The sequence below is a fragment of the Rhineura floridana genome, chromosome 15 (genome assembly GCF_030035675.1).
Source record: "Rhineura floridana isolate rRhiFlo1 chromosome 15, rRhiFlo1.hap2, whole genome shotgun sequence".
NCBI classification, from domain to species: domain Eukaryota; kingdom Metazoa; phylum Chordata; class Lepidosauria; order Squamata; family Rhineuridae; genus Rhineura; species Rhineura floridana.
Window position 1 is genome coordinate 13702527 of NC_084494.1, and position 144179 is coordinate 13846705.

At 43.2% G+C, this 144179-nt stretch overlaps 1 protein-coding gene across 1 annotated transcript; it reads left to right on the forward strand.

Moving 5' to 3' along the window:
- Positions 1-15612: 15612 nt before the first annotated feature.
- On the forward strand, positions 15613-99257 carry CLIC4 (chloride intracellular channel 4). The gene is made up of 6 exons (XM_061596309.1): positions 15613-16090; positions 58419-58528; positions 75863-75988; positions 80191-80297; positions 94765-94946; positions 95658-99257. The coding sequence occupies exons 1-6, from the start codon at positions 16016-16018 to the stop codon at positions 95820-95822; spliced, it is 765 nt and encodes a 254-aa protein (XP_061452293.1). The 5' UTR covers positions 15613-16015; the 3' UTR covers positions 95823-99257.
- Positions 99258-144179: the final 44922 nt, after the last annotated feature.

Consider the following 144179-nt stretch of genomic DNA (forward strand, 5'->3'; position numbering starts at 1 on the left):
ATTTGATTCAGCTTGCATGTAAAGGTGAATCTCCCTACTGTGCACTTTTCGGAACAATGCGAGAACCAAAACACAGTCATCCTTCAAAATTCAGCCTCCGAATTTTGCAAGGCAGTTCTCCAGACAAGCAGTGTGTACAAAAATGAATATACTAGGGGAAAGTGTGCATATACATGCATATATTAGTGAAAATAACATGCAAAAATGCATTAATTAGGGAAAAATATGCTTTGTAGACATGTGTATATTAAGCAAAATTGCATACAAAAATATGTATACTAGGAGAAATTTGCACTAAAGTACTGATGAATTTTCCTGAGGACTAATGTGAACTTTGTAATTGATGAAGGTATTTTTATTTTGTTGTTGTATGTGGATATTTTGTCACCATGATAATATGTGAAATGGATACTTGAATTTTGCAGTTGTTTCTTTTTCGTTGTATTTTGAGTTATTATAGGATGACAGTGGTTTTTTTTATATATATTTTGACATTCCATGGTTGTAAAGTTGAAAGGCGGTATACAAATTAAACATGAAATGAAATGAAATGAAATTCACTGATTTAATTCAAAAATCTCTGAACTACACCTGAAAGTAGTCTCCATAATTGCCTGGTGAAATGAATAGGAATTATAACTGCAATCCAATATACTTCTATTCAGAAGCAAGCTCTGTTGGGTTCAGTGGGACTTACTCCTAGGTAAATGTGTATTTTGCAAGCAGCCTTGAGGGCCTTTTGGGCGAAAGGTGGGGTAGGTAGGTAGGTAGGTAGGTAGGTAGGTAGGTAGGTAGGAAGGAAGAAAGAAAGAAAGAAAGAAAGAAAGAAAGAAAGAAAGAAAGAAAGAAAGAAAGAAAGAAAGAAAGAAAGAAAGAAAGAAAGAAAGAAAGAAAGAAAGAAAGAAAGAAAGAAAGAAAGAAAGAATTAATATTAATATTAATATTAATATTGGATTGCAGCCTTAGTCCTTGGTGGGGTAGAACTTTGGACAATTTTTAGTTCATATACCAGAAATTCTCTTGCATGTGATTTTTTTACTTGTTTGATTCTTTGGCCCTTTAAGCTTAAAGATGAAGATATAATACAGTAGTTGGGGAAAATACATTAAAGCATTCGCATCAAACTATGTGTGTATGTCTGATGTTTTCATAGTCTTCTTAAGAAAACATTTTAAGAAAACATTTTCTACTTCAGCACAGCAACTTTGTAACATTCTGAATGCTGGAAAAAAATTGCAGAGGGTCATGTGAATGAACTTGAATGGGAAACTGAAAGTGAACCAAATGAGTTTATTTTGTAAAAGGACAAATGTGAGCTGAAACTACTTCCTATTGAGACATGGCGAACTTGAACTAGTTCCTTTTCAAAACAAACTTCCCACGTTCTGATGTACCCCCATGTCACAGCATAACAGGGCCAACCCCAGGTTTGTGCACAATGAAGTGGACAGAGAATGTAAGAACCCTGCAGGATCAGGCCAGTGGCCCATCTAGTCCAGCATCTTGTTCTCACAATGGCCAACCAGATGCCCATGAGAAACCCACAAGCAGGATCTGAGTGCAATAGCACTCTCTCCTCCTGTGGTTTCCAGCAACTGGTATGCAGAAGAGGAAGAGAGAATGAGATGGTTGGAGAAAGGGGATGCCTGAAGTGGTGCAGAGAGGAGGGGAAAAGGCAGCAAGCAGAGAATGGGTTAAAACAAAAACCTTGAGTTAAGAACATAAGAACATAAGAAGAGCCTGCTGGATCAGGCCAGTGGCCCATCTAGTCCAGCATCCTGTTCTCACAGTGGCCAACCAGGTACCTGGGGGAAGCCCGCAAGCAGGACCCGAGTGCAAGAACACTCTCCCCTCCTGAGGCTTCCGGCAACTGGTTTTCAGAAGCATGCTGCCTCTGACTAGGGTGGCACAGCACAGCCATCACGGCTAGTAGCCATTGATAGCCCTGTCCTCCATGAATTTGTCTAATCTTCTTTTAAAGCCGTCCAAGCTGGTGGCCATTACTGCATCTTGTGGGAGCAAATTCCATAGTTTAACTATGCGCTGAGTAAAGAAGTACTTCCTTTTGTCTGTCCTGAATCTTCCAACATTCAGCTTCTTTGAATGTCCACGAGTTCTAGTATTATGAGAGAGGGAGAAGAACTTTTCTCTATCCACTTTCTCAATGCCATGCATAATTTTATACACTTCTATCATGTCTCCTCTGACCCGCCTTTTCTCTAAACTAAAAAGCCCCAAATGCTGCAACCTTTCCTCGTAAGGGAGTCGCTCCATCCCCTTGATCATTCTGGTTGCCCTCTTCTGAACCTTTTCCAACTCTATAATATCCTTTTTGAGATGAGGTGACCAGAACTGTACACAGTATTCCAAATGCAGCCACACCGTAGATTTATACAACGGCATTATGATATTGGCTGTTTTATTTTCAATACCTTTCCTAATTATCGCTAGCATGGAATTTGCCTTTTTCACAGCTGCCGCACACTGGGTCGACATTTTCATCGTGCTGTCCACTACAACCCTGAGATCTCTCTCCTGGTCGGTCACCGCCAGTTCAGACCCCATGAGCGTATATGTGAAATTCAGATTTTTTGGTCCACTATGCATAATTTTACACTTGTTTATATTGAATTGCATTTGCCATTTTTCCGCCCATTCACTCAGTTTGGAGAGATCTTTTTGGAGCTCTTCGCAATCCCTTTTTGTTTTAACAACCCTGAACAATTTAGTGTCGTCAGCAAACTTGGCCACTTCACTGCTCACTCCTAATTCTAGGTCATTAATGAACAAGTTGAAAAGTACAGGTCCCAATACCGATCCTTGAGGGACTCCACTTTCTACAGCCCTCCATTGGGAGAACTGTCCGTTTATTCCTACTCTCTGCTTTCTGCTTCTTAACCAATTCCTTATCCACAAGAGAACCTCTCCTCTTATTCCATGACTGCTAAGCTTCCTCAGAAGTCTTTGGTGAGGTACCTTGTCAAACGCTTTTTGAAAGTCTAAGTACACTATGTCCACTGGATCGCCTCTATCTATATGCTTGTTGACACTCTCAAAGAATTCTAATAGGTTACTGAGACAGGACTTTCCCTTGCAGAAGCCATGCTGGCTCTGCTTCAGCAAGGCTTGATCTTCTATGTGCTTAGTTAATCTAGCTTTAATAATACTTTCTACCAGTTTTCCAGGGACAGAAGTTAAGCTAACTGGCCTGTAATTTCCGGGATCCCCTCTGGATCCCTTTTTGAAGATTGGCGTTACATTTGCCACTTTCCAGTCCTCAGGCACGGAGGAGGACCTGAGGGACAAGTTACATATTTTAGTTAGCAGATCAGCAATTTCACATTTGAGTTCTTTGAGAACTCTCGGGTGGATGCCATCCGGGCCCGGTGATTTGTCAGTTTTTATATTGTCCATTAAGCCTAGAACTTCCTCTCTCGTTACCACTATTTGTCTCAGTTCCTCAGAATCCCTTCCTGCAAATGTTAGTTCAGGTTCAGGGATCTGCCCTATATCTTCCACTGTGAAGACAGATGCAAAGAATTCATTTCGCTTCTCTGCAATCTCCTTATCGTTCTTTAGTACACCTTTGACTCCCTTATCATCCAAGGGTCCAATCGCCTCCCTAGATGGTCTCCTGCTTTGAATGTATTTATAGAATTTTTTGTTGTTGGTTTTTATGTTCTTAGCAATGTGCTCCTCAAATTCTTTTTTAGCATCCCTTATTGTCTTCTTGCATTTCTTTTGCCAGAGTTTGTGTTCTTTTTTATTTTCTTCATTCGGACAAGACTTCCATTTTCTGAAGGAAGACTTTTTGCCTCTAAGAGCTTCCTTGACTTTGCTCGTTAACCATGCTGGCATCTTCTTGGCGGTACCTTTTCTGATCTGCGGTATGCACTCCAGTTGAGCTTCTAATATAGTGTTTTTAAACAACTTCCAAGCATTTTCGAGTGATGTGACCCTCTGGACTTTGTTTTTCAGCTTTCTTTTTACCAATCCCCTCATTTTTGTGAAGTTTCCTCTTTTGAAGTCAAATGTGACCGTGTTGGATTTTCTTGGCAATTGGCCATTTACATGTATGTTTAATTTAATAGCACTGTGGTCACTGCTCCCAATCGGTTCAACAACACTTACATCTCGCACCAGGTCCCGGTCCTCACTGAGGATTAAGTCCAGGGTTGCCGTCCCTCTGGTCGGTTCAATGACCAACTGGTCTAGGGAATAGTCATTTAGAATATCTAGAAACTTTGCTTCTTTGTCATGACTGGAACACATATGCAGCCAGTCTATGTCCGGGTAGTTGAAGTCACCCATTACTACCACATTTCCTAGTTTGGATGCTTCCTCAATTTCATATCTCATCTCAAGGTCTCCCTGAGCATTTTGATCAGGGGGACGATAGATCGTTCCCAGTATTAAGTCCCTCCTGGGACATGGTATCACCACCCACAATGATTCTGTGGAGGAGTCTGCCTCTTTTGGGGTTTCGAGCTTGCTGGATTCAATACCTTCTTTCACATATAGAGCAACTCCGCCACCAATACGTCCTTTCTTGTCCTTCCGATATAGTTTATATCCAGGGATATCCGTATCCCACTGGTTTTCTCCATTCCACCTGGTCTCCGTTATGCTCACTATATCAATGCTCTCCTCTAAGACCAAGCACTCCAGTTCTCCCATCTTGGTTCGCAGGCTCCTAGCATTAGCGTACAGGCACTTGTAAGCAGTGTCTCTCTTCAAGTGTCTTTGGCACTTGTGGTTTGGCCTGTGGTAATTTTGCTCTTCTGAATTTATATCCTGTGCCCCTGCTCTCACAATGCCTACTTCTAGGCCTACCCCTTTTAAAATTTCATCATTTCTTTGGTTTTTATCCCAGGGGGGAGGTTTATTCCGAACCGGACCTTTCTCAGCTCCTGTCGGGTTTCCCCCCTCAGTCAAATGGAAACAGTAAAAAAGGGAGGGGGAAGAAAAGCTTTCCTGCAGCTGATGTAATGATGTGGTCCTCTAAGGAGCAATCGGTAAAAGCAACCCTTGGCGTGAGTCCTTGGTTGTAGGCCCAGGCTGTGACATCACTTCAGAATGCCGTGTTGAAAACAGCTATCTTTGTTTTTCTGAATCCGGCTATTATGAGCTCACTTGCAGAGGGCTGGCAGTGAACGCTGCAGCTGGAAATGTCAACTGTCACTGTCAAGAGAGACAAGAGTCCCAAATGCTATAGACAATGCACTGTTGGCAGATGGGGACAGGAAGACTAGATAGGGAGAGAGAGAGAAGCATTTGCCAATGAATTACCTCATGCCAGCTCTCACTCTCACACACACTGACCCTGTTATCAGCAGGCCCTGACTTGAAGCCTAAATTTACTTTGGTTTGGGACATTTAACGATCATTCCTTTAAGTATTTATAAACCACACGTTTGGAAAAATCCAGCCAGGTGGTATCAACATACAGTGTCACAATACATCGATAAATACTGGAAAAAGAAATTCCACATTTCGAAGGCCTTTCTGAATAACACAGTTGTCAGGAGACGTCCAACAGAAGCCAGGGATGATTCCTGCTGACCCTCTACTGGCAGGGAGTTCCACAAGGCAGGGCCGCCACAGAAAGGCTCAGCCCTTAGTAAAGGATGACCAAACCTCAGGGGTGTTGGGAACCACAAGAAGTGCCCCATTGGAGGATCTCAGTAATCCAAGGTGGAGCACAAGGAAGTGAGACAGCTCCATGTTTCTGACCCAACTCACTGGTTCTGTACATTCCAGTGGGGAAGGTGCCATAGCCTGTTGTAGTGAAAACATCCAAGAGTCTTATGGAACCTTGAAGACCAATACGTTGTTTTATCGGCTAGAGTAGACTTCAATGCATTGTTCGTTTATGTATTTATTTTCTAAATGTATTAAAGTGTTCTGTGGGCTTTGTACAGGAAAATGCATGAAGTATTATCCTAAGCCTGTCCTCCAATCCATGAAAGTTTATGCCTGTGGGCACCACAGAGACTCCAGAGACTCCCTTGGTGCCTACCAAAGCCCCTTCCCCTCTAATGTTTATTTTTAAATGGAGTTTTTGGGGGAAGGGTCTGTTTTTTTGAGGGGAGATAGCCTCTTTTATTTGTTTTGGGAGGTGTGGGTGTGTTGCCTGTCGGGGTAATGATGACGATTGTGAGCATCTCCAGTTTTTCTGAGAAATGGGTATTTTGGTGATTGTGAGCATCCCCAGTTTTTCTGAGAAATGGGTATTTTGGGGTGTCCACAACAGTATAGGAACATAGGAAGCTGCCCTATACTAAGGGTAGAAACACCCTCACTGTTCTGCTGGTATCAGTTTCGCCTTCAAACCCCGACCCTTTTTACTGTAAAACCTGGCAGGGGCCGCTTGAGTGTGTGTGTGTTTTTAATTCAACTTCAAAGAGATTTTGCACCTGATCGGCAGATCAACTGTTCCCCCTCCAGGTGTGGCTAATGGAAATGCTTTGCTGTAGGTAACTAGTATGTTCACAGCCTGAGTAACAACATTGATCTATCTTGCTCAGTATTGTCTACACTGACTGACAGTGGCTCTCCAGGGTTTCACAGAGGATTTTCTGCCAGCTCCACCCGGAGAAGCTGGGGATTGAACCTGGGATCTTCTGCATGCAAAGCAGATGATCTACCACTGAGCTATTCCCAAAAATACCTCTGTGCTCAAAAGGGTTGGGGACCCTGGCTTATGCCATACTAGACATTTCAATCTTTACTTTGCTCTCTGTGTTGTTTATAGTTGGCTATAGTTATTAGGGATCCAATATTTAACTGATAACTGTTAAGATTAAATTATTGAAATCAGCTTGATTAGCTCAAAAGGTACCCCTGCTTAATTGTTCAGCTGGTCGGCCTGATTGGGTTCAGTTTGTCATTTGTTCCAAAATGACTGCAGATCTCTAGAGAAAACAGGTTTAAGGAGAGAAAGAGCCCCCAAAGCAAGTGTATCACCATCTCCACCTTGTGTAGTTATTAAACTTTCCAGCAGGACTAGGGTGACAATAGCCCAACTGGTTTGGGGGAAATCACGTCAAAAACATCACATGTATTTGTCTTTGGATGAAGACATAAACCAATCTAAATAAACAATTTTGCTTATCCTCTTCTTCTCTTTTGTTGCTGAGGAACCAACCCTAAGAATGATATAAATGGGGGAGGGAATCGCTGCAGACTTAGCTATCAGAAATAATACATTGAGCCTGTGGCATCTGTTTAACTAGAAAGCACCCCTCAAGGTACAGATGAAAAATGACAACTGCAGAGGACCTCATTTCCACAATCTGTTCACATAACCGAAGGTCAAATAGGTGGATGTGTGATTGCTCCTTTGTGCACACACATCTTTTTGTCTTAAGGGCCTTTTTTAAAAACCAAAAGAACATTTAAAGGCAACACCCATCAATTCAGAGTCAGGCATTGACCAGTGTGATGCAGAGGTTCTGTGTGGAGAGAGCCATATTTACATGTAATTATGTGATTGGCCTTGTTGCCCCAAGGAAATGCAAATCCCAGGCTCAACATGAATGATAGAATCAATAACATTTGTGCAAATGTGCTTCGCGTAGGCAGTATTTACTTTATTGGTCCCAGAGAAGGCAGCTGTTCACTGTCATCTCAAATTATTTTGCTCTCCTGGGTGCAAATTATTGTTCTTCTTTCTGCATCTTGCAAAGTATTGCACTCTGCCACTGAGTTATGTTCTTGCCCCACACTACCACACACACTAACACAATCACCCCCTGGTTCCGATCCAAGTTTTCCTATGCTTACAGAGATATCACCAAAATGGTATAACTTTTTACACATAACTTGGAGGCATGCGGATACTCAAAAAATGTTTAGGGGAAACAAACCTCAGGCACCCCAAAAACAACTGCATAAAGATTCAATAGCATGGGATGTTGACTGACTGGAAAGGGGGGATCCTGAAAACTGATGGGAGGTGGAGTGGAAAGGAATGTGTAGAAAGAGAGGATGGTGGAAGTGACATATAGATAGAGAAAGTGAAGACTGAACCATCTAATTTTCTGGGTAAGTAATTCCTAGAAGAAGGCAATGGTAAGCCACCTCTGAATACCGCTTACCATGAAAACCCTATTCATAGGGTCACCATAAGTCAGAATCCACTTGAAGGCAGTCCATTTCCATTTTCAATTTCCTAGTTCACACCGGGAAGCTATTTTAAAATGTCCTCAGGTGTAGAGATAGCTTCCGATAGATATCTATAGAGAAATTAAAGATTTTAATGTAGCAATCTTCACTGTCCCCCCGCCCACAAAAAAACCCAAAGGAGAAAATAAAGTCTTAAATGGAGGAACTCTTTCCCTCTAAAAGACTAATAAGGACTGAGAGTGCTCAGTGGGCACAGAATGCTGATTGACTATGAGAGGGGGAGGCAGAAAGAGAAACCTGAGGGGGAGGGGGAATGGAATGGAGTAGTTCAGTGGTTCCCAAAACAATTTCCCCATGGACCACTTGAGAATCTATGCTGGTCTTGGTGGACCACGTAATGATTTTCCTGCCCGATGTAGCAATTGCAATGCACCATGCTAGGTGCTGCATGATTTTTAATTGTATTTTATTGCTTCTTTATTTCCTATATATAGTATTTTATTGCAGTACATTTGCATTTCATAGAATTCAAGTCAATATGAACATTTATTTATTATTATTTATTAAATTTATACCTCACCTTTCTTTTCATGATAGAAACCCAAGGTGGCTTACATGTGGTTCCCAGGTGGTCTCCCATCTAGGCACTGACCAGACCTGACCCTGCTTATCTTGGTCCATGGTCCACAGTTGGGGACCCCTGGAGGGAGTAACTGAAACCCCAAACAGAAGCATTCCACACTGCAACATTTTTGTTGCAGGACCTGTCAGCTCTACACTGCATCAGCAGTGTCAGGGGGGGCTGGAAATTCCTGGGTCTTTGGCAGGGAAGGAAAATCCTTAGCCAGCAGTCGGGTTGTAAATCTGCCAGGTCTATCTGAAGCGTACTTGCCGAGTCAGAAGTCCAGAAGCGAGGTCAGTGGAGGTCCGGGATCAATTGCCAAGGAGGTCAGTCAAAGAGATGCTGCAGGGAAACTAAGTCTACACAAAGCCACGCCTGACATTGCAGTCAGCAACAAGCTGCAGCCAAGGTGTGCCTTATAAAGAGCAGGATGGACAGCAGGTGTGAGCCCTCAGCGTTTGGGCCTTAAGGAGACAGGCCTGCCTCTCTTTTGCCTGACCTTCTGCTGTCTACGTTCTGCAGGTGAGGGGGGAGTATCCTGTTCACCCTGGGGTGCTCTGCAGCTGAGGGGCAGAAGGAGCTGGATTCTCAGGAGGCTCCTCCGTGTCTCCTTCTGAGTCTGCTGCTCCTGGGTCTGCTGCTGTTACTCCTGAGTCGTCCTCATCTGAGGAGTCCTCTGATGGGGCCATGACAGGACCCCACTTCTTTTTTTGTAAAGGCATTGCCAAATTCTTCACAAAAGGCAAAATGGAAGGGCACGATGGGAACGGTGACTTGCAAGGGACAAGAACCAGAAAACAGAGACTGTCCCTGGTAAGTAGAGAAAGTTGCAGCATTGCAGAGATGCGTTTGGCACAGACTTGGGCCCACAAATCAGGAACACAGCAAGATGGAAGATGCTCAGCATGAAGCTCAGCATATTTGCCTGTTCCCATTTTCATGCAAAGATTTCCCTAACAAATTATATGGGAAAGACATCGGGTTTGCCACTGTAGGAGGCAGGCCTGCATTAATACTTCCATCAGCTGGGATCTCCTGCTGACCCTTGATGTCAGGGGCCTGGTCCCAAACAGGGAAGCCTGCAGACAATACTCTCTGTTCGTGCCTCTCTCAGTAATCCTTGGGCACAATAGGTTGCTGAGCCTAAAAGCACATATTTAACTCTGCCCCGCTCCTCAGGGAAAACAACCATGGCACCAAAGGCTTCCCCAACATAGTGCCCTCCAGAGATATTGGAGTGCAACTCCCATCAGCTAATGGTCAGGGATAATGGGAGATGTAGTTCACAACATCTAGAGGGTACCAGGTTGGGGAAGACTGCTCTAAAAAAGCAATGTGTGCCACTGGTACAGTACTGATCATTCAAAAGCTCTTCAGCTGTAATTAAAACTCACTTATTTGTTGGCACCCTCTGTCCCTGGAGCTTCAAAATTGTGTGAGCTTTGCATTTGCCTTATGATTCCTGCCAGATCAAAGGTTTTCAATCTGTGTAATTATATTTTTTTAAGCCGTGTTGCCAACTTTTTTGGTCAGCCCTACTCCTGGGCCTGTTAACACCAGCTTGTTCTGCTGTCGTTACAAGATGCTTCTCTCTCTGTGTCATCTGTTATTTTCTGTGAGCCAAGTTTGAACCCCTGGAGGGCCAAGTCTGGTCCATGGGCCAGAGGTTCCCCACCTCGGAGGTAGAACATAGCCATGATGGCTAGTAACCTTATCTTCCATTAATTTGTTGAAACCTCTTTTAAAGTCATCCAAGCTGGTGGCCATCACTATATTAGTTACAAATATTGTCTCTCAAAGCGCCCCAGAAATTAAAGCCTTGTTACATGTCTCACAGGCCCATGACTATTTTGTTGTCTGTGGCAAAGGACATGATAGCATCCCCACCTATTCCATCTAAGACAACTGGATTCCTGCATTGAGCAGGGGGTTGGACTCGATGGCCTTATAGGTCACTTCCAACTCTACTATTCTATGATTCTATGGACTGGCAGCTGACTCTGAGTTCAACATGATGGCAGAACAATGCCCTCCACCACATCTGAGGGCAAGAGGCTGTTGTGGGGGTGGTGCAGGACAGGCTGTATGGCATACACAGCTCCATCCTTTAACAGCAGAGAATGACCAGGGAACTCAGGGGAAATCATCAGGCAGGGGGAAGGCAGCACCACCACCCACAATCATCTACCAGTCAAGGGCCGTTGCTCACTTGGCCTAATCATAAGACTGGCCTTGTACAGGCCTACAGATGTTCCACTAGCCACACCTGGAGGGGAAACGGGTTAATCTGCCGATCAGTTGCAAAATCTGTTTGAAGCTGAATTACAACAACAACAACAACAACACACTCTCAAGTGGCTTCCACCAGGTTTTACAGTAGAAAGTGGCAGGGTTTGACTAGCATTGTGTGCCCCTGTTTTCAGAAGGGAGAGGTAGAGATACACTGAAATCTGCAGAACAGTGAGTGTGCTGCCTTATACTGAGTCAGACCATTTACAGCTCAGTATTGTCTACACTGACTGGCAGCGGCTCTCCCGGTTTTCAGGCCAGTGTGTCTCTCCCAGCCCTACCTGGAGATGCCAGGGACTGAACCTGGGACCTTCTACATGTAAGGCAGATGCTCTACTACCGAGCGATTGCCTTTCCAAAGATTGTGTAGTGAATGGTTCGTTCATCTCACAGGTATTCAAGCAGCTGCTCTGAGCAATTTTTTGCAACCTCAAATCCTGCTGTGGGGTGGCAGAGACGCAGGAGGAAGCTGGTTTCCTGCCCCCACTTCTTTGCCAAGCACAGCCCGATGCGGTGGCTGGTCCCAGACATGAGGTCATTGGGCCTCGCACCAGCAAGTTTGCTCTAGCGGCTTATGCTTGTCCCTCCCTTATGTAGGGAAATAGAAAGTTTCTTCAAAATAGGACAGCAAAATCTACACTCTTTCTACACTCCACAATTAGCACAGGGTGCAGCATGACAACAGGATGAGGAGCTAAGGCTTGATATTGCTACATTTAAATTTGCTACTGGATTTGCTGCCAGTGACTGTGGGATGGGATCCATGGACAGTGAGTGGGTCAGGGACTGAACATCAAAGATGGAATGAGATGGTGGGTGAGAGCCAATCGAAATGTGCTCCTATCCCTCTGAAGCTGCCTATAAATGAAATTCCTCATAGATTAAAAGCTACAGCAATGCAAACCGACACAATGGGTGGTATCCCATCTTAGCCATACTCACAGTAGACTGAGTGGACTTAATGCATGTTTATTTATTTATTTATTATTAATTTATGAATCACCTTTTACATGTGTGTTAAGGCACTTTACAAACATAAAAACAGCTAAAATATATTTTTAAATGGTACTAAAAACATCTGAAGATTCGTTTAAAAACAATACAAAATGAGCCTCTAAGGCAGAGAACTTTTCATCCAGCTGGAAACGCTTGTCGAAACAAAAACGTCATTCGTTGTTTCTGGAAGGTACAAATACATGTTGTAACTTAGGCCCATCAATTTGAATGGGTCTATTCCAAATGAAACTTAAGAACATAAGAAGAGCCTGCTGGATCAGGCCAGTGGCCCATCCAGTCCAGCATCCTGTTCTCACAGTGGCTAACCAGGTACCTGGGGGAAGCCTGCAAGCAGGACCCGAGTGCAAGAACACTCTCCCCTCCTGAGGCTTCCAGCAACTGGTTTTCAGAAGCATGCTGCCTCTGACTAGGGTGGCAGAGCACAGCCATCATGGCTAGTAGCCATTGATAGCCCTGTCCTCCATGAATTTGTCTAATCTTCTTTTAAAGCCGTCCAAGCTGGTGGCCATTACTGCATCTTGTGGGAGCAAATTCCATAGTTTAACTATGCGCTGAGTAAAGAAGTACTTCCTTTTGTCTGTCCTGAATCTTCCAACATTCAGCTTCTTTGAATGTCCACGAGTTCTAGTATTATGAGAGAGGGAGAAGAACTTTTCTCTATCCACTTTCTCAATGCCATGCATAATTTTATACACTTCTATCATGTCTCCTCTGACCCGCCTTTTCTCTAAACTAAAAAGCCCCAAATGCTGCAACCTTTCCTCGTAAGGGAGTCGCTCCATTCCCTTGATCATTCCGGTTGCCCTCTTCTGAACCTTTTCCAACTCTATAATATCCTTTTTGAGATGAGGCGACCAGAACTGTACACAGTATTCCAAATGCGGCCACACCATAGATTTATACAATGGCATTATGATATCGGCTGTTTTATTTTCAATACCTTTCCTAATTATCGCTAGCATGGAATTTGCCTTTTTCACAGCTGCCGCACACTGGGTCGACATTTTCATTGTGCTGTCCACTACAACCCCGAGGTCTCTCTCCTGGTCGGTCACCGCCAGTTCAGACCCCAACTTAGTTGGATCAATCCATAGAATTGTTGATATCTCTCTCTTTCAAAAAGTATTTAATGCTAGAGTATTCTTTAAGTACAACTGAGAATACACCCAGCATATCTTCCAACATTTCAGAAATGAAAATGGGGGCTTGTTGTATCCTTCTCATACAACGGATTACAGTCTTAAACTTTCACCTCCTACTCTGAGGTCTCACTTCCGGAGATACCAGGGAAGGTAGCTGAACTCTTGAGAGAGATAACGCTTGCAGATGAAGCTGACAACATTTGAAGAAGGCATCTCCAAAAGCCAAAAATAGGGACAGCAATCTACCAGGAAAAAAAAGACTAGAAAAAAGGGATTGCACTTGGAAAATCAGAACAGTGGGAGCATATATATGCAGCAGTATTTTCCAAAGAACATGCATTCTGCGCTAGGGCAGCAATCTTGGACTTGAGGTATGATGGTTGAAGCAGGGGTGGGGAAGTTGTGGGCCACTTGATGTTGTTGGACTCCACTTCCCATCAGCCCCAGCCAGCATGGCCAGTAGCCAGAGATGATGGGAGTTGTAGTCCAGCAACCTGGGAGTTGCTGTTATGTGCCTTCAAGTCGATTTCAATTTATGGTGACCCTATGAATCAGCAACCTCCAAGAGCAGCTGTCATGAACCACCCTATTCATATCTTGAAAGTTCAGGTCTGTGGCTCCCTTTATGGAATCAATCCATCTCTTGTTTGACCTTCCTCTTTTTCTACTCCCTTCTGTTTTTCCCAGCATCATTGTCTTTTCTAGTGAATCATGTCTTCTCATGATGTGTCCGAAGTATGATAAGCCCAGTTTCATAATTTTAGCTTCTAATTATAGTTCTGGTTTAAATTGCTCCAACACCCAATTATTTGTCTTTTTCACGGTCCATGGTATCTGCAAAGCTCTCCTCCAACTCCACATTTCAAATGAGTTTTTTTCTTATCCACTGTTTTCACTCTCCAACTTTCATATCCATACATAGGGATCGGGAATACCATGGTCTGAATGATCCTGACTTTGGTGTTCAGTGATACATCTTTGCATTTGAGGACCTTTTCTAGTTCTCTCATAGCTGCCCTCCCCAGTCCTAGCCTTCTTCTGATTTCTTGACTATTGTCTCCATTTTGTTTAATGACTGTGCCAAGGTACTAATAATCCTTGACAAGTTCAGTGTCCTCATTGTCAACTGTAAAGTTACATAAATCTTCTGTTGTTATTACTTTAGTCTTCAATCTTGATGTTCAGCTGTAGTCCTGCTTTTGTGCTTTCCTCTTTAACTTTCATCAGAATTCATTTCAAATCATTACTGGTTTCTGCTAAGAGTATGGTATCGTCTGCATATCTTAAATTATTGATATTTCTCCCTCCAATTTTCACACCTCCTTCATCTTGGCCCAATCCCGCTTTCCGTATGATATGTTCTGCATATAGATTGATATAGATTAAATGTGAATGTACGGCCTTTAAGTCGATTCTGACTTATGGCGACCCTATGAATAGGGTTTTCATGGTAAGCGGTATTCAGAGAGGGTTTACCATTGCCTTCCTCTGAGGCTGAGAGGTAGTGACTGGCCCAAGGTCACCCAGTGAGCTTCATGGCTGTGTGGGGATTCGAACCCTGGTCTCCTAGGTCGTAGTCCAACACCTAACCACTACATCACACTGGCTCTCTACACCATATATGGAGCAACAAATGCTAGATGTCCAAGCTGGATTTAGAAAGATTAGAGGCTTCAAATCTCCACCTGACCATGAAGCTCACTAGGTGACCTTGGGCCAGTCAGTAACTCTCAGTCTAACCTACTTCACAGGGTTGTTGCAATAATAATACGAAGAAGGGAAGAATCATGTATGCCTCCTTGGAGGAAAGGTGGGATATAAATGTAATAATACATATTTATTAACAATAAACATTTATTATTTTAATTGTTAATCACTTCAGGAAGTTTTTGGGCAGCAATTCATAAATGAAATAATAAAAATAGCAATAAATACCAGATATATAGACACAAAATAAAGAAATAAATGCTTATGCCAGAGCAAATTTGTTACCCTTTAAGGGGCCACAACCCTCCCTTGTTTCTACTGCAAGATAGTAACATAGCTATCCCTCTGAAAATTGTTGCTTTTGTGAATTTGCTATTTATTGATTGATTGATTACCTCTGATACTCATTGACATTTTCTGGATTAAAAGGGCGGGTGCATGAACAGAACATGAACAAATGGTTGTGGACTAGTAACTTGTTTGTGAGTTATTTGAAAGCCTCATTTTCTTTCTCTTTCTCTCTCCTCTCTCTCTCTCCACACACACAAAACACGCGCGCGCACATGTAAAAACACGCCCTTTCCCTCCATCCTCTTTGGGTCGAGGAACCACTACAGCCACGCCCCTTCCACTAAACCACACCCATCCCCACATATGAACATTTAGCGCCTCTCCAACAGAGTCCCCGCCTCTTCTTCTGCGGGAGCAAGTTAGAGTCTCAAGACACGCCTCTTTCACGGTATAAGGCCCCGTCCTCACCTGTGTTAGGTTTTTCTCGGCGGAGCCTTTCCAACCTTTATCTGCCGAAGTTTTTATTCCTCCGAGCCACGCCCCGTTCGCGGCACAATCCCCGCCCCTTAGTATAAATAGCCGGCGTCTCTTGAGCCGCGCAGCCTTGTTCGGCAGTGCTGAAGGGAGCAAGGCTGAAGTGGGTGAGAGAGAACGCTCGCTCCCGTTCCTACCCCCACCTACGGGCGCGCGTACACCCACCCGCGGTGAGGGGAGGCGAGCCGAGGACCGGCTGAGCGGAGGAGGAGTTTTCCCGCTTGCTCGTAGGGCGTCGTCTCTCTACACAGAGCGGCTGGTTGCTCCTGAGCGAGGAAAGCAGAGCATGGCGCTCTCGGTGCCGGTCAACGGGGTGAAGGAGGAAGGCGACAAGGAGCCTCTCATCGAGCTCTTCGTCAAGGTACAAAGGGCTCCTTCTAGCCGGGGAGGGGAGATGCCTCCATCCCTCCGCGCTACCCCCACCCCGTCATTTAGCAGCCCAGTAGTGTGTGGTTCTTCCCTGTTCCTTACTGAGGGCGTCGACTTGACTCGCCTTATTCCCCATCGCCGTTATACAGTATTTCTCATGTATACTCTGGGGCCGCTCGACTTGTTTGTTTAGGTTGCTTATGCTCCGCTTTGTAGAGACTCTTAGAGGGGCTTATAAAGGATTCTCGCAACGAAAATCGCATTCAAGCCTGGCGTCCTCGCAATAACAGTCGCATTTAATTCTCCCACCGCACCATGCATTTCAAGCACATTCAACTCGCGCTGCTTCCCCTGAAGAAACCTGGGAACCCTAGTTTGTGAAGGGTGCTGGGAGTTGTAGCTCTGTGAGTGGGAAACTATAGTTCCCAGGATTCTTTGGGCGAAGTCATGCGCTTTAAATGGACGGTGTGGCGTCTGGATGGTTCAGGTGGCATTTCTTGCCCTCATCCTTGGTCTTCCCTAGCATTGCCCCTTCGGCCTCTGCCTGCTAGGCAGAAGAGCCCACTAAAGACCCCTGAAACAAGTGAATGGAGGCAATTCTTCATTGGCTGCTAGCAGCAACTCTCTCCCCCCCCCCCCCAATTGAGGGAATCGTCTTGATTTGCTCTCTCCAATACTCAGTAGCAGCCTCCCGCCCACAGCCGCGCATTCCCCCCCCACCTCAGACAGGGACAACCCATTTGCAACAGCTGGTTGGGCTCTGTTCCTCCCACTATCTCAAATGGAATTTGGGAAGTGACAGCCTAGCCCTGTGTGTGGGTATTTGGAAATAATCCCCAGTGAACTCAACTTCCAAGGAAGTGTGCCGTGGGTTGCCTATAGGGCAAGCAAATGGTGGGAGTAAGTAACAAAGCAATGTGTTGGATGAGCAGGTTCTCCTCCCTGCCCCACACTGGCATCTTTCTGTCTCCTCCCTGCCTTTAATGGGGTTCCTGTTGGGTTGATATATCCCACGAAGTACTTTATTGTAGAAACAAGGACTCTAAAACTCATGAATGAAATGGGTACTAATCAGCCTGACATTTCTACACATATCCCCCTTGCCCTGTGGGTTCTTCTCTTGCTGCATGTTCCCACTCTTAACATTCCTCCTTAAACACAGGCACATATGCTGTGAGAATTGTCAGTTCCATGATGGGTTTAGAAAGTTTTCCCTGTGGCTCTTCCTATTTTCTGACATGCTGGAGTTCTTCCATCCCAGCATTGCCTCAGTTTGGGAATGTGCAATCCTTAGTTGTCTTCTACTCCACTCCTAAATTTTGTTTATATCAGTTTGTATATCCAGTCCTCTTTCCTTGTTTGATTCTAGGCATCCTTCCTGTCATAGGTAGTGACCTTCAATTCAAAGACCCCATTGTCGTGTTAGGCGTTGCATAAAGGCTCCCCACCCCTCAATTTAGAGAATTCAGCCACCTCCCTATAACTCAACTAACCAATTTAAAAACTAACTTTAGCCCCTGCTCCTTTCTTCTATTTCCTTTGGAAGCTAATTGCCTCAGAGTAGGTTTTTACTCAGTTGTGGGTCTCTAGCTTGGCCCAGGAATTCCCCATGTTCACAGTGTTCCATTCATTTCTACCAATCACTTCACTCCAGAAAAATTCTTCTTATGGCATATCTTAGTACCAGTCTGGTGCGGTTCCTCCCCTTTCCATAGATCTTAGCTGCAGATAATATATGAAACCCACCTTGAGTGCACCCAGTAGCCTTTTGTTCCTACTGTTGAGTAAGAATTGTTGTGTTGGGAGGATCTTAACATTTCTAACTTGTTTGGATGGTTACTGAGGGCTTCAGTCAAATATTCCTGATTTTTTAAAAGCATTTTTGTAATGTCTTGTGCTGGTTTTTTTTTAACATGCTGGGTGTTTTCAAGTAATACTTTGGATAGTTTTCTCCAGATCTTCCTTAGCTTTATCTCTTTTTTCCCCCTCTCAATGTGCAATCCAATGGATCCTAAATTGTGGGAGACAAATGGTAGTTAATTCAGGAGCTCAGTTCTCTGTAGATGCTATATTAAATACATAGTACATCAAGACTGGGTTGAAAAAACATCTTGGTGGTCCAATATCAGGCTTTTTGGTAAAACAGGCAGTGGTACCAACACTTTAGCGGGGGAGTGGAGTGGCACTGTGGTTGGTGAAGGAGACATCACCCAAAGGGAAGTCCACGTGATTTCAAGAACTGAAAGAAAACCATTTCATGGATCAAAATGAAAACAATAGTTTACTTTAGCCTTCCATATTTTCTCCTTATGCCCTCCAACATTTAATTGTTCTGTTATTGGAGTTGGGAGGAGGGAGGAGGAGACTGCTAGCTACTACCTACCTCATTTCAAAGACTCTGCAGCTGCATGATTAGGAACTAGTCTGCAGTTGAGAAGCTATGACTTTCCTGGGTTGCACACCTAAGTTTTAGTTCTGAATCGTCCTCCTTCCCATTCTGTTTTCTTCTTCTGTTTCCTATTTATTTGTATATTTAGAGTCTATTAATGTTGGACATAATTTTTAGAGTGGTTAAAGACTTGGTTCTGTATATAGAAATATCAACATTCCTAGTTTCCAGTAGGATGGAGATGACGTAAAATGATTGATCAAAATGGCCTTTTGGGAGCGTGCCTTGGCCTCAACCTCTCCCTGTTTGGTTTCACCAGATACTCTGGCTTTAACATTTACTAAATGCAACTTTATTTTGTGAAGTGTTTTTTAAAGTAAGTGCAGTTTCCAAGTGCTTCAGTAATAAAATCTTCCCTGTTTTCTGCATTCTTCCCTGCTTCTGTAACGTACATTCACCTCTCTCACTGAGGGCAGAAGTATTGGGCTGGGAATCAGAGGGAGACTTGATGGAGTCTGGATGAAGTAATGTTCTCCTGAAGTATTACTTCATGCAGGCTATGAATAGTCCATTACTCACTTACTCTTGGAGATAGTGCAAAAAGTGTTGGCTTGATTTCCTCCATCCACTTCTGCAAAACTGTTTTTTTTAGGGGGGGGTTATAAAGAACTGCATGGGATTGGTTTAAAAAGGCATGGTTATCCTTAAATATGCAGATGCGTATTTTGGAGTTCCGAAAGCTTTTGACTTGTAAATAAGCGCATTGTGAGATGGTCTGTTCCAAACCCCTGTTCTCATCAGGGGTGTGTGTGCCAGTCCCAAGAATCCAGCGATTCAAGGACTAAATCTTCTGCAGTTTCTGATCTCTTCTGTTGTGGAAAAGATTGTGTCTTGGAAACAGGAATATCCTCTGATTGGCCTTTTGAAATTGCATGTTTAGGCTCATCTCATGACTTTCAGGGGATAGGCAATGATTTTTTAAAAATTTGAATAGAACGGTGTGAAGATAGCTTTGATCATACTAGCAGTGAGTGGAAGATTTGGCTGGGGGAACAAGTGTTCTCATACTTCCAGCGTGCTGCGGATTGTCAGCTTATGCCATGCGTGACTTCAGTTGGCTCATGTGGAGAATCTGGCATTGGCTGTCTTTGGGGGAGCAAATCTCAGTTTAAGGCGAGAAATACATGAGCTTCATGTACTTGCTTTGCTCTTCCCTTTTGCATGCGTGAGGAAGCAGACCAAGAAGTCACAGTTAACCATAGCTTCATGCTGCATCTGAATCAGTAACCGTAGTTCAGAATATGGAGCCATGGCTTCAAGTTGATTTCCGTATTGTTTGGAAGCCATTGACCTCCTCTCATTAAACATTGGTGCCTCCTCTCATTAAACTTTTCCATCCCAGCTGGTAATTAGCACAATTTGCAACTAAGAACATAACACCTAAATTTGGTGGTTTTCCTCCTCCCTCCCAATCAATATTCCTTTTGTGTCATGTCTTTTTAGGTTGTAAGCCTGAGGGCATTTTAGTGATTTGTGAGCTGCTCTGGGAGCTTCATGTATGCAGTATCTTGGTTTATTAAGCTGACCTGATTGTCCAAATGGCCATCAAATGTTTGAAGGAAATTGTTACAAATGTTCCAAGCTATTTACTTACTTACTTACTTGATTTATATCCTGCCCTTTCTCCCAGTAGGCACCCAGGGTGGGGTGGCAGTTTAAGCTAAACTCAAGATCATCTTATCTGAAATTATAGGTATATACAGTGCATGGATTGAATCTGACTTAAGTAAATAGTCTCCTTCATGAAGAATCTGTGCCAACACCTACCTTTAAAGGGCTGTAGCAATGTGATATACACACAAAGAACCACAGCAGTCAACCTTAAACTGAACATTTCAAGGAGACCTAGAATTGGTTTGCTAAACAGCTAGTCTACAAACCTAGCCAATTGTTTTAAATGGGTGACATCTCTAGGAAAGAAAAACAGATAGAAGTTGCTAGTTTCCAACAAAGTGGTTGAGAATAATCATTGCAATTTCTGTAGTGCCTGTGAAAGAAAAATATTTACATTGGGACTGCTATAATTCATGGCTCTTTCCTGCTCTAAAACATATTTGCAAAGCAAACTCTAGATGCATAGATGAAATATGACATTGCTTGTAGCACTTACGCTGGTGGTCTGTGGTAATGAATAACTTAAGTTTGTGCCTTCCCTCGGTGCCTCTGGTCTGCCTGAAGTCCATGTTAACTTGTAGTGCAAATATTTGCATCTTAGTGCTGATTAAGCAGAACCAGCTAATGTATCTCATTTCCTAAGAGCTTCCTAACAACTCCACATGTATAATTGATAAAGCAGAATTGCTTCCAATGTTTAGGAGGGATTTTTAAAACACCTAAATAGAATCTTGCAGAATTAAAGGCTAGCATATAATGAAAATTAAGTAAACATTTTTCTGCTGTAGGCAGGATTAGTGCTATAAAGCTAAGTTCTAACATGTTGCTAGGTATTGCGTTGGACACTCATTGTCAGTATCACAACCCTGTGAAGGTAGATCGGTCTGCTAATTCAGGAGAGCAACACTAAGTCTAATAAGTTCTTGGCTGAGCAGAAATTTAAATGCAGGTCCAAATCACTAACCACCAGATGACACTGGCACTCTGTGCTCAGGTTATTTATATGGACATATAATTACATGGACACTTCTTATTACAGCAACATTTAAATCCCACCTTTCCTCCTAGGAGCTTAGGGTAACGTACTCTGCTTCCCCATCTTACCATCTCAGAAACCCTGTGAGATAGATTAAGGTGAGATATGGACTAGCTCAAGGTCACCCAGTGAGCTTCATGGCTGGGTGGGGATTTGAACCCTGGTCTTACATGTCCTAATCCAACACTCTATTATACTGCACTTGCTCTCCATATAAAAAATTGTATTTGAGTTTTACCCACATTGTGATTTCTGAATATCATCAGGTGTTGCTATTAGGCTTTCAACATTTTCTCTGCCTCCATGAGAACTAGAAACTTGCCATCCTTTATTCCCAGGAAGCTAGATTACTTGAGTCCCAAGTGGCATGTACTTAGTGTATACAGTAGTAGCTTCAGTTCAAGTCCTCTTCTCTGGATATTGATATTTGGATATTGATGTTTGGAAGGGAACAGTGTTGGACATGCCTGACCACTGTACTGCGCAAAACCCATAAACATAGACTTGTCAAATACCTGGTTGCTTTTAGCAAGTAAAGATTGCCTTCCAGTATGAAAGCTTTTTGTGAGAAGAGTTGGCCTCCTTGATGTAACACAGGCATTATGGAAGGCTGTATGAACTGGAGGATTAGATGTGTTACTCCTGTGATTTTTGCTTATAGAAGTGCTAGCCATTTCTGGGTTACTCTTTTGCAAATAAGGGGAAGAAATGACAATATGCTTTGGTGCTGGCACTAACAATGTACTGAGGCATTTCCCTCTGGATTTGGAAAATCCCAGGGGCAAATAGAAACAATGTTAAGTAAAGATTTCTGACTGTTAACAAATGAAATGAGCAAAATGCTAAATCTGGTATGCAGAAAAACTGAAGTTAACTTGCAGCTTCCCTCTTTCTGGAAGGTTGTTTGGTAGCAAGCCAAAGTTTTTGGCATTTCAGAACACTCTGCAACTGAAATGGGCTTCCATGCAATACAAGTAATACAGTGTTAAAGTGAGTTTGTGTTACTTTGAGAAAAGAGCTGATTTTAAATAATCCATAGAATCATAAAAGTGGAAGAGCCCCCAGAGTAGTTCAGCAACCCCCTCCTTCTCCACCTGACAGCATCTTCTATATAATGTACAAGCTCATTGCTTTTGATTTCTTGACTATCCTGTGGCATATAAAGGAAAAGCCATATGCTTCCTTCCAGGGGAAATTCACGTAGTCAAATCTAGATATGTCAAGCAGGATCTTCACTTTTTTTGGGAGCTGGCTTTTTTGTCCAGATGTGCAAGGTGAGGGGCAGTCCTTTGCTTTCCTCCATGATTCCAAGTTTGGAGCTGAAAGATTGGCCAGAGCTTGTTGGTTTAACAACATGAAGTGGCCAAACAACCCTTCCTATAACTATGGAGTCTGGTTTGTTGTATTTTAACCAGGGCTGTGGAGTCGGAGTCATGGAGTGGGAAGCAATTTTGGGTGGAGTCGGAGTCGGTAGAAATGTGCCGACTCGGACTTCAAAATAAATTTTGATTGACAAATTTTTTAAAATATAAATTCAAAATGTCAAAGAAGCTTCCCATGAAGTCAGCTGTAGTTGAGCATTTCACCATAACTCAAGATGGAAAACATTTTGTGTGTCAGTGTATGACACAGGACCCAGATGAAGATAAATGCTGTGATGCCAAGATCAGCGCATATTCAGGCAGCGATAAAAATGCTCCTATGAGAGCTTCCAATTTAAAAAGACATTTACAGCCCTTTCCAGGCCTGTGGAGTTGGAAGCAATTTTGGGTGGAGTCGGAGTCGGACAGTAGAAAAATAGAGGAGTCGGAGTTGGAGTCGGAGTCGAAGGTTTGGCATACCAACTCCACAGCCCTGATTTTAACACATCCTGGGATCACATGGTGAAGAATGGACTAGAAAGTCTCTTATAAATAAATGGAGGACAGAGATCACTGTGTAACTGCACTATAGTTCAGATCCTGCTTGTGGACTTCCCGTAGGCTTCTGGTTGGCCACTGAGAATAGGATGCTGGACTAGATGGGCCAGTGGCCTGATCCAGGGGGCTCTTACGTTCTTATGTTTCTCAGAAGGCAGTAGCACACTCATCATGGCGAGTGAATCTGGACCTGGTTTCGTGCAAGTGGGCCATTTTGACTTTCTGGGAAAATTGCTTCCTAGTCCCAATCATGTTGATCAGATGTTGATTTTCAGTTTTCATCCCCAATGTTTGGTGTCTTAGCAGCCAGCCAAATAGCTGCTCTGTCCCTGTTTCCACATAATCTGACCCTGCATGAATAATTATCTGTCTTTTGAACCATAACACGACAATAAATTCTTCTCCAAAGAACGTTTCCAATTGTCTTACGTTATAACAATGCACCTCAGAGCCATGAAAGAAAAACAAAGGAACGGGAGGAAATAAGCCATGTGTATTCATTTTCTAGTGTTGCTGCCAGAAGATAATCTTATCGGAGGTTTGGCTTGCTATCAAAATAATCCCATTAAGCACAATCCTTATGCTAGGTGCAGCTTTCTTGCTAAAGGATAATATTGTAAAAGAACACACACACTTTACCTGGCTGAGAAATGCATATATTATTTATCTATTTTATTGTTTATTAAATTTATACCCACCCTGCCTCCCAATAAGAGCCCAGGGAAATATAAATTAGGGTTCAAATCCCCACTCAGCCACAGGGCTGTGGAGTGGGAGTCATGGAGTCGGAGTCGTGAGCAATTTTGGGTGGAGTCAGAGTCGGTAGAAATGTACCAACTCCGATTCCAACTCCGACTCCTTCATAAATGGCAAATGTATATTAACTAGTAATAACACATTTACTGTAGTAAAATGGTAGCACAAGGCATTTCATCACCACCAGGGATTGGGCTCGTGGGAGTTGTAGTTCAAAGAAGTAACTTTTCCAAGCTCTGGATTCACGTGGTGGTGATGAAATGCCTTGTGCTACCATTTTACTACAGTAAATGTGTTATTACTAGTTAATATACATTTGCCATTTATGAAGGAGTCGGAGTCGAACAGTAGAAAAATAGAGGAGTCGGAGTCGAAGGTCTGGCGTACTGACTCCACAGCCCTGCTCAGCCATGAAGCTTGCAGGGTGACCTTAGACCAGTCAGTATCTCTCAGCCTAACTTACCTCACAGGGTTGTTGTGAGGATAAAATTGAGAGGGAGGAGAAACATGTATGTCACCTTGAGCTCTTTGGAGGAAAGGTGGGATATAAATATAATAAATAAATAATAAACCAGGCGCAGGGCCGTGAGTGGCCATACCCAAGTTTGACTGGAGGGTAGGCTCTTTATTTAGTTCACAAAAGTCAATTGTGGACGGCAGCAAGCAGAAGTTCCTGCTTTGATACCCGGCTTGGGCAGCCCAATGACATTAGTCCTGCCTGCCTATTGAAGGATTCAGTATTGAACTCCTATATCGTGTTTTGTGCTTTATGAAGGATTTGGGGCCTCAGAGGGCACAGTTGCAAGTAGCTATCTAGGTCAAGTGGCCAGCCTTAACCTTGAGTTCCAGACAAGGGGAGAGACTGCAGCTCTGTTCTGCCAGCCAAACAGGTACATTTGGGTGGTGTGATCTGGTATTTGGAACAATTCTATTAACAAAAGTAACTATTAGAGAAGTGAATGAATATTAAATATGTGCTACAGAAGGGTTAAGGATTTGACAATCAAAGTGATGACTTGAGCATGGTTTAGTCAAGGGAAATTATTGATCGTTGCTTGTTTAATTTGCCTGAAGGCTATCTTTGTCTCCGTGCTGCTAAATGTCAGTATTTGTCTTGTGAGTCCTGGGAAGTGGAGACAAATATGATAATGTGCTATTGCCTAGTGGAGCTAGTTTAGTGTAGTGGCTGACAATCAGCTGCGAGTCAGACACTTCCCAATACAAATCTCTCTTCCCAATACAAATGTCCTTGGTGACCTTTGGCTGGCTACTAGTGTTTCAGTCACCCATCAACATCAGTAGAACTTGTCACAAAGAAACCCATTTCTTAAATTCTTCCCAGGCCTTTATGAAGGCAAAGTGTGCAAAATGCACTGCTCTGCTTTGATATATGTGATGCTTTTGCAAATGGCATCAGTTATGAGGTCTGTCTAGCCAGTTCTGCAGAGATGCTTTTTATTTAAGAGGAGAGGTCCTCTTGTGGATAAGGAATTGGTTGAGAAGCAGAAAGCAGAGAGTAGGAATAAACGGACAGTTCTCCCAATGGAGGGCTGTAGAAAGTGGAGTCCCTCAAGGATCGGTATTGGGACCTGTACTTTTCAACTTGTTCATTAATGACCTAGAATTAGGAGTGAGCAGTGAAGTGGCCAAGTTTGCTGACGACACTAAATTGTTCAGGGTTGTTAAAACAAAAAGGGATTGCGAAGAGCTCCAAAAAGACCTCTCCAAACTGAGTGAATGGGCGGGAAAATGGCAAATGCAATTCAATATAAACAAGTGTAAAATTATGCATATTGGAGCAAAAAATCTGAATTTCACATATACGCTCATGGGGTCTGAACTGGCGGTGACCGACCAGGAGAGAGACCTCGGGGTTGTAGTGGACAGCACAATGAAAATGTTGACCCAGTGTGCGGCAGCTATGAAAAAGCCAAATTCCATGCTAGCGATAATTAGGAAAGGTATTGAAAATAAAACAGCCGATATCATAATGCCATTGTATAAATCTATGGTGCGGCCGCATTTGGAATACTGTGTACAGTTCTGGTTGCCTCATCTCAAAAAGATATTATAGAGTTGGAAAAGGTTCAGAAGAGGGCAACCAGAATGATCAAGGGGATGGAGCGACTCCCTTATGAGGAAAGGTTGCAGCATTTGGGGCTTTTTAGTTTAGAGAAAAGGCGGGTCAGAGGAGACATGATAGAAGTGTATAAAATTATGCGTGGACATTCAAAGAAGCTGAATGTTGGAAGATTCAGGACAGACAAAGGAAGTACTTCTTTACTCAGTGCATAGTTAAACTATGAAATTTGCTCCCACAAGATGCAGTAATGGCCACCAGCTTGGATGGCTTTAAAAGAAGATTAGACAAATTCATGGAGGACAGGGCTATCAATGACTACTAGCCGTGATGGCTGTGCTCTGCCACCCTAGTCAGAGGCAGCATGCTTCTGAAAACCAGTTGCCGGAAGCCTCAGGAGGGGAGAGTGTTCTTGCACTCGGGTCCTGCTTGCGGGCTTCCCCCGGGCACCTGGTTAGCCACTGTGAGAACAGGATGCTGGACTGGATGGGCCACTGGCCTGATCCAGCAGGCTCTTCTTATGTTCTTATTTGATTGATATCCCAAATGTGGGTGTCTACCATAAAGAAGCAGTTATGCAAAGTTACTCATGAGTAATTCCACTGATTTCATTGAATCGGAACTGTTCCATCTGAGCTGTATAAGATCTCCTGAGTGATTTGCAAATGTCTTTATGTGTACAACTTAGAACTGGAATATGCAGCTGATAGTACTTCTGAAATGGCATACTTTTGACATTGTGTTTGCACCCAGCTCCCACACTGTGACATCTGCTGATTGTGTAGATTTTGGCTTAAGTACTAGAGGCCAAAGTTGACCTACACTCTTGCTTTGTCTTGCAGCTGCTAAAAGGAAAGGTAAGCTTTGCCAGTGGATATATATGAGAAGTGGCAAGAAAAGCAGTTTGGGCAGGCTGGGAATTTACTTGGCTTTTCGTCTTATGTGATGAAAAGTGGCGCACTTACATAAACTAACTGGCTACCTTTTGAAAAGTGAGCAGGAAATCCCATGCCACCAGCTAATCTTTCAGTGGGCAGCTTGAGGGGACAATATTAGTATATTAAGAAGACATACAGTAGGGCCCCACTTTGCGGTGCTTTGCCTTGCAGCGTTCCACCAATACAGCGGATGTCAATTGCAGAAAGGCCCCACTCCTACGGCGCTTGTTCCACTTTTATGGTGTTTTTTGGGCGCTAGGCACCATTTTAGACAATGTTAGTCAATGCGTTCCGCTTTACGGTGGATTTTGCTTTATGGCGGCGGTCCGGAACGGAACCTGCCGTATGAGTGGGGCCCTACTGTACTTGAGAAGGCACTGTCACCTGAAAGTGCCTCAGGTTCAGGATCACAATTATGGATGTGCTCCTGGAGGAGGGAGCTAGGCTTTGAAGGGCTTGCTTGGGATTTTCCCATCTTTTGACATCCATTCCTGATGTTGGTAGAGGCAAAGCCTATTACACTTTGCTCATTTTCAGCATCTAAATTGGTCATAATTAGGGTTATTCGTCATCTGATTTTTGTGCTCAGTGAACAAGATTTGGATTTGTGAGTCTCTCTGCTTTCACTTGTTTGGTTTTTGTTAAGCTAAATGTCTACTTGTTATGGTTATCATGTAGTGAAACCACCATATAGGAGGTGCCTGGAAACGGAGTTTGTGTTCTGTGGCTTAGCCTTATTTCCATGACCCCATTCATTGCAGAAACTGCGTATTTTGGGAGAAATGTCAATATCAGATCATGTATAAAGCATGCACATGTTTAAGAAGACTGTTCTCTTGCAAGAAATGTTGGTTTGCATTTTGAGTGTCAAGCTGTACTTTCCTTTGTGTAGAACCTGGATTTAAGTGACAGAATCCCACCTGTTATGAGCATGTGATGCCTTATTTTCAGGTTGCCAAAAAGTTGTCTTGTAGCTTACCTCTTGCAGTGCTCCTATGTAAGAATTTGTTTCCAGAGTAGGTGTGTTTAATTTCTTGCAGAAGAAAGACTTGTGGCACTTCTGAAGACTTAAGAGTTGGATCCAACAGTGTGAGTGCATGAGTGGAACTGCATAACAGAACTTTGTCTCTTCCCTTGTATCACCCCCGAAACCAGCTTAAAGGGTTGGACGATCCTCCAGAGCAGATATGGAGATGGGGTGAGGAAAGGGAGGGGAAGTTCCGTTGTGTGTGGGGAAGTCCACTCACATGACTTTGGATGCAACCCTGATAAATCTAGTCCACAAAAGCTTTTACCATAATTTGCTAGTCTCCAAGACACTCTTGTAATTTCATGTGCGTGCAAAGCTTTTGAGTGTTATTCAGTGCTAGTCCTACTCGGAGAAGACACACTGAAGTTAATAAACATTACTATTTTAGATTCATTAATTTCAATGGGTCTTAGTTAGTTGAATACAACCTATAGCCTCCTTGGTTGGCTCCTCCCAGCCTGACAATACAACAAAACACTAGGTTTATTCAAGTCCACCATAAAACTGAGATTTCTTTTACACATTAGAGTTTTTAGTGTTTATGTGTGATCTCTTTAGTTTGAGCTGGCGGTAGTACTTTAGAGAATTTCAAAGTGCTTGTGAAGCGGAGAGGAGTTGCTTTGCTCTTGGTATATCCTGCTTTAGTGTTCCTATTTATAGTAGCTTTGTTAATGCAACTGACGACTCTGTTGTAAGTAATTGTTTTTGCAAGGCTTTGAAGATAGAGACAATGTTTTCATAGGAGGGTTTAGTTCATCTTTTGTTTGCAGTGGACTTGTGTGAACACATCAATAAAACAATGCAGACAAATTTTATATAAGATAGTCATAATACATAGCTGTGCAGCCTGTTTGGTACTGAAGGCCTATATTGGAAGTATGTAATGAGCCAGAAGGCACTAGTTAGTTTGGCCTAATTAGATGCATGTCTGTACATCACTAGTATAGACTTGATGAGAGCTGATCTACAGCTGTTGTTCTTCGTGTTTATATCTGGTTTCCCAAAATATTTGCCCTGAAGCAGCTTAAATTAATAAAACACATACAATACGAAACCAGGCAAAATCAAAATAAAGCAAACAAAAAATAAACTGCATGATAAGACACACTCTGGTAGCTAGTTGAAAACAGTAACTTGGATATCCATCCAAGGGGGAAAATCCATCTTGAAGGTTTTAACCAGGCATGAGGAACCTGAAGCCTTCCAGATGTTATTGGATTCCAACTCTCATCAGTTCCAGGCAGGATAGCCAGTGGGTCAGGGATGATGGGAGATATGATCCAGCAACATCTAGAGGGCCACAGACTCGCAGCCTGTGGTTTTAAACCATCTTCGCAAATGAATGGAAAGAACTGGTGAACCTAGGTACAGAGTCTGGTGCTATCATGGAGAAGGCCTTAGATCAAGTAACTCTAACCTGCTTTAATTCGGCCAGTGGGTACACCCATAGTGGGGACTCTGAGGCAAATCTCAGTCTTCAGAAGGGTGCATATGGGAGGAGACATCCTTTAGAGCTGCTGTGGGGTACCTTTGGACCTCCAGATATTGCTAAACTACAATTCCTTTCAGCCCCAGCAAGGATGGCCAATGGCCAGGGATGATGGGCACCATAGTTAATCAACATCTGGAGGGCCAAAAGTTCCTCACATCTGCTTTAGAGTTATCATGGTAAAGAATGCATAGGGCAGCCTTTCCCAACTAGAGTGGGCCACCAGATGTTGTTGGACCACAACTCCCATCAGCCTCGGCCAGCATTGCCAATGGTCAGGAAAGATGGGAATTGTGGTCCAACAACATCTGGTGGCCCACTAGTTGGGAAACTCTGGCATAGGACTTTAAAGATAAAAAAACACTTTGATCTCCCACCCATTGAAACCAAAGGAGCTTAAGTGATTATCTTTGACTGTGTCATGCCCTTACATTACTATGTCAAAATGCCCAGTGAAACTGAGTCAACCTTTATACTTTTTAATATGTGCTTAACTTATGAGGTTAAAACCAGTTCAGTTTGATGCCATTTTATTACATTCAATCTTCATGTTTGCCTTTCTATTTTAAAGCTTCCCTAATAATTGGAGGCTAAATAAAATAATCCTGAGAACATTGTCTCTAAGAGCCTTGCAGGCTACACTCAGATTCAATGAGGTTGTGTCTGGGTGCTGATAGTGAATTCTGTAAGTAGTCAGTCCCTAGTCTAATGCCCCGCTCAGCAGAAGGGTAACTCACAAATGCATTCAAGAGGCAGCTGGAGAGCCATCTGTTGGGAATGCTTTGATTTGGATTCCTGCATTGAGCAGGGGGTTGGACTTGATGTCCTTATAGGCCCCTTCCAACTCTACTATTCTATGATTCTATGACTTCCATGGTTCCAGGCAGTTGGAGTCTAGGGAAAGCCTACTTCCTAAGTCACTGACTTAATTATAATGTGTCACCCGAGTAAAAAGTTCTGTTTATTGCAGAGCTGCCTCTGTGTTTCTCAACCATACGATTGCTCAAGACCACTTGTTAGTAGTTTCATTAACTGATTGTAAGCACATTAATCTACCATTTAAAAAAATATCTTGAGTGTTTGGTTTCACTGCTAAAAATTACTTGTTTATGCCAAGAATAAAACAGACTCCCAGTTAATTACAGGTTTGTGCAATCTTCTCCCTAAAGTCATCATTTAATCGTTGCATTGTTGGCTAAACAAAGGGCAAGGAGGTTTCTTTGCTTGGAAAAAGGAAATAGCTGTATGTCCTGGACTCGACAGCCATATTAGGCATAAACTAAATATAGGAGTAGATCTCAGGAGTGAAGTCACATCTGTGAATTTTCAAGAGGGCAATGAGATCAGTCAGTGTTACTGGATGGCCTTCAGACTCTTCCTCCTATATTTGAATACTTTTTTTTGCTTGCCATTAATGTCCAACAGCTTGTACCAGGCTTTACACTTTTAAATAAATAAAAGTAGTTTAAAATATTGTATTTTTGCCAAAAATAAAGCTGAGGCAAAAAGGAGTTAGGAATGTGTATAACACTTTTCATTGTATGGACCTTCACAGTTCCTACCTTACAATTGGATTGTGAGGCAAAGTAGGTCAAGTTGATATGCTGACGTGCCAAGGGCCACCCAGTGAGCTTTGTCATTTTATAGATTTCAGTTTGGGTCTCTTGAGCTGTCAACTATTTCTCTGGTGCAAGAGAGATTTCTTTAGGGGCAAAGTTTTCATCTGTCTTAGTGAAATTTTAGTTACCCTTCTTTGAGGTTCTAAGGGAAACTTCATGTGGTTTTGAAAAAAAATGACTGTATTTATCCTTTCAAGTGCTATGCACTTGAAAAGTTGTCACCCAGCGGAGGGCCAGGATCTCTTCTCAATCATCCCAAAGTGCAGCACATGGGCTCAAGTTACAGGAAGCCAGATTTCAGGTGAACATCAGGAAAACCTTCCTAACTGTACAACTAACTGAGCAGTACGACAGTGGAACCAATGACCTAGGGAGGTGGTAGGCTCTCCAACACTGGAGACATTCAAGAAAGAGGCAGCTGGACAGCCACCTGTCGGGTATGCTTTAACTTGGATTCCTGCACTGAGCAGGGGGTTGGACTCCATGGCCTTATAGGCCCCTTTCAACTCTACTGTTCTATGATTCTGTGATTTAACAGCATGTTGTTCTTTTATATTGTGTTGTGTGAGAGGAAGTAAGAATTGTAGCTTTGGATTTGATTTGACTTGCACAGTTAATCAAGTAACATTCATAATTTTTGTTTTGGATTATGTGTTTGTGGTTTAGTTTCTCTCACATGTGTACAAATAAATTGAAACTATGCACTTTCTAGGGAAAATCACCTGAAAACATTAATTACAACTTTGGAGCTAGCAGGTTTGTCTAGTACTGTAGTGTTCATTGTTTCTAATGACTTTATGAAACACCACTGGAAACAATTCCTTGGCTATTCCCCTGCTGTAATTATTTTATTTTATTTCACAAAATTTATATACTAGATAGTTTTTTAAAAAACAACTATTAAGTGGTTTACAAGAAAATATAAATGAGGTAGAAATGTGGATGGCTTGAATACATGACAGTTCCAGATACCTAAAAATGTTTTAAAATCCCATGAAGGAAAAGGAGTTGTTCTCTTAACGGCTGAGAGCCAAAGAACTACTTGGGGTCATGTAAAGGGTTTCTGCTACCTGGTGGACTCGCTTTCTTAAAACATGAAGAACTGCTTTTGAGAACTCTTCTCATTGCTGTGCCATGTGTGGAGACTGCCATTCAGTCTAAAGTTGGCTTTAGTTGAAATTATATATACAGCATAGATATATTTTTATGAGTTTGCAGTATATAAATAAATAAATAATACAAATTGCCCTCCCAAGAGTTGTAAATCCTCCTGTGGGAGGAAGGACAGGATATAAATCAAATAATAAATAAATTGATCTCTTCAAAGGCTCTCTAATAGTTTAGCCTTGCATGTTGTTCTTTGTTCACATAAAATAAAATTGTACAATGCTTTCAGAAAAGAGGTTTTTACTTAGGGAAGCTGTAAGGCTATATGAATAACTGAGGTGCCAGGAGCCCAATTAATTCTCCCCCAACCCCACCCCAAAGCCCAGTGGTTCAGGGTAGTGGAAAGAAATACTCCTTCTCTGCCAGTATGGATTTTCAGGCTTCTGCATTTGCAGTGGGGCCATGTGGGTGCTGGGAGGGGTAGATGTTTTGTGCTACTGCCAAGGCACATGCTGTACTGTGCTAACTAGCTCAGAGGAGCAAAGATCTTGGACAGAAGCTCTTCAGGGCCCTTGCTGACGTGTAACATTGAATCTGAAGTAGTTTTTTTTAACAAAAAGTAACCTTAAAAGCAAGGCAGCCAATTTTGCAATTTCATAATCTTTCCACTTGAAGTTGAGCTTGGTAACATAAAAGAAGTCTAGACAACTATTGCGTTATACTGCAAAAATGCTTTAGCTCTTTATGGCAGTCAAATGCCACCTCTAAATGCCATGGGCACACATGGACTCTTAAGGCACTGTGGGACTTCTGCAGTGGTGGTAGATTGCCGTGGCTTACTAGGTAGGAGTATGGAGTGTTGATATTCACAACAACCTTATGAGCTGTGTTAGCTTTAAGAGATTTGCTCAAGGCCACCTAGTAAGCTTCAAGGGTGAGCAGGGGGTTTGAGCCCAGGTCTCCGTCAAAAAATGAGAGTCTTGGTACATTCTGGATGTACCTAGATGGATGATTACTGGAATGATTTTTTAAAAACTCACTTAGCCCCCCCCCCAAAGTTCCCGGAGTGGCCCACAAAGATCAACAATAAACCAGACCATACTCTGGACTGCATGACATGGCGGGGGGGGGGAGCAAGCTCAGGAGCTATTTCTTGGATAAAGTTCTTATAATGGCCAGGTGGGATGTAAAACAGTTCAATGGAGAGGAAGAGGCAGACGTTGCTGGTCTCTGAGCAGAGCTGATGGTTGTAGCAGCCATGTCTCCACGTTACTACAACACATCTATGATCTAGTGTATTTGCTAAACATTATTTGTTGTCATAGGCTTCTGTGGAGTGGTGTTTAGTTCCACCAAAGTAACCTGCACCTAGTACTTCAAGGGTTATCAAAGTGGAGTTTAAAAAGAGACTGAGGAATTGAGGTTGTAATACTGTAGGCACACTCCTCCTTTCTCCTTCAACACAGGTCATCACATTTCCATGTCAAAACTGGGCTGAAACACCAATTGAAATGGATCAAAAAAATCAGTCTCATCCAAGAGTGCCTGGAGGTGGCTGGCAACCACTTGCTCAAGAATCTTGCTCAGGAAAGAGATATTAGCAACTGGTCTATACAGTAATATCTCAGTTAACAAATCCTCCAGGAAAGAAGCTCCTTTTAACAAAGTATTTTTTGGGTGCAGGGGGCGTGGGGCTCATACTCTGACATAGACAGAATATGGCTCCTTGTCTACTGGATTGCGTCTGCTGCAGGCAGCTCTCACATGTGGCTGGAATGGCACTCGGTGATGCAGTGGCCTCTGCAGTAAACAGTGCTTTGGGTGCCCTGGAAGCACTGTTTACTGCAGATGTGTCTGCTCGAGTGTAGGGGAGGATGGCAGAGAGACCAAGCACAGGGTGTGGTGGTGGCTCCCCTTGCCTGCCTGCTTGAGTGTACGGAGAGGAGAACTGTGCTCAAAGCTTTAGACTGCTATAGCATGACAAAAGAAAAAAAAGGCAAGGCAGGCATCCCTGGATGCATTTTGGAAGAAGCCTTCAAGAGGTCTGTAGGCAAGGCTTACCTGACCTGGTTGTTTCGTTTCAGGCACATGCATTGTTAGTTTTGGATAAAAGGTTTGCTGAAATATGTTGAACTGCTCTTCTTTTTTGTGGTGTAGGAACTTATCCCTATTCTTTCCATGCTATTCCTACCTCTGGTGCCAAAGTTTGTATTAAAGAAGTAGTGTCCAGGAACTCATCCACTTTGTTAACAGAAGTATTTCTGAGGTTCTGATATTTACAGGTCCAGGGAGGATTTCTTCAGGAGAGGTCTTGGCACCACTTATTTCAGGCATTTTGGAAACAAAGTTCCTTGCACTGAAGCATTCACCTCCCTGGCCCAACTGGCTATTCCCTCCCTGCTAGATTTTACCAGCCGCATAGGAAGTTGCCTTACACCAAATGAGACCAGCTCAGTACTGTCTACACTGACTGGCAGGGGCTCTCCAGGATTTCAGGCATTGGTCTCTCCCAGCCCTTCCTGCAGATGCTGGGGATTGAAACTGGGACTTCCTACAGGCAAAGCCGATGTTCTGCTACTGGGCTACGGCCCTTTGCCTGCATGTGTCCGGTGACTTTGTCCACAATCCTTGAGCTGAACTAGCAACCTCATTTAGCAAAACTGGACCAGACAAAGTGTTTCCTTGTTGACGAGCTCTTTCAGTACTATGTATGGTTTTATTGCTTTTAGCTATTTTATATTGTTGTGAGTTGCTTTGAGATTTTATTCTGTAGAGAGCAATGAATAATGTAATAAATAAACAAGACTTCTTAGTTTTATTTTACAGAGCTTGGTTTTAGGAGAACTTCAGAACAGTGATGATTTGCAAAGGAGGCCGATGGCTATAGTGTTCTCCTGGCAGCAGCAGTGCTGCACATGTTGGGTCGGGGATGAGGTAGGGTGAATTCAGGGGATCTCTGGGTTGGTACCTGTTCTGGGAGAGGATGCCACTGCTCCTGCCTTGCTCGTGAGCCTCCTCTATTTTAGAAATAATTTTCACCATTATAATCTGTTTTCTCTTGAGACATCATACCAAATACTTAAGCATCTCTGTCCAGAAAGCCCCTTACTGTGGGTGTTTTTTAATGCCATGTTAGTTGTGCACTGCAAAAGATCCAGGTGTCTGTCCTCACCTTCTGTCGTAAGGAAATATTTTCTCCCTGTAATTCTATTTATGCATGGAAATGCACTTCGTACAGCAAGTCTAGTGCAACCAGTGAGTGCAGTGAAGAATGTGATTGCTCAAGCTGAATGAGCCCTGTTTGGTTTGCTCCATGACATTACAAGTCTTCCCTTTATTTTGTGTGTGTCTAAGAAATACTTGCCCTTTCTAGAGGAAAAAAAGAGTTTACGCTGTACCAGTCAAATGCAGAAGTGCATATCTAGCCGTTGAAACAAGTAAAGGTGGCCATGTCAGCCAGGCTACTCTTCTTCATTGTTAGAAAACGGAAGATTTAAAAGTTGAGTTGTCGTAATTACTGCCATGATAATAATGCATCCACATTTTGGTCACCTGAAGCAGTTATTCATAGGAAACATCTGTGAAGATAAATAACAATGGATTCTGTTTGTGTTCATGAGGAATTGCTCTGTGAAAAATGGATAATGTCAAACATGACTGTGCAAAGAAAAACAAGAAAGTCCTTTTGTTCACAACTCCTGAAGATGTGTTCTGTGCTAAAGCTGCCAGTTGCTGTCAGGCAGTCAAAGCAAATGTTAGCATAGCATTGTTTTCCAGACTTCAATGAAACAGTGTGTAGATGAGAGGGTGTATTTAAATGTTTACTTGAGTGAATTATATCCAAAAAAGCTTGCATATTAATTTATCTCACCTTCCTATATAAAATAGTTCATGGTGAATTACAAGGAACAAAATAAGTCATACATAATGAAACAAACTTTAAAGGCAAAACAGCAGGATGAAAACAAATGCTGAAGAATTATTTTACTGAGGTATGACAAGTCACTGGAATTATACCACCTTTATTGCCATCCTGGCAGCAGGCAGTGATGGGGCAAGGTGTACATCTCTGGGGATGTTCTCTTGCCATTTGGGCATCACAACTAAAAAGGCTGTGCTATTTTTTGATACCTACGGTACCTCTGGTGGTGGGGGGGCAAGATGAAGGACTTAAGAGAAATGAAAGTCAGGGCTGGGATATTTAGGAGGAGATTGTTGTTAAGAGAATCTGGTTCCAGGCCATTTATGGCTCTAAAGCTCCAATGAGCATCTTGAATTGAGCCCAGAAACAAACTGGTAGTCAGTAAAGCTGATACAGGACTGGCACGATGTGATCTGACCATCCAGCCCAGGGGTGGGGAGCCTGCTGTTCTCCAGATGTTGGACTACAGCTTCATCATCCCTAACCATGGGCTATGCTGGCTGGGAATGATGGGAGTTGGAGTCCAACAACATGTGGAGGGCAACAGGTTCCCCACCTCTGATCTAGTCCCAGTCGCATCCTTGGCAGTAGTGTTCTGGACCAGTCTTTGAAGGTAGTCCCGCAAAGTGCATTACAGCAGTCCAACCTGGAGGTAACATGGCCATGCATGATTGAGGTGTGACTTCTTCAGGAAGGGATGCAGCTGATAAACTGGACAGAGCTAGTGGAAGGTGTTCTTGGCTCCTGCCCCCAGCTGAGCATCCAGTACCAGTGCTGGTTCCAAGAGTGCCGATTTCCTCAAGTAAAGGACGTGATGCTTTAGGGAGGATGCAAATGTGCAGCTTGTCCGTCAAAATCTTCCACAGATTTCATGAGTTAAGAGATTCAAGGAAATACTAGATATATAATAAAGACCATATTCTGCAGCTGTCTCTCAACCGGCATGTATGTCTTCCTCTCCCAAGAATACAAGCAGATATAGCTTTGATTTTTTTCTAACTAGAAATGCTGTGTAGCTATTGCACAGTAGTTTGAGAGCAATTTCACCACAAGATGTTATGTGCTTCAGATACCTTAAAGGACCACTTCCTGCAAATGTTACTTTAGTAGACGCCCCCTCTACCTAAACCATAACCTGGGTGAGATAACAGGGTTCAATTTCTTCATTTCTGAATCATGGTTTCTGAAAGCCAAACAAGACTCGGGTAACATTACCCAGTAGCTTTTTATTTTTTAAAAAAGGGGGCAACCACTTCCAGAGGAGTGACAGGGAGAGGGCTCCCTTTCCTTGTCCTTGCCCCCCCTCCAATGCCAAATCTCTCTTCCCACTCCTGGTGGCTTTTTGAAAACTTGGATCCCAATTGCCTCAGTAGAAGTGGCTCTTCCTGTTTAAACAGGGCTGGTTTATGCAGCTTTGTGTGTGCCTATGAGCAATGTCTGCTGGAGCATTGATACACAGGCTGATTTGGTCAAGCATTGTGTTGGCTGTGCGGTTACTGGGTGACGCTTACTGTTGATGCTATAAATTCTCATTTCAAATGTGGAACCGAATGAGGATAAATAATAACCTCACCGTGAAAAGGATTTGCACAAAGCTGACCTTCTGAAGTCTCCTTGTAGCTGGCCATGCATTTCTCTGTTAGGCTAGGCCTGTGTTCTTCTGACCTTCAGCTTCCATATTGTACATTCCAGCAACGCACTTTGAGGCTTCCAGTAGTACTGACCTCAGCTGTCATGAACTTGTTACTTTTGTCCTTTTTAAAGGGTCTATTGACTCTTGGGCTGTTTGGAAGCAATGAGCTGGAGGAAGCAGTTAGTCTCGTGAAAGTTTGGTGCAGTGCACTAGCTGCAGAACTTAGGAACATGGCACCATCAAGCTGTTCTGAGTGACCAAAAAATCCATGGTATGAATAAGTTGGGAAACATACCTACTAATGAGCAGGAACAGGGATAGGATTGAAACTGATCAAACCAGAAGCTGCTGCAGTCTTGCATAGTGAATTTCACTGTCTTCACCTATAAGATATGACCAAGGCAGGGTTTTTTAAAGCAGATTTTCCAACTGCACAAATTTCCTGTTGGACATCCTGCGCTCACACACACAAAGCCAAATGAACACAAAGCATACCTTGCTCTCTGCTTATACCCTGTATCAGGGCAGTTTCTCCATAGGGGTCAGTACTTATCTACTGTACAAAAATGATTCATATGTGAATCTGCCTTAGTTTGCTAACAGGACAATCCAATGGCTCTTGCACCAATGTAAATCCCAACTGACATTTGCACCAGCCACTGGATCATCCTGAAAGTTATCTATCTATTCCTGCTGCCTCATCAAACTTGTGCTGCCAAAATTGGTACCTTTCAAACACTGGGCTTCTCCTTTTTTTTTTTTTTTACCAAGATTGATTGTCTGATAAGCACAACTCAGCTGATGGCTAAAAACTAGTCCATTTTACACTGTGGTCAATAGGGCCTTCAGTACAGCCTTTCAGTGTTGACTTCTGTTAGTTCACAGAAGAAATAGGACAACTCCTGACACCATAAGGTATTGTTTGGGCAGGTGTAAGGGGCATGGATATGGGTTAAAAAAAAACCCCACAAGAAAGCAGGTAATCACTCCCCCATCCTCTGTGCTTGACTAAAAACATTCCTGTACAGTGTCAGACACAGACCTTGGCTGTAGTCCACTAGGAACTCGTTAGCCCTTGAAGGCCATCTTCCAGCTCTTAGTCCTGGTTTTGCTAAGTTCTTACACTGATGAGTCAGTTCTTTAGTTTAGTAAAATGACAGGCTCCCACTCTTTCTTCAGTTTCTCATCTGTCTGTCAGTTTATTGGTACCTCTCAAACACTGGGCTTCTCCTGTTTTTACCAGGATTGATTGCCTGATAAGCACAATGCAGCTGATGGCTAAAAACTAGTCTCTTTTACACTGCTCAAAGCGACTCCCAGATTGACGGTGGCTAGGCCCAGCAGACTGAACTAGGTGGCTTGAGGCAGTGCATAAGGCCTCCAGGCAGACTGAAGGACAGTGGGATACAGGTTTGTGCCCTGAACCTATTCCAGTATTGCCAGTTCTACTAAAATATCAGTAGATCTACTGAAACATATGCTGATCTACTGATTGTCTGAAAAATACATTTGAATGAGAGAAATATATTGATATTTGGCCATACACCATTTTAAAAAAAAATATTCCACAACAGAGCAGCAATTCACTCTGCACAAGTTGCTCCGTCAGCCAGTCAGATTGGCAGTTGTGTTGAGTGTGTACTCTGCCATCACCAGGATGGTAGGCTTGCTCAGTTTTCTTTGCCAGAGTATTTTGTATTATTTGCAGAATCGTGTTGTTGCCAACCAATGATGCTTTTTTGGATGGTTTCTAGATGGTCTAGCTCAGACTCGGTCCAGATCTATGATTGGTCTGGTCAGTCTGAAAGGCCTGACTAGGAGACAGAGGAGTTTAATGAGCAAAGCCAAAAGGGATTAAAAAATTTAGTAGTTGGACTGGGTCACTAACTAGATCTCTGCTTTTTGTACACAACTGAAGTTCTCTTTCTGTGTGTGTGTGTGTGTGGGGGGCACTCCAAGAAAGAAAGAGGGAGGGGAAACCTGTTTTCATTGATGAACAACTTTGTTGAGCCCTTGTTTGTATATCTATTACAAAAATTCTGTACTGCTACAGTAGTAGTCCCTAAACAATTTACAAAATGAAAATACCAGTAGAACATAACCCAGAATATAATCAATACAATAAGTACTTTATTGCCCCAAATATAATACAACCCCCCAATTTTATGCATAGTCCCATTTCAAAAGATTGAATTCAAGAAAAAATAATTGATATATTAAACATCTTTGGAAACCTTTCAGCAAATTGTCTTATAGTTCTACTGAAATTTGAGCCTTGTGATCTGGCGACACTGCCTTGTTCCAGACAGTATTGTAAATAGCACATAAGGTCCTTATCACATGCAACAACTAGTCAATTTTTGATTAGCCATTTCATGAAGAACCCAGCTTCCATTAATCTCTAGTATATTTTATAATATATTTTTATGTTACAATAGATACATTCACATTCAGTAATAGCTGAGAGGGGCAGCAACACCTCATGGGCTGGCTCGTTGTCAAGTCAAAGTCAGGTGCTGATGAATGTCAGGTGGAATCTGTTGTTAAAGTCAGACAAGATACCAAGAATGGTTCTGCAACACACAATGAGCCCCAGGACATTGTGAGTTCCAGTCATGCTGGGTTTAGAGGGCATCGTGGCAACCTGGACAATGTAGACGTTCACAACAATGGCATTGTCTTGGACCAACCATAGGAATACAGAAGAAAAAAAACATATTTCTACAATATGCACTTAAGAAAACGTCACTACATTCAATGCATCCTATGCTATAGCAATCAGAACACAGTAAAGGTCTTCTTGAGTACTTCAAAAAAGCCTGCCATAGCCAAGGAAAGGGGACAATTTATGAGACAATAACTGGCAACTGAATACCATGCCAAAGCTTTAAAGGCCCATTATATCTCTTCTCTCCCCATGGCAGAAGCTCTTCAGGCCAGTAATATGGACAGAGCTTTCAGCAAAGCATCAAAACAATTGGCTGACAAGGTTGGAGGTCTGTTGCTTCATGTATAAGTGAATGCCAAAAAGTTCATGTTGAGCCAACACGCCTTCCCTGTACATGTCATTGTGAGCCAGTTAAGCCTTCTCTCTCAACCCACCAAAGCCTCTGAACAATGCTGCTATTGATCTTCAGTATGTAAGTCTAAATGGTCACCATGATTTCCTCCAGTGCATCATAGAGAGTGACCAGGAGCATTTCCAGAAGAAGTTGAGGACACACTAGCCCCATCGCTGTGCTGCAATGGATCAGTAGACACGACACATACAGTCAAAACACACATATTTGCTGAAGCGGTTTCCACATCTGGAGAAGAAGAGCAATACTTCTTGACAGTACGAGAGCTGACAATCCATGGGGTGCAGGGCTTCATGTCTGAAATTGAAGAGGATTGCAAGGGTGTGATTGGAGACACTACCACCCAGCACATTTTCAAAAGTGCCTCATCCTTTGTGACTGATGGAGCATCAACTAACACTGGGGAGAAAGCCGGATTGTGGTATCTATTTGAGGAATATATGTTCCACTTGTCAAGATCTAGTGCCCTGTCCACAGATTCAGTTTGGCATGGAAAAAGATGTGCAACACTGTCACTGGGATGAGCCATGTTTTCCATGTGTTTGGTTCAGTCAGCACATTCTTCCACGTATTGCGTGGGCACACCAAGAACTGAAGAGATCGGCTGAAACAAACTTTGCCTGCAGTCGCTCCTAACCATCTCTGAGGTACGATGGAGAGTACTCCTTCTCTCTTGTGAATGCAGTTCTTTGTTCCTGATTCCTTGTTTTGATAGTTCAAGGTACAAAGCAGGACAGCAGTAAGCGATTCTTTAACTTGAAGGAAAATCTGAAGGTTGTTGATTTTATGGCAGACACTGTATGTGTGTTCAGCAGGTACCAGGAACAGCTTCAAGCTGATGATGTCATCACCATCCTGGACATGCTGAGAATGACAGTGACAGTCAGGTCTAAAATCGGGGCTCTCAAAGAGAAACCACTTCTTGGTGGATGGGTGGAGGCTCTGCACGAGAGCACTGAAATTGGCAATAATGAGAGTATGCAACTGAAAGGAGTAACCCTAATGTCAAAGAGGCCATGGAGGCACAAGCAGTGCAACAAGTTTATGACTAATACCAGAGATGTGGAGGCTATGTGCTACTTCCTTGAATAAAAGCTCTGCCCTGACTACCTGTTGCCAAACCATTCTCTAACCTCTCCCCAGATGCAAATCTCAAGAAGGTATTTAATGCATTGGGTAATTACTTGAATTTTGCAGATCTGGGGATGGAGTATGAATAAATATTGGGAATTAAGAATGTGTGCTTCATGGCTTTGAGGGACAAGGCCAAATTCTTTGCAGGGCTGCCAAATTACAAGAGCACTGCTATGATTTTTGCCCACATACTTGCTGCTAAACCTCATAGTGCTGACGAGAGGCTCATAAGTGAAAGCATTTCATTCCAAAGTAAAAGCACGGCCCAACTATCTGTAAAAACAGAAAAGTCTGTCTTTACATCCATTATAATATGCCACCTTTGACCTAGGAGGACCCCAGACCAGCTGTTTTGCATTGGCTGAAGAAGGGACATAGGGTGAAAGATAGGCCTAAGGCGCAAAGCCAAAAAATACTTTAAAGGTATTTACAAGGACGTGATGAACCTTTATTGCCTGAAGATGGAGGAGGAGGTTTCAGCCAAAAAGAATGTTTTTGGGCAGTTTGTTTTAAATATGGAAACTGAGTGCATTCTGTCCTTATACAGTAGGAACCCACTTTTCGGCGGCCCGCTTTTCAGCTTTCCGCTAATACAGTGGTTTTCAATTAGAGTAAGGCCCCACTCATGCACTGCTTATTCCGCTTTTACGGTGTTTTTTGGGTGTCGGGCGCCATTCTGTTGACAGAGTTCCACTTTCTGGCGGGTTTTGCTTTTAGGCGGGGGTCTGGAACGTAACCTGCCGTATGAGTGGGGCCCTACTGTATAATTTGTCTACATGCTATCCCTGTCATTGCCTGTCATTTAAGTGCTTAAGAAAGACATACACTTAATGTGTTTAGTTTCCTCCCCATTTTTCCAACTGCACGTTATCAGTTTTCCAACTGCACAGTTTTTTCCAACTGTGCATTTTGTGTCCAACTGCACCTCTAAAAAAAAAAGCACCTGTGGACCAAGATAGCCGAGCAAATGGGCTGTTTGCCATGCTAGCCCCCCTTTTTCACAGTAAGGAGGAAGGCTTTTTCACTCCTCTGTAGAAATAATTTTTTGTACACAGTCAAAGAGAAGATGCACTAGTCAACACAGAGCAAAAATATTTATTGTAGTTCATGAATTGCCAGGCATGTGTATGAAACATGGTTTCTGATTTAAAGCAGGACAAAGGGTTGGGTGAGACCAGTCACTGGAGTGGTTGCACAGTTTCTGCTTTGACTGGTGCTCTTTTTGTGGAATGTGGAGATGATCTGGGCTACAGACACAATTACTTGTAAGTGCCCTCTCTTACAGAATAGAGCCCAGCTGGCTCGCTGTTTTACCAGTGAACTACAGTTGGGAGAATGGCTAGAATGCAAGTGGAGGGAAACCCGCAGCTAGTACAACTGAATACAGACTAGAGGAGCCCATTTTAGGACCTGTTCTTTGGTAGCAAAGAAATTATTACTTTCCTACCCCCACTGCATCCTTGCAGTGCTGTTCATCAGAACTTTTCCTTGTGATCCAAAGCATGTTTATAAGTGGACCCTGTGGAAATCTTGTAGAAACAATTAGTCTGCTGTGACTGATGTTCAAAACGCTTTGAGAATGAAATTGAGAATGAAATTGCTTGCATCTTGCAACTTAGATTCAACATTAGTAACAATGCAAGTGTGGAATATGTCTGCAGGTTTGTCCAGTTTTGCAGCCCAAGGGTAGAGAGAGGGTGTTTGGAGAGGTTTGGTTCACCACCTGTCTGCTTTGCCCTTGCCCATGTTGGCATAACATCTGGCAAGGGGAGGCTGGCTGAGTCCAGAGGCTAATTAATGCCTCTTTAAGAGAGGGGGTGGTTGCAACAAGCTTGAAGGATGTGATTGTAGAGCCACTCCTAAAGAAATCCTCCTTGGACTTTAGATATGCCAACTGCCAGCTGACTGTTAAGCCTTCTCTTCTGGCAAGTGATGGTCATTCAGTTCCAGACATTCCTGGATGAAACTGATTTATATCTGGCTTCAGGCCTGAGTTTGAGACTGAAACTGCTTTGGTTGCCCAGTTGGATTATCTGTCAAGAGGAGGACAGGTGAACTGTATGTCTAATACTCCTGGATCTTTTGGTGGTTCCTGATATCGGCCACGGAATCCTTCTGAGCTAGTTACTGGAGCCAGTATTTTCTGTGGGTTTTGCTCCTACTTGACATATTCTTTCCAGAGTGTGGTGCAAGAGGACAATTACTCTGTGCTTGTGCTGTGAGGTTTTTCCGGGATTTATAGTGCCTCCCATGCTATCTAACCTCTGTTTTTCCTTTTAATTTAATTTGGGTGAGGCAATAGACATCCTGAATTAGCATCTGGGATCAGTATGCATAGGACGAGGGCTAACAAACTCAACCTCAATTCAGATAAGACTGAGGTTTCGTGGGCAGGTGTTTCTGTGAACTGGGGAGGTGGGGTTCAGTTCTAGATAGCAGTACTGTCTCCCTTAACTTTGCAGGTTGGGGATAACTTTGGATGCTCAAGTAGCCTTCTCTGGCACCAGGTACTTTCCATCAGCTGTGGCGCTTACGGTGGTTCATAACCTGGTAACATCCTGACTATTGCAATGCAGTTTACATTAGGTTGTCTTTGAAGATCGCTCCCATTTTGATTGGTGCAAGGAGCAGAATGCAGCAGTTAGGATGACTGGCACTGGCTGGGTCAAAACGACTCACCAATGTGTAATAGCTCTGCTAGCGTCCTACTTGTTTTCAGGCACAATTCAGTGTGCTCTTTTTGATTGAAAAACTCTAGGCTTGGGATCCGGATGTTTGAAGGACCACCATCTTCTCTATGAAGTAGTGAAGTGTGAAACATCCGTCTTCTAGAACCTACATAAGGAGTCTAGGTTGTATCCAATGCAAGTCCTACTTGAAGCAGGCCCTTTGAAATGAATGGAATTGGCTAACTTGGGTCCATTATTTCCAATGGCTCTGCCCTTACAATTTAGTTATTATTATTATTATTATTATTATTTATTATCTTTATTTATACCCCGCCATTTTTCCAAAACTGGAACTCATGGCGGCTTCCAGATAAAAAATACGTATAATTAAAAACATACAAAGTCTACATTAGAATAAGATTAAACTATTTCCAATATTAAAACCATACACACATATAGCTAAAAAAGTTCAAACTAGTTTAAAAATGATATAATAGACATTAGCAATGCAGCACCCTTCACGCCCTATCCTTAGCCTTCAATTCCAAAGGCTTGTTGGAATAGGAAGGTCTTTGCTTGTCGGCGGAAGGACAAGTTGGAGACAGACAACCCTCTGCTTCAGCACCAGAGAAAGGGTGCTCTATACAAACCTGACCAAGAGTTGAGATTTGTGTCAGAGGCCCTTCAGGTGAGATGTGTGGTAACTGGACCAAGGGCTGTTTTGATTGTGGCAACCCTCCTATGGAATGTCCTCCTTAAAGAAGCCCACACTCTTTCTTGTAAAGTTGAGTTGCCAGCTCAATACTACTTTATTCACCCAGGCATTTTACTTGGTTTTACTGATAAGTGTCAAGAATTATACAGCCACGAGAGTAAACTATAGTCAGTAGGGATTTTTCGCATTCTACCATGTTAAATGAAAATACCCCCCCCACACACACACCTTTCTGGTGCTTTCTATAGTCCCAATTCAAAACAAAAACTTACAAGTCTTATACTGTTGGATTCAGAATTGCTTGCTCTACAACTCTGAAAGTTTTCTTGGTGATACATAACCCCCCCACGGAGAATTCACAGGTTAAAGTGAAAAACGGGAGAGAAATTTTTTTTATATTGAATTATTTTACTCTGCTGTCTTAGTAAATTGGGTTTTATTCTGCTGCTGCTGTTAGATTTTTTTAAAAGCTGCTTTAATCTGTCACTTTTAACCTTTTAGATATCTTTGTGAAATGGTTGCTTTAATTTGTGTTGCCATCTATAGAAATTCAAAATGGATAAGCAGGCTAAAAATTTCCTAAGGCTGTCTCAAGAGCTTTCAGTTCAGTAGGTGGCTCTCGTATCACCTCTTAATCTCTTCTCTTTCCCAGTTCTTTCAGCTTTTCCTCTTGGCCTCTGAACCCTTTATTGATAGGCATGTGAACTTGTTGAATCGGAGGACAGTTATAGTTTTTATTTACTATTAACCAATTGGATGTGTTCTTTCCAAGACTTGTAATAAAACTTAATAAAATATTTGTAAAAAAGTGTGTAACATTTGGTTGTGTGAGTCCTGCACAACCACTCTCTCTTCCCCTCCACTCCCAAAAAGCCTCTGTAGGCCTGTGTAATACATAGAGCTTCTGAAATGGGGCAGAACAAACTTGTGCAAGTTTTACATTAAGTTATAGTGTCATGATTTGATGCCCCCCAGTTAGCAAAAATTGCCACCCTGGACTCCTGCTGGGAGGAAGGGCGGGATATAAATCAAATAATAAATAAATAAATAAAAATAAAACATGAAATCTAGCTTCGGCTTTGCTAGGGTTGTGCCTTGATCAGTCAGCTGTTGAGTGGAAAGTTTTAAATCTACAAGAGTTTATCTGCTTCAGTGTGGGTGAGACTCAACACTTGAGAAATATTTTCCACCCTTTTGTCAAATGCTTGGCACTACTTCGCTGTCTTATCAGAAATGCTTAGTGAACTAGCATTTGGAAGAGAGGTGGGTGTCATTACAAATTCAGGAAATTTCTTCCTTTGTTGAACACATTTTCCTTATGGTTCTGTTTCCTCTTCTTGCTGAAGCTGGGGATGCAGAAGAGAGCTTATAGGACATGGTTTAATTCAATAGTTGAGTGTTGCACAGCGTAGACTCTCTGAGCTTGCATCACATTTATATTAGATGTTCTGCATTTTAACTGCAGTAGGCTGTAGCTGAACCCATATTGCTTTCTTTTCTGATCACGTTGGTGAGAATTTAGCTTTCTGCAGCTCTTCTAAATTAGCTACTCTGTCCTGTACTTCTTTGGTTCTTAACCTTTTTTGGGCCACAGACCTCTTTGAAAATCTGATGAAAGCTAAGCTGTTATGTGCCTTCAAGTTGATTACGACTTATCGCGACCCTATGAATGAGTGACCTCCAAGAGCATCTGTCATGAACCACCCTGTTCTGATCTTGTAAGCTCAGGTCTGTGGCTTCCTTTATGGAATCAATCCATCTCTTGTTTGGCCTTCCTCCTCAGTTTCATCATTTTAGCTTCTAGTGACAGTTCTGGTTTAATTTGTTCTAACACCAAATTATTGGTCTTTTTCGCAGTCCGTGGTATGCGCAAAACTCTCCTCCAACACCACATTTCAAATAAGTTGATTTTTCTCTTGCCGCTTTTTTCACTGTCCATTTCACATTCATACATAGAGATCGGGAATACCATGGTCTCAATGATCCTGACTTTAGTGTTCTGTGATGTTTTTGCATTTGAGGACCTTTTCCTAGTTCTCTAATAAGTAGGGCCCCACTTATATGGCGGGTTAGGGACCAGGCCCCCGCCGTAAAGCGGAAATCGCCATAAAGCGGAACCCATTGGCTATAATGGGTCGCGTCGCGAGAAAATGCCGCAAAATGCCGCAAAAGCGGCTTTAAAACGGGGAATTTCCCCTAATTGAAAGCCTCCGCATCAGCGGAACACCGTAAAACGGGGCCCTACTGTAGCTGTTTTCCTATAAGTAGCTTCCACATACTAACTGGAAGACAATCTGCATGATCTATCCTTATGGGTGGGGCCAATTATAGGATTCCCCCCCACAAAATCACACCGTTTGTAAAGGTGTCTTTTTCATCCTCTTTTGTCAAATGAATGAAATTCAAATCGAGCAGTGGTGAGCCCATCAGCGTTATACATTTAAACAGTGGTGTAGTGGCAAATTCAGAAGTGCAGGATCCCTTCATGTTAATCACAGCCACACCCCCTCCTCCCCTTTTTGGCTGTGGGGTTCAGAATGAGATTCTTGTTAATGCCTTATTAATGAGTGTTAGCTACTGAGAAGAGTCTCCTTTCACTCTGATTAGCTCCAGTCAGCAGGAAAGGGCAAGGAAGCATGTTAGAAGACTCTTCTCGGTGCTAGCACACTCCCCTTTCATGCTGATTGGCATGTAGGATGCTAGAGACATAGGAACCTTGCTCCCAAAAATGTAAGGGGTCTAAGACCTCCCCAAGACTCTGGATGACTACACCCATTTAAAGCACTTTAAATAGTCATGGCTTCCCCCAAAGAATCCTGGGAACTGTAGTTTAAGGGTGCTGAGAGTTGTTAGGAGATCCTTATTTCTCTTATAGAGCTGCAGTGGCCAGAGTGGTTTAACAATCAATTCCTCTTCCCAGCGAACTCTTGAGAATTGTAACTCTGCAGGGCTAATAGGGGTCTTCTGCCAACTTTCAGCGCCCTTAGCAAACTACAGTTCCCAGGAGTCTTTAGGGGACGTCATGACTGCTTTAAATGTGTAGTGCAGATGGGGCCTGTAGTAGCTGCTGAAACGGCTTGTTTGTAGTCGAGTCCTGTGTTGTTTTAGTAACATATAGAAATTCTTCCTCTTTACTGATCCATGTGAAGAGGGGGTGGCTAACATGTGGAAGCAGATGGAGCCCAAATTTGAGAGCAGATTTCCTCTAGGAAGTCTTGAGGCATTCTCTGTTTTCCTTTTTATTGTCCACAGTGGGAAAGACTTTTGTTTCACATCTTACTGCTGTGTTTTTAGTGCAATACAAAATGGGGAGAGTGACTTTATTGTAAGACTATATATATAGTTAGCTGAATAAGTGTGCATAATCCAACCCACATCATTACTTTGTAGGCATGAAACACTTTAGAAAATGGGGCTATTAACATTATCATCTCAGATATCTTTTGCAGTTGTTGCACAATTTCTTACCATTATGCAGCTAAAATTGCTTGTTGATTATGCCTTTTCTTAAACCTCCAAAGATCTTTTATTTCAATGTGCAGTGGATTCTAACTACTTGAGAACTTTTGATGGCTGTTGGGACTCTCTTGTGGGTGTTCTCAGGTTGCCAATATTCCAATTTGTCTTAATATTTGTTTAACCATGCTTTTTAAAGCTGGAAGGCTTCTCGCCTTGACATTTCCTCCTGAGAAACTGATGCTAACTTTTAATGCCTGAGTGGTTGCGTGGCAGAATCCTTTTTTTTAGAGTTGAAGTCATTTTTTTTCTTGCCATTCCTGTGACATTCTTTTTTTTATATATATAATTTTTATTCAAATTTTTCCAAAAACAAACAAAACAAAGTCAAAAAAACATAACAATACAACAACAAAAAATGAAAATAAAATAGTTGACTTCCGATTTGTCACAGATCAGCTATAAGTATATAATATACATCAAACCTGTCCCTTAATATATACATACAGAATCCCTTTTCTCCATAGGCTGTCTTAATTAATCATCAAATCCCAGTATCATCATTTTATTTTGATCTTTCAACAAAAAGTCCAAGAGAGGCTTCCATTCCTTAAGAAATGTATCCGTCGATTTTTCTCTAAGTAAACATGTCAATTTATCCATTTCTACTAAGTCCATTAATTTCAATAGCCATTCTTCCATTGTTGGTGTTGATTCCATTTTCCACTTTTGTGCATATAATAATCTTGCTGCCGTAATCATATATAATATTATTCTTCCATATTTCTTTTCTATTTGTTTATCCATAAAACCCAATAAAAAAAATTCTGGTTTTGACTGAATATTTATCTTTAGAATTTTTTGCATCTTCCTACCTATCTGTGCCCAAAATGATTTTGCCTTTTTACATAACCACCACATATGATAAAATGATCCTTCTTGTTGTTTACATTTCCAACAAACATTAGAAACATTACTATACATTTTTGACAACTTTTCTGGAGTCATGTACCAACGGTACATCATTTTATAAAAATTTTCTTTAAGATTATAGCATAGTGTAAATTTCAAACCTTTTTTCCACATATTTTCCCATTGATCCATTTGTATATTATAACCAAAATTTTTTGCCCACTTTACCATACACTCTTTTACTTGTTCTTCCTCCATATCCATTTTCAATAAGAGTTTATACATTTTCGCAATTATATTTTCATCATTTGTACACAGTCCTATTTCAAAATCAGATTTACTTATTTCAAACCCATACATTTTCTTGTCCATTTTATATCTTTCTAACAATTGTAAATAGGCAAACCATTGAAAACTATATCCTTCCTTTGTCAGTTGTTCTCTCTCTTTCATTGTATATTCTCCATGTACATTTTCTAATAGTTCTTGATAAGTTAACCATTTCTCTTTTCCAGCCATTTCTCTTCTATAAAACGCTTCTTGACTTGAGACACATAATGGTATTTTCGAATAAAACCTTGGTTTATATCTATTCCATATTTTCAACAGAGGACGTCTTATAAAATGATTGTTAAAGTCTACATTTACTTTTACTTTGTCATACCATAGATATCCATGCCATCCCCACTTCAAATTATGGCCCTCCAAATCCAATAGTCTTTTATTCCTCAATAAGATCCATTCCTTTATCCAGACTAGACAGCAGGCAGCAAAATAAAGTCTCAGATTTGGTAATCCCAGTCCTCCTCTTTCTTTGGCATCTTGTAGTAATTTAAATTTGACTCTTGGTTTTTTTCCTTGCCATACAAATTTAGAGATATCCTTTTGCCATTGTTTAAAAGGTAAATCAGAGGATATTACAGGTATTGTTTGAAACAAAAACATCATTCTCGGTAATACATTCATTTTTATCACAGATATTCTACCCATTAATGACAGTTGTAGTTTATCCCATCTTAGCAAGTCTTTCTTTATCTCTGTCCATAATTTTTCATAATTATTATGAAACAACTTTGAATTTTTATTTGTCATAATGATACCTAAATATTTCAACTTTTTCTCTATTGTAAAATCTGTCTTGTCCATTAACTCTTTCTGTTCCCTTAAAGTTAAATTTTTCACCAACATCTTTGTTTTTTGATTGTTGATCTTAAATCCTGCTAACGGTCCAAATTCTTTTAATTTGTCCATCAATACATTAATTCCTTCCAAAGGATTTTCTAGTACAATTATCAAATCATCAGCAAATGCTCTCAATTTATATTCTTCTTTTTTTATCTTTAATCCCAAAATTCTTTTATCTTGCCTTATATCTCTAAGCAGCACTTCTAAGACCAGAATAAATAAAAGAGGAGATAAAGGACATCCCTGTCTTGTACCCTTTTGTATTTCACATGAATCCGTTAAATCTCCGTTAACAATTATCTGAGCCTTCTGAGATGTATAAATCGATCTAATCCATTTTATAAAATTGTCTCCAAAATCCATTTGCTCCAAAACCTGAAACATAAATTTCCAATTCAAATTATCAAATGCTTTTTCAGCATCTAAAAAAATCAAAGCTGCTTGTTTATCATTTCGTTGTTCTAAATATTCCAAGACATTCAAGACATTTCTGACGTTGTCACGTAATTGTCTTTTAGGTAAAAACCCTGATTGATCTTCCTGAATAAATTGTTGCAATATTATTTTCAATCTTTCTGCCAAGATCATTGTAAAAATTTTATAGTCATTATTCAATAGAGATATTGGTCGATAATTTTTTGTTTTAGTTAAATCTTGCTCCTCTTTAGGTATTAATGTTATATTAGCATTTTTCCAACTATCCGGTATCTTTCCCTCTTGCAGAATAAGATTCATTGTAGACTGTAAAGGTAGTAAGAGTTCTTCCTCCAAACATTTATAATACATTGCAGATAACCCATCTGGTCCTGGTGCCTTTCCTAATTTAATTTTGTTTATAGCTTCAGATATCTCTCTTAACGTAATAGGGCCATTAATAGCTTGTCTCTGAAAGTCTGTAATTTTAGGCAAATTCTGTTTAGATATATACTCTTCTATTTTTTCAGATGGAATTTCCTGACATTTGTACAATGTTGAATAATATTGATGAAAAATCTTTTTAATTTTTACATTATCTGTCAACGTCTCATCTCCTTCTTGTATCTTTAAAATGATATTTTTTTGACATTCTTTTCTTAATTTATATGCTAACCATTTCCCAGGTTTATTTGCAAATTCAAAAGTCCTTTGTTTAGCAAAATTTAGTTTTCTTTCAATTTCTCTAACTGTCAGCATTGATACTTGCTTCTGTAACATTTTGATTTGATTTACAATAGAAACTTTAGTTGGATTCTTTTTCAATTCTTCCTCTTTTTGTTTTATTTCTTCCAAAATTAATTGCATTTTCTGTTGTTTCTTTTTTTTTAATTCAGAGTTACATTTAATAAGATATCCCCTCATAAATGCCTTACTTGTATCCCAAACGATATTTTCACTTGTTCCTTTATGTAAATTATGTTCAAAAAACTCTTTTAATTTCTTCTTACATTCTTGTACTACTTTGTCATTCTGTAATAAAGATTCATTTAGTCTCCATCTAAATCCAAGATTTTTCTTTTTTAAAGTTAATATCACAGGGTTATGATCCGAAAAAGTTTTTGGTAATATATCCATTTTAAAAGTGTCCTTCGCTAAAATTTTAGACATCCAGATCATATCAATCCTCGAGAATGTTTTGTGTCTTTCTGAAAAATAAGTAAATTCCTTTGCATTATCATTTATATATCTCCAGGTATCCACCAATTCTAAATGTTCCATCAGTTCAAAGCAAATCTTCGGTAATTTACCCTGTGTCTCTTTGATATTTTTTTCAGAAAGCCTATCAATTTTTGGTGAGATTACCCCATTCCAATCACCCATAACGCACCAATGGTCATATGAAAACTCTGACAATTTTTCCATAAGTCCTGTGTAAAACCTTGTTTTATCTTCATTGGGGGCATAGATACCCACTATCAAAATGTTTGTACCCTGTAGAGTAATTTCAACCCCCACAAATCTACCACTATCATCCAGTAATACCAATTTAGGAAGCAATTGTGGGTTAATGTAGAGAACAACTCCATTTTTTTTTTTTGGTCCAGCCGAAATAAATTCTTCACCCAAATTTTTACAAATCAAATATTTGGAATCTTTCTTCTTAATATGAGTTTCTTGTAAACAAATTATATCCAATTTTAATTTTTTCAAATAGTGAAACACTTTCTTTCTCTTCTGCGCCGTATTAGCTCCATTTATATTCCAAGTTAGATATTTGTAATCCATCTTTAAGCGTGTATTTTAAAATGTGCCTGATGCTCCTTTTAATCCATCATCTTCCTTTCCTTCCTCTGCATATCTTTGTTGACTTTGTTCCCCAGGAATTATATCCATATCTTTGAGTTTATCTTCATCCATATCTTTTGAAGCTTTTCTCAAGAAGTCCCTTGCTTTTTGAACAGTATTCCATCTATATTTCTGTTGTCTGAATGTAAAGATCACTCCTTCTGGAACATCCCATCTAAATTGAATTTTGTGTTGCTTAAGTTTCTCTGTAAGGAAAGCATATTCTTTTCTCTTACGTAAAAGTCTAATAGGAATTTCTTTCATCACCAGTATTTCCTTACCATCAATTTTAAAGGTATTTTTAAAGTGTTGCTGTAATACCATATCTCTGGTCGTCTTCTTTATAAAATGAACAAGCACATCTCTTGGAATTTTATTCATTGTTGCATATCTGGAATTAATTCTATACACTTTATCTATTTCAAATTCCATCCGATCTTCATTCAAATCCAGAAATTTTACTAGAGCATTAACAATTTTATCTCTGATGTCTTCACCTGTTTCCTCAGGAATTGCACGGAATCTCAAACAATGTTCTTTATTTTTCATTTCAATCACAGCCATATAGTCCAAGTTTTTTCTAATTCCAGATTTAATATATCTGTTCTATTCTCCAAGATTTGTACCTTTTCTTTAATGTTTTTTGCATCCTCCTTTATTTGCCCAATTGTCCCTTTAATCTCATCCACTTGTGTTTTAATATAGTCTTTTATATCTGTCAATTCAGTTTTCATTTCCTGTTTTATATCATTAATCCCTTCCATTATTTTTTGAAACATATCTGGGGGTATAACCCCTTCCTGTGGATCAGTAGAACTTCTTCTTCGCTCCTGGGTCTTAGTTGCTTTTTTAGTTGTCATTTTCAAGAAAAGCCTTTAATTTCTGATATTAATCACTGTTCCAAAACCTAGAGGCAGTCTATTTCTTTTTTTTTCCTCCACCAACAAAAAAGTTAATATTCCAGGCCTGTTATTGAAGTCCAGCCAGCACAGCACAGTTCTTATCTACATCCAAGAATGCAAAACAATTCTGGTTGCCAACACCAAACAATTAGTAACATATACGAGCAGCAGATTCGTCCAAAAAGAAATAGTCCAAAGAGAAAAATAGTCCAAAATATAATAATTACCTCTCATCCGTTTTTAAACTTTAAAACTCCAAATTCAGGCCAGCTTTTTGTCGTAAAAAAAGTATATAAGTTGTTTACATTTTCTTTCTTCCTTAATTATATTTAAAAGAGAAAAAGTATGACTCACCCAGGTTTCTCAGTTGCTGATTCGTAAACAAATCCCTTTTATTGTAGTAATTTAAGCCAAATGATAAGATTTAGACAGAAGTAGGCTCGCTGGTTAAGAACGTTTTTTTTTAAGAAGAAGAAAAAAAACGCTTCGCTTTTTTCCAGTACAGCTTGCGTGGAAATCCTGACTCCGTCTTCAGCCGATCGGCATGCCTTCTTATCTCAGGGATTTCCTGATCAATTCCAGCCGCCGACAGCTCAACGAAGTCTTGTGGAAAATCTGATCGGTTCTCCTATACCTTGGAGAACATTTAAGCCAGTCCAAGATTCCTCTTGGCTGGCTTTTAACCTGAAAAAAGCTTCCTCTGAGGCAGAGCTCCCTCAGAGACAACCACCAGCCAGCACTCCTTCCGGGAAGTCCCCATTCCTGTGACATTCTTATGGTTTTTGTTCAGAATATTTTAGGATACTTTGGGAATACAGATGGGTAGGACACTTTTTCCAAGTCCATAAAAATGCAGCGACACTCTGAAGACTTCATATCTAGAACTAGGTCTGGGTTATATTTTGGATTCAAGCTATTGGTTTGGTCAGAGGTGGTATTGCCATATCTTGTGAGACATTGGTGTGTGTTTAAATTGAAGGCTAGTGCTCAGTTTTTAGCTTTTGTTTTCTAGCTTCTATAGATAGAAGAGAATGATGAGGTCAGGGGCGTTCACAGACTCGCCCTGAACCCGCCTGCCTTTCTCTTCTTTGCAATGGTGCCCTCAGATCATATGGGGTTACCCATGGAAAGGATGCACACTTAAGTAGCTGTCTTGTACCAAGTCAGACCATTGCTCCATCTAGCTCAGTATTTTCTACACTGACTGGGAGCAGCTCTCCAGGGTTTTAGGCAGGGAACCTTTCCCAGCCCTACTTGGAGATGCTGAGGATTGAACCTGGGACCTTCAGTGTGCAAAGCAGATGCTCTGTCACTGAGCTATTTGCAGCTCCCCAGGCCACTGCTTGGGTTGCTTGTTTCATTGCTCCTCTCTCCCCTAAACCAGTGTACTTAGACCGGGGATGGGGAGCCTCGAGCTCCAGATCCCTGTGTCCAGCCCTGGAGACTCTCCCCAGCCCACACCCTTTCATGGGCCTCCTTCACTCCCTTTTTGTGGAAATGTGTACGCACCGCTTCCTTGGCTTTGTGCTGTATTTTTTTCTTTCTAATAACTCCAGGTTGAGGATTTACTTTCCAGGACTAGACTGATGACATAAATTCTAGGGGGAAAAGATATTTATAAGTGTTGGTTACTCTTAATTTAAATTTTTAGCTTGCCCTGCCCAGAATATTCAGGAAAGGTATTGATCCCTTGTACTGGTAGTCCTCATCGTTCCCTTTCACTTCAGTCAGATTAAAGGCAAGATACAAGGAGAAAGAGTGTTCCATCAGTACTGCGCTACTTGAAGGCTATTTTGGAAGAAGGCTCCTTAGAAACTATTTCACTTAACAAGTTTCAGATTCCAGAGATTCTTCCAAATGCTCTACATCTGTGAGCTGTTAGCTTTAAAATAACTTTCCTCCCTCATGTCATCCTGGGACAGAAAAGCTGCTGCTGTTCTTAAGGCTACTGCAGATGCAATTGTTGATGGGTTGAGCGTGTTTTGTCACTATGAACTATACTAGGATAGATTTTGGGGCTGTAAGAAGCCATATTTTCTGTGATGTTCAGGTTGTTTTTAACCCTTTTAATGATGTAACCCGCCCTGGGATCCCTGGGTAAAGGGCGGGTAATAAAATCTAATGATAACAATAATTCACTAATAGGCAAAAAATCCTGGCAGTTTAAGATTGTACCTATAGCCAACCAATATTTCTATTAAACTTCAAAAAGCAGGGAAATTGGGCAGCTATAGTGAATGCTATAGGGAGGGGAGGGGGAGGAAGAGAGGAGGAGGGAAAGGGAGAGGGGGGAGGGGAAAGGCAGGGTCTGATCATTTGCATACTTATTGAGTTCATTGGAATTTACTCCCATAAAATCATGCTTAGGATAGGTAAAACTGACCATGGAGGAGGAGAAAGGGGTAGAGGAGAGGGAAGGAGGAAGGGAGGAGAGGGGGAAGGGATTGGAAGGGGAGGGGGCAGGAGGGGTGAAGGAAGGGAGAGGAAACGGGCAAGAAGGAGGGGATAGGAGGCAGGAAGAGGGGAGTGCAGGTTTGATCATTTGCCTGCTTTTTTAGTTCAGTGGGATTTAGTTGTGTGCAATCATGTTTAGGATAGGTGAAACTGACCTGGGGAAGGGGAGGGGGGAGTAGAAGAGGAAGGATAAGGGTAAAGAGGAAGGGGTAGGGGAGGAGATTGGGTGGGTTGGCAGTAGGCAAAGGGAAAGCACAATGTTTTCCTTTTGGAAAGGAAAGGTAAACACCATCATTGTTTTTCAGAGTTTCCCCTGCCTTTTTATTCTGCAGCAGGCACATGTAGAAATTTAAACCAAAGCTGTCCCTGGCCACATCCACACCAGACCTGTATTTCAGTTTAGACAGTCATGGCTTCCCCCAAAGAATCCTGGGAAGTGTGGTTTGTGAAGGGTGCTGAGAGTTGCTAAGCAATGCCCTGTTCCCCTCACAGAGCTACAATCCCCAGAAGAGTGGCTGGCTGTTAAACCACTCTGGCCACTTGAGCTCTGTTAGGGGAATAGGAGTCTCCTAACAACTCTCAGCACCCTTCTTGGAGCCCAGGGCAGCAAATTTATTAACAACAATAACAAAAAGCAATCTTAAAAATAGTTACAGATAAAATAATTCTTCCATCCAGTGATCTGCTAGAAAATTTCCTTCAGACAGTAAACAGGGTAAACAGGAATGTTTAAGAATTCCTCCTGAAAGTCAGTAATGAGGGAGACAGACACACCTCACTGGAAAGGGCATTCCACAAACAGGGAGCCACTGCTGAAAAGGCCCTGTCAGGTATAACTCTCACTTTTGTACAATAGGCTGCATTCAAATGTCAAGAGGTTTCTATATACACATTGCTCCATCCAGGCAAGCAAGAGGCATTATTCTACTTCAGGGGCACATTCCAACTAGGCCAGGAGCAGGGAACCTTTGGCCCTCTAGATGTTGCTGAACTACAACTCCCATCATCCCTGGCCATGCTTGCTGGGGCTGATGGGAGCAGGGCTGGTGCCAGAGGGTGGCCAGATCGGGCCCTGGCTGAGGGCCCCTTCTTAGGGTGTGTGGGTAGTGCTCCCGTTCCGCAATGCGCAGCAGCATTGGCTCCCGACCCTGCTGCGGATCACAGAGAGGGACCTCCCAGGAACTCACCCTACAACTGTGCAGGCTTGTGACACCCACCCAGCATGCCCCACCTACATCTTCTGTTGGGGTGAATATTGACCGCACTGCCCACATGCCTGCCATCAACCAAGGTGGTGGCCAAGGCTTCCCTAAGGGGCTGATGCCTCTGCCGCCATCTTGGTTGATGGCAGCATGCATGGCCAGCATGGCCAGCATTTCCCACAGCAGGAGACGTAGGTGCAGGCAGGCACCATGGGCATGGGGCAGGCTGGTGCCCAAGGGCCTATTCATGCCTAGTGCTGGCCCTGGATGGTAGTTCAGCAACATCTGGAGGGTGAAAGGTTCTCTTGCCTCTTGAGCTCTGCCAAAACACTTGAAGGGGTTGGAGCAGAATTCTTTGTGGGGCCTGCAGAGAATCCCAAGGATCACATTTGACTCCCTAGGCCTAAGTTTCCCTGGCCCTGCTGTAGGGCATCAGAAAACTTTCCAATGCAAACTAAAATTTTCTGATACAAATTGCCTTATGCAAATACCAGGAGGGATGAATTGCGGTTGTGCTCAGGTCCTGCTTGCGTGTTTCCCAGAGGCATCTGGTTGACCACCATGAGAATAGGATGTTGGACTAGATGGGCCATTGGACTCATCCAGCAGGGCTTGTACGTTCTTAACCTAAATAGCATAGGAAAAATTTCCAGTTCAAAATTTTCACGAAAACACGATTTGCTGGTAATGGGTGACAGAAGACCGATCCGCTCATCCTGCCTACTTCTACTAATGTGTTTTTCCCCTCTTTTCACAGGCTGGCAGTGATGGTGAAAGCATAGGGAACTGCCCCTTTTCTCAGAGACTCTTCATGATTCTTTGGCTGAAAGGAGTGGTATTTAGTGTTACAACAGTTGACTTGAAAAGGTAGGAAACTTCCTGTACTTCATATCTGGTTGTCTGTGAAAGATTTAAGTATGAGGGTCTCCTTTCCTACACAGCGGATTCTAGCTGTTGCTGATGGGAGGAACATCCTGTGTGACCAGTTGCTTTCCTGGCATCTCATTGAAGATTTACAAGCCTCTTACCAGACATAATAACTGCAACAGGGGTATGTTACACAAAACATTGGAAGGGGTAAAGAGTAACCCTGTTTTCTGAATAAGCGGCATGGTTGTGTGATGTCAGAAACTAATGAATTATAGTTGCAGTTCTGGTATATCCTTTGTAAAAGGATTTTGTCTTCAGAACTGGCAAATAGGACCTGCAACAAACCCCATGTGCTGTTCAAGCCTCTAGTCCGCCTGCAATAGGAGCTTTGTAGTGCTGTTTAGGCCATTTGAAACTGGCGGCGGGACACAAAGGAGAAAACAATACCTTTTTATTCTCCATCTACCCCGAGGCCCTACCCTCCTGTGCTATGCAGCACTAGTGCTCGGATTTGGGCCTCATTTGCAGCTGTGAATCTCAGCATTTTATTGCTATGTGGTGGGGGAATGGATGAAGGAAAAGTTCTCTGTGCCCATTTTTCTTCCTACAATATCCATATATAGTACAGAAAGGGGAGAACCCTCATGTCTAAGCTGTTAGGGCAGGCATGGGGAACCACTGGCCCTCCAGATGTTGCTGGACTACAGTTCCTATAATACCTGAAAATTGGATATGCTTGTTAGGGCTGATGGGAGTTGTATACAGCAAATACCTTGAAGGCCAAATATTTTCCATACCAGTATAAGGGCTCCAGCAGGCCAACCCCTGCCTCTCTCCCCTGCCCTCCATCTTGTTCCTTCTACCTCTCCCCCGACACCCCAACATCTGATGAAACAAGCTCTAAGTCTACAAAACCTCATGCCATAACAAAATGTCAAAGCCAATAGCTTTTTGTGGATGTGGGTGGCCCTGTTTGCTTTTGAAATTGATGGCGGACTTAGCTAGTTATACTGTGACTTCAGGAGAGCAGCTCAAACTAGTGTGATCGCCTGTCTTGTTCTTTTGTGGTGATTTAATTCAGTAAGTCTTATTTATTTATTTTTTATTTAAAAGCATTTATAAACCACTTATTTGTAGAAATCTCTAATCTACAAGATTGCTAGTGTATAATATTATCTGTATCTGTTCTGCACTGGACTACAGCTTTATTAATGGGGTTCAGATAATTTTTAAAAAATTTGCTAACAAGATGAGGTTTTTGACTTCAAAATGTACCGGTTTCTTACTGGTGCAAAAGTTCACAAGGAAAGCAGTTATGGGGCACAGGAAAAACTTAAATCTTGCAAACGTACTGTTCTATGACATGCTTTTTCCTTTGTACAGTCTTGTTTAATATAGCGCTACTAACAAGAGGCTATTTCCAGTTAAGTTCTCTTAGTAGCTATGGCCACAAACAAAAAATATGCACAGGCTAAATGGGGACATGCCAGCTTCTCCCCCCCCACACACACACATGAGTGCTCATATGTTTTCTGCCTCTCTGTCACTAAAGACAGAGGCTTCATTCTTTTCACTCTTCAGGAATGCAACTTGTTTTTGTGTACAAGAATTAGACTTCTTTTGTTGGCTAGAATATAACTTCAGTGTGCAGAGCTGAGTTTGTTCAAGAGCACAGAGCAGGCTTCTGGTTTTGATTTTTTTATATATATTGTTTGAGGGCTATTTGGTTTTTTAAAAAATAAACCCAATAACTAAAAAAAAAAGTCTGAGCCAGTAGTAGTCAAACTATCCCAGGGAACCCTGGAGTTCCTCAGAAGCTTGGAAGTTGTTCAGTCAGCAGTGGCTTTTGGGACAGCTTGCAAGACAGATTTTATCTTTTTCCAGGCTTTCCCTGCAATGTCCAGCTGCTGTGGGCGGAGTGCTTGCTGTATTCCAGGGTGCACTCAGTTCGTGCATGACAAAAGTGGAGGCCAATAGGCCTTGCCAGCTGAGAGGGTGCTCCTAGCAGAACCCCTTTCCAAATTACAGAGGCTCTTGGGCAAATAATGCAAGCTTTTCATGGTAGACAGTGATGATGATGATGGACTGCCTTCAAGTCAATTCCGACTTATGGCGACCCTGTGAATAGGGTTTTCATGGTAAGCGGTATTCAGAGGTGGTTCACCATTGCCTTCCTCTGAGGCTGAGAGGCAGTGACTGGCCCAAGGTCACCCAGTGAGCTTCATGGCTGTGTGGGGATTCGAACCCTGGTCTCCCAGGTCATAGTCCAACACCTTAACCACTACACCACACTGGCTGTCTATGGTAGACAAACTCAATGTAAGTAGAGGCCTGCAAATCAGGCTAAAGGTCTATCTGGTCTAGCACCCTGTTCTCACAGTGGCCAACCAGATGCCCAAGGGGTGGCCACAAACAGGGCAAAGAGCCCTCTCCCCACTTACGGTTCCCAGCAACTGGTATTCAGAGGCATAGTGCCACTGACAGCGGAGGTAGAATATAGCCACTGTGATTGGTAGCCATAGACAACCTTATCCTCCATGAACTTGTTGTTATTGCCTGCCATTCACCAGTAGGTCCCAGCCACCCAAGTTGGTGGGCATCACTGAAATGAAGCAGAAGAAGTTTCCTGAAGATAGAAACGCTGAAAATCACTGCTGTAGCCTCCTGACTACTGAGGTCCATAACTGAGAGGTGCAGCAATGAACTGCTGCAACCCCTGAGCTTGTGTTAAGCAGACCTCAGCATCTCTTGACACCGGAACCTGGCTCTACATAGCTCAGCCCAACTGTTTATTCTCTGCTGCCCCTCCTGCTGCCCCCTTCTCCCCCTCCCCCCTGGGCTTAAGTGGTGATGGAGACGGATCATGTTGGGCTTCCATAGGTCAGTTAGTGACTAGAGGAACTATATCTCCCATGGTTCCTGATGGCATATGCCAACCTCTGGAGCAGGAATGGGGAACTTCTGGACTTCCACCTCTTGACTACTGGCTGAGCTGGTGGGAACTGGAGTCTAGCAGCATCTGGAGGGCCACAGGTCCCCCATCCCTGCTCTAGACGCTAATGGAGGGAGCCCCTTCCCCCCCATGTGGAAAATTTGTGTAGAAATTCTAGATGGGAGGGTTGGGGAGAAGGGAATCCTCCACCTTGGGTCTGATTTAGATAGTGGTTAAGCAAGTTAATTTTGCCTCTGTACCAAAGTGAGCTCAGGGAGCTTGCCCACACTGACATAGGCTGTTGTTTTTATAGCACTGGCCAACCTATTGTCTGGGCACTTGTCCAGTGAACCTTTTTGGAAAAAACCACCAAGTGACGCATTCTATAATAACTCTCAGCTTGTGCCGCTCCCTCCTTACCAGCCTGGAAGAGATCTTTTCACCAGAGTATTTATAGCAATGTTCCATGGTTCACTGCTGTTAGTTACTTTTTGGGGGGCTAAACAGCCTCCACCCAAGACACACAAAACTTGTTTTTGTCCTTTTTTGGCCATGTTTGTCTTAGGCTTCGCTCCAAGGTGAGAAATATCCCAGGTGCTTAACTATTTTATCACAGTGCTTAAGAACTGACATCTTTTCCCCAGGCTATACTGCTTGTCTCTGGTGAGAGTCAGTGTCGTGGATACAGTGTAGAGAGAGGAGTAGTAGAGACAGTAGGCGTGAGAAATCCAGGTTCAAAATGCTACTTGCTTAATGGAGCTCCCTGAGTGGCTTTGAGCAAGTTGGTAGCCAAAGTTGTGATGTCCAGATGATGATGATGATTTGCTAAATTTCTGTTCTGCCCTTCCCCCCAGAAGGAGCCCAGAGCAGCAAACAAAGGACAAAGAATCTTAAAAACACCCTTTTTAAAACAACATCTTTAAAAACATCTTACAAAGCAATTCCAATACAGATGCAGACTGGGATAAGGTCTCTACTTAAAAGGCTTGTTGAAAGAGGAAGGTCTTTGGTAGGTGATGAAAAGATATCGGAGATGGTGCCTGTCTAATATTTAAGGGAAGGAATTCCACAGGGTAGGTGCCACAACACTAAAGGTCTGATTCCTATGTTGTGTGGAGCGGACCTCCTGATGAGATGGTATCCGCAGGAGGCTGTCATCTGCAGAATGGGTATATAAGGGCTAAGATGATCTTTTAGGTGATGTTGGACTATGACTCCCATCGTCCCTGATCATTGGCCATGCTAGCAGAGATGGGTGATAGTCCAACAACATCCTGAGGCCACTGTGTTGTCTACCCCTGCTTTGGATGAATCTGCCTCGCAAGGCTGTTAGAGTACAATAGGTTAACTTCTGGATCCTCCCATGAGCTACTTGGAGGAAGGACCAGGGTACAAGCACTGGGCTTAAGCTGCATGTAAGGTTGCCTTCTAAATAGTCCACAAAAGTTGCAAACCTGCAGATTTATTTATTTTTACTGACCTGTTAGGAGGCTAGTAGCCTGCATTTCTGTGCTGGTCACAGAAGAGGATTAGCCCCTTCCTCCATGTGGGGTCATCCCTGAGGTGTGCGTGTGAGTTTGAGTAAACCATGACCGTACCAGCCTGCTGCATTTCCATGACGGTTGTAGAAGGAGAGATTTCACTTACATCGGCAGATTGTGTGGAAACCAAGCAGGTTAGTAGAGGAGTGATGGAGCGCTTCGTTCCCTGCCAGCTCAGTCACTTCCCTACATGGAGTTCCATGCACTCTCCTGTAAGGAACTTTAGTCGCCTAGGGCTACCAGGCACGTTCTTAAATACAACAATATGGTGGCCAGGGGCGCAGTTTTCTTCCCCCTGAATGCACCGAAGAAGAGTTAGACCCCATCTGTACTATAAATTGAAAGCAGTACCATACCACTATAAACAGGTGTGGCTTCCCATGAGTCCTGGGAACTGTAGTTTGTTCAGGGTGCTGAGAATAGTTAGGCTACAGTTCTGCGAGGTTTAACAATCAACCCATTTTCCCAGGGAACTCTGGGAATTGCCCCTCTGGGAGGGGAAGAGAGGCCTCCTAACTACTCTCAGCGGCCTTAACAAACTGCAGTTCCTGGGACCCTTCGGGGGAAGCCATGACTTTTTAAAGTGGCGTGATACCGCTTTAAATTCACAGTGCAGATGGGGCCTCAGTAGTTGCAACTGGCTTTAAGCGGTGCCCATACAGCTGCATCATTTGCAGTGTGGGTGGTTAAACAGACGGTGTTGCAGCTGTGCGGCATGGCAGAAGCTTAAGTAGTACTTGCCTGTTGGGTGAGTAAGATGGGCCTCTAGGCAGGGAAGGTTTTTTGTTTTTCTAAATGGGATGAGCATTGGCTCTTTCAGGCTCTTTCCCACACATTTTGTGTGCTAGGATCTGTTGGCAGGCAGGCTGGTACACAGTTTGTAACTTCTTTGAACTCGAGCGCCAGGCTAAAATATCAGTTCCTGCTTTTGAAAGACTCCCTCCCTATACACACTTTTGAGTAATGTTGGCTTGTTTCCTATTCTTCCTCCCCTGCCCCCAGCCTCCAAATGTTCGCTTCTTCAGCCAAAACAGTACTTGCGCTATCCCTAGAGATGAATGGATATGGGTTTGCTATGCTCCCACATAGCTGGGAAAAGTTAGGAGCCACCCACACAGCCTGAACTTCTTGCATTAATCCAAGAGCTACTATTGACCATAATTCTCTGATGCATAGTGACTTTTCCCTCCTCTGTGATGAAAATCCTATATGCTATATAACAGCCTATATACTTTGTATTGGAAAGTAGACTGAACAGTTCAGTTTTATATCAGGGGCCAATAAGGATAGGTCTGGAAATGTGATACTTCTTTTAAAAAAAACAAAAACTTGTGTTTTTTTTTAAAAAGCATTTTAAATTGGCATCATTGCTGTGTTTCTCTAAAAGCTCATCTTGTGCGTTTAAACTGGTGCAAACATGCAGAATAAACACTTCACATACAGGTATGGCCAAAAGAGAAGGAGGAGTAGAGGAAGTTGATATGAAACTGACTAGCATTGTTGATGATGCTTAAGAGGGATTGGGCTGGCAAAATAGGTTTAATTTGCCTAATTTGGAGGAATGGGGAAGGTTTCCCCCCTCTACCTCCTTTCAAAACTCCCTTTTGTATGCTGAAGGTTTGGTTGTATCTGTTCCCAGAACAGAATGCATCCTTTGCACCCCTTAGGTACACTTTGACACATTAGTCTTAAACAATTTCCCCCCTCCAAACAACCTCCAACCAATGGGAGAAATTGGAGGCAAGCCACTCTAGTAATTTCATGTAATTATTGTGGGTGTACACAGCAGTGCTTTAATTGAAGCTTAAGCTACTTAAGGTATATGTAACTGACTCACAAATCCCAGCAGCTTTTGGAGAAGGACAAATTAGGGATGCTCCCAAGTGCGTGTGCACAGTTGAGGGCAGGTTTGTGACTGTTGGCTGTTCCGTCCATATTCTCTGCCATGGAACAAAACCTGAAACAGGCTGAACTGTGCTAGATGAATCAATGTTCTGACTTGACATAAGGCAGCTTCCTGTGAATTACTGAGAACAGTGGCTTTGGTGCACTGTTGCACATGAACACTTTGGTGCACTTTTGCATACTTCTCCCAAGAAGTTGCATGTAAAAAAAAGGCCTTTCATACTGTTGGGCAGAACCTTTTCTTTAGGATTAAAGGTATAGGTGTCCCCGCACTTATAGTGCAAGTTGTTTCCGACTCTTAGGGTGACGTCTTGCGACGTTTACTAGGCAGACCGTAGATATGGGGTGGGATTGCCAGTTCCTTCCCCTGCCTTTCTTTACCCCCCAGCATAGGCCGGGTACTCATTTTACCGCCACGGATGGATGGAAGGCTGAGTGGACCTCGACCCCTTTTACCAGAGATTCGACTTCTTCCTTCCGTTGGAATCAAACTCCAGCCATGAGCAGAGCTTTGGCTGTGTTACCGCCGCTTACCACTCTGCGCCACGGAGGATCCTGCTTTAGGATTAACTGTCCCCAAATCCATGAGCAAATGTTTGAGTTTTTACAGAACTCTTCATCCAGCTAGATGTTACACGGAACAGGAGGTTGGGGGGCAGGGCGGGCAGAGTGTGGATGAGAAAATGAATGAACCCCAGGGTATAAAAATCAAGCTGTATGTTGGAGTCCCGATGCTGGCATGTATCAGTTTACACATAGGATTTGGGGTCTGTTATACGGGAGAAGATGGTGCAGCAAGTAGCTGTTTGTTTGAGAGCTGTGGTTTGTCTGTTTTATCACTTATTTTAAGTATTTTTATTTATTTTTAATAGGAATGTTCTGGTTTTTTAGTCTTTTAGCCTATTTTCAGGGAATCAGTAGGAGCTTCTGGGTGTCCCTTATATGTGAGCATTTTACTGGCTACGACCTTGAGCTTCTCATTTGTTTTGTTTAAATTATACTCCCGAAGAAGCTGGAAATATGAAAGCATTTTATCAAGGACTCTACTCGTTGCACCATAACTTACAGGAAGGAGCTGAAAGGGATCTGACTCTATATCTTAGATGTCCTTTCGACTTCATATGGGGGGGGCTGCGTTTACTTAGGCCAGCGGCGACTGTTTAATTACTGAGAAGATGAATCTTTGAGAACAACAGGTGAGGAAGCTTTATTCTACCCTAATTTGACTTTTAATACCGGAAGCAGAGTTTGGAAGATTACTTTTAAAAAGTAATAAATTACCGCTACAATTACAAGGCCCCCAAAAGTAGTAATTACCGCTACAATTACAATTGTTCTGAAAGTAACTGATTACTTTTGGAAAAAAGTAATCGCTACAATTACATTTCAGTTGCTTTTTTAAAAAAACTGCCTACAAGGTGCTGGCCTTGGCTGCTGTACATCTAAGTAGCCTAAAACAACTTTAAAAATAAACACACACATACAGAGGTAGTAGAATAACTCTTTTCATCCGTAAGATAGCAATGGTGGTCTCTCTGCTGGTAAGGGAGGTGGGGAGGGAGGCAGAGGGCACTACTCAGCTCTTTGCACATCAAACCAAGTGCAATCCCCCCCTCAGTCAGCAAGCATAATCTCTGTCACTTACCACCTTAACCAAGCAAACATTTTCCCGAAATGCAAAAAAGTTAAAATACTGCAAATGCGGCACAGTAGCCAGAGAGGGTGGTGGAGGCCACTTTGTGTGCCAAATGCAAACACAGTATGTACACACACGCACACACACACACACCACCTTGTCATCTTTCACCTCCACAGTTCTTTATCTCCATTCTGCTGCTGCCTCCTTCTCCTCCTTTATCCATGTTCTTGCCTTCCAGCTCCTTTTCCCCTCCACTCCATTCTTCACCACCACCATCCATTTTTTTAAACAATTGTTTTCTCCACTCCACCCTGTCTCACTCTCCACCTCCTCCCTCATTGCCTCCTCCCCATTCACAGAGCATGAGGGAAGAGCGACGCTGCGCAGAAGCCCAGTTTGAGGCACATGATTTTCATTACTTGTAATCAATTACTTCCAAGCTTTGGCCAGAAGGCTTCGAGTATTTCACTAAGGACCCAACCTTTGTGGGAGTTACTGCTGTTATTGTCTCAATAAAACTAATGGTTTACACCAGAGAAAATTACAAGCAATTGGGGCTGCTCCCAGCAACTGAAGATGTCTCCTGCGTTGCCAAGGCTCATTGCCAATTAAAAATCACTGACTTTCTTAGCCCCACTCTGGAAGAAAGAACTAACCTTGACCCTTTTGTCACACCAAATGAGGATGAGATTTTAGATTGGTCCTTGGGTCCATTGTGTATGTCAAAGAACCTTAACTGGGTATCGCAGGTGAATGGTAGGCATAGCTGTGATAGGCATAGCTTAGCTGAGGAGCTGGCAATGGCAAAAGAAGTGGCTTTAGATCCCAAGTCCCTTGGAAGCCCTAAAACACAGAAAATATTACATCCCCCTAGTGGCATTGAGAAGGACAGATCCAACTCACCTTCTCTACACTCACCTATTCACTCTGCTCATATGATCAATGATGAAGACTCTGATTTCCACCTTGCTGTTAACTTGCTTTGCAACCAACATGAGTTGATCCAGAATCTGTTCACTGGATGGGCAGATGATATTGCCCATATCAAAAAGTTCCTTTCAGAATGCAAGGAGGTCCTAACAGCCTTAACAGATCTGGTGCTATGCCACTTAAAAGTGGGCTGTAACTCTAAAAGCAACAAACTCGGTTCACAAGCGGCTGAACAAACGTGCTTACCAACTCATGCTGACGTTTCAGCAAACGAGTCCCCTACTCCAGTGTTACGCCTCGGACCACTGAGTGAAATCCCTGAAGGCAGGGGAAGTAAGAAAAAATCCCAAGGGCCGGCTAACAAGAAATCCAGGCCAAAAATAAGTAATCCTGTTATTCATTGTATAAAAAAACCCCAAAATATCAAAACCACGGCTAAGTCTAAAAATTCAGCTAGAATGAATTTCAACAGGCCATTCAAGCTACTGGAAGGAAAAGACAGGAATCAAAGCATGCCCTCCAAGAAGCACAATAATAAGGGCACTATGGATTCACTCCCACGAATACGTTCATTCCTGCAGCCAGACCAGCTTAGCCACCAGCCTACTGCTGATGTCCCAGGTGTCATCCAGGACCCATGGTCAATCTCACAGCTCCCTAATATGACAACTCCTCTTCCTCTGGAGAAACTGCAACAAATCTATCCCTTTTATTGCTCCCTGGAAACTTCATCCTGGCATATCCAGCTCCAGAATCATAACCTCGTCTCCACCAATTACCCTAAGCCAAAGGGCTTGCTCATGCAATCAGAGTATATAGCTCACTTTGTACAGCCCTCCAAAGATCTTGGTGTGATTGCCTTAGATTCAGATGCTATACGGGAGGCAGGGTATCTTTTCCGTAATTATCATTCTGCCCGGGCAATTATAACTTTTATTTCATCGCATTTAGCAGCTAGAGTTTACAGCGCTAAACAATCATTTCTCAGTAGGGGCATGAGAGTCTGGAGGCATTTTAAGGATACAGCCCCAGCTCTCGCCCTTGGGTCCTTGCGGAGTCAGAAGACTCTCCTGGCCCTCTTAATAAGGACCCCCCCCTTAGGAAAATTGATAAAAATTACTGCGACTTATAATCCGTCCCTAGTATCTCAACATCAATCAAGTAAACTCAGCTCTAGGGTGTAGAGCCTTCTGTGTCCATTAATAACATTGAGATAGCTGGGACTGATAACATCACTGCTGTCCCAGAGGATTTTAGCAAAGAAGAACTTATGCTTATTGACAGCTTTAGTATCCTGCCTGCACAAGAACAAAATGTGATTTTGCTGAGACTCTTCACTCCACAAAAACTGTTAAAAAACAAACTACAACAGAGCTGTGAGATCCCCCATGGTTTAAACAGACAACAAAATCACATCTTCAAGACGAACCTTGGAACCACCTCCCGGGATAAAGGAAGTCCTTCAGGAAGGGGCGGGTTTCTAGATCTCAACCCTTACCCCCCCCGTGTGAAGGGAAATCTGGCCCTAAGTCCTGAGATCATGGCAGCCAGTCTCGATATCAGAAATACAAAAACTAGTTGCTCTACTCAAACCTGGGAAGGCTCCTGGGATTGACTGTATCCCATCAGAGCAAATAAAAAACAATATAGACTGGTGGGCCCCAGTCCTGGCCTCACTTTTTACATTTATAGATCAGTCAGCACAAATACCAACGGACTGGGGCCTGGCCATTATCATCCCAATATATAAAAAGGGATAAAAGGATGACCCCTCCAATGACCGCCCCATTAGGCTGCTTAGCACAGTAAGTAAGCTCTATGCCAGGCATCTATTGTGCAAACTCTGGGACTGGCTTGATCGGGCGAATATATTAGTTGAGGAGCAAGCCAGCTTTAGGCCTGGTCAGTCCACCACCGATCAATGCCTGATCTCACATCATCTGGTTAGGAAATATAGCTGTAGGCCCAATGGAGCTCTTTTTTCAGCTTTTGTCGACTTAAATCTGCATTTGACGGTATCTCCTAGAACAGGCTGAGGACAAAATTGGAAACCTCCTCTCTTGATCGCAGGCTATTAATATTACTTCACACCTTGCATGAAAATAATTCTCTTAGAGTAAGGTGCAAACCACTGGGTCATCTGTCCCCCTTGGTCCCACTAAACAGAGGAGTGAGACAGGGCTGTATTCTGCCCCCCTATTTAATTTTTACATCAACTCACTAGTCCCAACTTTAACAAACCCAGACTTTCACCCACCTAAATTAGCGAACCGACCCATTCCTGCCTTATTGTATGCGGGTGACACTGTTATATTATCTTACTCAGAAGTAGGTCTCAAGAGAGCCCTTCACGCCTTTACGGCATACTATATAGAGGAGGAGCTTGCAATAAACTATCAAAAGACCAAAATGTTGGACTTTTCCAAAAGATATACTAAGTGCATATGGAGGGTCAATGGGCACAATATTGAACAGGTCAAGGTATATAAATACTTGGGCGTAGTTTTTCAAACAACTGGCCTGTGGAGAGCCCAAATTGCACATCTTTCTGAGAATACCCAAAGAACTATCTCCACTGTTCTTAGATTTTTCTTTTTGAAAGGGGGTTCTCATATCCCTTCTGTCATCAAAGTTTTCCAGGGCAAGTTGTTGGCCCAATTACCCTATGGCTCTCAGATATGCCTTTTAAAATATTTTTGCTCCCTGGAGGACATACAGTCCAAGTTACTACAATCCATTTTTGGTGCCCCACATGGCATTCCCAACTCAGATTGGAATCTGGGCTGGTTTCTCTTGAAGCATGAGCATGGCTAAATACATTAAGCTTCTGGCTCAAGCTAAATTTCAGCCCTCAAGGATTAGCCCCTTTGATCTTAACAGACAACTTGAGTTCTGGTTGGGCAAGTATGGTTGAGGAAAAATTACATCTTTACGGGTTTTCTCCCTCAACTCTGGTTCAACTGGGCCCCATAAAGGCCAAAGAATTGATTAAGAACCGGATTAGGGATGTTGCCTTACAAGAAGACAGAGCTCGGGCTTCTTGTTACTTGTTCCCAGTGAATCTCAATAAGAATCTTGCCCCCGAAGCCTATCTTTATGCTCTGAAGATCCCTAAGTATCGCAGAGCCTTTACATTGGCTTGTTTCAACTCTTTACCATCAGCCTTGTTGGAGGGATTTGCGCATTCCTTATTCCCAACTCTTCTGCCCATGCCAATTGGGCGAGGTTGAATCAATCGCCCATGTCCTGTTATACTGTTCATTTTATGACATTTGTTCCTTTTATAGTGTTCCAATTCTAAAAAATTTACCAGGTAGATCTGACACATTCTCCATCTCCTTTCTTCTCTCAGATTTAAGAAATGAAATAACTTTTAAAGTGGCAAAATTCTGTTCCTTAGTATATACTATAAGGAAACAGATGGTTAATGCATTTTAACTATAATATACCAGATTTTATTTTCTTAAGTTTGTTTATATATAAATTATATAATTTAACTTGTTTATTTGTTTATATGTAATTTTTCTGCCTTTCTGTATTTAAATATTTGTACCTGTATGGCTGGTCCATGACCAGAAACAACAAAGATGAGATGAGACACATACGAAAAAGTAATGGCTGAGCTCCATTTTTAAAAACACAAGTCTTGACATTGAGCATCTTGTTTTTTTAAAAAATGGGGACACCTGCTCTTCAAAACTCTGTGCAGATGGAATTAATGAGGACATCAAAATGTACTTGTACTTGCTTTCAGAGTTGGCCTGATTGAGAGGAAAGGTGAGGTGACTACCTTAGTCACTGAGTTTTTGCCACCATTAAAGGTATGAAATGTAACCTAGTGGACCCCAGTCCACAGTTCTCTTACTCAGACTCCATCAAAATGAAAGGCATCTGTGCAAGGGCTCTTGTGTTCAGCATACCTGTCTCCTGTTAATTCTGCACAGATTTATTTATTTAATTTATAAAAATATTTGTATACTGTTATTTTGTTAAAAACATCAGCGGTTTACAGCATGTTAAAAACAAAAACAATCGCAGAATTAAAAAACATTAAAATATAATAAAAACAAAGGTCAGCTGTTGTGAAAAAGCATCTTATTAATTGCCTGCATAAACCTGGCTGAACAGAAAGGTTTTCAGGAAGTGTTTAAAGATTAAAACAGAAGGTGCCTGCTGAATCTCTGTTGGACAACATTCCAGAGAACTGGGCTGATGACACTGAAGGCTTGGTTTCGTGTCGATGTTAAATGAATCTCGCCAACTTGGAGGACGACCAAAGCCACTCCTGCAGATGATCTCAGTGACTGAGCTGGATACGAGGGTTCAGGTGGTCCCTAAGATACCCTGGACCTAAGTGTTCATTTGTAAGTTAATACAAGGACCTTGAACTTGGCTTGGTAGTGGATGGGCAGCTAGTGCAGATGTTTTAAAAGTGGTATCACATGATGTCTACCATGTGCTCCCATCAGCAGATATTCTGCTTATCCATACAATAGATGTGGAGAACAGTGGGTGCTATAAGGGCTGCCTGCTCCATATTGGTTTAAAACATTGTGCCCACATACCAGCTTTAAAAAGCTGCTGTATATCACAGTCTCACTTCATAAATTATTGTATTTTCAGCAACTGCACATACATTATTCTGAACTATTATGCCCTTTTTGTAGCAAACCTGGGCAGCCGAAAGACTATATTTCTACATACTTGGAGGACTCCCTAAAAGTTTATAATTTAAAGTTGAAAGACACAACCAAAATGTCCCTAAGTTTCTAGGACCTATAGGATGTTGGGGGGCATACAGATATGAAAATACTAGAGTAGCTCATCACATTACCTGGAGAACTTCTGGAGTTGCATTAATATAAAAGATAAGAGCTACTATCTTTGTTGCTACCTCTGTTTGTGGGCCACACTGCTGCCCAGTCACAGCTATGCTAAAGCCCCCCATCTCCATTTGTTTTCTGTGGGTAGCATTTACATCCTCCTGGGGAGAAAAAAATGGTGTAAGAGAACCATATGTCATCAGACTCTTTAGGAATTTTCTGAGTGAGGACAATTGAGCTATGGAACGTTGAAGGAAAGGGTCAGTGTGGAGCAGGAGGATGAGGAGCGAAAGTACAGCAAGAACCATTCAGTCAATAACTTAAGGGGATAATTCTGCTATTGGTCTGGATAACAACACACTCTGATTGGCTTGAGAGTTTAGTCAGTTGGGAGTTAGCTGTCAGTAAGAAAGACTGTTGAAATTTGACAGGTCAAGGAGTTGGAGGGAAACATGGTTCTGAAGTACTTTTTCTCCTGACCTAAGAAAGACAAGCCTCTCTGTTTATTTCTCCTCATTATATACTGTGCTTGTGCAGTGTCCCTCAGTTAAAGTATTATCAGTTTCTTTTGTCTCTGAGCTCCATCTGCTTTGTTCCAGTCACTCTAACACCCCTAACAGCTTTCAGTATCCTGAAAGTGAGTGTTGGGGGGGAGGTGCATGCCATGAGGGTAAATCTCCTTCCCCGTGCTAAAGTCCCATATGCAATAAAGCCGCAGTCTTGAACTGTTTATCACAGTGGGCTGGAGATAGACTACATTATTTTACTGTGGAGCTCCACCTGTTGCATAACTACAGTGGAGAGACGTGATTTCCTGCTCCTGACTTCACTTTCCTAGTGTCTCAACGTTGTACAGAGTCCACGTCTTAGAATGTGTTGATTTTCTCTCCCTTTGAGTCTTGCTAGTTTATATATTGATGCAGCTCCGTATGATTTATCTAACCATTCCTTGTACCAGGCTTTTGCCTTTCTGGCTTCCTGCATGCCTGGTCAAGTACTAAATTCTAAAACTGGCTTTGTGGGTCGATCCCATGGGCTCCTAACTTACTAGGATACTGACTTAGTACTGCACCTAACAGGGTAAGCGCTGAAGTCAGTTCATGATGGATTGAGCATTCCTCACCTGTACCCAAACTAGAGGTGGTACTTTGCCTTTTGTATCACTGAGTGATTATCAGCTTTTTACCACTGAAACAATGGTGTGGGAGGGGCTGACCTGCTAGGCCAAATCTGTCCTGGGGGTTTACTTCCATGTGGTTTATCAGGTGCAATAAATCAGCCTTTTATCACCAGAGGTTCCCAGTGCAGACAGTGCAGGTCAGATGTGTATTGTGTGCTTGCACCTGAAATGGGCAGTAACGTAGGGCAATGCTGGACAGTGTTATTGTTGGAGGGAACGCCAGCCCTCATTATGTATGCACGTACACACACACACACATGTTTTTAAGTACCCATGTTTATGCATCTGGAGAAATCTAAGATGAGCGGATTTCCCCAGATGTAAATACCCAGGTAGTTAAAGATGCACATATAGAGATATGAAGGCCTGGAAAAAAACCAGAAAAATTCAGGGAAACATTGCCCCCCAAAACAAAATAAAACATTTTCCCTCAATTTTTCAGTTTTTTCCCAAGCCTTCATATCTCTGTTTATATGCACATTTTACTTCTGCACTCTACACACTTTGCTGCAGAAAGTACTTGTGTAAGGCTGATGCGCTCTCTGGCTATCACAGTTATTTAGTGAGGTTGAAAAAGCTCAGAGCAGGGACAGCAGAACCCAGCTTTCTCCTGTGTATGAGGCTTTGCCCCGTCTCAGAATAAGTGCAAGCAGCCACCTCCTTCAGGATGCTGACTGGAAATTCTTTTGTTTCTGCATGCTATCTATTACCATCGGCTAAAGTCAGCTTACCTCTGGGCAGGTCCCCCTCCCACCTCTTCCTTCACCTCTTTTGATCTCCTGTTAAAGCCTTTGTTTACAGAAGATACACTTTAAAAGGTGTACTCTAGTCACACTTCTCAAAATCCCAAATAATCTTTCATGTCCTTTTCACTACATCTGAAGAGCACCTTTCCCCAGGAACTCCCATATCCTCCCCATTTTTAAAAGCCCGAACTTCTCACCCCAGTATTTGTCCAGTCTCACTACTGTTGAATTCCCAACTCTCTCTCTCTCTCTAAATAGTTTGCCCCTTTATGTAATGCCTTTAAGCAGCTGCAGCAGCCATTGATGTGAGCTTCTGAGCTGAAGGGGAAGGCAGCCCATCCTGCTCCAGAAGGATGCTGGCTTGATGGCAATGAATGTCTGCTTTGGGAAGCCTGGATTGCTTTCCCCCCCGCAGATCCAACCGCCACTACAGTCTGTGGAAGTACTTCTATGCTAGACAGATCCACACTTGCCCTGGGGGCTGAGGTTATTCTGAGCTTGGAAGCGTTACTGTCAATTCAAGGAAAAACAAATTGTTGGAGCATAGTACTTATAAATACTTCTTTCTCTCTCTTTTTTTAGGAGCATGTTTGAGGAGTAGTTCTGTTTCCAAATTTGATGTGCTAACCTGCTCTTGTAGCTTACACTAAAACTGTTTTGGCTTAACACTGCAATCCCCCAGACCTGAGCTCCTCTCTTCATGTCAGCATGCTTGTCTGTCTTGTACTTCCTGCAAAACAGAGATTAAGGCACCAAGCCTGTATCAGCAAAATGCAGTCTTCACGGCACCACCTAGATGTGTTTAGGTGTGTGTGTGAGAAACCCTCAAGGCTCCAGTTCGCCAAAGTTGTGTCTCAGCCATGAACTCAATACGATTCATCACGTGAAGTCATCACTTCAGTCTTGAGATACATTGTAGGAAGTGGTGTAAATTGGGCTTGTGGACAAATGTGGTGCATCCCATAGAAGTGCAAGCACAGAGAACTGGCCATAATTTTATCTTACAGATTTATAAACCGCTTCACAGCCAGTAGCTATTGCAATAATAAAGCCATTTCTAGCTTTCCAAATTAGTCTGAATATTTGTTAATGTGGTCCTTAAAAGCAAAATTGTGCTTCATTTCTCTGGTTTATTTGGCTGCTTCGTGGTGTCTCAACCCTGCTAGCAAAGTCCTTGGATTTCTGGGTTGTCAGTGGAGCCACCCTCTAATTTGGGTGCTCTTCTCTGTCTCTTAAATCACCCTCATTTTTCTCAAGTTAAAAAAAGGTTTTCCTAGGGCACTTGGGCATGACCACCTTATGACTAAAAGAGGATTAGAAAAATTCATGGAGGATAAGGCTATCAATGGCTGCTAGTCACAGTGGCTCTGTTTTACCTCCACTATCAGGGGCCGTAAGCTTCCGAATGCCAATTGCTGTAAACTTTAGGAGGGAAGAGTTGCTGCTGAGCTCAGGTCCTGCTTGCAGGCTTTCCATAGGCACCTGGTTGGCCACTGTGAGAACAGGATGCTGGACTAGACGAGCCACTGGCCTGATCCAGCAAGGTTCTTCTAAAGTTGATGATTACACTAACCTTAATCTTGTACTGTAGCTCAACATACTTAATGTTTTAATGTGGTCAACTTTATTCCCTAGGAAGCCCGCAGACCTTCAGAACTTGGCTCCAGGAACTCACCCGCCCTTCATAACATTTAACAATGAGGTAAAAACCGACGTGAACAAGATTGAAGAGTTTCTTGAAGAAGTCCTCTGCCCGCCTAAGTAAGTGATGTCCTCTCCTGAGCCACCACCTTCAAACTTCAGAGGGTGGCGGAACATCCCAAGAAGGCCCCTTCTGCTGATCTCAGCACTTAAGAAGTGGTATTTCATATATTTGGGGCCTGTCGTTTAGGGCTTTAAACACAAGTGCATGCACCTTGACTTGGGTATGGAAGTGAACAGCAACCAGTTTGTGTAATAGAGGTGAAATGCACAGTAGCACCAACTTCTAACCCAGATTACCACCCAGCTGTTAAAGGCATGGGAGCACAAAGAGAATTCCAGCAAATGTATATTTTCAGATGATACTGGCTGAATGTCTTCATGTCTCCTCTATTAAAGGAATAAGGGCCTTTTTCCAGTAAGGTGTTTCCTACTATGACTTCCCCCTGTACAGTCTTCCTAGAAAAAAAGCATTTTGGTTCATAGTTCTATTTGTTGTTTAATATTTTCATCCCAACTTCCCCTCTAAAGAGCTCAAGGTGCCATACATGGCTCTCTCCCTTCCTGTTTTATCTTTACAGCCTTGCAAGGTAGGTTAGGCTGAGACCTATCACTAGCCGAGGGTCACTCATTTAGCTTCTTGTGCTGAGATGGGATTTTAACCCAGTTTTCCAGGTCCTAGTCCAGTGCTTTAACCACTATGCTACACTGATTCTGGAGATACTTTTATTAATGTTTGTTTTTATTTATTTAACAAAATTTATATACAGCTTGACTGTAATGAAACCTCTATGTGGTTTACAAGAAATATTAAAATTATTAATAAAAACAAGCAATTAAAATTAACAGCAAAAAGAGATTAAATCATGTCAATTTCTGTGTTTCTAGATAGGCTTGCCAGAATGGATACAGCAAAGGCACCTGCCTAACGTCAATAGGCAGGGAGTTCCAAAGTGTAGGTGCTGCCACACTAAAAGACTGATTTCTTACAAGTGTGGAATGAGTATTATGTGGCACCTATAGCAATAACAGTTCCGCAGATTGAAGCGGTCGAGCGGGCGCATATGGGGTAAGGAGATGCTGCAAGTAAACTGGTCCCAAGCTGTTAAGGGGTTTATATAACAATAGTAACATTTTGAACTTGGCCTGGTAACAAGTCGGCAACTAGTACAGATCTCTAAGCAGACGTGTAATATGCTGACAGGATGTCACTCACTGTGTCAGTGATAAACGTACTGCAGCATTCTTCACTAACTGCAGTTTCCAGGTCCAGAGCAAGGGAAACCCCACGTAGAGCGCATTAAATTAATCCAGTCTAGAAATCACCAGTGGCTGAACTACTGCGGTCAAGATCTCATTGTCCAGGAACAGCTGTAGCTGTCATGCCAGATGTAGTTAGTAAAGGGAGCTCCTAGCCACTGAGGCTGCCTGGGCCTGCAGCGACAAAGCTAGGTCCAGATGCATCCCTGGACTGCATACCTATTTCCTCAGAGGGAGCGTAGGGCAGGTAATTGACCAATTTATTTGGCACAGGAACCACTCAACCACAGTGACTCAGGATTGCCAGGATTCAAGATCAGTTTATTTTCCCTCATCTACTAACCACTGTGTCCTGGTACCAGTCCAGGGTCCCCATGGCCTCTTCTGATTCTGATGTTATGGAGAAAGTTAGTGGCGTAACTGATGACACGCTGCCCCTAAACTCCTAATGACTGCTCCCAGCAGCTTCATAAAGATATTAAATAGCATTGGGGACAAAATAGTTCTCTATGGCACCCAATACTGTAACTGCCAGGGGGCTGAAAAGCACTTTGCCAACGCTGCTGTCTAGACTCAGTCCTGTTGCTAGAACCAGAATCACTGCAACACAGTGCTCCAAATTCCCATTACACGGAGCCAGTCCAGGAGGATACTACTGTATAGTCAATGGTATCAAAAGCCACAGAGTGACTGAGAAGCAGCAGCAAGGCTGCACTCCCTTTGTCCTGCTGTCCATTAAAGGTCATCCATCAGAGCGACCAAGGCTGACTCAGGCCCATGGCAAGGTCTGAACCCAGATTGGAATGGATCTAAATAACCTGTGTCACCTAAGAATGTTTGCAGCTGCCCCACCACAACTCTCTCCACCACCTTCCCTAAGAAGGGGGTATTTGGGACTGTATTCCAATCCAAGAGGTCCAGGACTGGTTTCTTTCAGAATGGCCGCACCTCTGCCTCTTTCAAGGCAGCAGGAACCACCCCCTCCTGGAATGAAGTGTTAACTGCACTCTGGACCTAACCAGGTTCATAGCATTAAGCGGGGAACAAAACCATGCCTTCAAACTGTAATAAATGACCTGCAAATATATTGCCAAATGCACCTTATTTTTGTCTCCTCTGGGAAATTCCAAAATCAAGATTTGTGACACAAGAAGTTGAGGTTTTCATGGTATGCTTGAAATGCGGTTGGCGGTCTTCACCCACGCAAAGCCCTGCAGCCAGACCAGCCAGCTTCTCTGCTGCCTTGGCTCCCCCTCTTCCCTCCCTATCCCATCCTGGGCCACTGCACTCTTAGCAGCGTCCCCTCTGCTAGCATGAATGAGGATGGTATCAGAAAGTTAACTCTTGGTCAAGTGTTCCTGTGATCTGCAAATTATTAACACCCAACACTCTGGCAAGCAAGTCTCTGAACAGAAATGAACCTTTGTGTGTCTTCATTCACCTGTAAAAGGAGAGACCAAAAGGGGATGGATGATTACCAGAGACAGGCTTCTTAAAACTCTGTACGAAGTCAACATTACTGACATTGCAGGTACTTGGGATAAAATCAAGTCTGTTTTCTCAGTTCAAAATATTGTTTTCTGCAGTAATTTTCCTTAGCATTTTCTAAGCTCATTGGGAGTATGTAGGGGTGTGTATAAAGAATGTTCTTGCTCTATTTGAATTGATATAAAATGCAGCAGTTTCTGTCCAAATGAGTAAACAGTTCATTCTCTAGAAATTGGCTTTGTTGTGTTTTTTTTCCCATTTTCAACATGGGTCCACAAATGTGCTTGCAACTGATAACCACCTTTTTTTAAATTCTGGAGAAATCCCCTGAGATCTTCCATTCCTCATGCTGAACTTTGTAGAAACTTTGAAAACAGTGGGATGCCTCTCTGCATGGTCTGAGTGATCTCCCTCCTCCCTCCTTTGTCATCCTAGCTGAAGAGAGAGTGGGGGGGGGGGGATATCCTAGACCAAAGCGGCACAATGCCAGTGACATTTTGCTGAACTTTGAGGCTCTCCAGCACCTCTGTGGCTCATTGCTTACATAGTCAACCCCTTTTGCCAAGCCTAATTTTGAGGAGAGAAGGGAAAGGACCTTCTCTTTTAGTTGCACCGAGCATTAGATTTGGTGGAGCACCTTCAAAGCTCAGCGCAACACCACAGCAGAGATGGAGACCTCAAACTGTCTGGCTGTGAAGGCCAGCTGAGAAGAGTGGACCCTTGCTTCTTGGGATGTTAAGATGGTTATTTAGTGTTGTGGTTGATAGCTTTTTATAAATGAGCCATCATTTCACAATTAACTTAAAATCACAATTTTAGGCTGCACCCATATTTAACCCAAGGCAAGATGAGCAAGGAATTATTCCTTTTTATTGAAAGAAGTACTGAAACTGCTGTGCTGTCTAAGTGTGTGTGTGTGTGTGTGTGTGTGTGTGTGTGTGGAGAGAGGGAGGGAGGCTTTCTGAGGTTTAAATTAAACTTGATTCCAAAGGCTTGACCAAAATATGTACAAATCTGGTGCTCAGATTAAAAATCTAGATGGTTTGCTGCTCAAGTAGCATTGTGGTTTTAAAAGCTGCATCTGTTTAAATATTTCTCAGGAGGACAGAGCTTTATATGCTAACTTTGCAAATCTGTGGAATTCATTAAGAGGTAAAGCAACATTTCTAAGCCACCACACTCCTTGGCCACTGACACTGAATGAATGACCCCTCTTGAGTTCAGGCAGATGGAACTCTCTCCCATGTGATCTGGGAAGAGCACTGGAGCATTATGTTTGTTTCTTCTAGTTGCTTAACCCTGCAAGAGGTAGTAGTTATGCCACCATTGTGCTCTTTCCAGTTTGGAGTAAGAATGAATTAAGTAACTGCATATGATGATGGAAAGGTATGCCTTCAATAATAATAAAAAAATTATGGAAGAATATGTGCCCAGCTTATAAGGCACAATACCATGTTGCAATTAAAATCACACTGTAAGCTGAAATATGAATATATAAGTATGTTCCTCTTCAGGTATGCAAAGCTTTCACCAAAACATCCAGAATCAAACACTGCTGGAATGGACATCTTTGCTAAGTTTTCTGCATTTATCAAGAATTCCAGACCGGAAGCAAATGAAGGTAGGGGATCCATTTTTGTGTGGTTTGTGCCATTAGTTCCTTTTGCTACCCAACCCTCCAAAACCCCATTCATATTGATGCAGGGGTCCAGTTTCTCGAACAAGTAGAGGTTGCTCCCCAACAAGCAGACTGTCTTAAGTGCTTGCTTTTATGTTTTGCACACACATGCAACAAAACCCTGATGACCTTTCTTTAGAAGTGCTTTTTCAAGAGCAGAGAAGTGGGGAGTAGAGGGGTGCTTCGTCCTTTTCCTGCCCCTTTTCTCTGCTCCAAATGGCCCATACTGATCTCTCTCCTCCCCCCCCCATAGGCTTTCAAATGCATGTTTACAACTCTGCAAAGGGAAAAGTGGCTGAGAACAGAGAATAAGCAGTAATCAGGCGGGACTTAACGTACCCCCTGGCACTTGTCCACTCTAAATCCTCTCCTCTTAAACTAGCATTTCAAAAAATAAGATATGGGGCCGGGAAGCACCATTGGTTTTTTGGTGCATATATTTGAACAGAAGGCTTAGTAAGGCCCAACACACTTCTTGACCCAGACATGGGAAGTCTAGCCTTCCATGGCTGAAGGAGACAGTTCCTGGCAATCCAAAGACCACTGATGAAATAACATTTTTAACTGCGTTTCAGAAAGTTTTTAACTGTTTCGTTGATATGTTTGCAGCCCCGGCCTCTGCTCCTTCAGGAGGAAGTGCAGGATATAAATTTAATAAATAATAATTATTATTATGATCAGCCCTAGTCAGCCTAGCCAATGGTCATAGAAGATGGGAATGTAGTCTACAGGCTCACATGCCCTCTTTTAGACCTTGAGGGCTGAAGTGGGCAATTGTACTGCGTAACAGCAATGGGGCGAACATGCGTATGGCTGCCCTACCCAAGACAGTGTTCAACAGTGTTACATATCACTTTTGAGAAGTAGGTGAGCTCTTGAACCAAGGCCAGAGCCTTTCAACCCTCATGTTTGAGAGTAAACAGGATATAGCTGCCGAAGATGGCATGCTGTAGGGATCCTTGGTCTGAGGCAGCAAGGAAATGCCTGTATTTTGGTAAGACTGACCCTCTCTCTCCCCTGGTGGGATGAGACTCTTTTGTGTGGTTACTTTCATAGCCAGAGGCAAGAGGAGACATAGACCATCTCAGATGGCAGAATCTGGGTGCTATTAGGGGTTGCTGAATGAGAAAATCATCTGAGTCATGCATGCAAGCCCCACTAAAATGAATGAAGTTTCACAAGACCCTGAGAATTGTTAAGCTTTGTGTTTTTGTATGCTACCTTTTCCCCAAATAGTCCATAAAACAGAGAGATCTAGTTTGTGTAGTCACGAGCAGCAAATTGCTTGCTATTTTAAAGGCTCATTTTTGTGTTTGTCCTTGAGTGCACAAATACGCTCCCTTCATCTTTACCCTTAAGGATAACCCTTCCTTGGCTTCAGTCACCACCTGGAAAAATACATTGTAGCCCTTGGGAACGGACTCCCACCTTTTGAGCAAAGGCCCAGCTGTTTCCTGTCTGCATCTGTTGGTTTGAAGTGGGCTTTACACAATCAAAAGATGTGCTGGCTGTGCGTATGCGCCTGTGAGGTTTTTGGAGGTTCTGTAGACAACAATGGCCCATTAAAGGCAGACAATCATAAAATTGCCAGAGCTGCTAAAAAGGATCAGAGTGATTGTTTGCTTAACAGCCCTTGTGCTGTTGCATTCTGAGAGCAGCCCATGTATCATCAGGACAGCCATTTTACAGCTATTTGTATTCGACAGCATATGCTTATCAAAGGTGGCTTTTTATGTTTCTACAGTATCGGAGTTGTTGCCTGTCAGGCTTGTGTTTGAATTTTGCAGCATAAGTGCCACTTGCTAGCTCTTCAACAGCTATAAGTTGGGGGCCATGTTGGCTCTTTGCAGTGGGACTGCTGTGAAAGAATGATTATTTGATTATTATTATTCTGTATGATTCCGTTATACTGGAACTGTTCAGGTGTGGAAGATGGAGCTGATTCTAAGTGAATAACAGTGAAGGCAGCTTCAAAGAATCTGAGGCTACATAATCAAGAGCTTGTGCTCACGATCGTACATGCGAATTAAAATCTTCGTACCTCACAAAAGCGTAATGCTTGGAAAGTTTTATTTATTTATTTTGTTACATTTATATCCATCTTTCTCCAAGGACCTCAAGGGGGTGTACGAACGTGGTTCTCCCTCTCCCAATTTTTATCCTCGCACCAACCCTGTGAGGTAGGTTAGGCTGAGCGACAGTGACTAGCGCAAAGTCACCCAGTGAACTTCATGGCTGAGTGGGGATTTGAACCCTGGCCTCCCAGGTCCCTTTCCTTTTTTTTTTACAATAATTTTTATTCAAATTTTCATAAAACATACAAAACAAAATCATAAAACATTCAAAGACAAAAAACAAAACAAAACAAAACAAAAATGATTAAACAAAAAAATAAAATGTTGACTTCCCATTTGTCGCAGATCAAATCAGTTGTAGGTCTACAATATATAACAATCCTGTCTCTTAAATTATATTATAAAATCACTTTCCTCCAGTAGTTATCTTAATTAATCATCAAATCTCATAAACATTACTTTATTCTTTCCACAAAAAGTCAGAGAGGTTTCAATTCTTTAAGAAATATGTCTATCAATTTTTCTCCAAATAAACATGTCGATTAATCCATCTCGTTAATAATAATAATAATCTTATTGTCATAACCATAGTCATATAATAAGAGTCTGATGGGAATTTCCTCTATCCCAAATATTTTCCTGCCATCAATTCTGAATAAGTTGCTGAAATATTGTTGTAAACTCATATCTGTGTTCTTCTTTTTTACAAAATGCACTGGCTCATCTCTTGAGAGTTTTTCCATTGTCACATGGCTGCAGTTAATTCCATAGATTTTCTCTATATCAAGCTCCATCACATCATTCCAGTCCAGAAGATTATCCAAGCCATTGATAACTTTATCTCTAATATCTTCATTAATTTCTTCAGAGATAACGTTAAATTCCAAACAGTAGATTTTATTTCTAATATCCATAAACTCCAGATCTTTTTCCAATTCCACATTTGTTCCAATCTCCAGGGCTTGTATGTTCCCTTTATTTTTTCTTTTCTCATCTCTGATCTCATTCTCCTCTCTCACAGGATCCCCTATTTCTTTAAGCTCCTGCGTCATTTTGCTCAGTTCAATTTTCAGCTCCTTACTGCCCTGTCGCAGGATTTGTTTCGTTATCTCAATCTCATCCATTATTTTCTGAAACATAATTACTTCCAGATTCTCAGCCACTTTCTTGATTGCCATTTTTAAAACCACGAAAACAAAACAAAACAAAAATAAAGAAGAACCACTTCTTATTTCAGCAACAATTGGGTTAATATTCCAGGCTTGATGACATCACAGTATAAACAGAGCAGCCTGCCTTATCTCTCTATGTTCAAGAACACAAAACAAATTTAGTTCCCAGCATCAAAACAGTTAGTGGCGTCGTGAAGAAGCAGATTCGTCAAAATAAAATAGACCAAAAAGAGAATAGTCCCAGACAATATAATGTTCCTCGGAATAGAAATCCCTCTTCTGTTTATATCTTTAGAATGCACTTCCAGGACAGCTTTTTGCAATAGAAACAGAGATAAGCTGTTAATTTCGTGAATAACAGAGAAGAGTTATAGCTCACCCAGAAGTTCTTTAAAGCTGATTCATTTGACAAATCTCTTTTTGCTGCAACAATTTAAACCAAGTAAAAAAAATAATAGAAAGAAGGGTGCTTGCCCGTTTTCTCTTTGAAGAAAAGATAAACGTATCGCATTAATCAGATAGAGCTTGTTTGGAAGTCCGTCCGGCATTGCTGGCTGGACCTTTTCTCATAAATTAATGAAATCCAGTCCTCCCAACAAAAACAGGCTTTTGAGGTTGATCTCTACGTTTCTCCCTGCCCGGGAGAAATTTCATCAGTCAAAAAAAAAATGTTCTGACTGATTTATATCTGAATAAGCTTCTTTTGAGGCAGGAGCCCGTCTCAAAAGCAGGCACAAGCGAAGTCACCCTTCCCGGAAGTCCGCCTCCCAGGTCCCTTTCCAATGCTCTAACCAGTACAGCACACTGGCTTTCCAGTTTAAGTTTGTCCTTTCCAAAAAGGAGCTAATTTAGTTCTATTCAATTTGCAATTAATTTATGTGGTCCTCTGCATTTTTTAACCTTCAGTATTTTACCAACTTATATTCTTTAGAAGACTAAGTAAACATCAGAAGTAATGAGTACAGTGTAATGTGAACAATTTATTTTTCCCGACAGTTAATTATCTTTACACTTAAACAGGAGTACCACTTTTCAGATAGGTTAATATAGTAAGTGCAGTGGCCAAACACAGAATTAAGTGTGATGAAGGTATTGAATTAAAATTAAAATTGAATTATAAATGTCCCAAAATTTGTCGGTGCGTGCATATAGATATCGTACAAGTAAGAAATTCTGGTGCCGGATAGATCCAGTAAAATAAGCCAGGCCAGGCAAGTATCAAGTAAGAGTCTTTACTGACAAAAAGCATTAAACACAAAATGACTTTCCCCCACACCTGAGCTTCTGTGAGTTCTCTTCTTATCTACCTGGTTGCCCTTGTCAACCAGCTGCTGACCTTGACAAACCTGGCACTCTGTTCTGCTCTTGTTAACTCTTCTGTTTCAGGTTTCCTTCTCTCACCCTGTCTGTGTGTCTCATAGCCTGCATTACTGATCAACAGCCCCCACCTGAGACTCACAGATCACAAAACTACATTTATCTTATTTTACAGTCATACATTACAAGTTCAATACACATATATATATACACATTATTTTGTTTCTCTTTACAGTCTCTATTTCCATTTCAGTTTTGTTTCTTTATTCATACAAGTTTTACAGCATTTTGTTCACTTTTATTTGATAACACTCATTTATATTTCATTCTTCAATACAGTATTTCCACATGAGATCCATTGTTTCTTTGTCTATTGGACCTTCTTTTTCCCATTCTACAGGATATTCATCTGTCTCATCATTCTTTTGTGTAACGTTAAATGTGAATCTATGAGGTGGTTTTCCTTTTGTTTTTCTTTCTGACCATCTAACAGTATCTATTTCCATTTCTTCATCACTCTCAATTTTACTTGGTCCTGCACCTGTGTCTGCACTTGTTTCTGCCCTAGTACCTGGCACCTCTTTATCTTGCATTGCCATATCTTCACTCCTCAGTCTTTTCACAGTACGTTTGCCACTTTGAATTAAGTCAGTCAATGCGGTTCTTAATGGTATTTGATGCCCAAAAGGAACATCTGCTGCTTTCTGCTTGCTTTCATCATCAAGTATTACTGTTTGACTGTCTCTCCAAGGTTTATCTATCACCTTTATGCTTCTACTTAACAGTAATTGTTGTTTCTCAGGCAACCAAATTCTATAATATGAATTCTGAAATCCCAAAATGCGACCTGCCTGAGCTCTTGGGGCTAATTTACCATGCCTTTTCTGCTTTGAAACATGCACCCAGCATTTTGCTCCAAAACGCTCTATGTGTTTTACCTTGGGTTTTCTTCCAGTCAATTTCTCATATGGAGACATGCCTATTACTCTGTGCAGAAGGCGGTTCTGAATGTAAGCAGTGTACAGAATACATTTTCCCCAATAGGTGTTATTCATATCTGCATCAGCCAGCATGGCTCTCATTGAATCCTGCAGCGACCGGTTCCTCCTCTCTGCAGTCCCGTTAGAAAATGGGCTGAAGGGAGCAGTGAGACTTTGTATTATTCCCTTCTTTTCCAAATATGTTTTAAACGAATTACTGGTGAATTCTCCTCCTTGATCTGATTTGATATTTTTGATAACAACCCCATATTGTGTCTCTGTCCTCTGTATAAATGCCTTTAATTTATCTTCTGCTTCACTTTTCTTTTTCAATAAGAATACATGTGTAAATCTGGAAAAATCATCTACAATCACTAAATAAAATCTTGCCCCACCTTTTGAACACTGGAAAGGTCCAGCCAAATCCACATGTATAAGCTGATAAGATTTCGTGGTAGTACTTTCAATGCTCTGATTAATTGGAGTCACTGTCATTTTTGTTTTATAGCATACCTCACATTCATCCACATGCTCACAGTGTGTTAGTTCCAAATCTTGACTATGCTTTGGGGTATTTTTCACTTTCTCAAAATGTGCGTGCCCTAATTTTCTGTGCCATTCATGTATACAGTTCTCATGTATGTTTTTATTTACTCCTATCCAGGCACATGTGGGTTCATCAAGCTTGCTCTCTACCATAAACATTTGGTTCTGTAATTTCCCTTGCATACAGATTTCACCATCTTTTCTCACAAAACATCTATTCCCTTCAAATGTAATTTTACAACCTATTTGAGTCAGTTTTCTCACCGATAGTATGTTATATTTTAAACCAGAAACTAATAACACATCTGTCAATATAGTTCCCAAATTACTTAACCTGATCGTGCCTCTTGCAATTGCGTTCTGAGTTGATCCGTCAGCCAGGTAGATCTTCTCTTGCACTGGCTTTGATGTGTAAAATAAACTAGAGTCTGTGATCAGGCAATTAGACGCTCCGCTGTCCAGAAGCCATTTAGAGATAATTAGTTTATTACCCTCCTTAGCAATAAAGTTCACGCTTGGTTTCCGATGTCCAAAGTCCCTGTTATTTCTCTTCTTACTTAAACAATGTCTCTGTATATGTCCCCGGGACCCACAAAAATAACATATTTTATTCTCTTGCCTGTTTCTTTGATATTGTTGTTGTTGTACAGCCTCAGTCTCTTTTATCTCAGTCCTCTTACTCTCTTGTCTCCTATTCCATTCTTGTTGAAGTTTCTGCTCTACAAAGTCCAGAGATAAAGTTCCGTCTGGTAAAGTCTCCAAACTAGAGACCAGTACATCCCATTTTCGATCAAATGAAGATAACAGTATATAGACCATCTGAATGTCACTATGATGTACTCCTCTATCTTGAAGCTCAGCAAATAATCTACGAAATTCAGCCAGATGCTCTGTCATAGTCACTTCATCTGTAAAACGCATCTGATAAAGCTTCTGCGCTAAACACAGCCGGCTCCCTGCGGTTTGCTGCACATGAGCGGCTCTTAGCTTCTCCCACATTTGATTAGCTGTCGGCTCATTACTCACCAGCAACAGTTGAGAATCAGACAGCCCCAGAGTAATAAAAGCCTTTGCTTTCTCGTCTTTCTTCGTCCACGCTGCTGAAGGAGCTGCCGGAGGGGTTTTTTCTACAACATCATTCAAATCTTCTTTAATCAGAACTGCTCTCATTCTCCATTTCCAGCTGGAGTAGTTTACAGCATTCAGTCTCTCCATCGGCATCCCGGATGACAGGTTTACAACCATGTTGTCCACTCTTCACTTGCCTCTTTCTTGCACTTTCTTTTCTTCGCAGCAACGTCACGTAAACGACACTGGAACCCCTTACTTTGTATGATAAGCTGGGCCCATAACCCCTGTCGGTGTGTGCGTATAGATATCGTACAAGTAAGAAATTCTGGTGCCGGATAGATCCAGTAAAATAAGCCAGGCCAGGCAAGTATCTTGTAAGAGTCTTTACTGACAAAAAGCATTAAACACAAAACGACTTTCCCCCACACCTGAGCTTCTGTGAGTTCTCTTCTTATCTACCCGGTTGCTCTTGTCAACCAGCTGCTGACCTTGACAAACCTGGCACTCTGTTCTGCTCTTGTTAACTCTTCTGTTTCAGGTTTCCTTCTCTCACCCTGTCTGTGTGTCTCATAGCCTGCATTACTGATCAACAAAATTTTACTGCAAAAGGAACTTAATTCACGTTCAGTTCATCCGGAAGTTTCAGGCTTAATTAGAAGATTTTTGAATTAATTCAGTGAATTGGTTAATCTGAATTAGTTTATTCCAAGCACTAAGTATGCCCTAAAAGGGAGGGGGACAACCCACCCTTTTTTCAACCCTTTGGCTTACCTTGATCATGAATCCAAAAAAGATGGTTAGACCATAATTTGAAGTCCTCTCGAACACGTGTAAATCCAAATGAGAGATCTGTTCATACAGTTAAAGCAGTGTCTTGTGGCACTACGGCAAGCAGATTCATAGCAGCATAACCTTTTGTGGATTTGAGTTCCTTTCATCAGATGCGTGAAGGCTATTTGCAGTTTGTCTGCTACCAAACATGCACAGATATAGAAGGAAAATGTTGAAGTAGTGGGCCCAATGGTTGATGAAATATGTCTACCCACCCACTCTTATGTGAAATGCCATGGTCATGTAGCCCAAGAGTTCACACCTTCTCTCTATACTTATGTGTATCTGTCAATTGAAGATAACACTTCTTGCATCTAATGAAGTGGACTCTGGCCCATGAAAGTTCATGCCAAAATAAATGTCTTTAAGGTGCCACAAAGCTCTTTGGTTGTGTCTGCTGTGACAGACCCTCTGAAAGTAAAGAGATAGGTGAATGAGACATTAAGTGATAAGGCCAAATAATTGGGTAGGGCCCTAGACTAGTCCCATTTCATGGCTTCCTTGGGCTCAGATGTCCGTCAGATTTCTGAGCCTTACCTAGTCATTGACAGATTCTCAAGTACTTGAGCTGATGCTACAGTCTACCCCAGGTAGCAGATACCCAAGCTTTGAAAAATGCAGACACGATGAATACACGGCCATCCAAGGGCCATCCTGCCATCTTTTTTCCAAGGGCCATCCCTCCATATTTTAGGAACTCCTTTATCTTTTTTAGCCAAAGCTACCTTCCTGTAACTCAGGGATGGGGGAAACTGGCTCTCAAGGTGTGGGACTCCAACTCCCATCAATCCCAGCCCACATGGCCGGTGGCTGGAGATGATGATGGGAGTTACAGTCCAACAATGTGTGGAGGGCCACAGGTTCCCCCAGCTGTAGTTTAAACCTCTCCTCAGTGACTCTTGTAGAAATATATATACCTCTCTGGCATTTTTCTAGATACCGAACTTCAATTCTCCCTCCTCCCCTTCTATACACAGTTCATCGCATTTCCACTTCCCTATTGACATTGGGCATTGACATCACTGTTTTTAAATGTTTTTATTGATAATTTAATTTTTTTTGTAAACCACTTAAAGGTTTTTCACAATCAAGTGGTATATAAATGTTGTTCAATAAAATAAATACCCTAGATTTCATAGGTCATCTTACCAGAGTGGATCAGTTCATCTATAATTATTAGTTAGTGAATTGGTTAAAAACAAGTTTCTTACTAAGAATTCTGTTGGCTGGCGTATCTACTGTTTGATAGTTTCTCTGAAAGCTCTGCCTACTTTTTCTCTGTATCGTACACTGTACTACTCTTGGTAGTCTAAAAATGGCACTTAAACTGAATGCACAGACCTATAGACCTTAGATTATGTTTTGTACTGGTAAATGAGAAAACTGTGGTTGCTGTGGTTGCTAGGCGACCTTTCGCCACAGGGACTTCAAACAGCAGCGCATTGTAAGCACACAATATTGATAGCCATGGCGCATTTTCCTATTGGCTTTTGTTCTACGTTATAGTTTTTGGTCACTTTCTCTCTCCATCTTCCTCTGAGCTCTGCAAAATGCTGCGCTTAGGGGTGGATTGGCCATGTAGGTTGTCATGTAAGTCCTTTGCAAGGCTGAGTTGCTGATAGGGATTGTTTGGTGTGTAACATAGCCCCAAACACATCTAATAGTTCCAGTTCATATATGCGCTGTGCTTAAGGGCAGCATTCTACATTGCAGTTATCTGAGCTTTACAACTGAGCAAAGCATGCACAAATGCATGTTTTATTCTGCATAATTCTGCTTCTGCTAGTCATTGGGGAGGAGCTATGGAGAGCACTGAAGCCTGACCCACTGGAAATGCTTTTCAAGGATATCTTTAAAAACGATGGGCTAGAAAAATCATTTTAAATGGGAGCCAGGGTGTGTGAATTTTGCTGTCGGTACGTTTTGCGGCATTTCTGCACTTGTATGGAATTGCAGCATGCACACAACCTTGAAGACTGAAAATAGGCCGTGATGGAGTTGAGCTTTGGGAAGCAGATCTAACTGTAGACATTAGCTAGAGGGCAAGGTGGAGGAACAGTAGAAGGCCAGGTTAGTACTCTGTAGAACTCTGGAAATTATTTGAGTGCTACAACACCACTGACTCTGCTTTCCTGAGTTTAGTTGAATCTGCTTCAAGTAGGGCAGTGCAGGGTTATATGCCAGCCTATCCCTTCCTTGTTCTGTCGTGTCATGTCTTGCAGGAATTTGAGGCCAAACTTGCATTGCATGCTCAGTGGCTGCTTGCCCTTCTGAAATGGAGTGAGGAAGCTCTGCACACCCACAGAGGGATTTTGCACTGAAGGCAGCAACTATTCCCCTACTCATCAAAGATCTTGGGGGGGGGGAAGGCCACACCTGTGCATGTGGGACTTCTGGATTGCTGCCATTGCCTTTTAGCCCAGCTTCAGTCACTTTGGCTCAAAACTGGAAACTGCACTGCTATATCAAACGCAGAATGCATACAATAGATGGGACACTTCCAAAGTAGACAATCCCACAGAATTGCTCATAGTTCTCATTCCAGGCAAAGGGCACTTCTTCCATCCAACTTGGCATGCAACATTGGATATCATGAGTGTGTGTAGAAGTTAGTTGGAATCCATCTTGAAGCTGTCAGAACAACTTAACTTGATGGCACGTTGCTCCCGCTGTGAAATACGATTTGTGGCCTGCTTTTTCTGTGTCTTACAAACATTTGTGGACTCGTTAGAGATAGAGTTAAGGGTGTAAAATCTTACATGCTTTGCCTGCAGAAGCAACAAAGCCTTCACTGCTTTATTCCCCCCCCGCAATAGTCTTCATTACTTGTCGTCATTGATATCTTCTTATGTCGTTCTAAAGTTTGAAAGTCGTCACTTTGAATGTACAAGAGGAGTAGCATTGCTGATATCCTCTTATTGTTGGGTTATGTAAATACACCCTACATTCTTTCTACAGCCTTTCGAACAGGAGGAGCAAAACTCCTCCTATGAGGAGAGCAAAGTTGGTGGAGACTGCCCTCTGCTGTTACTTCAGGAACGAATCTGCAACTGTAGTGGAGCTTAAGTTGAAAAAATAATGTTTTCAGCGCTCCACTTCAGAGGGGCTAAAAGGCCCTCCTCCTGAACTGCACCTGAAATGAATGTTATACTTGATGATTCATAGCCTGCCTTATACCAATCTTAACACAGGCTAAGAAAAAAAAAGAACCGGGAATGATGATGGTGGCAGGAGACTCAATTGTCAAGTGTCCTGAATATGGTTTATATAGGGAAACAGCACAGATTCTTAGTACCGGCATTAATGACTTGGAAGTTTTCTTCACTTAAAATACTATGCCGTGATACAGATTCGAGGTGGCTTGCAACAAGACCCATCCTATGACCTTTACCCATAAAAATAACCAAAGCGATAAGATGTCAAACTGCTTCCACTGGGAGGCCATTCCAGTGGGCTACCACTGAGCGGACCTTGCTCCTTTGATGCCAAGTCAATGTTGTGATGACTGATGGGGGTCCTCCCCCCGCCCTTCACCGTCCCAAGAGCCAATTCCCCACCCTGGGCAATTGATCCTGGCAAATATCCTTCCCTGGCAAGGCTGTGCACACTCACAACAGCCCTGCAGTGTAGGTAGCTGCCACCACCCCTTATCTGGTTAATCACCCTGACCCAAGGGGAAGCTCAGAGCCCCGTCACTTACCTTGGATCCCAAGAGCCAAGCAGACACTCCTTGCTCTGGGGCCCTAAACAAACATCCCAATTTACACAGTAGTCATGGTCAATGGTCATGGTACTGGGTTATTATCAACCCTCTCCTGAAATGAACACACACTGGTAAGTAAATTTATTAAAGAATAAAAAAGAAAGGCGCACAGTTACAGTAGTAAAATGGTTTCCTAATATCCACACCCAAGTGGGCAAGGTAAAACAGAGAGAGTTCAATCACAATGAAGAAAACAACAAAGACTAACTAGTCTAGTCTAGTACTTACGTAAAGGCTTCCAATTGCATAGCCACCCCTCAGAGAGATGACAGTCAGGATAGCAGATTGCAAAAGTGGAACCTCACCAGGCAACATCAAGTAGGCATGATGGAACCCAGAAGAGGAACAAAACTTAGAGTTTTCTGCCCATACATGCCAAAACCCCCCAGCCACAGGCCAAAGACAATTAACCAATCAGGGGCCAAATTGTACATCCTCCCTGCAGCTTGCCAGACGTCATGTCTTCCATGGAGCCAGTCTTCTGTTGACAAGAAGGTGTTAAGTCGGGCCTCTGATTACGCATCTTCCCTAGAGCTTCCCAGACTTTAGATCTTGTTGGAGCCAGGCCTCTGCTGATAAGAAGGTGTTAGGTTGGGCCTCTGATTACACATTCTCCCTGTTGCTGGGCAGACAACTGCCACTCATGGCCTCATTGCAAAAACCAAATGTTAACCTGTGAAGATCCCACAATTCCCTGCTACACAACTATCTTGGATGCAGGTTTTCATGACGTTCTCCTTTTTTTTCAAGATGACATCAGAGGTTCAACACCTCTTATTTCATCTTCATCTCTTAGTAGAGATGGCAGAAGAACCAGGCTAACAAACTTTATAACAAAGAAAAACCATTTACTTAATCCGTAAGTGTAATATGCTAGTTCTAGCCTATGCCTTCTGAAAAAGGTAACTTCAACAAAAATTGAAAATCCTTACAAGAAAAGTAAAAGCCTATCAAAAAGACAAATTTAATAACAATTTCTTAAAACAGTGAACTAAATGAGCATAAAAGTGAATGAAAATAAGAGAATGATAAAAAAAGGACATTTCCAAAAATCCAGGTCCATTTCCAGGTATAGGTCATAAAACCATAAAAATCCACATCACAGGAACTTTAAAACCAAGTCAAAATCACAATCCTGAATCAAGTCAGGGTCCAAACATGGGTCAGCAGAACCAGAAAATCAATCCTCTGGAGCATAGGCTCTGGACAGACTGTCAGCCTCCACATTATGTGTTCCTCTGATATGATTTATGGTAAAATCAAAATCTTGTAAAGCCAGGCTCTCCTTAACAATATCTTAGATAACCAACACAAAGGTGAGTGGTCAGTTTGCAGATGGAAATGGCAACCCCACAAATAAGGATGCAATTTGTCTAATGCCCAGAAAACCGGCAGGCATTCTTTCTTGATAGTAGCCAAATTTCTTTCACGTTGGATCAATTTTTTGCTAAGATAAGCAACAGGGTGCAACTCTCCATCTGTGTCATATTGTAACAAAGCAGCTCCAAGGCCAAAATTAGAAGAATTGGTCTGTACCACAAAGGGTGCAGAAAAGTCAGGAGCTTTTAAGAACTGGATAATTAACAAGCAAGGCTTTTAAAGTATCAAAGGCCTGTTGACAACTATCAGACCACTGCAATTGTTTAGGCTTACATTTTTTACATAAATCAGTCAAGGGGGTTGCAATGTTGCTAAAGTGGGGGGCAAATCTTCTATAATATCCAGCAAGGCCCAAAAAGGATTGGACTTCCTTCTTTGTACGAGGCACAGACCTGTTTTGAATAGCCTCAATTTTTGCATCAACAGCCTTCATGCTGCCTCCTCCAACACGATGCCCCAAATAAACCATCTGTCCCAGCCCAAATTGACATTTTTGAGCCTTGACAGTCAAACCAGCATTCTGCAATCTTTGGAACACAGCTTGCAAGTGTTTAACATGAGATTCCCAATCAGAACTAAAAATAGCAATATCGTCCAGGTAGGCACATGCAAATTCTCCCAATCCATTTAACACACAATAAGTCTCTTGAAGGACCCAGGACCATTCCTAAGACCAAAAGGGGAGGACTTTGAACTGGTACAGTCCCATATGGGTCACGAATGCAGATTTCAAGGCAGCATCTTCATCCAAGGGCACCTGCCAATATCCCTTAGTCAGATCTAAAGTTGTAATACACTTAGCAGCTCCCAGTCGCTCAATTAAATGGTCCATCCTCGGCAAGGGATAAGGATCCACTTGAGTGATCTGATTTAATTTTCTGTAATCAACACAGAAACGAACCTCATTAACCTCTTTCTTAGCCACAAGAACAATAGGGGAAGACCAAGGGCTAGTTGAGGGCTCAATAACTCCAAGCTTCCTCCGGAGGTGCTGCCTCTGCTCACAATGGTTGCACAACTTTGCTGCCCCCTCCTGCCTCCAAGCCTCCCTCTGGCTCCAGGAGCGGCATGCTCGGTTCCTCCTCACTGCTCCCTGCAGTTCCAGTTTCATTTATTTTTGCCCTAATCCTGCACATCCTTGGTGATGGGGGGCATTATGTACAGGAAGAGGTGGTCTCATAGGTATTTAGGTCCCAGCTGTGATTGATTCATCCTGCATGATTGGCTTTCCCTCCTCCATTTCCATTGGCTAACTCAACTGCCTCTTTCTTCTAGGCTTGGAGAAGAGCCTTCTGAAAACCCTGCAGAAGTTGGATGACTACCTGAATACTCCTCTCCCGGATGAGATTGATGAGAACAGCATGGAAGATGTCATAGCTTCCACCCGCAAGTTTCTGGATGGCGATGAGATGACACTAGCAGACTGCAACTTACTGCCCAAATTACACATTGTCAAGGTGGGTGGAACTTGGCTTGAGGGCCAGCTTACAAGTGAGTGCATTTGGTGCCTGGGAACTCTCAACTGAATGTGTGAACTGTCTGTAGGGAAAACTGGGTTTAGGATTTGAACTTTTTGTTGCTGGGGGGGGGGGCTGCATACCTACAAGTTGCCACTTGAAAACTTCATGTTCATTTCACAAGGAGGGACCATACTTCAGTGGTGTAGAGAACATGCTTTGCATGCAGAAGGCCCCAAGTTCAATCTCTGGCATATCTAGTTAAGAGGATCCTGGATAGCAGGTGATGGGAAACACCTCTCCATGAGACCCCAGAGAGCTGTTGCCAATCAGAGGAGACATAGGAAGCTGCCTTACATTATGTCAGATGATTGGACCATCTAGCTCAGTATTGCCTATGCTGATTGGTGTACTGGCTTTCCAGGATTTCAGTCTCTCCCTGCATTACCTGGTAATGCCAAGGATTGAATCTACATGCAGAGCCAAATGCTCTACCATTGAGCTCTGGGGTTCCTTGACAGATCATTGGGGGGGGGGCAAATATAAATCTATAAGAATGTGGCAGTTTTTCCTATAGAAGAACTTCCCAGTGGATTATGGTCCATGTTTAGTCTGTGTGGAGTTCCATTTGGATTTTCAGTCACAAAAACACTAACAATTCTGGGCTGGTCCCATCTCTCCTGAACAATTTTCCCTTTTCTTTGCTTCTAGGTTGTGGCCAAAAAGTATCACAACTTTGATATTCCCAAGACAATGACTGGGATCTGGAGATATCTGTCAAATGCCTACGGCCGAGACGAATTCACCAACACTTGTCCTGGAGACAAAGAGATTGAAATCGCCTACAGCGACGTAGCTAAGAGACTCACCAAATAAGCAGCATTTCACACACATTTCATAATGAAGCACTTGTTTTAACAGACTGCTCCTTTTTTGTCTTTTTAAGATAGCGATTTACTTTGCATGTCCTTGCAGTTATTCAGTGTTACGTTGGGTAGTTCAGGGACCAGGTAAATTTTTTTTAAAAAAAATGCAAATCAATGTTACGTCGCTTGCTTCTTCTGCCTCCTCTGATGAGCAAGGCAAGCACAGCGTTTAATGTTGCCATGAAGCAATTCTGGAACCTGGCCCAGAACGTGCTGGGTGAGAGCCCTGCTTACTACCATGGTCTGCAGGTCCAGGGTCCAGTTTAGTCTTGTGAGCCGCCTTACACAGGCAGAAGAACCAAACGGTAAATCTTTTTCCTGGATTTGGTGGTGGGAGTGAGGCACAGGTTTGAACACTCTTTCCCTATTAGAAGACACATCCTCTCTCTCTTTTATGTGCACACACACTTGGCTTGCTAGGAAGCTGAGTTCAGCCTACCCTTCTCCAATACAGTATTTTGATGTACAGGGAGTTCTCTTCATTGGGGGAGGATTTACAACCTCCTCCAAAAGTAGGCAGTTCAGCCTAAGGAAAGTTGTTTACCGCTTGATTCTGCTGATCATATATAAAGGAGCCCTTAAATCTCCAACTGGGGTTTTCAGATTTGTCTGGGGAGCACTTCTTGATGTGGTTCAAGGATCATTTACGTATTTTGGGGATCTCGTTGCATACAAGAGCTCTCCTGAAACACCGTTTCTGCTGGTCTGTTGGAACAGTGCACTGACAGCTCTTATGGCCTTGCCGAAAAGAACGACGTGTAAGAGTCTTGAGCAAGCTTGCTTGCAGGGTTTTGTTCATGCAGGAAAAGGCACATTTGAACAAACTCAAGCACTAAAAACTGTTACCCACAAACATTAGGAGCCAAATAAACTGTTCTTGGAGGGGGGGGGAGAGATGCATTGCACAGCATTTTGCACATTCTCCTGTAGTCCTCCACATGATTAGATCAAAAAGCCAGAAAACTTTATTGGAGACATAAGTGTCACCATAAATATCAGAGTCTGGTAGTTGTGATGAAATGCTTGTTCAAGGCTATAACAGCAAGTTGCATTTTATTAAGGCACTAAAACTTGTCAGTATGCAGGATTTATTTCTTAAGGAACTAATTGTTCAAAACCTGAGCTATTAAACAGCCTAGATAAGCCTGAAGTTTCTACTGGACACAGTGCTTTTTTAAAGTTGTTAGCTAGAAATGCAGCTGTCGGTGCCAGGGATGCTTCCTTCTCACTTTGTATATCAGACACTTCCAAAAAAATTTTTTTTTTAAAATTAAATATATGCAAGTGGCCTTCAGATACCAACGTCTTTGCCTTATGTGCATAATTCCATATCAGTGATTCTCGCCTTGGTAAAAAGTGTGGACTTTTCAGCCCCTCTTTTTACATCTTTCTCCCTTCTTTATGACATACCTGATTTCTGCATTAGGTACCTGATCTATAATTTTCTCACTCTACAATCAACACGTTTAAAATCAGATTTGTGTTTTTTCTGTAACACCATCAAGGAAACAAATTCTGTGTCATGGACTTGGGTTTTCTTTAATAAAAAGAAAGGCGAGGATTTGAGGCATAGAGTAGCCTTCTATTTATTTTAAATTACATTAAAGACTGCTCAACAAATACTAATCTTTCCAGCATAGCTTTTGCAACTTTTACAATGAAGGGGACATTTGTGGGTTTTTTCACAGAAGCGTAAAGACACCTGTTAACTGGCTTTGTCAGGAAGTGATATTCCTTAAAGGTTTGTGCCCAATCCTGTGCATACTTGTTCAGAAGCAAGTCCCACTGAGTTCAGCCTGGCTTATTCCTAAGTACCTGTGTGGCATTGCAGCCTGACCTACTCCACATAAGTGAGAGTACAGAAGAGGATTAGGAAACCTTTTTGTACAGCATTTCATTTTTGTAAGAGACTTGGTGTTAAGAGCCTTAGGTTTTTTGTTTTGTGTGTGTGTGTAAGCATCCTACTTCTGTTGTGATCTCTTAATCAAATAAGTAGAAACCTGGTTTCAGTAATAGCTTTGTATTGGTTATCCATGGCTTCAGGGTGCCTTTTTGCTCTTTGCTAGATCTCAAGTGCCCAGTATTATGTTTATGCTGCTGCTAAGTGTGTGGCCCCAAAGCTTTGACACAAAACTCTCAAAGGTAAAACCTTTTATAGCATGTTTGCTACCTCTTAGTTTAATTTTATAGGACGGAAATCCAGATCCTTTTTGCTGATCTTGCCCACACCACCTTGTAGTAAGTTGGCTGACTTTGTATGTACATTGGAAATAGCAGAATTGTATCTTATGGCATGGAGGACTCATAAGCAGTGGGTGTTTGCCTTGCTAATCCCCACACTTGTTTACCTTCCAGTTGTCGTTTTTTCCTGGCAAATGAAATCCTTCAGATTGGAACTTTAGATCCCAGCACGAAGGGCTCAATGGGATGCAAGTAAAAAGATGGTCAGAGGTGGGGCCATTAGTCCAAATTTTTGCCAGGTGACTGTTCACATACTAATCTTACCTAACTGCTATTTCCCCATGTGGTTACTAAATCCAGTTAGTCCAGAACAGATGCTTGGTGAATTATGATGATTAATTGAAAATTTACCTTTAATGATTTGGGAAAGTAATTAAGTTGGCACCTCCCAACTGTTTCAATCAAAAGGGAGGAAGCAGCCTGCCAACTTTAAAAAAACTATACTGTAAATAACGCAGGGTAACCTTTATCCTTCAGTGCTGATTATGTCTTTGCACTGTTGGAGGAAACTTTTAAGATTTGAAATACAGAAAGTGGTTAAATCATCTGCTCTTGATTCTGTTAAGTTGGAATGTAGAAGTCCTTTGGAAATATATTTCAGAGAGAAGCCTTATCTCCCTCCTAAATATTGATGTATATAAATATGCTGCCTTGTGTGATCAGTTACACATTTTTTGTGTTGTAGAAGCAATTACTCCCCACAAGTTAGGGTGCATAATTTGTGTTTACAAGTTATAATTTGGGTAACTTTAGCAGCCCATATGGGTGAAAGCATTCAGTTTTCTTCTTGAATGAATCAAGAGATTGGGTGTGTGTGTCTGACTTCAAATGGGAAACAAAAATGCAATGAAAATTTGAAAGGACTTCCCATTCACTGGCCTTTGTTTAACCTGTAAAATTAGTAGCATTCATTGGTATGTACAGACTGACTCTCTGGAAGACAGAGAGGCCCCAAGTTTAGTTTGTGTTACCCTTCTCAGGTTGGAGCGAAGGGAACTTGTAAATCTAATACATGTGAGTACCTACTATGTATAGCTTAGGAACTAGCTTACCTGCAGAACACTGAGGGGTTAGTGATTTTGCCAGTTTCTTACAAAACTGATATTTATGTACATGCATTCTTAATAAAATTTCACACATTCTGCTTCCAGCATCCTAACTAACAGATGTAGGACGAATTCTCACACGTTACCCCACAAAAGATCATCCTCAGACTTGTGAACATGTTGTACGCGAACCACAAGTGTGCGAGAACAGCTCTGCTGGACTGCAACAAGCCCTTAAATGGAGTCACTATGATGGGAATTGCTGCAGTCTTTTATGAGATGTGCTCGTAGGTACTTTAAGCATCTTGCCACAGTTCCTCCTGTACCACAAGAGCCAGTGATCACATTAGCCTGACTCCCAAAATGGCGTACGGGATGGGCTGCTAGAGCCAAAGGGGATTTCAGTTCCCATTCTAGTTGTCCTTCCAGGATCTCTTTAACTTGAGATGGAACATTCCGGGAATTATTCCTTTGCCTAAACCAAGGGTGAGGCAATCTATGGCCCTCCACATGTTGTTGGACTCCCATCAGTTCCAGCCAGCATGGCCAGTGATCACGGAAGATGAGAATTGTAGTCCAGCAATATCTGAAAGGACACAGAGGTCCTGGGTTCAACTTCGGATGAGCTCTGTATGAAGGGGACGGGCCGAAGCTCAGTGGCAGAGCATTTGCCTTCCCTGCAGAAGGTCCCAGGTTCAAACTCTGGCATCTCCAGGTAGGGCAGAGAAAAATCCAGGAGAGCCTGTGCCAATCAGCATAGACAATACTGAGCTAGATGGACCAATGGTCTGACTCAGTATAAGGCAGCTTCCTATATTTCTAGATTGCTTCACACACGCACCGGTCCTAAATTTATTCAGGACACTTTTTTCCAGCATGACTGAAGTCAGTTCCAGGACCTGCAAATGTATGTCTGCTGTTCCATGCAGGTATTTTAGCTGGCCCGGGATGGTTGTGCCATAAGAGAAGGTGCAGCTGCTGTCACAGCCTGCAGGTTTGGACTACTGGTAAAGGCAGCGGAGCAGGAACCAGCGGATCTGGCCCTTGTGGCACATTCATCCCAAAAGTTTTTCTGAGCAAGCTTCATTCTGCAACTCCTGTTCATTTCAGTGAGGCTGCTACAGGAGAACTTTCCCATAGGTTGCCCTCAAGGTTAATGGTGCGGGGAGGATGCCACTTGGACTCATGTTTCAGCTACAACTACATAATTTATATAAAGTGATGCCTTTTAAAAAAAGATGCTTTTGTTCAGCAGGCAGAACCTTGTGTAACAACAGCATAGATTGAACAGTTGTATCAAGAAGTGCAGAGGGTTTGTGACATTGCAGCACTTGTTTGATTCACACATGAAGGAACGTGTGCGATCTCTGTAGGGAATGATATGACAGTGAGCCTCAGGTTCCCAACCTCCATAAAGGCAATACTGTGGGACTCGCAACTCCCATGAGCCCCAGCCAGCCTGGCTAATGCTCAGGGCTTCTGTAACAAAAGACTAGAGCACCGTTTCCCAACCTTTGGGTCCCCAAATGTTGCTGGATTCCAACTCCCATCAGCCCCAGCCAGCATGACCAATGGCCAGGAATTATAGGAACTGTAGTCTAGCAACATCTGAGGACCCCAAAGGTTGGGAAAGGCTGGACCACAGGTTCCCCACTTCTGTAAAGTCCTTACTGCAAACTCTGAGCCCACATGCATTTCTACAGAAATTGGTTCTGCTTATATGATCAATCTCGCAAATCAATGGGGATGGATTACATAGGTGGAGGTGTACAAATGCTCACGAGCCACAAAAAAATTGGTCTAGCCTGTTGCTGTCCTTGATGTGCAGGCATTAGCAGCAATAAAGGCATAGCTACAGCAACCAGTGTAGAAAGATGGCCATTCTAGGCCTTACCTGTGCCTAAATGTACACAAGTGTTTTAATTCATACTAAAAATTCTACACACAATGGGGGCCACACTTGAGAGCCCAGGGCTGACTTCATTCCCTTGTGCATGAAGCATCTACATTCTGGGGGCCTTGTGGAACCTTGGTTAGCAATCATCCCCTACGACATACAAAGATAGTCTTTTCCTTTCCCACGAAATGTTACTTTAATCTGAATGTTCCTTGGTAAAGAGGTAATGCTAAATCAACTCTTTATGCTAAAAACAAATGGCTGTTCTGTGGCTGAAGGAAGGCGTTTTGCTGTATGTGAGACCACAATTGCTTAGATACAGTCAAGTCCCTTATCCTTTTGAACGTATCTGAAAATTTTATTCCAAGCAAAATATTTTTATTTTTTTTAAAGTGAACCTGTTTTATTGCACCGGGGTGGGTGAGGGCACAAATTTCCAGTATGGGCAGGACATTGATTTGGCTTTTTGTACAGACACCTGGAATCTCTGATATATTGTAATATGCTTACCTTTTCACTTTTCTGAAATATCTTTTACAGGTATACCGGCAAACTGCTGGCAGCTGTTTTAAAGAATAAAGTTTATATTTTTCACTTAAGGTGATCTTGGCAGATTCTTAACGAGGAAACTTGTGTGAATTTGCGAGGTTGGCTGTGTTTGTGGGGGAAGAGCTATACAGCCCATAGGTAGAGCACATGCTTTGCATTCAGAAGGTCCAGGGTTTAATCCTGGGCTGGGAAGACGCCTGCCTGAAACCCTGGATAGCTGCTACTAGCCAGAGTAAAGCAGCCATCTCCTCGAGATGTTGCTGGGCTCCAATTCCCATCATCCCCTTGGCTGTGCTGACTGGGGCTGATGGAAGTCAGAGTCCAGCAACATCTGGAGCCCACCCCATTGGGGAAGGCTGGTATAGGCAAGGCTGTGCTAAGTGAACCCAGGGTCTGACTTGGATCCCATCTGCACTATACATTTAAAGCTGCATCATCACTTTAAACCTATAAAGCCTTACACGGCTTGGGACCACAATACCGCCTCTCCTGATACGAACCCACCTGTACACTACGCTCAACATCAAAGGCCCTCCTCCAGGTGCCTCCTCCAAGGGAAGCTCGGAGGATGGCAACAAGGGAGAGGGCCTTCTCTGTGGTGGTCCCCAAATTATGGAATGATCTTCCTGACGAGGTGTGCCTGGCGCCAACACTGTTATTTTTTTGGCGCCAGGTCAAGACTTTCCTTTTCTCCCAGGCATTTTAGCATGTGTTTTTAAATTGTTTAAATTTTTTAAATTGTGTTTTAAGTTGTTTTTAAAAGATGTTTTAAATTTGTATATTGTTTTTTAATGTTTTTAGTTACTGTAAACTGCCCAGAGAGCTTCGGCTATGGGGCAGTATATAAATACAATAAATAAATAAATTTATAAATTTAAACAATCATGGCTCTCCCTCCTTTACTTTCCCAAAGGTGCTGGGAATTGTTAGGAGAGCTCTATTCCTCTTGCAGAGCTGCAGTTACTAGCATGGTTTAACAGTCAATCTCTCTTCCTGGGGAATTCTTGGAATTGTAACTCTGTGAGGGCAATAGGAGACTCCCAACAACGCTTGGGACTGCAGTTCCCAGATGGGGGAAGCCATGATTGTTTTAAAGGGGTATAATACTGCTTTAAATGTACAGTGCGGATGGGGCCTTGGTATATATAGCAGTTTCCCTGTCTTCCTACATCTGTATACTAGCTTTTGAATTTGAGCTTCAGATGTGGGAAACTCATCAGATTGGCCTGAACAATTTGAGGTGAAAGGACAAGCATCTGCAGTTTGAAGGAAACTGTTGGCTCAGCCAGGACACAGTCAGACTTACAGGTGGGATATCCGGCATGATTTGAACAGCAGAATTGGGAAGGCTCCTAATGCAACTGGTGTTTATGCGTTCATCCTGTAGGTGTCCCCCTTTACCTCCTATTCCCTGCACCATCTTCTGAGAACATAAACATAGGCTGCATAAATACCATATATTTAAAGCACACAGCTTCCCCCAAAGAATCCTGGGAACTGTAATTTACCCCCTCATAGAGCGATCATTCCCAGCACCCTTAACAAGCCACAGGTCCCAAGATTCTTTGGGGGGAGTTATGTGCTTTAAATGTATGGTGTATACTCAGCCATAGTGGATAGAAAAGTGTGTCTGCTTTGCATGCATAATATCCCAGCTTCCATCCTCCAGGTAAAGGAGGAAAACCTTTGTCCTAAATCCTAGAGAGCTGCTGAAAACAATACTGAGCTGCATGGACCAATGGTCTGGCTTGCCGTAAGGCAATTCCCTTTGTTCCTAAAGTATGAGGTTTCTTTACTCCAGCAGCTGATCATGAATGCTAAATTGATAGGCACATCGTACTTCTATAAACCTCTAGTTTCCCTTGAGCCTGCTGATGGGTGGTGCAGTTTTATTTATTTACTTTTTAAATTAATCTGTTTATTATTATTTATTAATGATATTTATTAATTGCTTTTTCCCCAAAATGGAACTAAAAGCAACTTACAAAAAAGAAAAAGAAAATTTCAAAAACATATACGGAATAAAGATAACAGTACAAAAGCATACCAAGCAAAATTCAATGCAATAAAAAGAACAATACGATAAAAATCGCAACACACTTTTTTGTGATGGTGCTTGCTGGTATAGATAAGAGTATAGAGTCAGCACACACACAAAAATCTTTAAGAGACGCCTTAAAGTTGAAAGTGAGGATGCTTGTCGAATCTCTTCTGGAAGAATGTTCCACAGCATAGGATCAGCAACCCTAAATTTTGGCTGCAGAAGGATCCATGCTCAGAGAATGTCTTTACTGGTAAAAGTATATGAGTCTAAACAGCAAAGGGCATGCACAGGACTGTCCACTGTGAATGCTGCCTGTTGCTGGTGGGCAGTGAAAGCTGTTGGGAATGGGCTGTAGCTCAGGGGTAGAGGATCTGCTCTGCATGCAGAAGGTCCCAGGTTCAATCCCTGGCATTTCTAGATAGGGCTGGCAATGTCCCCTCTTCTGAAATCCTGAAGAGCCACTGCCAGTCAGTGTAGACAGTATTGAGCCAAACGGACCAATAGTTTGATTTGGTATAAGGCAGTTTTCTATCTTGTTTGCCACTGTAGAAAATGGGATACTGGATGAGATGGGCTTTTGGTATTATGTAGCAGGGGCCGTCTTGTGTTCTTACGGGAAAGACTCAAAAGACGTGGAAACAGATTCCCACAGTGAACATGTAAAACTGGCAACTTCCTGTGTTCCCGTTGGTTTAATTCACCGGTTGAACATTTAAGATGGGAATGGATTTTGGTGCACATGTGCTGGGCGCAAAATCTGTCTTTCATAGGAAGCGGCCTTCTACCATGTCAGGCTATTTGTCCATCCAACCCAGTATTGTCTTCTTTGACTGGCAGCATTTCTTCAGGGTCTCAGTCAGGTGCTTTTGCCCATCACCTGCTATTGGATCCTTTTCTAAACTGGGGGTGGCACAGACTGAACCTGGTACCTTCTGCTGGCTAAGCACGCGCTCTGCTGCTCAGCTATCACCCCTACCAGCCTGAGTTCAACCCAACACCAGCGATGGGGAGCTTGTGTGACCCTCCGCATATTGCTGGATCCCAACTTCTATGAATCCTGACCATTGGCCTATACTACTGGCTGAGGTAGGGTTGGAGTCCAACAGCATCCAGAAGGCCACAAGTTCCCCATCCCTGTCCACTCCCATTTCCAAGGGGCCCAGGACAGATGCTGAAACTAAAGCACTGGGCAGCGATATTTTCCTTGTAGACAGATCCCAGTGAAATGTTGGTATACTTACATCTTCTTACATTTTATGTTACCAGTTTCCAGTCTCAGTGGTGGTGCTGGAAGAGATGGAAAACATATTGTGCTATGCTAGTTTTGGAAGCAAGGTCTCTCAGGTGCGGGGGAGAAGTGAGATTCAGTTCGTATTTAAAGGCAAGCCTACCTCATTTGCACTTTCCAAAATATAAACTGAAACACAGCTCTCCTTAAATATAAACTGAAACACAGCTCTCCTTAAATATAAACTGAAACACAGCTCTCCTCCAGACAGCTCTCCTTCAGTGCTCTCAGTTTTGCAGGGCAGTTCTTCAGCTAAGCAATGAGTACAAAAGCCCATATTCTAGGGTGCAGTGTGTTTAGACATACATATATTAGTGAAAATAACATACAAAATGCAGTGTATTAGTGGATATTTCAAAAATGATTGTTAGGCTAAATTACATACAAAAATGTGCATATTAGGAGAAATGTACACTAAAATGCTGATGAATTTTCATGAGGACTTTAAAAAATTGCAACCTGATGTGGAGAACCACACTTCAGATTGGAAAAATGGGAAACTGGAATTGGTAGATTCACTCATCCCTACTCTCAGGTAACTTAAATCAGGCTGGGGAACAGGATCTGGCCAATAGGTCATAAACCTATCCCCTCCCCATGGGCCAAATTTGACAGGTAAGTGAGGCTGTCCACCTGTCAATCACCTGATGTCAGGTGACACTTTTTTGCCTGCACAGTTTGAAATCAAATGCACAGAAAAAGCACAGTCCACAAAGCATGTGTCCAAAGTGCTCCACAAGACCCCACTGCAGAGCTCTTTGTCAAGTCTTGAGAAGCACCTCACAATCAGCTGATTGGCACTGCCTGCAACCCCCTTTTGGCTGAACCAGGTCTTTACCAGCCCTACACCTGACATCATATATGATGTCAGGTGTAGGGCAGATAGGCATGACTTATTTATTTATTATTTGATTTATATCCTGCCCTTCCTCCCAGGAGGAGTCCAGGGCGGCAAACAAAAGCACTAAAAAACACTTTAAAACATCATAAAAACAGACTTTAAAAGATACATTAAAACAATCCAACTTTAAAAACATTTTTAAAAAGCTTTCAAGGCATCTTTTTTAAAAAAAGTTAAAAACATTGTTTTTTAAAAAAGTTTAAAAACATTAAAAAGCAATTCCAGCACAGACACAGACTGGGATAAGGTCTCAACTTAAAAGGCTTGTTGAAAGAGGAAGATCTTCAATAGGCGCCAAAAAGATAACAAGAGATGGTGCCTGTCTAATATTTAAGTGGGAGTTCCACAGGGTAGGTGCCACCACACTAAAGGTCCATTTCCTATGTTGTGCGGAACGGACCACCTGGTAAGATGGGATCTGCAGGAGGCCCTCACCTGCAGAGCACAGTGATCGACTGGGTATATAAGGGATAAGACGGTCTTTCAGGTATCATGGTCCCTAGCTGTATAGGGCTTTGTACACCAAGACTAGAACCTTGAACTTGGCTTGGTAGAAAATGGGCAGCCAGTGCAATTCTTTCAGCAGCTGGGTGACATGCTGGCAATACCCTGCCCCAGTGAGCAGTCTCGCTGCCGCATTGTGCACCAGTTGCAGCTTCTGGACCAACCTCAAGGGCAGCCCAACATAGAGTGCGTTACAGTAATTGAGCCTAGAGATTACCAGTGCGTGGACAACAGTGGTCAGGCTATCCTGGTCCAGAAACGGCTGCAGCTGTCTTACCATCCGAAGCTGGTAAAAGGCACTCCTAGCCATGGAGGTCACCTGGGCCTCTAGTGACAAAGATGGATCCATGAACATCCCCAGAATATGGACCTGCTCTTTCAGAGGGAGTACGACCCCATCCAAAGCAGGCAACTGACCAATTATCTGAACTTGAGAACCAGCAACCCACAGCATCTTGCTAGGACTCAATCTCGGTTTATTGGCCCTCATCCAGCCCACCACTGAGTCCAGGCAGCAGTCAAGGGTTTGCACGACCTCTCCTGATTCAGATGTTACAGAGAAATAGAGCTGGGTATCATCAACATACTGCTGACACCTCTCCCCAAATCTCCTGACGACTGCTCCCAAAGGCTTCATATAGATGTTAAACAGCATGGGGGACAAAATGGTACCCTGCGGCACCCCACAGCACAACTGCCAGGGGGCTGAAAGACAATCACCCAATGCTAATCTCTGAAAATGTCGGGACGCAGGGTTGGGGTCCCGGGGATTTAGATCAATGGGATTCACAAGAACTGGAGAGAAGGGAGGGGGTCACCTCGCCCGAGTGGAGTGAAGACGAAGCAGAGGACATTCCAGAGATAGAGTTACCTAGCAACGGGAACCTTGAAGATTTTACAGTTGCAAAGTCTCCCTTGGAAGTTCCCACGCCTCCTATGCTCCGAAGCTCAGAACAAATGGGGGAAGAGGGAGGGCTGCCCAAGACAGAGAAACCTGAAGAAAGTTCAAAGCCTGCCCCCTCCCTTTCCCCCATACTGGAGTCGGAGACTTCAGAAGAGGAGGGGGCCATGCTTCCCCCCTCGCCGCGTACTCGAAGACAGTTGAAGAGGCATGAAAGGGGGAGGAGAGGGAGGGTGGCAACTGAGGGTCCGGTAAGGAGGAGCGAAAGACTCCGCGCCCGTTTGCCCCCTTCTTAAGAGACAGGCGGGAAAGCAGTCCCTTGCTCTGTCAACTTTCTTCCACGTCGCAGGATCTGTAACTCTGTGTTGCTTCATGAGAAGGCGCAGTTTATGTTTGGATATTACCTTAATAAAAACTGAATTGCTTTCAACCACAAGCCTGGTTCCTGAGTCCCATCCTGGGCCTGACAGCTTGACAGAGCCACCTAAACCACCCTCTATGCTCTCTTCACTTGACCGTGACAAGATGTCAAAGGGAGCGGCAGGGGGAACAAATCCCACTTCTGAGACGGAAGAAGTGAGACTTTTGAGGACTAATGTGGCTGATCTGCAGACGGATGTTCAAACCTTGCTGGCAGCAGTCAAGGCGCTGAAAACGGATAATCAGGCCTTGCAAGCCACGGTCGATCGGATGCGGGCAGCCCCTCCAGCCGCGGCGGTGAAGGTTCCCATTGGATTACCCCCAAAGTATGCGGGGCAAAGTGATCAGTTGGCAACTTTTGTGGCTCAATGTGAGTTATACTTGGATGTCAGGTATGCAGAATTTCTGAGTGATGGGGCTAAAGTGGCATTCGTGATCAGCCTCCTGGAGGGAGAAGCTGCAAAATGGGTGACCCCGTACCTGGTGAGAAAGGATATCCTCCTAGGAAGATACAGAGGATTTATACAAGAAATGACCGAGATGTTTCAAGACCCGCAACAAGCTGAAACAGTAGCGCGGCAGCTAGGCGCACTGAAACAAGCCAAAGGAACTGTTTCCGAGTACACTAATGCTTTTAAAATTTTGTCCCAGGAAACTGGTTATAATGAGGCAGCCTTGCTGTTTATGTACCGAAGTGGACTGAATGCTGAAATCCTGGATGAGTTGGCCAGGACCTCCCCCCCCACTGACCTGCCAGGGCTAATCCGGCTATGTTTACAGATCCATCACAGGCTGGAAGGAAGGCGCCTGGAAAAGAAACAGGAGGTCCCGAGATATTCAGCCTCGGCATCCCGCAGCAAGGTCCTTTCCACTTCAGGAATGGCAGGTAATGCACCCGAGGGACAGGGAGGGGCTAGGCCGAGACTGTCAGAAGAAGAAAAAGAGAGACGCCGCCGAGAGCGTCTATTTTTTTTTGTTCGAAACCGGGCCATGTGGCCAGAGATTGTGGACTGAAAGGAGGGAAGGCAGAGCCGTCGGAAAACTAGAACACCCAGTTCAAGTGCAGGCCGGTGGACTGGGGGCAGCATTGTATAAAGGCCCTCCAATGACCCAACCCCCCTCCAAAGGAGTGTTGGTTCTACCTATTCGGATTACAACTTCCCAAGCAGTAATGTTTAACTCTACTGCATTAATTGACAGTGGGGCCTCCACGAATTTTATGGATGCAAAGTTAGCCAAGCGTTATGGAATTTCTAGGTGGAAACTGGACGTTCCCCTATCTGTGGAGACCATCGATGGGAGACCCCTGAAGTCAGGAGGGGTGACACACGCCACGGAGGAATTGAAACTTCAAATTCCTGGGCATGAGGAGCTCATTTCGCTGTACGTGTCAGATCTCTCGAACTTTGAGGTGATTCTGGGAATGCCCTGGCTAGCCAAGCACGAACCCAAAATAGGTTGGAAGGAGGCAGTGGTGTGGTTCACCTCTCAGTATTGTCAGGAGAACTGTCAACCCGAAGGAATCAAGAACACCTTAGCGGGGGCAGTACAAGAGAGCGAACAAGTGACCCTCCCTTCAAAGTATGAGGAATTCAAAGACGTATTTGATGAAAAAGAGGCAGAGACTCTACCCCCCCACCGCCCTTATGACTGTGCGATTGATCTCGTGCCAGGAGCCAGCATCCCATCAGGGAGAATTTACTCTCTCACAGAGATTGAGAGGGAGGCCCTGAAGGAATTTCTGGAAAAGAACCTGAAGCGAGGATTCATACGTCCCTCACAGTCCCCTGCTGGAGCGCCCCTGTTGTTTGTGAAGAAGAAGGGGGGGAGCTCAGACCTTGTAACGACTACCGTGCATTGAATCAGATCACCATCCCTAACAGTTACCCGCTGCCCTTGATCTCAGAGCTACTAGACCGCCTGCGCTCAGCAAAAATCTTCACGAAGCTGGATTTAAGGGGAGCGTACAATCTGGTTAGAATGAAGGAGGGACATGAATGGAAAACAGGATTTCTGACTTCTTACGGTCAGTTTGAATATTTGGTCATGCCGTTTGGGCTTTCGGGGAGTCCAGGCGTGTTTCAAAAGTTCATGAACGACGTGTTTAGAGACCTGTTGGACACGTATGTAATTTGTTACTTGCATGATATCCTAGTGTTCTCAAAGAATCAAGAAGACCATGACCAGCACGTAAAAACTGTGTTGAGGAGACTGAGAGAAAATCATCTGTATGCTAAGCTAGAGAAATGTGGATTTGACCTCAAGTCTCTGGACTTCCTTGGGTACCGAATCTCAGTGGGGGGAGTGGAGATGGACCCAGGGAAAGTGAGTTGTATATTGGATTGGGGCCAACCTGTTACCAAAAAGGATGTACAACGTTTCCTAGGGTTTGCTAATTATTACAGAAAGTTCATCCCAGGGTTTTCCAAATTAACAGCTCCTCTGACTGACTGTTTAAGGGGAAAGAAGAAATTTCATTGGACAGAGAACGCTACCAACGCCTTTGAGGAGCTGAAAAGAAGATTTGCTACTGAGCCCATTCTGCGCTTCGCCGATCCAACCCGCCCTTTCGTCGTGGAAGCAGATGCTTCAGATTTTGCCATCGGGGGGGGGTCCTTCTCCAATTAGATCAAGAAGGGAAGGAGCTCCACCCCTGCGCGTACTTCTCTAGAAAGTTAAAGCCGGCAGAGAAAAACTATACAGTGTGGGAGAAGGAGCTACTAGCCATCAAGGATTCTTTTGAGAACTGGAGACAATATTTGGAGGGGGGCTCTCATCAGATCGAAATGCGCTCCGACCACAAGAACCTAGAAAGCCTACAAACAGCCAGAAAGTTGAACCAGAGACAGATAAGATGGTCCCAGTTCTTCACTAGGTTCAACTTCAAGATTACTTATCATGCCCAAGCCAAAAACCAGAGAGCAGATGCCTTATCCAGACAGCCAAAATTCAAAGGAAGCGAGTCCAAGGACCAGCCTCAGTACGTGATCCCACCAGAGAAATTAACGTTGGGATCATGTCAGCCTTCATGGGAAGAAGAACTCAAAAGAGCCCAGCAGGAAGATGCAGGCATGCAACGATATATTCAGGAGGCGGGACAGGATCAAGACCCTGAAGTAAGCTTCCACTGGCGAGATGGATTGTTATGGTTTAAAGCAGCCAGGTATGTGCCAGAAGGGGAATTAAGACTCAGAGTCCTACGTCAATGCCATGACTCCGTCACCACGGGGCACTTTGGTATTTACAAAACCATTCAGAACGTGGCCAAGGACTTTTGGTGGCCTAAAATGTGTCGGGATATTGAAGACTACGTAAAATCCTGTTCTGTCTGTATGCGAGCAAAAACACAAACAGGAAAACCAGCAGGGCTGTTACAACCGCTACCTGTCCCAAACGAACCCTGGAAGGACCCATGGATTTTATAACTGATCTACCAAAGTCACAAGGAATGACGGCCATCCTAGTAGTGGTAGATTTACTCACCAAAATGGCACATTTTCTCCCTTGTTCAGGGGCCTTAGAGGCAAAAGAGACAGCCAAGTTATTCATCAAAGAAATCTACCGGTTGCACGGATTGCCAAACAGTATAGTCTCAGATCGAGGAACCCAGTTCACAGCTAAGTTTTGGAGAGCCATGTGGAAACAGCAGCAGACGGAGCTAAAACTCTCTTCAGCACATCATCCCCAGACAGACGGTCAGACGGAACGCCTGAACGCTGTTTTGGAAAGATATTTATGTTGTTACGTGTCCTACCAACAGACTGACTGGGTGTCATATTTGCATTTTGCAGAGTTTGCCTATAACAACTCCTTACACTCCAGCACTAAGCAAACCCCGTTTTTCACTAATTATGGATTTCATCCTAAAGCCTTCCCAAGCAGCTCAGAAGGGGTGTTGGTGCCCGCTGCAGGAGACTTTCTGAAGGAATTACAGGCTGCGCAACAGACGTTGAAACAGCAGCTAAACGAAGCCAAGACGGAGTACAAAAGAGTTGCTGATCTGCACAGGAGAGAGCCCCCCCCCTCCAACCAGGAGACCAGGTATGGCTGTCCACCCGTTTCCTTCAGATGCCAGGCAAATGTAGGAAATTACAAGACAAGAGGGTGGGGCCTTTTGAAATAGAGGCTCAGATCAATCCCGTGGCGTACCGACTGAAGTTACCAGACATGTTTAAAATGCACCCTGTGTTTCATCGATCTCTGCTAACGAAAGCAGCCCCTCCCAGTGAGTTACGGCCAGAGGAGCCTCTAGGGGCTCCGCTCCTGGTAAATGAGCAGACTGAGTTTGAAGTTGAGGAAATCCTGGACTCCAGAATAAGGCGCAACAAATTGCAGTATTTGATTCACTGGAAGGGTTATGGACCAGCAGATAGATCTTGGGAAGCTGAAACTGATGTGCATGCTCCAGAATTGGTAAAACTTTTTCACCAACGTTTTCCCCATCGCCCCAAGCCAGTCGGGGGGGGGGGAGCACAGCCTGGGAGAGAGGATGATGTCGGGACACAGGGTTGGTGTCCCGGGGATTTAGATCAATGGGATTCACAAGAACTGGAGAGAAGAGAGGGGGTCACCTTGCCCGAGTGGAGCGAAGACGAAGCAGAGGGCATTCCAGAGATAGAGTTACCTAGCAACGGGAACCTTGAAGATTTTACAGTTGCAAAGTCTCCCTTGGAAGTTCCCACGCCTCCTCTGCTCCGAAGCTCAGAACAAACGGGGGAAGAGGGAGGGCTGCCCAAGACAGAGAAGCCTGAAGAAAGTTCAAAGCCTGCCTCCTCCCTTTCCCCCATACCGGAGTCGGAGACTTCAGAAGAGGAGGGGGCCATGCTTCCCCCCTCGCCGCGTACTCGAAGATAGTTGAAGAGGCAAGAAAGGGGGAGGAGAGGGAGGGTGGCAACTGAGAGTCCGGTAAGGAGGAGCGAAAGACTCCGCGCCCGTTTGCCCCCTTCTTAAGAGACAGGCGGGAAAGCAGTCCCTTGCTCTGTCAACTTTCTTCCATGTTGCAGGATCTGTAACTCTGTGTTGATTCATGACAAGGCGCAGTTTATGTTTGGATATTACCTTAATAGAAACTGAATTGCTTTCAACCACAAGCCTGGTTCCTGAGTCCCATCCTGGGCCTGACAGCAAACTACCTTGGAGATAGGATTGGAACCACTCTAAAACTGCCTCCAATACCAATCTCACAAAGTCAGCTCAGAAGGATACCATGTGGCCAATGGCATCAAAAGCCACTGAGACATCAAGTAAAAGTAACAGGGTCATACTCCCCCTGTCCTTCCCTCAATAAAGGTCATTCATCAGGGCGACCAAGGCCGATTCAGTCCCATAACCAGGCCTGAACCTTGGAACGGGTCAAGACAATCTGTTTCATCCAAGAGTACTTGCAGTTGCTGCACCACAACCCTCTCAATCACCTTCCCTAAGAGGGGGGTATTTGTGACCAGTTGGTAATTGTCGCAGACAAATGGATCCAGGGTGGGCTTTTTCAGGAGCAGTCGGATCACCACCTCTTTCAGGGCAGCTGGAACCACTCCCTCCCACAATGATGTGTTGACCATGCCCTGGATCCACTTGGTCAAACTGCCTCGGCAAGCTTTAATAAGCCAAGAAGGGCAAGGGTCAAGAGGACACATTGCTGGCCGCATCATCACATGAACCTTGTCTACGTCATCAGGCCGCATCAACTGAAACTGTTTCCAAGAAGTTACAGCAGACATTGCACTGGACACCTCATTGGGGACTACAGTAGATGTGGATGGGGCATCAAGACTGCTACGGAGGTGAGCAACTTTACCCTCAAAATGCCTTGCAAACAATTCACAGTGGGCCTCTGAAGGGTCTAAAACTCCATTTCCTGGAGTTGATGTCAACAGACCCATGACAATACGGAAAAGCTCCACTGGATGGCTACTTGAGGATGTGATGGAGGCAGAGAAGACCTGGCCAATGGCCTCACAGGGCAGAGGTTCCTCACTCCTGACTTAAATGTTAACTAGTACATAACAGTGATCTCCTAGACTTTTGTCAAATGTTTGTTCGAATGCATCTGAGAGCTGGCCACTGAGTCTTTGCAGTCTCAAAGTCTGAAATGGTGCAGTATAAACCCTGAAGCAGGTATGGAAAAGCTCCCGGGCAGCCATTGGAAGGCCCTCCTTTCAAAACAAGCTCCAGGTTTTTGAGATAAAACTGTTCTGAGGCTGGTACATAACTGAAGCCAGGAGGAGGGTGAGAGCAAGCCACATTTGAGATGTGCCTTTCTTCCATCTTCCTCTATTTCAGGGCTTGTGGCTTTTGGGGCATCTTTTGAGGTGGTTCTGTCTACCTGTTAGATAAGAACCTCATCTGAACACAATTTCAAAGCCAAATCTGTTGCATGGGAAGACCATTGAACTATGGTCTCCTCTCCCCACAAGAGGCAATGTTGGCCATCAACTTAGATGGGTTTAATAAAAGAGGATTAGACCAACCAATGGAGGATAAGGCTATCAATGGCTACTAGCCATGATTGCTATTTTCAGTTCTCCACTGTTGGACGCAGTATGCTTTTGAATACCCATGCTGGAAATCTCAGGAGAGGAGACGGCTCTTGTGCTCAGGTCCTGCTTGTGGGTTTCCCATGGGCATCTCTTTGGCTGCTGTGGGAACAGGATGCTGGACTAGACGGGCCACTGGCCTGATCCAGTAGCAAGGCTCTTTCTATGTTCTTATGTCCGTATAAAGTCTATCCTGTTACGTGCAAATCTGGGCTCATAGGGTCTCTTCCAAAATGTGAGTGGCAAGCTAAGAACCTGTTTTTACATCCCCCGCCCAGTATGTTTGTACTTCTGCAAGCCTTGGGGGTCCCCTGATTTGACTGATGCCTCCCCTTTGTGTGTGGGCAGTACAGTGTGAGTGGCTTAGAGAATGATGTCACATCTGCACCATACATTTAAAGCACTCATCAATCAATCAATCAATCAATCACATTAACAGTCATGGCTTCCCCCTAAGAATACTGGTAACTGTGGTTTGTTAAAGGTGCTAACCTCACAGACCTACAATTCCCAGCACTCTTGGGAAGCTACAGTTGCCAGAATTCTCCAAGACTGTTCCCATGGCATAAAAGTCCTTTCAATGGATGGTGTGGATGTGGCCAGAGTTCCTTATCATTATATAGGAAGGGGGGGTAACTTGTGATACTTCAGATGTCAGACTCCAACTCCCATCACTTCCATCTTTGGTCAGAGATGATGGGAGATGTAATCCAGCAGCATCTGGAAGACCACAGGTTAGCCACCCCTGGTGTGCAGGATAACGCATCATACTCTTTTTTTGTTTGACTTTGCCATTCTCTTGATCCAGCCCTAATTAACAGGAGATAACTTAGATGGCTGTAAATGGGAATCATGGCAAGCCAAGGCAGATGTCTTCTCAGTGGCTACAAATCATGATGGCTACATGCAACCTCTAGCTTCAGAGACAGACTGCTTCTGAATTTCAGTTGATTGCCGGCAACAATGGTGGAATCCATTGTATTCATATCCTGCTGGTGGGCTACCCAGAGGCATAGGAACTTCAGAAGAGCCTGCTGGATCAGGCCAGTGGCCCATCTAGTCCCATATCCTGTTTCACAGTGGCCAACCATGAGGTCAATGGGAAGCCCGTAATCATGGCCTGAGCGCAAGAGCACTCTCCCATCCTGTAGTTTCCAGCAACTAGTATTCGGAAGCATACTGCTTTCGACAGTGGAGGCAGAGCACAGCCATCATGGCCGGTAGCCACTGCTAGCCTTATCCTCCAGGTAGCTGTCTAATTTGGTTGGCTTCTGTAAGATGCTAGAATGGATGGGAGCACTGGTCTGATTTGGCAGGGCTGCTCTTCTAGATTTTTATGAGCTACCCAAGGTGTTAAATTTATTTATTTATGTATTTATTTATTTATTTTATTGCATTCATATACCGCTACATAGCCGAAGCTCTCTGGGCCGTTTACAACAATTAAAAACATTAAAAACTAATATACAAATATACAAATTTAAAAAACACATTTTTAAAAACAGTTTGAAAATTGCCGGTGACCAGGTCCTTTGCTATTCGAATTTTCGTAATTGCAGCCTTTATCAGCAATGTCCCCCTCCAAAAAAAGGGGGGATTGCGCAAAGCAGAAAGAAATGAAGGACAAAGTAGCACTCGTTTTCCACTTTGAACAGACAGGCCTCTTGGGCTTGGTATGGGTGTTTTCTGTGCTGCCAGTCGCTCCCTGATAGCTGGAAATGTTCCAGGGATGAAGAAAAGGCAAACTCGTTATGCTTTTGATGGGAGGCTTGTGTTCTTACCACTGGACACCCAGATGAATAAACTGGTTTCAAGACAAAGATTAAGCAAATAACTTCAAACGGGAGAATGCCAAGTGACATCTCCACATCTTCAATGCTCCAGGTAGAGGGCTTGGTAGGGCACCATCAGATGAGTTGATTTTTTGGACTCTCCTAAACAAAGGCTCTGATGGAAGCTAGACTGCTCTTTTAAGCAAGAATGGGGGCAGTTGGTGAAAGCCTGGGAGGTAGGGGCAGTTTTCTTTGGCTCCTTAGCCCTGTAGCCCTAAGCGTTGGGGGAGAAATTGGATTCAGTTCATGTTCAAAGATGAATCTATCAAACCTGCATTTTCCAAAAAAACATGGCAGCTGAAACATAGCTAGCCTTCCAAATGTGCACTTGTCTGAATTTTGTGATGCAGTTCTCCAACCAACCCATGTTGCAAAAATGCATATATTAGGGGACAATGTGCAAAAATGGGTACCTTAGTCAAAATAGCATACAAAAATATGTTTATTAGGAAAACTTGCACTAAAATGCTGAAGAATTTTCACAAGGAATTAAAATTGCTGTAGAAATGTGGAGAACTGAATTTAAGGCAGGAAAAAGGAAAAACAGAGAGATATGGAACTGATAACTTAGATGGTTGTAAAAGGGAATCATGGCAAGCCAAGGCGGACGTCTTCTCAGTGGCTACAAGTCATGATGGCTACATGCAACCTCTAGCCTCAGCTGCAGTGTGCCTAGGAATACTGCTGTCACTAAGGGCTGCCAAACTAAAAGCTGAGAAATGTGGTTTCAAAGTCCATAAGTCTCTCATCTGCTTATATGGGTGTGGGGAGATATTGTAGAGACCCCAAGGGGTGGGACTCTTTATGCCTCTCAGAGAGAATGTTTCATGCTCCATGAGCCTCTCCTCTGGAGGACATGACTGAATGTGAAGGATTTGGATGGTGGAGTTTGAACCAAATGAAAATGTTTGGTTTCCTAAGCCAGCAACAGGGAACCTGCAACCCTCAAGGTCAATAGTGTTTAACCTTTTGAGACCCAGGACTCACCTTTAAACCAAATATGTATTTGGGGACCCGTTTCTTTTTTTTACCATAGATTTGTATGGTGATAGCACTATTGTTGTGAGCCACCTCAGACCAATCTGCAACTTGGTAGTGGGTCCCAACCTACCAGCTGAAGACCAATGCTCTAGATCAGCCTTTCCCAACCAGTGTGCCTCCAGATGTTGTTGGACCACAATTCCCATCTTTCCTGACCATTGGCAATGCTGGCTGAGGCTGGTGGTCCAACAACATCTGGAGGCACACTGGTTGGGAAAGGCTGCTCTAGATGATGTTGGATTCCAACTCCCATCAGCCCCATCACTAATGGTCAGTGATGATGGGAGCTGTAGTCCTAATTCCACCTATAACAGTGTTACAACATTATTTCTGGGTCCTGCCATTGAAGAATGTCCCACAATGCTCTGGAATGTCACTATATCAGAGGTATTGTGGAAAATTTAAAATGGTATCTCACAGTCACACATTACTGCCACCAGATAAGCAGACAGCCAAAGGTCTACTGCCATCGAAGAGGTCCTCCAGATGGGACATTGCGGAGAGCCCACTTGAACATGGAGCCAGTTTTGGGCTTTGGAGCCCACAACCTGCAAGACTTATTTTATTTATATATATATATATAGCCTGCCCTTCCTCCCAGATGGAGCCCAGGGCAGCAAACAAAAACACTAAAAACCACTCTAAAATATATTCAAAACATATTAAAACAAAGCATCTTTTAAAACATATTAAAACAAAGTATGTTTAAAGGGTCTTTTAAAAAAAGCTTTAAAAACATCTCAAAAAGTAATTCCAACACTATGGGGAGGGAATTCCAAAGTGTCAGGCCAGAACACTAAACGTCCACCTCCTGTGTTATGCAGAATGGACCTCCTCATAAGATGGTATCTGCAGAAAGACCTCACCTGCACAGCACAGTGATCGACCAGGTATATAGGGAGTAAGACAATCTTTTAGATATCCTGGTCCCAAGCTGCATTGGGCTTTGTATACCGAAGCTCGAACTTGGCCCAGGAGCTAATGAGCAGCCAGTTTTATCGTGGGATCTAACCATTTTCCCCCAGGCATGCAGTGGTCTTGGGGTGGCATGGTTGAAATTGAACACTGGTGTACTGCTATGTTGATTAGATGGGCTTGTACTGGAGATTTGGGCAACTCTGCACAGATGGGGTTGTAAGAAAGCCTGTGCTGCTGTTTGTCCTGGTACCCAACACTGGAATCTGGGGGAAGCTTTTGTCACCTTTGAAAATAAAGCAGAAATTAGAAACCTAGCCTTCCATCAAAATTTGCACTTCTACAGATTTTGCAGTGCCGCTCTCCTGCCAAGTAATTTGCCCCCAAAATGTATATCCTAGGATAATGTGTGCATATAAATGCATATTTTAGTGAAAACAACAGCCATAAATGCATTATATTAGGGGAAACAACTGCAGAAACGTGTGTATTAGGCAAAACTGCATACGAGGAGAAATTGATACTGAAATGCTGATGAATTTTCATGAGGGCTTATTTGTTTGCTTTTTAAAAAGGTGGAAAACCAAACTTAAGACTGGAAAAATGAGGAATGGAGAGAAACTGACATCGAAAGATTTGCCCAGCCTTACTCCTTGCCCCTCATGAGAGCAGAGGATTCTGGGAAGATGGGCCTAGTTCTTGTGCCCTCCCGTGCAGTGCCCACTTGTGGGTGGGAAAGTGACTTTGGGAGCAGGTTGCAAAGGCTCCCACGGGCTGCAACACACATGCTTGCCCAGCCCTGTCCTGGTTTTATAAGCAGGAGGTGAGTGGTTGGCTGCTTGTCAGAGTGGTTACAGCACCTTGTCTTTCTCCACTGGGATGGCCTCTTGCTGCAGGAGAGCAGGGTTGAGCTTCGCACTGTGCCCAATGTGGCAGGGTTTCTTTTGAAGTTTCTTTCAACCCAGCATTTTCATCTTGCCCTGAACAGCTTTCATCCCTCGCCAACGCTTCCCCAGCAAAAGCTATTAAAGGGGAACACATTATGCGCTTGATGTGTTCTTTCTCTCTTATGCTGTTAACATCTCCTGTGGCAACGATTTCATCATGCTACCAAGTCTGTGCAATGGATGAGCAAAAAGGCCTCAGTCGAGACAAGTTGAGGCTGGTTGGAAAGAAGGCTGGAGCAGACTTAGGCATGGGAAGAGTTGGGTGACGCAGCCCCCACTGAAGAGGGCAGAGGTTGTGCAGGGGTAGTTTTTGTGTTACCATTGATTGGGGGGGGAAGAGTGGCAGCTACATCTGTTGAATGCTGGCCTGTTTGGAGCTCTTTACACTTCTTCCCAAATTAAAAACTATTTATTTGGGGTGATCCCAGGTGGTTGTTTGTTGTGGGATCGCTGCTCCTCACACCACACAAGTTTCTCACAGAGTCTGAAGGTGGTTCCCGAGAAGCCCTCTGTGGAAGTTGAAAGAGGATGAGGTTGCCTCAGCAGGAATACCAGGAATCAGCTAGATGCAGCAGGGCAGGCCCGCATAATGTTTAAAGTATGTCTAGGGCACATTTAAAGCACATGACTTCCCCCAAGGATTCCTGGGAACTGGTGCTGGGAATTCGTAGTTTGGTGAGGGAAAACCACAGGATTCTTTGGGGGTAGTCATGTGCTTTAAATGTGCATTGGATGTGCTTTGAATGTATGATGTGGATCAGTGCGGCAAGTGAGTGTTTATAGTGGCTGCTTGTGCATTGCCAAAAAAGGGTAAAAGATATTTGCATAAAATGCACATGTGCTAGCTAATGTCTGTGTGCTGATTAAATTTAGACACAACAGAACAGAAATACAGTACCTCTCTCCACATATACGGTTATCCCTGGATATAAACTATATCGGAAGGACAGGGAAGGACGTATTGGTGGCGGAGTCGCTCTATATGTGAAAGAAGGCATTGAATCCAGCAAGCTGGAAACCCCCAAAGAGGCAGACTCCTCCACAGAATCGTTGTGGGTGGTGATACCATGCCCCAGGAGGGACTTAATACTGGGAACGATCTATCGTCCCCCTGATCAAAATGCTCAGGGAGACCTTGAGATGAGATATGAAATCGAGGAAGCATCCAAACTAGGAAAGGTGGTAGTAATGGGTGACTTCAACTACCCGGACATAGACTGGCCGCATATGTGTTCCAGTCATGACAAAGAAGCAAAGTTTCTAGATATTCTAAATGACTATTCCCTAGACCAGTTGGTCATGGAACCGACCAGAGGGACGGCAACCCTGGACTTAATCCTCAGTGGGGACCGGGACCTGGTGCAAGATGTGTTGTTGAACCGATTGGGAGCAGTGACCACAGTGCTATTAAATTAAACATACATGTAACTGGCCAATTGCCAAGAAAATCCAACACGGTCACATTTGACTTCAAAAGAGGAAACTTCACAAAAATGAGGGGATTGGTAAAAAGAAAGCTGAAAAACAAAGTCCAGAGGGTCACATCACTCGAAAATGCTTGGAAGTTGTTTAAAAACACTATATTAGAAGCTCAACTGGAGTGCATACCGCAGATCAGAAAAGGTACCGCCAGGGCCAAGAAGATGCCAGCGGGCCAGTTAGCTTAACTTCTGTCCCTGGAAAACTGGTAGAAAGTATTATTAAAGCTAGATTAACTAAGCACATAGAAGAACAAGCCTTGCTGAAGCAGAGCCAGCATGGCTTCTGCAAGGGAAAGTCCTGTCTCAGTAACCTATTAGAATTCTTTGAGAGTGTCAACAAGCATATAGATAGAGGTGATCCAGTGGACATAGTGTACTTAGACTTTCAAAAAGCGTTTGACAAGGTACCTCACCAAAGACTTCTGAGGAAGCTTAGCAGTCATGGAATAAGAGGAGAGGTCCTCTTGTGGATAAGAAATTGGTTAAGAAGCAGAAAGCAGAGAGTAGGAATAAACGGACAGTTCTCCCAATGGAGGGCTGTAGAAAGTGGAGTCCCTCAAGGATCGGTATTGGGACCTGTACTTTTCAACTTGTTCATTAATGACCTAGAATTAGGAGTGAGCAGTGAAGTGGCCAAGTTTGCTGACGACACTAAATTGTTCAGGGTTGTTAAAACAAAAAGGGATTGCGAAGAGCTCCAAAAAGACCTCTCCAAACTGAGTGAATGGGCAGAAAAATGGCAAATGCAATTCAATATAAACAAGTGTAAAATTATGCATATTGGAGCAAAACATCTGAATTTCACATATACGCTCATGGGGTCTGAACTGGTGGTGACCGACCAGGAGAGAGACCTCGGGGTTGTAGTGGACAGCACGATGAAAATGTCGACCCAGTGTGCGGCAGCTGTGAAAAAGGCAAATTCCATGCTAGCGATAATTAGGAAAGGTATTGAAAATAAAACAGCCGATATCATAATGCCGTTGTATAAATCTATGGTGCGGCCGCATTTGGAATACTGTGTACAGTTCTGGTCGCCTCATCTCAAAAAGGATATTCTAGAGTTGGAAAAGGTTCAGATGAGGGCAACCAGAATGATCAAGGGGATGGAGCGACTCCCTTACGAGGAAAGGTTGCAGCATTGGGGGCTTTTTAGTTTAGAGAAAAGGCGGGTCAGAGGAGACATGATAGAAGTGTATAAAATTATGCATGGCATTGAGAAAGTGGATAGAGAAAAGTTCTTCTCCCTCTCTCATAATACTAGAACTCGTGGACATTCAAAGAAGCTGAATGTTGGAAGATTCAGGACAGACAAAAGGAAGTACTTCTTTACTCAGCGCATAGTTAAACTATGGAATTTGCTCCCACAAGATGCAGTAATGGCCACCAGCTTGGACAGCTTTAAAAGAAGATTAGACAAATTCATGGAGGACAGGGCTATCAATGGCTACTAGCCATGATGGCTGTGCTGTGCCACCCTAGTCAGAGGCAGCATGCTTCTGAAAACCAGTTGCTGGAAGCCTCAGGAGGGGAGAGTGTTCTTGCACTCGAGTCCTGCTTGCGGGCTTCCCCCAGGCACCTGGTTGGCCACTGTGAGAACAGGATGCTGGACTAGATGGGCCACTGGCCTGATCCAGCAGGCTCTTCTTATGTTCTTATGTTCTTATTGAGCAGGATATCTAGCAGCTCCCGCACTGGAGATGAAGATGGGACTTGGATGAGGAACAATTTTGAGGGTTAAGAAACCAAACTGGGTTTCCATTTGACCAAACACCAAGACTTTGGGAGAGGATCAAAGGTGTTTCTTCCCCCGTTATAAAATGCTCGGTATGCCGCTGCTGGAGGAAGGCTGGGTCTGAGCTGACTGCGCGGGGCGCTGGTCGACAGATTCCTGGCTTCTGCACAGCCCCAGCTGAGTGAGCCCAACAGACAAACAGGTTGAAGTTTATGACTCTGTAAGATTAGTTTTATTATGAATCATTTGCACAGCACCTCATGAAGATGACTCTCGTTAATCCTTGGGCAGGAGGGGGATGCAACCATCCCGTTGTTGCTGGGGAAACTGAGGCCTGTTCTTGTGACCACACTGGTGGCTGCAGGGAAATGTCAGTTGTCTGCAAACTGGAGGTGGCTGTGGTTTGGTTGGGTAAAACCCAGCGGCCACTACAGCTCAGCCTTATGTGGTGGCAGACCAAAAATTATCCATGCCTGGTGTCCTGCAGGGGTGGCTCCTGCCCCAGCGGACACTTCTCCTCCGGGTTAGTAGGGACGGGAGAAGCTGTCATTTTTGTTTTCTCATTTTTCCAATCTTAAGTTCAGTTCTTTCCATTTCCATAGCAGTTTGAGGTTTGTTTGTTTTTTAATCCTCAGAACATTTGTCCGCATTTTAGTGCAAACGTCTCCTAATATACACATCTGATGTGGGAACATTTGGCCCACCTGATGTTGCTGAACTAAAACTCCCACCAGCCCCAGCAAGCCAGTCCAATGGCCAGGGATGATGGGATTGTAGACCAGCAACATCTGAAGGCTAAATGTTCCCCGCACCCTGATACACATCTTGGTATGCATTTCCCCCTAATATACACATTTTTGTAGAGCAATTTCCCCCAATAGAATGCATTTTTGTATGCTATTTCCCACAATGCACATTTTACCAAGTATATGCACTCTTATATACATTACTTGGCTGGAGAATTGCACTGCAAAATTCAGAGAAAAATGAACTTCAAAGGATGGCAGCACTTTGGTTCTCCTATTTGTATTTTATTTCAGGTATTTTTATGCCACTTTTCATGAACAAAGTCATTTCAAAGTGACTCACAATCAACAATATTGTTTCTGGGACTTCCGGGAAGGGTGACTTAGCCTGTGCCTGCTTTTGAGACGGGCTCCTGCCTCAAAAGAAGCTTATTCAGATATATCAGTCAGTTTTTTCTTTTTTTTTGACTGATTAAACTTCTCCCGGGTAGGGAGAAACGAAGAGATTAACCTCAAAGCCTATTTTTGTTGGGACGACCAGATCTCATTAATTTATGGGACGAGGTCCAGCCGACGAAGGTGGGACGGATTTTCAACAGCAAGCTCTATCTGTTAAAGCGAACGTTCATCTTATCTTCTAAGAGAGAACGCACTAACAGGCAAGCACCCTTCTTTCTATATTTTTCTTTTACTTGACTTAAATTGTTGCTGTTTAAAAGAGATTTGCCAGATTGATCGGTTTTTGACATCTCACTGGGGAGCCGTAACTTCTCTCTGCTACGCACTAATTAATAGCTTATCTCTGTTTTTGTTGCAAAAAGCTGTCCTGGATTTGCATTCTAAAGATACACACAGAAGAGGGATTTCTATTCCAGATTTTTATTTTGAAAAATATTATACTGTTTTGAGACTACTCTCTTTTTGGTCTATTTTATTTTGACGAATCTGTTTCTTGACGATTGCCATTAATTGCTTCGATCCTGGGAACTGCATTTTGTTTACTTAACTATTGGAGAGATAAGGCTGTCTGCTCTGTTTATACTGTGATGTCACCAAGTTTGGAGTATTAACCCAATTGTTGCTGAAATAAGAAGTGGTTTTCCTATATTTTTCTTTTAAAATGGCAATTAAGAAAGTGGCTGAGAATCTGGAAATAACTATGTTTCAGAGAATAATGAATGAGATTGAGATAACGAAAATTGAATTGAGTAAAATGAAGCAGGAGATTAAAGATATAAGGGTCCCTGTGAGAGAGGTGACCCTGGAAGGGGTCCCTGTGAGAGAGGAGACCCCGGAGATTGGAATAGGGGTCCCTGTGAGAGAGGAGACCCTGGAGACTGGAATAGGGGTCCCTGTGAGAGAGGAGATCCCGGAGATTGGAACAAACGTGGAACAGGAACAAGATTTGGAGTCTATGGACTTTAGAAATAAAATCTATTGTTTGGAACTCAATGTTATCTCTGAAGAAATTAATGAAGATTCTAGAGATAAAGTTATCAATGGCATGGATTATCTTCTGGACTGGAATGATGTGATGGAGCCCAATATAGAGAAAATCTATGGAATTAACTGCAGCCATGTGACAATGGAAAAACTTTTAAGAGATGACCCAGTGTATTTTGAAAAAAAGAACAGAGATATGATTTTACAGCAGTATTCCAGCAACTTATTCAGAATGGATGGCAAGAAAATATTTGGGATAGAGGTAATTCCCATCAGACTCTTATTATATGACTATGGCTTTGACAGCAAGATTATTATGGAATACTGATAATGGAAGATTGGATATTGAAATTACTGGACTTAACAAGACTACTGAAGATGGAAGATGGAAAATGGAACTAATAGAGATAATAGAACAATGGCTACTGAAATTACTGAACCTAACAGATTCTGATGTGATGGATTAATTGAAATGTTTATTTTGACTATGGTTATGACAATAAGATTATCATAATTAGTAATGAGATGGATTAATCGATATGCTTATCTGGAAAAAAAAATTGATAGATATATTTCTTAAAGAATTGAAACCTCTCTTTGACTTTTTGTGGAAAGAATAAAGTAATGTTTATGAGATTTGATGATTAAGTAAGATAACTACTGGAGGAAAGTGATTTTATAATATGACTTAAGAGACAGGATTGCTATATATTATAGACTTATAACTGATTTGATCTTTGACAAATGGGAAGTCAATATTTTACTCTTTATTTTTTATTTTATTTTTTTTTCTTCTTTTCTTTTTTTCTTTTTGTTTAACTATTTTTGATTTTGTTTTTTGTCTTTGAATGTTTTATGATTTTGTCTTGTATGTTTTATGAAAATCTGAATAAAAATTATTGAAAAAAAAAAAAAAACAATATTGTTTCTGAAAGTGCAAGTTAGGTAGATCGACTATTAAATGCAAACTGAATCAACTCCTCCCCCATCTCTACCTAGGATAAATTGAAGCTTTAAGGGGAGGGGATTGTGGTGATTGTGGTGGGATGTGTTAACCCTCCCTCTATATGACACAGTCTTGATCCTAGGCACTCTTCCCTTGACTATTATTTTGAAAAAATATCAACTAGACACATTAAAGCAGACTTTCCCAACCGGTGTGCCTCCAGATGTTGTTGGACCACAACTCCCATCAGCCTCATTGCCAATGGCTGAGGCTGATGGGAGTTGTGGTCCAATAACATCTGGAGGCACACCGGTTGGGAAAGGCTGCATTAAAGGAATATGTTGTAAACATCACATCAAGTTTTGCCTTCAGTGCCTTGCATTTGGACAGCTCCCTTTCCACTTGACACTTGGAACCCCAGACTTGGCAGCTTTTACAGAGCATCGGGGCAATATCAGGCCCTGATCCTGCCAAATTCTGTTTGTTGGCAACAATTGGCCAGGGACATTGCTAGGTACTTAAAAGATGTAAGCCATGTTCTAATCTTGAACAGCAGTTCTTCACCCTTGGGTCCCCAAATGTTGGGGCTTTTTTATCATAATGTAAACCACTTTGATGTTTTTAACAAAATAACGATATACAAACATTTTTTATAATGGACCCTTAGTGTTGTGGCACCTACCCTTTGCAATTCCCTCCCCTTAAGTATTAGACAGATACCATCTCTGTTATCTTTTCCATGCCTATTGAAGACCTTCCCTTCAACAAGCCTTTTAAGTGGAGACCTATATTCCCGTCTGCGTCTGTGTTGGAATTGCTTTTTAAGATGTTTTTAAAGCTTTCTTTTTAAAAAGATGTTTTGTTTTAATATGTTTTTGAACATATTTTGTTTTAATGTATCTTACAGTCTATTTTTATGATGGGTTTAAAGTGTTTTTAGTGCTTTTGTTTGTCACCCTGGGCTTCTATTGGGAGGAAGGCCAGTATATAAATCTAATTAACAAATAAACTGTGATATTTCTTCCATCGCTACATAAGCTCTGCAATGGAAAGGTAGATAGAATGAATGGTCCCAGAACATGGGAACGTAAGAGGAGCCCTGCTGGATCAGACTGGAGGATCTAGTCCAGCAACCTGTATTTCAAAATAGCCAGCCACAAGCAAGGCATGAGAGGGTAAGTGCCCTCCCCAATATTCATGAGCATGCTGACTCGGATTCTGGATCCGGAACCAAATCAGGCTGGTTTGGGGGGATCTGGACTTTGGCCAGATCAGGTCAAGACAGTTGCAGATCATCACATTCCTCACTGGGCAGGGTGGGGCAGAGAGGAGAAGGAGAGACAGGCAACCTCCGCAAAGAGCAGTGCAGGGCTGCTTACAAGATGGCTTTCAAACAGCTCCATGCTGCACTTTGGCTGTTCATGCATGTTTCCAGACTGAGCAGGATTGTACCCTCTGCTCACCAGCTGGTGAGTGTAGGGTTCAATCCTGCTTAGTTTGTCTGGATGCGCCGGTTCTCAGCTGGTGCACAGAGGGTTCAATCCTGCTGACTGCAGGGGTTCACTTTGCTAGTGCATGCCCCACAGGGAATGCGTTGGCAAAGCAGCACCCAGCAGGATTGAACACAGAAGGTTCAGTCCTGCTCTCTGTAGTGCAGTCAGGGGAGCCAACACATTATCTCTTGTCCCCACACCACCCCTGACCGTATGTTTAATTAGGGTTTTAAAACCCTGATTAAACATGTGCTTGGCAGGTGGGGAAGAAGATGCAGCGTCCCCTCCTCCTGCCCCTCCCAAGCACATCTTTAATAGGGTTTAAAACCCAAATTAAAATACTAGGGCTGCCCCTCCAATTGATTCAGAGCTCATTTTTGAGCTAAGTCCAGATCAGCCCAGGTTGGGACTGGTCTGAAGGGCCATATTGGGGCCCAAATCAGAGGAAGCGGATTATCTGGATCCATTTCAATCGGGCTGCAGGCCTGGACATGGGACTGAAACAGCCTTGGTCGCCTTGGTAGATGATATGAGGAGGGCGTGGGATAGGGGCGAATGCACCTTCCTTGTCCTCCTTGATCTCTCAGCGGCTTTCGATACCGTTGACCACGTTATCCTCCTGGACCGCCTGAAGAGGTTAGGCATGGGGGGCACTGTATTGCAGTGGTTCCATTCCTTCCTCTCTGGTAGGTACCAAAGAGTGGCATTGGAGGATGAGGTTTCGGATCCTTGGCCTCTCACTTGTGGGGTGCCACAGGGTTCCATCCTCTCCCCGATGCTGTTCAACATCTATATAAAGCCGCTGGGGGCAATCATCAGGAGATTTGGACTGCAATGTCATCAGTATGTGGATGACACGCAGCTCTATCTCTCATTTAAATCTTCACCGAGGTTGGCTGTAGAAACCCTGTCCAAGTGCCTGGAGTCAGTGAGTGGCTGGATGGGAAGGAATAAGCTGAAGCTGAACCCTGGCAAAACCAAGGTACTGTTTGTGGGAGACAAGGGAAGGCTGGGGGATGTGGACCTGGTGCTCAATGGGGTACGTTTGCCCCTGAAAGACCAGGTCCGCAGCCTGGGGGTCATTCTTGACTCCCAGCTGACCATGGAGGCTCAAGTCTTGGCTGTGAGCCGGGCGGCGCTGTATCAACTCCATCTGATACGGAGGCTGCGCCCCTACCTTCCCAACCATTTGCTCCCACCGGTAGTACATGCCCTGGTCACCTCTCGCCTAGACTACTGTAATGCGCTCTACATGGGGTTACCCTTGAAAACGGTCCGGAAGCTGCAACTGGTACAGAATGCGACGGCTCGTCTGATTAAAGGCAGCCGCCGGCAAGATCACATCACTCCAGTGCTGAAGGAGTTGCACTGGCTACCAGTTGTTTACCGGGCCCAATTCAAGGTGTTGGTTTTGACCTTTAAAACCCTATACGGTTTTAGCCCAGTCTATCTGAAGGAGCGCCTCCAGCATCGTCAGGGATGCCGCTCAACAAGATCAGCCTCAGAAGACCTTCTCTCGATCCCACCGGTTAAAACAGCTAGACTGGTGAGGACTAGAGAGAGGGCTTTTTCAATAGTGGCCCCCACCCTGTGGAACTCTCTCCCAAATGATCTCCGCCATGCCCCTTCTATGATAAGCTTCCACCGGGCCTTGAAGACCTGGCTCTTCAGGCAGGCTTTTGGGGTGGGTTAGGTTTCTTACTGTTATGGTTTTAAATTTTAATGTTTTAATGTATTGTTTTATCTTGTACGTCGCCCAGAGTGGCTGGACAACCAGCCAGATGGGCGACTAATAAATTAAATAAATAATAAATAATAATAATAATTGGGGGGGGAACATGCACAGCCTGGTATATAGCCATCATGACTCGTAACCGCTGATTATTTGCTATCAGAAAAGTCAGATGAGGTCCTTCATGCCTCTCTGTAGTTCTCTGTGCACGTGGTGATCTCATGTTGAAAGGCATAGCGGTAAGGATGGACGCCTGGGAATCTTTTGCCACTTTGAAAGGGAACATTGTTAATAGGCAGTGGGAATCAATGTTATGCTCACCATCTCATTACACACTGGTTCCCATCTGAAGTCTTTCTCAAACCAGAAAAATATACTATGGCATGACAGAAGTGTATAAAATTATGCATGACACGGAAAAAATGGGTAGCGAACAGGTTTTCTCCTTCTTGCACAACACTACAACTTATGGACATCTAATGAATCTGAATGTTGGAAGATTCAGGACAGACGAAAGAAAACAGTTCTTTACGCAGCAGATAGTTAAACTATGGAACTCGCTCCCACAAGAGGCAGCGATGGCCACCAACCTGGATGGCTTTAAAAGAGGGTAAGACAAATTAATGGAGGAGAAGGCTATCAATGGCTTCTAGCCATGATGGCTGTGGTCTCCCTACGCAGTTGGAGGCAGTATGCTTCTGAATACCAGTTGGGAAGCACATGAGGGGAGAGTGCTCTTGCACTCAGGTCCTACTTTGGGGCTCCCCTTTGGGGCATCTGGTTGACCACTTTGCGAACAGGATGCTGGATTAGATGAGCCATTGGCCTGATCCAGCAGGGCTCTTCTGATGTTATGTTCTTGTGTAATATGGTACATATTATGGTAATATGGTACATTGTATGAAAGCTGGTTGTGTCTTAAAGTTCTCCCTGTCCTTAGAGAACAGGCGTGTACATCTCCATGGAAGAGCTTGAAAGAAATACAAACACAATCAGTGTTTACAGCTTTACCTCATAATCTTCTACACAACAACGGGGCTGATGAGGTCTAGTGACATCATACTGAATGTCCAAATTTAATTTAAGTTTGAACCTAAATGCATTTTATTTAGAAGCTATCTCAGTTAATGTCAATGACATTACTGACCCCGGTTAGTTGTTGTGCTGCTTAACTTAATTGATTTCAGTGGCACAGCTGTTCAATGGGCCTCTATGCCTCTTAGATCCACTGTGGTTAAGCTTCTGGTATTTCTTGATGACTCTCTCTGCTTCTAGAACCTGATTGGTTCCACAGCTTCCAATCGGAGTTTGCCTTCTTGACATGATAGCTGCTGAAATTTCCATTCCAGTTCTAGAGTTAGCAGGACAGTGGCCATTTTGAAAATAATTGCCACACAGTCTGAAGTTGCATCACATAACCATGACGCACAGGATCATAGGAAACCACCTTATGCTGAGTCAGACCACTGGTACATCTACCTCAGTATAGTTATTACAAATACACTCTTTCACCAGAAAAATAAATTTAAAACATAATGGAAGCACCCTCGGTCAAAACACTGGCATCTCCTGGATTATGTAATTGTCCGTGCCAGAGATCATTGTGATGTACTCCTCACTAGGGCCATGATGAGTGCTGATGATTGCTGGACAAAACACCGATTAATTCGATCCACTATGGCCATATTGTTCCTCAATGTAGGCTCCAAGGAAGAAAACCAAGGCATAAAATGAAAATCCGTGCTCTTCAAGATCCTATTAAGTGAGTTTGCTTTCAAACAACTCTCAAGAAACATCTACCTACGGAACTCCCTGAAAATGTCAAGGAACACTGGATTAAACTGAAGACTTCCATTATTGCAGCATGTGAACAAACTATTGGATACCAACCTAAGAAACATCAGGATTGGTTCGATGAGAATGATAGTGAGATTGAACATATCATCGACAACAAAAGGAAAGCCTTCCAGATATGGCAGAAAGACATTAACTGTGCTGCTAAGAAAAAAAATCTATGCCAGTGCAAAGGCTGAGGTCCAAAGAAGAACTAGAGAACTTAAGAACGCCTGGTGGATAAAGAAAGCTCAAGAAATCCAGAATTTTGCAGATGGTCATGATGCATGGGGCTTTTTTAATGCCACAAAGGCCATCTACAGACCAACAAATTATGGTACAAATCCCTTACATTCAATAGATGGTACCAAACTTCTTAAGGACAAAGAGTCTATTGCACTGCATTGGAAAGAGCATTACCATGATCTCCCTAATCGTAACTCAACTTGTGGCTGCTGAAGTCTTCTCGCAAATTCCACAACAAACTAGAGAAGAGCTTGCAGTAACCCCAATTTGAATGAAGTCAGTAAAACCATTAATCAAATGAAGAATAACAAAGCTAGTGGACCTGATGGGATTCCTGCTGAAGTCTTTAAAGAAGGTGGGCCTGAACTTACACAACTTCATAAGCTCATCGAAAAGATCTGGATGAGAGAGGAGATCGCGGAAGACTTTAGGGATGCCATAATTATCACTCTTTTTAAGAAGGATGATAGAACAGATTGTGGGAACTATTGAGGCATCTCTCTTCTTGCTACTGCAGGTAAAATCTTTGCAAGGAACCTTGCAAATTGTCTCCTACCTATCTCAGAAGATATTCTCCCTGAATCCCAAAATGGTTTCCGCCCTTCCAAGGGGACAGTGGACATGATATTCACTGCACAACAGCTTCAAGAAAAATGCCTGGAGCAGAATTGACCTTTATATATGGCATTTATTGATCTGACTAAGGCCTTTGATACTGTGAATCAAACTGCTCTCTGGACCATCCTGAAAACTGGATGCCCTGATAAATTTGTGAATATTTTGCGACTTCTTCATGACAACATGACAATGACAATTTTGGATAACAATGGCTTTCAGAGCGATCCATTCAGAGTTGGATCAGGCGTAAAACAGGGATACTTCATTGATTTGACCTGATTTGCTATCTTCATTGCTATGATTCTACACCTTATTGAGGTGAAACTTCCTACTGGTGTGGAATTCATATATCGAACAGATGGAAAGCTTTTTAATCATAGTAGGCTGAAAGCAAAAAGTAAGGTAATTACAACCTCTGTTGTAGTACTTCAATATGTCAATGATAATGTAGTCTCCACACATTCAGAGAAAGATCTTCAAACTATCCTAAATGTCTTTGCAGAAGCATATGGAAAGTTTGGGTTCTCGCTTAATATAAAAAACCCCAAAGAGCTTCATCAACAGGTGAGAATTAATTCCTCTGCAGCACCATCAATCCAGGTTAATGGTGCGATTCTGGAGAACATTGATCATTTTTTCTATCTTGGCAGCCATCTCTCTGTAAAAGCTGACATCAATGCTGAAATTCAACATCGTCTGAGCTCTGGGAGTGCCGCATTCTCCCGAATGAAGCGTAGAGTGTTCGAGGATCAGGATAATCGCAGGGAGACCAAAATGCTTATTTACAAAGCCATTGTACTACCGACCTTACTGTATGCCTGTGAAACATGGACCATTTATAAACGCCACTCCCAACTTCTTGAAAGATTCCACCAATGCTGCCTCCAGAAAATTCAGCAAATTACTTGGGAAGACAGATGGACTAATGTTAGCATTTTGGAAGAAGTAAATACTACCAGTGTTGAAACAATGATCCTCCAACATCAACTTCGCTGGACTGGCCATGTTGTTCGAATGCCTGATCACCGTTTTCCAAAGTAGCTACTTTACTCCCAACTTAAGGATGGAAAGCTGAATATTGGTGGACAGCAAAAGAGGTTTAAAGATGTTCTTAAAGCTAATCTACAAAAATGTAACATGAGCATCAAGACCTGGGAAGCTTTGGCCCATGAGCATCCCAACTGAAGGTCAGCTATTATCAAAGGTGCTATGAACTTTGAAGAAGCACGAGTACAGGGCGAACGGGACAAACGAGCTAAACGAAAGGCACATCAAGCAAATTCTCATCACGACTATCTTTCATCTGGAAACCTATGTGCTCACTGTGGGAGGCTGTGTGGATCCAGAATTGGCCTCCACAGTCACTTACAGACCCACCGTTAAAGACCTTATCTTGGAAGACAATCTTACTTGGCCAGGAGTGATCACCAATGAGTCTGCACTGATTGATGGTGGCTCTTCAAGGTTTCAGGCAGGGGTCTTTCCCAGCCCTACCTGGATACCGTGGTTAGACTCCTTTCAAACCAAGCTGGCATTTTATTTTTTAAAAATAATAGTAATACAAAGCAACATATATAGTGCTTTTGAGCATTTGAAGAGTTCTCTGTATCCTTTGCTCCACTGGACAACCCTATCAGCTGAGATTCTTGTGGAAGCACAGGTGGCATTGGTGGTTAGGAGTGCTTTTACCACCTTAGGCTGGTACGCCAGCAGTGCCCTTATCTAGAGAGTTCCCTCCTTGCCTCAGTCACAATCAAGGCTAGATTACTGCAATCAGCTTTGTGTAGGGCTGCCTTTGAGGAAGGTTTGGAAATTCCAATTGATGTAGAAGGTGGCTTTCCAGGACGCTGGGTGGGGCCAGGCCGTCAGATCATGCAACATTGATTCTGTGCCACATTGCATCTGTTTCGTATGCTGAAGGTCCTGAGTTCAGTCCCCAGCATCTCCACGAGGGCTTGGTGAGAATCAGTAGAAGGCAGCTTCCTAGATTCTTAGGAAGGGATGAAACTTTGCTGGTGAACCCAAGCAGGTTTAATCCTATAAACCATTGGCCTTGCTTGCTGGGGCTTATAGGAGTTGTAGTTCAGCAACAGCTGGAGGGCCAAAGGTTCCCCACACTTGAATTATGGAGTGCTGACATCCTGTATAGTTTGAGGCCTTGAGCATCTTATATTCAGGTGTTTGGTGAATTGCAACATCTCAAAGGGCAACTTCTGCCACAACATATTGCCTGAACTTAAGAAGCTCTCTCTCTCTCTCTCTCATGGAGGTACAGCTGCCTCCCTTGTACAAAAGTGACTTTGCCTGACCTCCCCTCTCCCCACATTATGTAGGGACAGGTTGCTGCACAAAGCATAGTTGCAACTGAAAAATGTGGGTTTTAAAATCTGCACCAGCAAAGGCTTTAAATAATCTGCAAAGGTCCTCAGAAAAGTATAATGGAATCCTGATGAGATCAGCTGCCTGCAGAGGTCGCCCTAAGCTAGCAAAACTATTAAAAGGGGCTTGCAGCACTGGGGTGTGTGGGGAAGTATATGTGGGATTGCTTGCTAAAATTACTCTCGGTCCTGGGTTAAAGTTTGTGAATGCAGGAAAATCTTGCACAATTGCATCTCATTCATATGTTATGATTAACAACAATAATAATTATGATTCATTGCTTTTTACACCACAGCGTCTTAAGGCTACTTACTAATCAATAATATTAACTGTTTTCTTCCCCAACCTGGCTTGAGTTTTAAGTGCTGGGCTGCTACTGGGAGAAAGGGCAGGATGTAAATTTAATAAATAATAAGTGTACATCCACACAGCAAATTTGTATCACTTTTATATAGGATGTCCATGTGTCTTACTATAGAGAGTACAGTCTTCTGTTAGAAAGGCTGTCCTGTCCAAGTGAAGTTGAAAGAAAAAGAACCCAATGAAAGGAAGGGTAGGAAGGGCCTTGAAGTTGCTCTGTCACACTTAGCGGCACTAATCGTGCTCTCTGGACAGCAGAGGGAACAGGCTCACAGGCCACTTGGTAGTCTTTCCTACTTTGGTGAGATTATGATGGTGGTGATGATTTATTAGATTTGTTAGTCGCTTGTTACCCAAAAGTCTCCAACTGACTTACAACAGTGTTAAAAGCACAAATAAATATATCATTCAATTGAAACAAAACAATAAAACTGCAACAACAATAAAAAAGTGACAATCACCCCCATAACAGCCACAAGAAGGGTTGGCAGCACACTAATAACAAACAGTACCATTTTAGTCTATCAAGGCTTGGGATGAAAGATAAAGTCTTCACCCAGTGCCAAAAAGTCAGTGAAGGCACCAGGCAGAGCTCACTGGGAAGCATATTCCACAGATATGGAGCCACAACTGAAAAAGGCCTCACCCTTGTCACCTGCCTCCATGCCTCCCTCAGAGGGGGGACCTGGAGAAGGGCCTTGGAAGAAGGATTTTTTAAGATTTAAATTATAAGTGGGTTGTATGTAACTAAATTCTACTGAAAGTAGACCGACTGAAAGTAATGGACCCAAGTTAGTCATGTCTATTAATTTCAATGGGTCTACTCTAAGTAGAACTAGCACTGGACACAACCCATTATTTCTGAATTTGCACCCATAGTTTTAAAATTCCACATGAAAATTCAAGGCAAATCTGTATCCTCTTTTTTTTTTTTGGCAATGCATAAAAGTGAAGATTTTACTTTTACCCTGGTTTTATTGCCACCACTTCTCCAAAGAATCTTGGGGAGTGGATATTCAAGAGTCCTGTGAGAATTCTCTGTGTCAGCTTGTTTATTTATAACCCACACTTTCATAAAATATATCAAGGCGGTACACAACATACTGTAAAATCAGGAAAAGCATCCCATAAATTTATTTATTATTTGATTTATATCCCACCCTTCCTCCCTGCAGGAGCCCAGATAAAAGGTAGTTAACTACCTTTAAAAGGTAGTTAAAAACATCAATAAAACATCTGTGGATCCTAGCTGGCTAAAAGAAATTCATATTGTGAAGGCCTGTCTAAACCGTACTGTTTGCAGATGACATCTAAACGAAGGCAAGGGAGGGTTCCTGTTGAGACTCCACTGGCAGGGAGTTCCACAGGGCAAGGCCCATCCTGTTACTTGGTCCCTGGTGGAGGCCAGCCAAACCTCAGGGGTGTGGGGAACCACTAGAAGTGCCCCATCAGAGGATCTCAGTGACTGGGGTGGAGCATAAGGGATCAGACAGTCCTTAAGGTACTTTGGGCTCTGGTTGGTTAAGGCTTTGTGAATTCAACCATGGGAGGCTAGTTGTCAGGGCAGGGGGGGCAGAGCCGGACCAGTATTTTCACTCCTGCATTGCTTACATGTCCTCAGTATCATTGTGAGGGAAGAGGATGGGGAGAAAACTGGAACAAATTGGCCCTGCCTCTGAGGATGCCCTCAGCCGTTCCACCAGGTCCAGCAGAGCTTGGAAAAGTTACTTTTTTGAACTACAACCCCCATCAGCCCTAGCCAGCATGGGCACTGGATGGGGCTAATGGGAGTTGTAGTTCAAAAAAGTAACTTTTCCAAGCTCTGTCCAGCACTTACCAGCTGCCACTGGAACTGACACAAGCACCTTGAGCCTGGCCCGGTAGCAAACCAGCAACCAATGCAGCCCTCTCAGCCAGTGGAGTAACATGTTGCCAGTAATCTGCTCCTCTGAGCAGCCTGGCTGCTGCATTCTGCACTAGTTGCAGGTTCCAGACCAGAGAGAAAACTATGAAACCAGCTGTTTGCCTTTTTTTTTATATATAAGAGTAAATATGGACAATTCTTAACTGATCTGGTGAGAGGCATTTCTCATGCCTCCACGGTCGGAGGCAGTATGGTTCTGAATACTAGTTGCTGGAAACAGGCAGGAGAGGAGAGTGCTCTTGCACTCAGGTCCTGCTTGCGGACTTCCCACAGGCATCAGGTTAGCCACTGTGAGAACAGGATGCTGGACTGGATGGCATTTGGCCTGATCCAGCAGGCTCTTCTTATGTTCGTATGCTTCCTTTGGGGGGCAATCCCATTTCCCCACTAATACTCCCAGCCAAGGCTGGTTCCAAAGGGCGGCCAGGTGGGGCACTGGCCGAGGGTCCCTGGGCTACAGGGGCCCCTGGGCTACAGGGGCCCCTGAGGGGCACCTCTGCTCCCCTTCTGCGATTTGCGGCAGAATTGCTGCTGCGGATCGCACGGCGAGAGCTTCGGGGCTCCTCCATTCCCTTGCTTAACATACCCTGTTCTGTGGTTCCGCACACAGCGCTGCCCTTAACAAAGATGGTGGCTGAGGTTTCCCTAAGGGGCTGAAGCCTCTGCCTCCATCTTGGGTGATGGCAAGCATTCATGCTGTGCATGCGCATCCCTGCCATGAGCTAAGATGGCAGCAGAGGCTTCAGCCCCTTAAGGAAATCTTGGCTGCCATTTTTGTTAAGGGCAGCACTGTGTGTGCAACCACAGAACAGCTGAGAAAGGTAGGTTAAACAAGGGAATGGCGGGGCGCGCGATCCGCGGCAGTAATCCTGCCACGAATCATGGAAGAGGAGAGCTGGGGCCTGGGGCAGGCTTGTGCCCAAGGGCCCTGGTATGTCTGGGGCCGGCCTTGCCCGAGAAACAGTGAACAGTCACCTATGCCATGAATAACATCAGAAGTAGATAGGACAGAGTCATCAAAGTTGTGAGGAGTTGTTGGCACATTTAGTTGGGATCAGCATGAATTACCGGGAGTTTTCTGGTAGTGCTGTTGAAATCTTAGTGCCGCTTGCAGCAGCTGCATGGTGTGGGTGGAGCAATGCGAAAGTGGCCCTCCCAATGGAAATCCAGGCTCCTTGAGGTGAAACAAAGGAAGCTGCCATATATTGAGTCAGATCATTGGTCCATCCAGCTCAGTATGGCCAACACTGACTGGCAGCAGCTCTCTAGGATTTCTGACAGGCGTTATTTCCCAGCCCTACCCGGAGATGCTGGGGATTGAACCTGGGGCCTTCTGCGTGCAAAGCAGATCCTCTCCCACCGGGTTACGGCCCTTCCTGGGTAAATTGCTGGAGGCTGAAGTGCAACAGGCAAACGGCACTGCTTTGTTGATTGTGCCAGGGAAGGACACCAGACTCCTTGAAAGCTTGGACTAAAACCCGGAGTGGATTCCACTGCCCCACTGACATGGAGCCACTAGCCACATTACATATTGTACTCCAGAATTTTCCCTTCTGTGCTTGAAGATAGCTTTGAGGTTTGATATTGTGCAGAATCCTGGACAGCTCAACTAGGTGACAAGCTTTTCAGTTCCAGCCCCAGGCTACGAGGTTTGTGGTTATACTACAGAGTCCCTGACACAGAGGGTGTTGGACACTGGATGAGCTTTCATTCCTAGCCCATTAACTCCACCCTCTAATCCTTTTGCCATGACCTAAATTAACCCTAAAGTAATGAAATGTACGTGTGCATGTATAGGTCCCAGGCTATGGTCTGAAGGCACATGAGGCCAGCTCCCTGCTGAAGCTATGCAGGGTCAGGTCTGGTCAGTTCCTGGATGGGAGACCGCCTGGGAACCATATGTAAGCCGCCTTGGGTTTCATGAAAAAGAAAGGCGGGGTAGAAATGTAATAATAAATAAATGTATGCTTTAATAGTAACAACAACAACAAGAAAGTATAACCTGCTTTCCCCCTGAATGGAGATGTCCAAAGAGGCTAACTACAAACCCACAATAATGAAAATACCTACTAATATCAAGACAAAAAAACAAGTTGTCCTAAAACATCAAAAACTAATAACCAAGACTGACATGAGCAGGAACATCTAAGAGAAATCAAAGCCTTGCTGAAAGAGGGGTGTTTAGAAAGAACGATGGAACACCAGGTAGGGATGGAAAGGTGTGTCAGTTTCACTTCTCTCAGTTTCTCATTTTCCCAATCTTAACTTCAGTTCTCTGTATTTCTGCGGCAATCTGCATTAAAAAAAAAAAGCCACGAAACTTCGTAGGCAGTTCTGACTAATGTACACATTTTGCAAGCAATTTCTCATCATATAAGACATTTTAGTACATTATTTTCAATCATATATTCATTTTGACGCACATTTTCCCAGAATGTACATTTCTGCAAACATTGTTTGGTTGGTGAACTGCCTTGTAAAATTTGAGTAAGTGTGGATTTTTGAAGGCTGGCCACGTTCCAGGTATCATACTGTTTTGGAAAGTGCAAATTTAACAGATCCAGTTTGAAATGTGAATGGAATCATGTTTCTCGCTCATCCCTAACACCAATATAACAAAGGAGAAAATGGAACCTCGTGTGGTGGAGGGGGTCAACATTTCTAGGGCTGGTACAGAAAAGATCCCCTCCAGTGTTGCCACACTGCATCTGCCACACCTTGCCGTGTCACATGCAAAAGGGCATCAGATGATCTCAGAGACTTGTATGGAAGGCAATGGTCCTTATGGTAACTTTGTCCCATCCTGCTTAGGTGATCTAAAGCAGCTTCCCCCATCCAAGCATCTACCAGGTGTTTTGGACTATAAATCCCATCAGCCCCAGCCAGCATGGCCAATGGTGAAGGATGATGGGAACTATAGTCCAACAACATCTGGAGGGCACCAATTTGGGGAAGGCTGTTCCAAAGAGTAATAGCCAGCTCCTTGGATTGTCCTCGGAAATGGACCACCAGCCAATTCACCTGGTGTAGGAACGAGTGGCATGATCCTGCCATGCTGCCCAGACCCGGGTTTACTACCACAGCTGCAGTTTATAAGAACCAGTCCTGTGCCACCTGAATCCATGCACACAATCCTTAGGGGGCTTGAAAACCTTTATCTCTCCCCCCACTTTATTTTTGTTAAAAAGCCCTAGTTCCATAGCTTTGTTTTGTCACACCAGCAATGAAAGGAATCAAGCCAAGGTGATGGCAGCCCTTTGGCATGAGGGGCAGAGGAGAGCCTGGGGCTGTTGTTCATCAGTCTTTGTGGACTGATAGTCATTGGCCATGAGAGCCAGTGTGGCGTAGTGGCTAAGGTGGTGGACTACGACCTTGGAGACCAGGGTTCGAATCCCCACACAGCCATGAAGCTCAATGGGTGACATTGGGCCAGTCACTGCCTCTCAGCCTCAGAGGAAGGCAATGGTAAACCCTCTCTGAATACCACTTACCATGAAAACCCTATTCATAGGGTCGCCATAAGTCAGGATTGACTTGAAGGCAGTCCATTTCCATTTTCATTCATTGGCCATGCGCCCTTTTTGCTTGTAGGTGCGCATGTGCAGTGGCTGTACTGAAGCATGCACATGCATTTCAGGGATACAGGAAGTGGGCATGTTGAGTCAGACCATTGACCCACCTAGCTCAGCATTGTCTATGCTGCCAGGCCATGGCAGTCTAGGGTGTCAGAAAGGGGTTCAGATTCCCCCGGCCCTACCCGGTTATAGCAATTATTTCTACATTTGCGTCTAAATCAGCGAATGCAAACCTCTTTCTTGGCAATGTGAAACTGGCCCTCCTAATGGGGACTCAGGGTCCTGGAGGTGACACATAGGAAGCCTTATATCAAGTCGGACCCTTGGTCCATCCAGCTCAGTATTGCCAACACTGACTGGCAGTGGCTCTCCAGGGTTTCAGACAGGAGACATTCCCAGCCCTACCAGGAGATGCCGGGGACTGAACCTGGGATCTTCTGCATGCAAGGCGGATGCTCTGGTCCTTCTTGAAGGCCTAGGCCAGTCTTTGCCAACTTGGCACCCTTCAGATGTTTTTTTATTACCACTCCTATAAGCCTCAGACATATTGGACTACCATTCCCACCCTGCACAGTCATAGTCACAGTCACACTGAAATCAATGGGACTTACCAAATGGAGGCGCTATACGCCTGGCTTTATTCAGTTCTGTTTAGATGAGCTGTTTTTAATGGATTATTATTTTATGAATTGTCTGTTGCATTCCATAGATGGAGGCATTACAGATTCAGTTTTTTGTTTGTACTGCTCTGTGTTCGTCCATATCGAGCAAACCTCTTTGAAGCATAATATGTGGGAGGGCAGCAAAATTGACGCTGACATGCATATTCCATCGGATGGGTCTTTAGCAACACACACCTCGCCTTGCCAACATCCCTTTGTTTCCCATTGATTTAGCCTCAGGGCAAGGATGGCGTGACTGGGAGGGTGCTCTCGTTTGATCTCGGAACTTGTGGCCAGCATGTGGGAATGTCAACACCCATTAGGAGATGCAGCAACGGGGAGGCTGCAGGTGCTTTGCCAAGAGGAAGGATAGCTTCTATCTGAGTGTTGCCACGTCTCAGTGAAGCAATCTGGATGTGCGGAGGTTTCCATTTCACCAGCCGTGCATCCATCTGTCAGCACAGCACAGCTGAATTGGATAATGAAGCCGATGTGGGTTGTAAGGGTGGGGCCCTGGGCATGTTGTGGTCAGAATAAACATGCCTGATTAAGGTGGCCACTTAGGCATCCTCAAAAGAGAGGACCAAAGAGGACGCTGATGTGCATAAATCTGCATATGCTGATTTTGCAGGCTTAGATGCAAAAGTTTTTTTAAAAACTGGAGGAAAATAGCTATAATTTATACAGAAATACAGTTCATCTCACTGTAGCGGGGAAGACTGTGGTCACCTCTACACCATACATTTAAAGCGTGTCTTTTATTTATTTATTTATTTATGGCATTTCTATCCCACCTTTCCTCCAAGGAACTCAAGGTGGTGTACATGGCTCTCCTCCCTCTCCTCTTTATCCTAACAACAACCCTGTAAAGTAGGTGATGCTGAGAGACTGTGACTAACAGTCACAGAGCAAGCTGCATGACTTACTGGAGAATTGAACCCTGGCCTGCCAGGTCCCAGTCCGACACTCTAACTGCACCACATTTAAACCACTTTATCCACCTCACTCAGTGGTGTCTAAGCTGACCAGCAGCAGCTGTCCAGGGGTTCAGAGAGGGCCCTCTCCCAGTACCACCTAGAGATGCCGGGGACTGAATTAGGGCCTTCTGCATGCAAGGCGGATGCTGGGCCTCGGAGCTACAGCTCTTCCCTTAGGGCAGCCGTGTGCCCTGATTTACAGCCCTCTGTCTGAAGGGCTGCCAGAGGATAGTCCACATAACGTGACTGGAGAACCACGCTTCACAATTCAGAGAAGTGTGACTCTTGAAGGGGGGCTGCGTTTTGGTCCGTGTATTGTTCCAGAAAGTGCAATTTAGATAGGTTTGACTTTAAATGCAAACCGCATGGACTTTTTTCCTCCATCTCTTGCAGGGATGCTTAGGGGCAATGGAGGGCACGGCTGCCTCCTCCAGGTCAGATTCTGCTGCCTGTCCAGTTGGCTTCTCTGGGTGAAGCTGGGGCAGCAGCATCCTTCACCTCAGGAGGGAAATGCCTTCGGTCTGCTCTGAAAGCAAACTGTGCACTCTCCAGCCCCAGAATGTATTTTAGAAATCTGCCGGGAATGCTTTGATTTGGATTCTTGCATTGAGCAGGGGGCTGGACCTGATGACCTTATAGGCCCCTTCCACCTCTACTATTCTATGCTTCTATGATTCTAGGAGCCAAATGCAGGGGGAGTTCAAGGCAATAGTCATGGGGCTATGAAGGAATGGAATGGCGGGGACGACATGCCCTCACCCTTATCTCCAACCCTCCATGCTCCTGGTTAAACAAAATGAAATGCTGCGATCCCTGGAAATAGCATCCAAAACCAAATCCATCCCCCTCTACTGCCCCCCCTTTTGTAGCCCCTGTTTGTGAATATTTATTTTATGTTGCATGGCCAGTGAGGGGCCAAAGAAGAGAATGAAAATAAAGCAGAGAAATAAATTAGGAATAAGAATATTTTACGTACTGTATTAAGTCTCTTGGGTGCAATGAATCATTTGGCGGTCCATCTAACAAAGAGGACTCCAGTAAGTCTAGAGAGGGAGACTGGAGACTTTGTGAAATATGGCAGAAATTGAACCAAACTGTGTATATATAGGACAGATGGAGCATGAAGACTCAACTCAGTTGTGACCCTACTGCAGATGTGAAAATAATGCTAGGAATTAATATAGCCAAGAATATTTATGGTAGGGTTGTTGGCTTCAGAACCTAAGAGGTTTTCCTGTATCAAGAATGGGGGACCATTTTCAGCCACAAGGGCCACATTCCCTTCTAGGTAATTTCCCAGGGGCCATATGCCAGTGATGGGCAGGGTCAGAGGCAAAAATGGGTGGAGCAATGCATTTGATTTTACCTTTCTACATTTGGCTAGTGTTCCTACACACACTCACACACCTCTCTCTATCCTCTATCCAGGTAAGCCAGAGGCATGTCCAGAGTTTAAGGACTCATTCCAGTCAGGCAAAAGGCCTTAAGGAGGGAGTGTACCCTGGGAAGAATCCAAAGGGCCAGACAGAGAAGACTGGAGGGCCACATTTTGCTTTGGGCCTGAGGTTCCCCACCCCTGTCCTAATCTGTAAACTTTACACGCTACACTGAAGCTGCCAGTTGCAGCTTCCAACATCATAAAGCACCGTGCTTGGATTCTTTTGTGGTCATTTTACACATGCTCAGAGACACTCTTTCTGACTTCATCCGTCATATCCTCCAGTATTTCAAACGTGAAAATAGGGACTTAATATCACAATTCTCATATAAAAAGCATTTTTCTCTAAGACAACTTCTGTTTCACAATGCTTAACAATCTGGGGCTTTTCCAGATGATCTGTTTATTCAGTATCCATTCTGATTTGCTGGCACAAAGTTTATGTGCAGGTCAGATTATATCCAGTTTTTACTGAGCACATGTTCTGATTTGTTTACAGGACAGTTATATGACAATGAGCATTCATCCTGATTTCCTTGTGGGGTGCTTGCTTGTCTTCCTGTTTAGTCATGTGTACACCCCACACTTTTCAATACGGTTTTTCCATCACTTTCCAAACAGCAAAAAGTCCTTTTTTTAAAAAAAGAAGTGGACTTCTTGTGCTAGGGCAACAGGTCACGTTAATTGCCCATACCTAAATTTATGGTATGCACTTGAATCTCTCCCGCAAAATACTGACCTGCTTGTTTCATGCTCTCTTCCTTACCTCTGCAAGAGCTTGTATCCCACCAATTTAAACAGCTAGCAGAGCGTTTGTTTTCCTGAAAGCCAGTGTGGTGTAGTGGTTAAGCATCTTGTGAAGGGGTGGGCAACCTGTGGTTCTCAGGCCATACATGGCCTTTGTCCTAATTTTATGTGGCCCTCGGCCTATTTCAAAAGTCCTCTGTGAGTGATCATCAGTTCAGGTATCTGGCAAGAGCGATCTGTCCCTCCCCCGGCAGACTTCTGGTGTGGGTGGAGAACAGAAAGAGGGGATGTCAGAAAGAAAGAGAGAAAAGAGGGAGTGGCAGAAGAAGAAGAAGAAGAAGAGGGGGGGAATGGCCCCACTAGCCTACCCATATCCAGTAAGTGGTCCCAATAGATTGTGTCTGAGGGAACTCAGCCTTTGACAGAAAAAAAAAGGGTTGCCCAACCCTAGGCTAGGATATGGAATTCAAATCCCCTCTCACTGAGCTCAAATCCTCAAACTCACTGGGTGATCTTCAGCCTGTCACTATTTTTTAGCCTATTTCCCTACCTCACAGGGTTTGTTGTGGGTATAAAATGGGAGGAGGGGAAGCCATGTGCCTTGTCCTGAGCTCTTTGCAGGGACAAAGGGATAGATCTAAATATACCTAAAATAGACCTTAAAAAGGTTGGTTCTGGAGTAAACTCAGGTACGGATCATGCCCTTTCTAGCTTGACACTTATGAGGTTACAGAATTTATTCTTAGCCCCCTCAGTTCACGGGTGGAACTTCCCATGACAATGGACACAAATGCAGATTTGTTTCCAAACATGGATGACCAAATGGAACAATGTTTGTGCAAAAGCAGTAATGTTTATCAGCTGAACAGCCTGTTGGAATGAAAAGAGGTGGAAAAGGATGTGCTAGGATACC

Bases quoted from the DNA above. Each gene is read 5' to 3' on its own strand.
- CLIC4 (XM_061596309.1), top strand. From the start codon at position 16,016: ATGGCGCTCTCGGTGCCGGTCAACGGGGTGAAGGAGGAAGGCGACAAG. The intron at 58,529-75,862 runs GTAGGAAACTTC...TTTATTCCCTAG, and splicing joins ACAACAGTTGACTTGAAAAG to GAAGCCCGCAGACCTTCAGA. The intron at 94,947-95,657 runs GTGGGTGGAACT...CTTTGCTTCTAG, and splicing joins CCAAATTACACATTGTCAAG to GTTGTGGCCAAAAAGTATCA.